Below are 105,938 nucleotides of genomic sequence, written 5' to 3'. Positions count from 1 at the left end.
TTTTATTAATATTTTAATCCGTTTACATTTTTTTCCTTTAGAATTATTCATGTGTACAGTTAAACTGTAAAACAGTTCTAACTTGGTATTATTTCAATAACGTAAATAACTAAATAAAACATTAACTATGATATTTTGACAGAAACTATATTTACCGTAGTAAGTTCTTTTCACTTTAGCTCACACAAGCATTTAATAGATGAGATTGAGCAACACCAATTACTGCCTCTCATTCCAGTCATTTATTACGTATTATCTTGACATCAATTTATTGAACCGAACAGCATACTTATCATATATTACAATCTGTTCTGTGATCCACCTTTCAGGTTCTTCTAGTTCCATTTTAGCCTAATGTTCATTATAAATTCACAACATTGAGCAATTACTAGAGGTCACTAATGAAAATGTGAAATAGTACAGAGAAATGGGTTAAAATCTGCTTATGTTTTATTATGACTTACAAATATTGCATTCCCTATGAAAGCATAAAAGTAAATGTGTGTAATGAAGTTTGCTCTCTTTGAACTCTCTCATTAATAATGGAGACAAAAGTCACTGATCACTGTTTCTAGAGCAACTCAGTACAGCATGACAGCAGCTGAGCTGACCTGCCCTGACCTCTTTGCTTAATTGTAGTTATCAAAGAGCAAGAGCCCTTAAAGTATAAAAAAACAAACAAAACAAAACAAAACAAAACAAAAAAAAGACAGTCAGTGTGACAGTGTGATGCAATTATTGTTATCCAGTAGCTATGAGATCAATCTTAAATATGCTGTCTCAACTTTCTGTTCCCCTAGAGCCGCACAGTATTCATCCAAACACACCAGACCTGCCAGTCAGCTGTCAGCATTAAAACAGTGGCAAAGGCAAATTATAAACCTCCCTGCCATTTCTTTACACCATCGGGGTATTGTTCCTGCAGTGTTGTTCCAACAGTTCTCGGAGGACCACAGAGTGGGACCAGAGGACAAGTACTGTAAAAGAGACTCTTTCATCCAGCATTACATACGCCTATTACACCCAGTGACCCTGTACAACATGCCTTTGTTTTCTGCTTGCATTACAAGAACTGCCCTTTTATCAATACTCGTTTTGTGTAAACTGTATCTTTTTTAACATAGTCCTACAAAAGTATGTGAGACCTGGAAGCAAATGTAAAACATCATAGTTGTTCTGTTTTATGACTCTTTATTATTCTAAGCTTTACCCTCTTAATGATAACCATAATCTATTCGTGTTGCATTCAAGTTGTGCTTGCCTAATTCTACCATTAGATGGCACTAGTGGTTAAATGAACAGACAAGGCGACTCGCTCTCCCTCCATGTTCTAAACTGCAGCCTGGTCAAGATTACAAAAAATATAATTGTTCTATGCACACCAACATCTCTCAAAAAATCTGCACTAATGTGTACTCTGATACTGAAATAACAAAAGTAACTAATTATTATTGTAACTTGTTTATATGTAACACATAAAATGTTGATTTACAAAGTTCCATCATCTCAGTTTCAGTTTCACACCTCCTGTATGATCAACACATCAATTATCATACAAATTCAAAAGTTACAGGGACCTAAAATATTATTGGTGACCTTTTTCTTGTTATAATCATAACAAACTGGGTGACAGGTGTAATGTATGTGAACAATTCTCTGGATTCACCCCTCAATTACCAAGTGTTCAATATATAAATAAAAAATAAAATAATAATAATAATAATAATAATAATAATAAAAAAGAACGCATATAGATGATGTTTTTTTATTTGACTCGGTTTAATAAATAGTCCGTTATTATAAGCATTCAAAACATTATAGTACTGAATGCTTGTTATTAAAATGTAAGTTAAAAGGTATTCCATATCCCTACATAAATCTGATATATGACCATAAACATTTAAACTATAATTCATATGTTTGGTCATACATATTCAAATTCAACTTTAATTTGGGAAAATATATGTAACATGAAAACATTTTGAAATAAATGTTGTTGCATACATGCACAAGTATGTGACATTTTATATCAGTGAAACCCATACATGAACATATATAAGTGTTTAACATACAATATGTTGTGATATACTGTATCAGAGTTCTGTATGGGTTTTGCCTGAAAATTATGTAAACATCAAATGGAACTAAAATATGTAAAATATGTATTTACACTGGACCAAAAAACAACAACAACAACAACAACAAAAAAAAAAACAACAACCCTGAGATGGTACTTTGCCTCCTCATTTCAAAAGTCCAATAGATAGCCAATAAAAAATTGAACTGTCCATATGCTTATGGAATCATTTAGTTATTTTTGTTGTTCTTAAATTGTTCATTTATAAAAAATGTGCATATAAATAAATGTACAATGTTGTTTTTTAATGAAGACTTACAGTACTTTGAACGTCATCTGAAAAAGTCCTATAAATCAGAATATCTAGCAGATGTACAAGATGTCTTTCTCATCAAGACAAGCCCAACAAATAAATAACCAACTGTGAGGGCATCACACATTATGAGGGAAGGAGGTCACTGAGACAGGAAGGTTCAGGTCTCAGGTGAGCTTTTAATCACAAACTTAGGAGTAACACAGTCACAACTGGCACAGTAACATCTTCAGCTTCACAAACTCTTTAGCGTCACAGGCTCCTAGTCACAGCCTCTTAATCATCACAAAGTCTTTATCACAACTCTTTAGCATCACGAACTCAGTAGCTTCACCGTGAGACTCTCCTGCCAGACTCTCTCTCCCTTCTGGCAGTGGCGTGGCTGTTTATATGCCGCTCTCCCCAAGCTAACTGGAATTAGAGACAGGTGTTAGATATAATTTAGCTCAGATGTAAGCGCCCTTACTGCTTTCTCTCTCTCCGGATGGGCGCTCAACCACGCCCCTGCTGCCACACCAACTTTCGTCATTGTTACCACTACAACCATCACACTGGAGACCAGAGACAGGTCCCAGTACTCACACACTGTCCCCCCAAGGAGACAGAGCAAGAACAGTGGAGTATCCTACTGTTAGTATCATTATCACAGTTATTTAGGCCAAGTAATTAGGACAAGGGACCAGCGGCGGTTCTGGCTTACTTGGTGCCCTAGACGAGATCCGATGTGGCGCCTCCCTTAATATCAACAATAACAACATGAGAAACAGATCAATATTTAAGTCCTTATTATATTCTAAATCTCCACTTTCACATCTGATAGTCATATTTGATGCCTGTTTAGTTTCACTTTCACGTCTGAAAGTGTAAGTGGAGATTTAGAGTAATAAGAGACTTCAATATTGATCTGTTTCTCACCCACATCTATCATGTCGCTTCTGAAGATATAAATTTAACCACTGGAGTCTTATTGATTACTTTTATGCTGCCTTTATGTGAATTTTGGAGCTTCAAATTTCTGGCCACCATTCACTTGCATTGTATGGACAGAGCTGAGATATTCTTCTAAAAATCTTCATCTGTGTTCTGCAGAAGAAAGAAAGTCATACACATCTGGGATAGCATGAGGGTGAGTAAATGATGAGACAATTCTTATTTTGGGTGAACGTTCACTTTAAGATGAAGCGTTCATCTTCATTTACCGTACCTTGGTGGCAGTATTGCCCTGCGCTCGGTCCCTTTCAGTGAGCCATTCGTCACGGTCAGAGCCGCTATCTGGGCGGGGAGAAAGAATCCCAGCCAACACTCGCCAGAGAACACACAGAGAGAAGCTGCAATTCAAAGCTGAGGACGCATACGGGGGAATATTTAGAAAGAACAGAAGACATAAGCAACGTAATTAAGGCAACCCTAGTTTTTTCCTCCGGGATTCAACCAACTCATACGGTTTATTGTAGGTTCAAGCTCCGGTGTGACGATTTTACCAGTTTAACTTCTGTGTTTTGGAGAGAGGAGACACATTTCTGCTTCATTCGTGGCTTGTAAACGGAATGAATGACCAAGACAAAGGTTGACACCGGTTCCCCGACGCATTTTGTCTCGAGGCAAAAGCAGAAAATGGAGAGCTGCACCGGCGCACTAGCGCAGCCCGAGCAGCAGCCGCCCGAACAACCGTTACATGTCAACGACAAAAAGAAAACACACAGGGCACCGTCTCCTGCCAGACCAAAAGATGTGCCCGGATGGTCCCTCACTAAAATCCGCGGAGGTATCGGCACGCCGACGCTGAGCGTTAAACCGGGAGCCATACATTTAGGCGGCGGCCGCGTGTCCAGACGCAGTCCGGTTGCCGTGAAAGAAGCGAAAGCAGAGAAGAGTAGTAAACCAACCGGCAAATCGGCGGCGGGTGCGCAGAAGACCGGCGCAAAGTCTAATAACAGCAGTCGGAGAAAAGTTTCGGACGCCAGCATCGGATCGGATGATTTGAGCAAAGACTCCGGCTGCGCTCCGGGGAAACTCTCACCCACGGACAGCAGCTCGGAGCTCTCGGATTGCGCCTCGGAGGAAAACAAAGTCTCCACAGACGCACTGAGCAGTGACACTGAGACCAGCAGCCGTGGCGGGATTGAGGGGGACAAAGCGGGAGCAGAACATGGACTATCCAACAAGCGCGCTCGAGCCAAGACCAGCGTGGAGAAGGACCGGCTCTCGCTGGGAATGGAGACCGGAGAGGGCAGCATCTCTCCCGGCGACGAGCGCTCGCTCACCTCGTTCGATAGCAGGATGCCTGCCAGCACTTCCTTGGCGTTTTCAGACCTGACTGAGGAGTTAATGGACGGGATGCATGAGGAATTAGTCAGGGAAATTGAAGAACTAAGATCGGAGAATGATTATTTAAAGGTAGCCTATTCATATAGCATTGCCAATGTATTGTTTTGCTTTGTTTCCTATGTGTCTCATACAATAGTAGGTTAATGGGTTCATTCATGTTGCAAGGCTTGGGCTTGTCGTTTCTCCAGCATTATTGTGAAATTATGCGTTAGAGATAAGCACTAATTCTTTTGTAATCTTGGTTTTTTATTTTATAAATTATCATATGGCCATGACTCAACCAAATCGATCTGCTTTTGCCTCCCCCAGTAAAAACAGGCCAGTGGTTTGACTGGCTGCGTGAACTCATCACTTGATCTTCTCTGTTGTACTCGTATTTCTGTGATTCCCGAGTGCTTGAATAATGCAGCTGTTTGTACAGATGCTGCAGCAGTGCGCGCGCGTCCTCTTCTCACTCCATTGTTTATGCAGTAGCCTAGTTGACCTATATTCATTCACCAATCACCAGAAATGGTTGGCAGCACGCGGTGGCACACAGCATCCTTCGGAAACTCTCGTCGGTATAAATAGTTTATTTGAAGTGCAATGTGGCTGCGGTGGGATTTGGAGATTTAGAGTAACATAATTGCTTTCTAAACATTGTTTTATTATGCAAACTCTGAGGCAAAGCAAAGTCCCGCGCAAAATCCTAATGCCGCTGCTGAGGAAATTAAATGGATGTAGATACAGTATATAGCCTAAAGGTCCCATCCTAAATATTCCACACACACTTCATGTCCCCGCGATCTTGTGGACCATTAAAGGGGTCTTTTACACTACGTTTAACCCTGGGTTAATGTCTTTTTTAAAACCCTGGGTGAAGGTTGCTTATTCATGGGTTATTAAGCCCTGCGGTGCTAACCCTGAATTGGAGTGCCAAAGATATAGCCTGCGAACAAAAGGTAAAATATGAATATTATGTGGCCTATCATTTAGCAACAAAACCCAGAATTGCGTTATCCCAGGGTTTAAATGAGCCTGGGTTAACAAAGTAAATGTAATGGGCTTTCTACAAAGTGGCTTAACCCTGGGTTAAAAGACATTAAACCAGGGTTAAAGGAATAGTTTACGCAAAATTGTTTATTTCTCATCATTTACTCACCCGTATGCCACAGATTTATTGTGAAAAAGGAGTTACATTTTGGTCTGTTCTCAACCAAAACCGATCATTTCGCTTCAGAACATGACATGGATTAAACCACTAGAGTTTCCTTTATGATGCATTTATGTCTTTTTTGGAGCTTGAAAAAGTTGTAAAGTTTTAAGTGCCTCGTTCTACGTATAGCAGCAGTTTTCTGGTGAAACAAACACTATAGACCCTACAACAGTAATGCGTTTTATTCACATAAATCACGAATAACATGTCAGATTAACAGTTTAGAAACAATGTTCCCCACACAATACTATCTTATTACACCGAAACACTTTTACTATAATGCATGATTTGAAAGACGATACATTTTAACACTTTAATTACATAATGCAAGCATGGTTGACTTGCATGGTAGCGTAATAGATAGACCGTTGGACTTAAAACCAGGAAGACTATAGTTCAAAACCAGCAAAGCACGCGAGTTAACACGTGAACACAAAGTGTCAAGAAACTGTGTTTTTTACCTCAAATTTGCTTAAATGACACTATCGATTAGGTTTACACGATGTGTTGGGTTAGGTTAGGGATGTCTGTTTTGTTTACCTCACTTTTGTCTTTAATGACACTTTTGGTTAGGTTTAGATGTAGCACGTAGGGTAGGGATGTCAGTTTTGTTCATTTCAAAATGAAAAAAAGGTCATCTTACATTTGCTTTTTAGGACACTGTAGGTTTCGGTTAAAGGTCTAGGTTAGGGAGGTAGGTTTTCTTAATTTAAAACTCCATAGTGCATTAACCTTAAAAAACTTGATCTTTTTGGAAGAACATTAAACTTGCTTTTAGCACCCCTCAGTGGACATTTCATCTCAGAACTGCAGCCAAATGTGTAATAAACCACGTAATTTCATTTTGCAAAAATGTTGCCACAGTCATGTAATTTTCATGAGATCAAGCTGCGTTTTTGGATGAACTATAGGGTATACCGTGGCTAAAGGCGCACATTAAGGAAAAACAATTTTTCTGGTCGCAAAGTGTATAAAGATTTAATTTGTATTTTTATGAAATATTGATGGAGCAAAATAATTTTTGTGAAAATAAATAATAACAGGAAATTGTTTTGATTAAAATTGATTTAAAAAAACTACCTGGGGTAAGAGGCCCCCAGGGGGGTTATAGAGATGTCATGTAAATATAGGAACAATATCTATAGGGCAAAAATTGTTAACTTAGGCAAATACTTTTTAGACAGCAAGATTAAAGCTTTTTGGAATATAATACTCAGAAAAGGGTGCACCATTTCTGTTAATTTCAATCACATTTGGCATTTCATAACATCTCAAGTATTCTATAAACAAATTATTCTTCATTGTGATTGGATCAGTCAATGTGAGCCCACTTTGAACATTTTTCAAAACAAATCTATTCCCCCAACTAAAGAAAAACAGTATGTTTTAAGGAGGCCTTTAGTCCCTGCATCAGGGGGGCTTTTTTACCCCAAATACTATCCTTTCACTTATTGGACAGTTATTAAAAAAACTTTAGATTTAATCACCTTGAACAAAACTGAAAATGACAAATAAGTATTTTGTCTCAAAATAAATGTGATAATTCCAAGGATTCTCATTATCTATATACAACGTATTAAATATTAGATCAAATGACCTCAAAATCAAACTTTAGACATTGCACGCAATTATCTCATGAATCAGGAATATTTTGCAGTGTATAGTGATAAACCGGTGTAATGGAAAGTACTGTGGTAGTTTTTGTTGCTATTTCGTTTTTTGGGAGAAAATAAAATCAAAAGTGCCTTTAGCCCCATTGTATCCTACCTTTAAAGCACAGTGTGAAAAGGTATGTTTATGTGTGACAAGCCTAAAAATGTCCTCTAACTGAAAATTTGTGTTAATGCTTGCATTTCTAGCTTTATATATTGCTTGTGCATGTATGTGTATCAGGACGAAATGGAGGAGCTCCGGTCTGAGATGCTGGAGATGAGAGACATGTATATGGAGGAGGATGTTTATCAGCTTCAGGAGCTCAGACAGCAGCTGGATCAGGCAAACAAGAACTGCCGCATCCTGCAGTACCGCCTTAAGAAGGCAGAGAGACGCAGCATCCGTGTGGCTCAGACCGGACAGGTGGACGGAGAGCTTATTCGCACACTGGAGCAAGACGTCAAGGTAAGAGAGAGAGAGAGAGAATGTGTTACAGATGTTTCGAAAATTCCTGCTTGTGTTCCCTATAAAATATAATTACAGGCAAACCGCACTGAACAATTTTGTCTTCTGACTGTTGAACCAAGTAGTTCTATATCTAATTGTCATAGATTGTTATGGAAGTTGAGTTTTGGTTCAAAGGCGATCTGTGTAATGTTTGGGAAAGTTCTTTCTCTTACCCCGGTTTAATGTGCAGAGACGTATACAGAGACAACTGTATTAAGTATACAACAAGTAAGCCATTTATAGGTTGAGTCTCCTGAAAAATTGTAAACACTAGCTCAACCATTAGCACAACTGTGGGGCGACACTATCTGTTTGTCTGACCATTTACAGGCGAAGTCGTGTTTGGGAAACCTGTTTGAAAACAATCATTAAGTTTGCAAATCTAGTGATGCTAATGGCAGAGAAATTACACACTTCATCTTCAAGACAGACTACTCTCTGAACCTCATAATGAATCTTATAAAAATAAGCAGTGGTGGAATGTTTGCGGTAGTCTGTAAGATCATGATTTGGGCTTCTTGTCATGCACTTAGAGTGGTGACACGCAGGCAACTGTCTCGTGTGGCTGAGGACACAATACTTCTTTTCTCTGGTCTGTCACTGAGAAAAGAAATAACCATGATGTCATTCCCTTCAGCAAGGGCCTGCTGTCTGCGTTCCTCTTTTTTTATGATGGCTGATACAGTAACAGAGAGATGTGAAAGAGGCAGAGGTATTTCCACTGCCAAGTAAATGTTGTGGCTCTTCATGCCACTGCGAAAAATGACAATTCTTTCATCACCTTCATGTTGTGCTAAACCTGTATTACTTTCTGTCTTTTGTGGAACACAAAAGGAGATGTAAGTTAGAATGTAAGTGAATGATGACTGAGGCTAACATTCTGCCTAACATCTCATTTTGTGCTCCACAAACGAAAAAGAAGGTGAGTGAATAATTGCAGAATTTTCATTTATGTGTGAACTGCACCTTTAATATACGGTGGTCTTTAACAAGTAATGTTGTCACATACTTAATTTTTGTCAGAACACAGCTGACAATCGACAACGTGAAAAACCCAGAAGGGGGATTTTATCTGCAGGAAAACATCTCAGTCTCTGCTGAATCCTTTAACTGCTAACAGGAGTCTCCTAACACTGGGTCAATTGTCTCCCCAGCCAGGTCAAATTACACTGCACTCCTCAGCACTTGTGCATTCAGCTGGTTTAAATGCTCCATTGCGGCCGCTGTGACAGGCATTCTACAGCTTAAGGAAGAAGGACATTGTTTCTTTACATTCAGCTTAACATAGCAACAATGCGTCACACAGAGCTAAGTGCTAACTCAGGCATATTTGCTTGTAGCCATACAGGGTTATGAAGGTACCTAATATGATGACCATTCAATGTACAAGAATTTATACTTTGAATGTTTGCATTACACATGCTAAAATGCATAGTTAGGATTAATAGTCAACCAGTATGGTGTTGTGGGTTTTTTCAGTACCAGTATCAAGAGAGCTTGGTCACCACCAATGAATAAGTAAGTAAGTAAGTAATAAGTATGGGCAAATATGGAATTCCAAACTCAGCAATAGTTAAAGGTACACTACAGAATTTTGGGCTCTCTATCGACATACTGTAGTTTAAACATAAAATTTCCAACAAGTTTACTGCGGAAGAACATAGTTTTGTTTTTACTGTCAGTTGCAAAGATGAAACTGTTGGTCTGAGGTATACACGTGGTTGCCTGTGATGACCATATCAGAGCAGATGTGGCTAAACCAAGAGGTATAGACTTGTAGTTAAGAAGAAAATATGAAATATTAAAAAATATGTCATTGAGTAAGTAGCATATCTGCCGCTGAATCTTCTTTTCTTTATTTATGGACATGACATAAATGTGCAAGGATGATTAACTGAAAGCCTGGTATTTCCTGTCAAATTGAACCTGAATGCTCTGAATTTAAAATCATTATTGTAGGTTTACTTTAACTCAAGGTAACGTAACTCAAGGTAATGCAAGAACATGGCTTTGAACACAGATTTTGTATGTACTGGCTCAAAAATGGTATTGTGATCATTTCTAACAATTGTTTTTATTTAATTTGAATTTTAAAGGGGTCATGACATGCCTTTTTAAAAATTATTTTAATATTTTCCTTGAGCTTCAATAATATTAGAATCCATTACATTTGTTTAACTAATTAATCGCTAGGGGTGTTTTATCACGATACGATCTTATATCGATCCGATATTTGCCGATACTTCAAGGTCTGCCACGATACGATTTTGATTTGATTCGATTCAGGACCCTGCGATCGATATTTCGATATTATGTGCCTATTTTACACAATCAATTACATTTTTTTTTGCCCTCAAATGCAACCAAAATATAATTTGAATATTTTATTGAGCTCTCTGAAAAGTGCAAATTTAATAACCACATTGGGACATCCACAACAAAATAAGGTACTTCAGATGTTGAAAAAAATTATACAGATAATAATATAAAAAAATAACGTCACACACAAGTGATCATCAATCGTTTGTTAACAGCTTATTTTTCAGTTTAATCCAATTCAAAAGTACTTACATACCCATAACTTGTTTCCAACTATCTGTGCTATCCGTGGTTTTCTTGGCTGCAACTTCCACAGTTGTAAAGAAAAATTCTGTTACAGTTAACTGGGGTAAATGTTAGTAAGGGTGTTGATGTGTAGATGTATAAAGTCTTATAACTGATGCTGGGCAGCAGGTGTTTCTCTTTCCCTTGTTAGTGCTGTTCAGAATGTCGCCGTTGTCAAGACGTTTCACATGATGTTTTAACTGCTCCATGGTACTTTAAAATAGCAAATTCTCATGTAAAATTCAAATGGGTCGCATGCGCAACGATATCGATGGAAGCCTGAATTAATCGCGCATGTGAGCCGTTCTGCGTTTGTCACGAGAGCTCGCATTTTAAGGAGTGCCCGGTTGACGTGCTTAAACTGATCCCGTTACTGGAGCTTGCATTTTGCGAGAAGCCTGATTGACGCATACGCACGCCGCACGAATAGCAGAGTACAATTTGGCTTCAAAGACCCCGTGCACATCCTTGTCCCACATGAAAAGCATATTTAGTGCTCATAAAGTGAAATTAATATAATAAGGTGCTTCATCGCTTGACGGAAATGCATGCAGATGTGGCTGACATGAGAGTATTAAAATAAAGGTACATCTTAAAAAAATTTCTATATCGATATTTACACATTGTATCGATAACATTGGATCGTTGATTATTGGATCAATGCATCGATTTAGATAGATGAATCGTTACACCCCTATTAATCGCACAGTTTTTTGTGATTAATCGGGATTTATCATGCTACATGATACATTACAACAAACATTAAAAGACAATTGTCATAAATATATTTACTTTATACTTTGTCTTAAAGAACTTGCAATAAATTGTTAAGTCATTCATTTTAATTATTTAAATATGTACTTGTTAAAATGTTCAGTCTTTTTTTTTTGTTTTTTTTTTTGGGATAGTAAATTAGACAAATTTTTACTGGTATAAATCTTTGACACAAGTATATACACTGCCTGGCCAAAAAAATAAATAAAAAATCATGTATTGATGACAGGAGAGTTGAACCACTCCTCCAGCACATCCCAAAGACTTTCAATGGGGTTAAGATCAGGACTCTGTGGTGGCAAATTCATGTGTGAAAATGATTCCTCATGCTCCCTGAACCACTCTTTCACAATTTGAGCCCGATGAATATTGGCATTGTTGTCCTGGAATATGCCTGTGCTGTCAGGAAGAAACATTTTTCATTTGAAATTCAGTACATTCAGGTCGTCAGCTGACTTTATTTTATTGCCGTGTAACATTGCTGAGCCAAGCCCTGACCAACTGAAGCAACCCCAGATCATAACACTGCCTCCAGAGGCTTGTACAGTGGGCATTATGCATGATGGGTGCATCGCTTCATGTGCTTCCCTTCTTACCCAAACGCGCCCATCGCTTTGGAATAGGGTAAATCTGGACTCATCAGACCACATGACCTTTTTCCATTGCTCCACAGTCCAATCTTTATGCTCCCTAGCAAATTGAAGTCGTTATTTCCGATTAGACTCACTAACAAGTGGCTTTCTTGTGGCCACACATCTGTTTAGTCCCTATCCTGTAAGTTCTCGTTGCATTGTGCATGTGGAAATGCTCTTACTTTCACTATTAAACATAGCCGTGAGTTTTACTGTCTATTTTTTACGATGTGACTTCACCAAGCGTTTTAGTGATCTCCGATCACGATCATTCAAGATTTTTTTCTGACCAAATTTATTCAGCAAAGCTGATGGTTCACCACTATCCTTCCAGGTTTTAATAATGTGTTGGACAGTTCTTAACCCAATTCCAGTGATTTCAGCAATCTCCTTATTTGTTTTCTTTGCTTGATGCAGGGCAATAATTTGCCTCTTCTGAAACACAGTAACATCTTTTCCACGACCACGGGATATGTCTTCCGACATAGATGTTTAAGAAATGAGAAGCAACACACTGCATCAGTTAGCAGTAGTTGCCAGCTGAAACATATTAATTACTGCAATAATGATCCAATCATAGGCGATTTTTGGCCAGGCAGTGCACATGCCATAAACTCAGTGGACAGGCTGTAATGAAAAATTTTGCAAATTCTTCTGCCATTTTCCAATGGACTTTTTTAATAATAGGGTCAAATGGGCAGAATCAATTCATATCAAATTTTAGTGGCAAGAGAAACTTAAGTGTACGTTGCCAGTGCATTATTAGACACTATATATACAGATGTAAAACTAATTGAGTGCTGAAGTTTATAATCTCCTTCTCAATCTCAGGCTGTCATTCAGCCTCTACAAGTATAAATGTCACTTATATGTAAATGATCAAGGAAAATTTAATTTCTCATGTTATGACCTCTTTAATCTTAAAATGGTAAAGGATCAACTGATTAATTGGCCTGGCCCATATATCTGTCTATCGATAGTTAGGATGCAGGTAGAATTTGCTCCATAATGTTTTATTAATCCCTTTATTTTTGAGGTACTTAAACTCTTTAAGGCCAGATTTAGATGCAAATGACCGACTTATTGGTTGTTGTTTGGTACTTTCCTAATGAATGAACACCATTCAGTGGTCAATATTCTGACTAAGAGGCAGTGCAAGACAAAAATTGTTTTATCAAGCCCCACTTCTCTCATAAAGGAGTTTCCCATGTCCAACTTCCTCCCATCTTGCTCCGATCTCTCGGGACAAGGGGGAGGGGATGATGTCATGGTCAGGAGGGGATGGGGGTTAAAGGGTTGATGGAAGATCTGAATGTTTGTGAGATCTCTGCACCATTTCCTGCTCTCTAAAGCACTGGCCTCATTTCTCAACCAATGGGAGCAACATTTCCCAGATCTGTAAAGGGAAGATTGAGAGCTACACACCTCTCTTCAGCTGCTGTGGCTGATTCAGTCGGGCTGGAGAGACACCGTAAGATCCTCTCTCCTTCTGTTACCCATCTGACATTTGCATCCATGTGCAACAGCTTAGGAACAGAGTACAGCTGGAGGAAAGAAAAAACACAAATGCGATCTCTTTAATATCTCAAAAAGGTAGTGAAATTAATGTTTTTGCCCAACAGCCACAGTTGCTAGTAAAAGCTCAATTTTACCAGCCACTTTATTTTTTATTTTTTTACCAGCCATTTTTATTTATCAATTTCAAATATATAGCCAGTTCTCATTGCATTAGCACTGCCCCTGTATTTGAAAGTGGACTTTGACCTCTTTTTGGTTCACTTTTAGTTATTGTCTTAATTAACTTTTCATTCACATTGTTAATCACAAGTATTACTTTAAGGGCATATTGTCTAAGCAACTCCATTTGAAATGTCAATTGAATACGTCTTACAGTTTGCCTGTAATGATGTCAAAACTACCCGCCACTGAGTAAAAAGTACCTGCATTTGGCTGTTGTGTGGTGTTAATTTCACACCCTGATCTCAGTTTTTTCTTCTAGACAGCAATTAGATTAAAAGGAGAGCAAATGCAGCCTTTTGCTGAAGTCCTCTGTTCTCTGATTTTTCTGCTGAAACCCCAGTAATCTCACATGTTTCTCTTCTAGAGTTTCAGAAGAGATCTCAACAATGTCATGAACATTGCTCTGTTTGCCAATATACAATTCAATACAAACTTGAAATTCAAATTCTTCAAAGTCCAATCTATTTTACCTATGCTCTCTACATTAATTTTATAGCTCTATACACTTACTGTATATCAGCAATTTTCCTCATTATCTGTTTCTATTTTTATTTCTCATAAGTAATTTTAAGAGAAACATCTGAGATAAAGCTGATACTTAAAATTCTCTCCTGGGCAGAATGAGATTAAAAAAAGAGGAAGGGAGGATGACAGATGTTGATAAGGGAGGAAAATACTGTTTGGTCAGTTTATCCTTTGCTTGTTCAGATATCAGCCTAGCAGCAGCATTCTGGAGATAAGAAGAGAGAATGAGAGGCAAAGTAATGAACTCTTCCTTCTTGTGTAGCTGGCTCCGTTCCCTCTTCCTCTAACTGCTCTGGGGATTCCAGGAAATTTGACTCCTAAGCCTCACTCCATTCCCTCTCCCTTCATAATTGTCCATGCGAGGAGTGCACATGCATAATCACCTATGTGGTACATTCACATGTCAATGTCAACTCAAACAGCCAGCAGTGAAGCAAGACGAAGCCCATATCTGTGAAGCGCTGAGATAAAAGGCAACACATGACCCCTCAAAAAAATGCAGAACAGATCTACTTAGTGCCAATTCTTAAAGGAATAGTTCACCCAAAATTGAAAATTCTACCATTAACTCCTCATGTCATTCCAAATCTGTAATAAGAGGAGTTGATAGTGCCCCAAAGTATAATAAAAGTCCATGCAATTCATGTGTCATATTCCAAGTCTTCTGAAGACATACAATAGATTTTGGTGGAAAACAGCCTGCAATGAAATAAAATGATTTTGTTGTGAAGTAAATAAAGCAGAAAAGATCGAGTACTTTATACAGTGAATAAGTTAGTTTAAGTGTGAACTTGAAAATATTATGTAAATTCTACATTTGTACTCAGTTCAAGCATGTAAAAATGAATGCTCTTAGAATGATCTTATAAGTAAATATTATTTATGATGGTTATCTGTACAAAGTGTAATGCTATACCAACCCTAAATTAGCAAACCTTGTAGTATTACAGTATTTGCTGATTTTAGTAAATTTCACAGGTAAATGAAATTAGTACATTTTACTTAACTTTGCTAATTAAACTTGCCGCAAATTCGCCATTAACTTGCCGCAAATTTGCGACTGATATTTTCACACGCAAATGAGCTTTGTGGCAAATTTGCGGCAAATTGTCCATTGTTGCCAAAGGTTTGCTGGAGGTTCACCACTACTGGCGAAGAGCTACAAACTTCTACCAAACATTTGCGGCGAATCAAAAGCTCATTTGCATGTGAAAATAACAAGCGTCAAATTCATCATCATTATTAAAGCAAGGTGATGTTGTATAATAGTCTGCATGGCATGCATTAAGTTTCAACGTGTAAGATTTCCATGTGTCATATGATTAAGTATGTTAACAAAGCATTGAAATGTTAGTACACTTTTAAAAGCATGGCTTAGTTCAGTGCAACATTAAGTAAAATGTACAAACAAAAAGTGAGTGAAATGTACTTGAAACAGAGTATTACAAAGTAAACTTTACTTGAGAATTTCTGATTAAAGCCACCAAGAATTGTGTGTAGCCTTTACTTGAAAAGCTCATTCGCAGTGGCATGCGTGTTCATACGAGAACTTGCTTTGTTTTTAATGCAAAAAAAAAAAACAGAGACATTGTAAACAACGCAAGTGCTTGTGTGAACAACACAATACAATAACAACTTTCATTTTTTTACTGTTGCGTCACCTAGCCTGGAATTAATGGAAGTTAAAAAGCAAAGTTTTTTATGCATTGTTTTAGTAAACTCTTATTCAGGTTTGGCTTTATTCTGATATGGATCAGACACTTTCGACGATCCAATCAATTCTCCAAGTCTGGCCATAAATTGTTTTCTTGTTGAGTATTCTGTTTCAATCTGAAATACATCACATTACAGAAGTAAAATGGGTTGCAAATGCTGTTTTAATGTTGACTTTAATATTCTCACTTGTGAGTCACAAAGACAGGACTTGGAAAATTAACATGAGAGTGACATATGGGCGGAAGCAGAGATGGACTGACAGATGCAAAAAAAAATGTAATGGGTTTCTTTCAACACAAATGTCTTCATGTGGCTGATCTGAGTTGCATGTGTGTAGTAGAGGTTAACTGAAGGGCAGCTTGTTTTTTTCCAGTCAGGGTAAAGTTGAGTTTACAGCGTTATTATGTCTGGGCGCCCGTCCTGCTGATGCAACCAGATACAATCTGTGGGGAAGTCACTTAAAACGGCCGTTTGCCCAGGGGTGTGGGGAGCAATCATGAAAAGCAGATTGTTCAGAAACACACACATACACACACACACACTGCACTCCTTTGATTTAAGTGTTTGGTTAAAATGGTGCCGATATGGCAGCTTGTTTCACATCAGACTGTGGGGAGTGGGTAGACAACAAGGCACCTAAAAAAAGTAACGCCTCTAAACATACAAATAGTTTCGCCAACAAACAATGCCACAGGTGCCCATCATCTATTGCTTGTAAAAGCGACAACAGGCTGTGACATTGTCAGGCAAAAGCAGGTGGATGGTGTCCAGACAGAATGGGGGGAGGAGTGGATGCAAATGATCTTGCAGTGACAGACACTTTTGGAGCTCTAATAAAGCTTTTGTATGACAATACAGATGCCCAATTACCATAAAACACTCATGGATTAGACATTTTCTCTATCATGAATGATGCCATTGATTTATACTGGCATTGGACTCTGTCTATTGATAGATTAATTCATAGATGGATTAAAAGGTTCATTTATAATTTAATTAATCACACATTTTGCACATATACAGTGAAATTTTTTTTTTTTTTTTTGCCCCCACATATCCCAGCTAAGCTAGGGTCAGAGTGCAGGGTCAGCCATGATATGGTGTGCCTGGAGCAGATAGGGTCAAGGGCCCAACAGTGGCATCTTAGCAGTACTGGGGCTTGGACCCCCAACCTTCTGATCAGTAACCCAGAGCCTTAACTGCTGAGCCACCATTGCGTAGGACTGTAGGAACCATTCATCCAGATGAGATCTTTCCAGCTTGAATGGAGGGGACATCTGTAAGCAGAGTTCCTAGACTGTCCGTGAGAGGACGCAAAGCAGCTCAGTATCAGTGGCATGTGTACACTCTCCAGCCTCACTGGAGGGAGGAGCGGCAACATCCTCCGTCAGGCCTGACCACTCGCCCCCTAGATACTTTGGACATGGCATCGTCCACTTCATCAGATTCGCCAAATGTAATGAGACCATGTGCTCTGACAGAGGGCCGGAGATCCTCATGTGCATACTGCAGGGGCAAGGATGCTGCGTCGGGAGACCGAGGGGTTTGCGTTTGGCACGAGATCCTCTCTGAAGTCATCCAGCCTCGCCATGCCTCCTCGCTCGTGTGGTTCCTTGGGAGTCACAGAGGAGGCAGGTGGGGGGGCACAGGAGGTGGAATTCTCCCTCAGAACAAGGGTGATTCTAGAGCGGAGCATCCTGAGACTCATGCCCTCACTGTGAGGGCAATCTGTCTCCATGAGAGCCGCTTCAGCGTGGGTGCAGCCCAGGCAGTGGATGCATATCTCATGCCCGTCTGATGAATCTTGGTGGATGGTGGATCTTTACAAAGACGCGCTAGACACAAGTGACTCTTTTAGATATACAAATGTATATATACTGTACACAATATATCATAGCAATAATAAAGGATACAGATGTCTCTGCCAGAACACTGCAGCGGAGCAGGTCAGTCGTCTCACTGCAGGCGCTGTGCTGTCAAGGCGACGAGACGTCTTGCTTGCGTCTGAAGGCGAAGAACCCATCCGCTGGTGGAGTGTTTCTTGACGGCAAAGCAGAGATGAAAGGGCTTGTCGAGATGAGAGATGAACTTCCTGTCTTGAAGGAGAAGAATTCTGAGGAAATGGTGGTTTCGCACCCGCTTGTATAGGCCAACTGCATGCCTAAATTTTAGAATTGGTGTTATTGTACAAAGGGCTTCAACTAGGTCGTTGAGAAAGGAATTTCCCATAACGTCAGTGACGCAATATTGAGAGACCATAATCGAAAGGGAACAATTGATACTCATGTGAATGAGACCGTTTTAAACTTAAGGAAACTTGTTTTCTTTGGGTTTTCAATGAATAACAACCTAATTTTTTTTAGTTCCTCACGCAAATGCAAATACTGTATGTATTATATGGCTTTATTGACTTGGAATTTATTGAACAAATTATAAGGACAACTGAGTATTACTGTTTTGCTTCCTGTTTGGAGCATGACATCCACCAGCATCTGCTTTCATTGTATGGAAAACATCTGCTTGTATATTCAGCTAAATAACTTACATGTAAGTAACTTTTGTGTAACATGGAACAAAAAAATAAGGGTTTCACATGAGTATACTATTCTGTTAATGACAGAAGTTTTAGTTGTGGGTAAACTGTCCTTTGAGTTAGTAATCCAGATGTTATATAAGATTTCCAGGTCATTTGGAGTAAGTTGTGTAGCTCAATGGATAGAACAGGATCTTGACATTCCGAACAGGCATCATCTGAACTACAAGTTATGGTCACTTGTTAAAATTGTTGGTTGCTGCATATTAAATAGCAGCAAAGCAGGCCAAGATGTGGACTAGTAGGTAGTGCAAGTGTTTTGCCATGTTTCATTAAGGTAGGTGTGCTGTTAACATAAGTTCAAGTCTGGCCTGTGTCAAAGAAGTTTTATTGTTTTTTTTTTAATATTTCAGAAACTAAATTAATTAAAAAACAAAAATACACATTTTAATCCAAAATCCAAGTTGTGTAAGATGTGTTATAAGTGTTTGTGAGTAGTGTTTGTGAATATACAGTTGAAGTCAGAAGTTTACATACACTTTAACCAAATACATATCAGTACTCAGTTTTTCCACAATTCCTGACATTTAACCATAAAAAAACATTCCCTGTCTTTGGTCAGTTAGGATCAATACTTTAGTTTAAGAATGTGACATGTCAGAATAATAGTAGAGAGAATGATTAATTTCAGCTTTTATTTCTTTCATCACATTCCCAGTGGGTCAGAAGTTTACATACATTTTGTTAGTATTTTGTAGCATTGCCTTTAAATTGTTTAACTTGGGTCAAACGTTTTGGGTAGCCTTCCACAAGCTTCTCACAATAAGTTGCTGGAATTTTTGCCCATTCCTCCAGACAAAACTGGTGTAACTGAGTCAGGTTTGTAGGCCTCCTTGCTCGCACACACTTTTTCAGTTCTGCCAACAAATGTTCTATCTGATTAAGGTCAGGGCTTTGTGATGGCCACTCCAATACCTTGACATTGATGTCCTTAAACCATTTTGCCACAACTTTGGAGGTATGCTTGGGGTCATTTTCCATTTGGAAGACCAATTTGCGACTGAGCTTTTACTTCCTGGCTGATGTCTTGAGATGTTGCTTCAATATATCCACATAGTTTTTCTTCCTCATGATGCCATCTATTTTGTGAAGTACACCGGTCCCTCCTGCAGCAAAGCACCCCCACAACCTGATGCTGCCACCCCCCATGCTTCATGGTTGGGATGGTGTTTTTCGCCTTTTTTCTCCAAACATAACGATGGTCATTATGGCCAAACAGTTAAATTTTTGTTTCATTATAAAAGTAAGATCTTTGTACCCATGTGCACTTACAAACTGTTGTCTGGGCTTTTTATAGTGGTTTTGGAGCTGTGGCTTCTTCCTTGCTGAGCAGCCTTTCAGGTTATGTCGATATATGACTCGTTTTACTGTGGATATAGATACTTGTCTACCTGTTTCCTCCAGCATCTTCACAAGGTCCTTTGCTGTTGTTCTGGGATAGATTTGCACTTTTCGCATCAAACTACGTTCATCTCTAGGAGACAGAATACGTCTCCTTCCTGGATGGCTGTGTGGACCGATGGTGTTTATACTTGCGTACTATTGTTTGTACAGATGAACGTGGTATCTTCAGGCATTTGGAAATTGCTCCCAAGAATGAACCAGACTTGTGGAGGTCCACAATTTTTTTCTGAGGTCCTGGCTGATTTGTTTTGATTTTCCCATGATGTCAAGCAAAGAGGTGCTGAGTTTGAAAGTAGGCCTTAAAATACATCCACAGTACACCTCCAATTCAGTACACCTCCTATCAGAAGCTAATTGTCTAATTGTCTAAAGGCCTGACATCATTTTCTGGAATTTTCCAAGCTGCTTAAAGGCACAGTTAACTTTGTGTATGTAAACTTCCGACCCACTGGATTTGTGATATAGTCAATTAAAAGTGAAACAATCTGTCTGTAAACAATTGTTGGAAAAGTAGATGTCTTAAACGACTTGCCAAAAGTATAGTTTGCTAATATTAAATCTGTGGAGTGGTTAAAAAATGAGATTTGTAAAGTTAAAAAATACACAAAATGATATTTCTAAAATCCTAGTCATGTAAGTTGCGTGTCAGATGTGTGTGAATGCATTACAGGTGGTCTGACATCGCTAGGTCACATGACCAGGAAGTTATATAGATTTGAAAATTGTTGAAATGTATAAAAACATCACTAGGTCACATAACCAGGAAGTTATATGGATTTGAAAATGTAAAAAAATTCATAACCCCCCCCCCAAAAAAAATATTTCCAAAATAAAAGTCATGTACGATGTGTTATAGGTGTTTGTAAATATATAACAGGTGGTGTGACATCATCAGGTCACATGACCAGGAAGTTGTATGGATTCGAAAATTTCAAAAAATTCATACAAAATACACAATTATATTTCCAAAGTCCAAGTCATGTAAGGTGTGTTATAGGTGTTTTTGAATATATAACAGGTGGCGTGACATCATCAGGTCACATGACCATGAAGTTATATGGGTTTTAAAATTTCAGAAATTCATAACAAATACACAAAATCATAAGAACAAGAAGATAAATGGATTTGAGTATTTAAAAAATTCCAGAAAATTACACAAAAAACATTTCCACAAACAAAGCTGTGTAAGATATGTAGCAGGTGTGTATAAATACATTGCAGGTAATGTGAGATCGTTTTGTAAAAAAAAGCCAGAAAGTTAAATAGATTTATTTAATTAAAGCATTCCGTTTACATTAAATAGTTAGAACAGGGATATAACATTTAACTTAATTTGTTTACCAACATAAACATTACAAATGTAAAAATAACCACTTTTTAATGTAGTCATGGAATAATGTATCTCATAACTGATATTTGTGTGTTTTGCACTTTGAGACACTCCCTAATTGCCCTTGTTGGGATTGCTGTTTTTCAGTTTTGATGCTTAAAACGATTACTTTTATCGAATAACATTATAATTACTTTTGCTATTATGATTTTACAGTGTTATCTGAATGAGACACAGCATGAATTGCTACTATTTTGTGATTGCATACCAACTGATGTTAAAGGAAACGAATGTCTAACGAATATCCAATATAAAAACAACTTTATTGCAGTATTCTGGGTGGGGGTACGTTTCTCGTGCAGTTGAGCTCATTTGGAGAGCAGCTGTTACGAAGTTCAGTGTTTGAAGTCGCCTCAAGCCCGGCAAGCCTCGAAAACTAGCCTAGATTGAGCACTGGTAGGCATAGCGGAGCTGTACAAGTCAACAGAAATTCCGATGAGTACTCACTACTTTGTTTTGTTTATTGCTGCGGAGAGAGCATTGTTTTCCGTGCATGCTTGATTGTGTGTGCGTTGTGTTGCGCCAGGTTAAAAGGGGGAAAATAGCATAAATATTGTGTAACTGGGTTAAACTTAAACATTATATATATTTACATAAATGCCTGTTTTATGGGGATAATAGGAAGTAACGTGTGGCTTTGTGAATAACCTTGGTAATCGCTATATTGTATACATTGGTTTGTTACAAACGATTGTTTGTTTTACTGTTTTAAACAAACAGGCTTTTAGAGCCTTTTTGATCAATTTGAGTATTAAAAACAGTATTAAAAAGCCCATTGTGGTAATTTAGCACATTTGTTAAGTGGGGCTTCATTATGATCAGTTAGATCTAAAGTGATAGGGGTAGCTAGACTATCAGTATCTGATTTAAAATGATCTGCTAATTCAACATGACTTCCGTTGAAGAATTTAATGCTGAACCCTCGGAGGAGTTGTTAGAAAGGTGCACCAAAGAACAACAGAGTTATGCTGTTGTTTTGACTAGCAGTGATAAGAAGCGCAAGGAGACCATTTTAAATGCTGATAAATGTCAGCTTATTGGAAATGGAATCCTTGTTGCAAAAGATGAGGCAAGTTTTGCCAAGGTAGTACCCCCATGTCAGGAAAGAGAATGAATGGCAAAAGAAAAACAAACTCAATTAGAAACTGAAATATAAACGTTTGAACATGCTCAGGCGCTTAAAGAGAGAGAGTGGGAAAAAAAGAGTTCCAGTTGAAAAAGTTAGTATTTGAATGTGAGCGCGAATGTGCATAGTTTGAGTTAAAAAAATTGGAGCATGCACGTGAGTGTAAATGTGAACAGCGTGAGTATGAAATGAGGGAGCTAGCGCTTGAATTGGAGGCTAGGAAAGTTGAAGCTTCAAGGCTTGTTCCAGTTTTGCAGTCACCTTTTGATGTTGGTCAGCATATCAAAATGGTTCCTTCATTTTCCGAACGTGATGTAGATAAGTATTTTGCTAATTTTGAAAGAGTCGTTACCTCTCTGAAATGGCCGGAAGGGGTCTGGACTAGGGTTGCTCCAATACAAAAATATTGGCTTTGGTACGATGGTGTTTAATCAAATTGACACATACAGCTTTAATCAAATAAAAATATAATACTTTTTTTTTTTTTTTACCAAAAATTGCAATTGTATTTTTGGCAAAATAAAATTCTGCACAACAGAGCTTCACAGTATTAATGAAAACATTAATGAAAAAAATAAATCTGATTACCTGTGGCACAAGTTGCTGCTATGGCTGAATAACAACATGCTGAAAATACACTTATGTTTGTGATGTTGTTTATAGATATTAATAATAATAACAATAATAATAATTATTATTATTATACAACCATTTAATATTATATAATTGTTATGAGTATTATTGCTACTTTTTGAATATTACATTTTTATACAGTAGATATATTTTTCAGTCTTCTATTTTGCGCATCCAGTTGAATAGAGTTTTTATTTTAGCGGGACTTTATTTTGACATACCTTTTGAGTTTTTCCTGTTTTTGAGGGGTTAGTTATATCAAGTTTACTATTAATGCTGGGATACTCCCGTCGCGACTCTCGAGCTGAAATCTCAGAGTACACACTGGAGGAGTTCATTTAAGTGTTAACAGCCGTTTATACTATAAACACACTGCACCAGTAGTGTGTGTTGCGTCTGTGTGAGTGTGTGCTTGTGTGTGTGAAGCAGATGACAGAGCGGCACCTCTTGTTTATTCTGTTGCATGCAGCGCATGTGGCTGTATATTATTTAATTAAATTACATCCTTCTGCTGTTTAATGATCACGCTTGGCCATATCCAGAGGTTTTTTTTTAATTTTATTTTCAAATTGTCATTGATTTCATCTCAAAACGGTCACATCTCATATCATTGTGCTTATGACAGCATACTGTAATTTGGTACCGAAATTAACAACAACGTGATATCGTACCATTTCAATTTTTTGGGTATTTTATTTTGGTACTTAGGCTGCCTTCATGTGCTATCAAAATTATCCTACTTCCCACTTCTGAAGTGGTAATTATGAGTATGTCGTGTTGTTGTCGGAAAGAACAGGAAACATGGACGACGGCAGGTTCATACATATTTCTTGAGAAAATTTTATTTTGACACCATAATACATATCACTCAGTTAGCTTGCTGACGATAATGGAATTTTGGTCAAATGCAAACTATTTTCACTGTGTAAAAATGTACAAAATGCATCAAATGGTTACTGATATGAATATGACCGAAACTGCAAGCGTTAACAATTAGCTGTATTTAGAAAAACGAATAAAACCTGTCATTCACTATAGAAACCGTATTCTCCTCTGCCATGTGGAAAGTTTACAACTCCTCCCATCTTGGAAACTCGGGTATCAAAATTATGACTTGAGGGGTCGTTCATGTGCAACCTCCGAGTGGGAAACTCGTATTTACAATAATTCCGATAGCACGTGAAGGCAGCATTACTTCATTAGAACTGGTAAACCGCGCAACCCTAGTCTGGACCCTGCCTTTGCGGTGTGTTTTGTCTGGGAAAGCACAAGAAGTGTTTTCAGCGCTTTCTGAATAAGAGAATATATACTTTAAAAAGGTCAAAACAGCTATTCTGTGAGCTTATGAAGGACAACAAGAAACAAACTTATGTTGAGTTTGCTAGGGAAAAGGAGACCATGTTTACTCTGTGGTGTCAGTCTCAAAAGGTGGAAATTCTAGAACATTTGAAAGAATTTATTCTTGTTGAGGAATTCAAGAACTGTGTACCAGAGTCTGTGAACACTTACTGTATCTGAATGAGAAAAAGGCCATTACATTAGCTAATGCAGCTGTGTTGGCCGATGAGTTTGTCCTAACTCACAAAGGTTCTTTTGGGGCTAGACTGTATAATATTCAAGAGTAAAAAGTCACCTCAAAACTGGTGGAGGCCTCTGTGGCAGGGAAAGGTACTGTGCCAGGCATGCCTCCTTGGAACCAAAGTTCCCCACCAGATAAGAAAGCTGAGGTAGTCTGTTTTTATTTTTCCAAGTCAGGACATAACATTTCAGAATGCACGGTTTTGAAAAAGAAAACTTTAAAGCCAGTGGGATTGGTTGGGTTTGGACAGCTTGCAAATGAACCATAGCATTTTCTTGTTCCCAGACTTTGCGAATTCGACAAGAGAAAAATGTGATCGATTCAAGAAATGCAAGAAACTGTTACATCAATGGAAGGTAGCTTTTGCACTGATGTTCCCGGCCAAATTGAGAATAGATACTAAGGATGGCCGCAAAATATTTACATACCCACTGCAAGCAATGTGCTTCATAAAGTCAATGACTGAGTAAGTTATTTGTGGTTCTCATGTTGCAGCCGAGCGGGCCTGACTCACTGAGCATTCACTTGATGGTCCGAGGAAGCGGAGCGCCGTTTTTGTTTCTTTTTGTGCTGGTTCCGCCTAGCAGCTCGAGTTTGTATTGTGGAATAACACTCCTTCGGGACAGTTTGTGGATGAATCTCCACTTTCTTTGTGCTTATGCCTCCTATTGGCTGGAGTTTGTTTTGTGGAATATTTTTTGCAGGACACTGGAGTGATTAGGTCAGTTGCTGCACTCATGTAACAGCCGAGTGGGCCTGACTCACTGAACATTCACTTGAATGTCCGAGGAAGCTGAGCGCCTTTTTTGCTTCTTTTTGTGCTGGTTCCGCTAGCGGCTGAAGCTTGTTTTGTGGAGGAACACACCTTCGGGACAGTTATCTAGATTAATCTGCACGCTCTTTGTGCTTATGCCTCATATTGGCTGGAGTTTGTTTTATAAATTATTTTCTGTTCTGTAATTCTGTCTCACAAAATTTGTATAGAAACACCGGACTTGAGCAATCCGATGACAAAGTTGTTGCGGGGGCTCTCGTAGGCGTACATGGACTGTTTGGGTTTAGAAGGATGGACGACATTTGGCACTGTCGTGCACAGGGTTAATGCGCATGTTTTTCTTTTTTCTGTTTATTTATTTATTTATTTATTTATTTTTTTGGGGTGGGGGGGGTTCGGGGTTTGATTGTTGCACTAATGTTGGAATGTGGTTGTTATAATTTTATTTTTGACACACAATCATTTTTTTCTAATATGTCAAAAGTTAATATGAGCGGATCATCTCTCTTCACGTGGAATGTGAATGGGTTGGGGCAGCCCATAAAGATAAAGTATGGGGTGGACATGTTTTCATTAGTGCTGGCTCAAGTAAGAGCAGGGTAATCTTTACATTGATAAGTAAGCATCTACAATTTAAATGTCTCAAACAGATTAAAGATAAATTAGGAAGAGTCATTTTTGTTTTAGCAGAAATTCAGGGGCAAAGGTTGAATTTGGCTAATATTTACGCACCTAACGCTGATGATCAGGGCTTTTTTACAGATCCTGAAGGGATGTTGCAAGCCACTGGCAGCCCTCATGATATAATATTGGGAGGAGACTTTAATTTATTTATGAACTCAGTCCTTGATCACAGTGAAGCAAAAGTGTGTAAGCCCCCTAGAGCAACAGTGATGCTTCACAGGATGTGTAAAAATCTTGGTCTTACAGATATTTTGGGACTTTTGAACCCATCTGGTAGGGACTATAAATGTTTTCATCAGTCCTAAAGATTTATTCTAGAATAGATTTTTTTTTTTTTTATATCTAAGTCCCTCATTTCATCTGTTGTTAATTGTTCAATTGGAAACATTTTAGACTCAGATCACGCCCTGGTGAGTTTAGAGGTGTTGCCACATACGGAGAAAAAGAAATCATATAGTTGGTGCTTTAATGTATCCCTTTTGCAAAATCCTGAATTCCAACAAATGCTAAAGACTGAAATCAGTGTCTATATGGAGACCAACTGGTCCTCAGTATCCTCTGTGGGCGTGGCTTGGGAGGCACTTAAGGTGGTTCTTAGGGGTTGGATCATACAGTATCCCTCATTCATCAAAAAATCCAAAGCACGAGAACTTGTGGAGTTGGAAGGGAATATTAAAAGGGCAGAGGCAGAGCTGAAGTGCCGAATGTCATCTGATGGCCTCAGGGAACTGACCCGATTGAAATACAGATATAATACTATTTTGTCATGGAAGCTGGAGTGTTGGCTATTCAGGGCAAGACTGTAATATTTTGAGTTGGGGGACAAAGCTTTTGGCTATATATATAAAGCAGAAAGTGTCTTTTTCTACCATTCCCTCAGTGAAATCTGCTGGTGGTGAAATATTTACAGTACCTCAGCCATTGATATTAATAATGCTTTTAAAGAATTATATCTTGATCTCTACAGTTCCACATCTTCGTCTACTGATGAATACATTAGAAACTTTGTGGAACCGTTAGAACTTCCTAAATTGACGAATGAGCAAAAAAAGTATCTTGATTCTGAGATAACCTTGGAGGAACTTGGTGAGGTAATTAAGGCCTTGCCTACAGGCAAGGCTCCGGGGCCAGATGGCTTTGCTTCTGAATTTTTTAGATCTGGCTCCACTTTTGTTAGAAGTTTATATGGAATAATTAAAGAATGGAAAGCTTCTGCCAACCATGACACAAGCCTGGATCAGTCTGATTCTTAAAAAGGACAAAGATCCAAGCGAGTGTAAGAGTTACCATCCAATTTCCCTGATCCAGCTAGACATAAAATTATTGTCAAAAATTTTCATGAAGAGTTATGACGTCTCTTATACATACAGATCAGGTGGGGTTTATTCGGGGCCACAGCTCTTCTGATAACATTAGGCGTTTCATCAATATTATGGGGTCAGTGGTGAATGATCAGACTCCGGTTGCGGCCATCTCACTTGACGCCAAAAATGCGCTTGATATGGTAGAAAGGGATTATCTTTAATATTTTGGAAATATACGGGTTCGGGAATACATTTATTGGATGGATTAAGTTACTTTATAGACACCCGGTAGCGGCAGTACAAACAAATGGATTAATTTCAGATTATTTTACTCTGGATAGGGGCACCCGGCAGGGTTGCCCTTTTTCCCCATTATTGGTCAGTCTTGCCCTGGAACTATTAGCTGCCGTGTGTGAGGGAGTCGACATGGAGGTCGAAGGTAGAATCCATACGCAGCAAGTTTGTTAAGAAAGAGCAAACAAATCCAAGACACAAGGAAGAGACATAATCGTTGATGCAGGCAAAGTAGTCGTTAACAGGTAATCAATCCAACCAGGCAAACAGAGCAAAACAGTATTCCAAGAATCAGTAATCAATGAAGCAGGCACAGTGGTCATAACAAGAAGGCAATAAACAGGCAGTGGAAATAACACTTGGTAAGGCAGTGAAACTGGCAATACTTCGGAAAGTACCAATGGAAAAGCATGGCTATTTATATGATGCAAACAGGAAGTCACCATAGAAGAAATGGTATAGTGTCAGTATTCGGGAGAGGGCTCCCTCTGGTGGTCGGCTGAAGGGATACCAGCTTCATTCATTACACCGTGATAAGAAGGGAAGATAATTTTCCAGGGGTGGTGGCGGGAGGTGTGGCGCATAAACTTTTGCTTTACGCAGATGATATTTTATTATTCGTCTCCGACCCCATTAGATCTATGCCTTGCCTCCACAGAATTATTAATTCCTTTTCCAAGTTCTCAGGATACAGAGTCAATTGGTCTAAATCTTGTAGCTCTGACTCTGACAGCGTACTGCCCAGTAATGGCTTTCCAGCTGGCTGCCTTCCAGTGGTCCAAACAGGGCATTAAGTATTTGGGCATTTTATTCCCAGCAAATTTGTCTGATTTAGTCAGAGTTAATTTTGACCCCTTAATAAAAAGTTTTTCGAGCGATGTGTGCAGGTGGGCTTCATTACATTTATATATGATTGGGAAGGTTAATGTTATTAAAATGAATTGTGTTCCAAAATTTACCCACCTGTTACAATCACTCCCTGTAGATGTCCCCCTCTCTTATTTCAAGCAATTTGATAGCATAGTGAAGTCCTTCATTTGGAATGGTAAGCGACCTATATTCCATTTTAATAAGTTACATAGGCCGATTGACAAAGGTGGGCTAGGCCTACCCAAGATTTAGTTTTATTATTATGCATTCTGCGTTTGAGGGTGAGTCTCTTTCTTGCTTTGAACGAGAAGCACAGGCAGATAGAATCTGCCCGTTTCTCCTGAAAACGGAGTGGGAGAGGTTACTGCTGTTGCTCAGTTGGACCAGGTTGATCGTGGTCAAAATAGTTGTCGAAGCTGACCCAGTTGTTTCAGCCTCTGAGAAAAATAATGCTACATCTGTCTCATTTGATGTCTTCTCTGAAGACATAGTCCTTCAAGAGATAGAGTTGACAGATGAGTTCTTATTCTCCATTTTTAATGTCTTCCGAGAGAATCTGATTGGAGAACAAATGGCTGACTTGACTTTGAAAACGTTGTTTTCAGAGGGAGAATCTGGAACAGAGTCAACATCATATTACTTCTTAACAGAAGGGTTACTGCTAAGGAAGTGGGTCCGTGACCAGGATCCCCTTACTAAAACATGTGTTCACATTGTAGTCCCTCTTAAGTTTAGAGAGTATGTAATTCAGTTGGCTCATGATGGTGTAGCTGGGAACGCTGGCGTGAGGAAAACTTATGATCAGTTGTAGCACAAATTCCTTTGGCCTGGTTTAAAAAAAAAAATTGGCGAACCTCATCAAATCATGCCATGTATGCCACCTTACTGGTAAGCCAAACCAGAAGGTACCAGTGGCCCCTCTGCAGCCTATACCAGCTATATCCAACCCATTTGAGCATCTGTGAGTAGACTGTGTAGGTCCCCTGCCACGATCAAAAGCTGGTCATTTGTATTCACTTGCAGTCATGTGTTTATCTACTCGTTATCCAGAAGCATATCCTTTGAGATCTAACGCTACTAAATCCATCCTGAAAGCTTTACCCAGTTTTATGTCTACTTTTGGTATACCAAGAGTTATTCAGACTGATCAGGGCTCAAATTTTATGAGCCAACAGTTTGCAAAGACTCTTCGACAACTGAAAGTTAGGCATAATATTTCTATTGCATACCACCCTCAAAGTCAAGGTGCCCTCAAGAGATTTCATCAGACCCTGAAGTCACTTCTACGGTCCTTTTTGTGGAGCTTGGGTCTGATCCTGAACCTAGTCCTTTCGGTGCTCAGGTGTGTTTTTAAGGTAATTATGACCGGGAAGGCATTTGGCAACCCTGTATGGACCTGCAAATCGAGCCTGAAAAGGACTGTTAATCAGGGGCAACAGAGCCAACACCTGGTCCCCGAAAGGGAGTACAGGTTTGCTATATAAATATTTTGAAGCCTTATTTTCCTCCTATGTCTTCTGTTGGACTGGTAACCTCTGTTTTACCAGCACAACCTGTTGACTCTTTACATCCAACTGAGGAGGAGATCTCCCTGTAGAAGAGCCTACAGGGGTCTGATATATTTGCTAATGATATGAGTTATTGAATGGCGGATGAGAAATTCAGAGATGCGTAGTCAATTGGTTCTCTGTTTACCACATTTAGCTGAGATCGAGAAAGGGGACATTCTTCAGTTGGTAGAGTCTTTTCCCACCTTGTTCTCAGATGTGCCTAGTTACACATCCGTAATTGAACACGACATTGATGTGGGGACCGCTCAAACATTTAAACAACATGCATACAGAATGAATCCCACAAAACGTGAATTGTTGCAAAAAGAGGTTACCTACCATCTGGATAACAGTCTAGCTGAACCTAGCTTTAGTCCTTGAAGTTCACCCTGTCTCCTTGTAACCAAGCCGGATGGATCCTATAGGTTTTGCACGGACTAACATAAGCTTAACTCTGTCACTGAGCCAGACTGCTACCCTTTACCCCGCATAGATGACTTTGTGGATAGGGTGGGGTCTGCGAGTTTGTAAGCAAATTTGACCTTTTAAAAGGGTATTGGCAGGTGCCATTGACTGCCAGAGTGAGGGAGTTGTCTGCATTTGTGATGCAGGTTGACTTCCTGCAATATAAGGTTATGCCTTTTGGAGTTCAAAATGCTTCAGCCACATTCCAGCGCCTAATAAATAAGGTACTGTCTGGATTATCTGGATGCGAGGCTTACCTGGATGATGTGGTCCAGTATAGCTCATCCTGGTGAGACCATCTGGACCAGATGAGGGAGTTGTTTGTTCATTTAGCCAATGCATCCTTAAAAAGAGCACCTATTATGGTTTTTCAAATATTACCTTTCATGTAGTGTGTTATATAGCTGTTTGTGAATGTAAAAAAGTCTGCAAAGTTTCAAAAATCAAAGTGTTACGAAATAATACAAGTTATTGACAACCAAAAGAAAAAACCTATTCAGAACACCTGAAACGAGTCGTTAATAATTCCAAACTTACTTCCTGTACTGACCTACATAATTTGGTAACAAAAAACCTGCCTCTGGTCTGTTTACATGTACAGCCAGTGCACGCTGTTAGCCTGTTAGCTGTTAGCCTCTGCTAACCGGGTAACTAACGTTATTGTCAAACTACATATAAACTTACCACTGAGAAACGTCCAGTTCTCGTCGTGCTTGCGATGGTGGTTCGGGTTGATCTTCCAATGTATCACTATCGGACTTGGGCTCAAATTGGTAAGGTAAAACAGACATTTTTTCAGACAGAGCTGAAACTCGGATATGGTAGTGGGCGTTTCCTTTCTGACATGTGCTGTAAGCGGTAGACCAATCACAACAGACTGGGACATCTGACCAATCAGAGCAGAGTAGGCTCTCTGAAAGGAGGAGTTTAGAATGAATCCTTTAGAATGGATCATTGAAGGAGTCGTTTTTGACACTGGGAAAAAAAGGTAATGCTGCAATTTAAATTATGAGCAAATTAAAGTGTTTTTTTTTTACCTTGGATGCATGTAAATCTATTGTATGAGACCTTTAAAACAAAATTAGGCACGTTTAAAAATCATAATAGGTGCACTTTAACTATAAATCTGGCCAAATGTGCATTTGGTAAAGTTATGGTCATGTACCTGGGCAAGGTAGTGGGAAGTGGACAGGTCTGTCCAGTTGAAGCCAAAGTTGAGTCTATTTGTGCTTTTCCAATACCTTCAAATCGCAGGGAGCTGCACAGGTTTTTTAGGAATGGCAGGGTATTACCGTGGGTTTTGCCCAAACATTGCCACAATTGTGCCTTTGACAGACCATATAAGTCCCAAAGTACAATTTGACTGGTCTGAGGCTTGCCAACAGGCATTTGATGCTGCTAAGGCCTTGCTGACTCATGCACCTGTACTTGCCACACCAAATTTTCATCAGCCCTTTTGTTTAGCTGTTGATGCCAGTAACAGCGGAGCATGTGCCGTTCTTTTACAGAGAGGCCAGGATGGGTTTGAATATCCCATATTATATTTCTCTAAAAAGTTCAATGTCCATCAGAGAGCTTATTCCACCATAGAGAAGGAAGCACTATCCCTTGTCCTGGCCATACAGCATTTTGAAGTCTATTAGGGGTCATCTGCCAATCTGATCATTGTCTATACTGATCATAATCCCTTGGTGTTTTTAGACAGAATGAAAAATCATAACCAGAGGAGTCTAATTTTTAAACCATTCCACCTTGATATTAGACATGTTTCAGGTAGTGATAACATAATAGCAGATGCTCTATCTAGAGCATAATATTTTGTGGCCTATGGTGTGTCTCCCTCTTTTCTCTTCTCCTCTCTATCCTGTTTACCTAGGGCCCAGGATGCAGGAGACCAGGCGGAGTGGGGATCAGATGGGTGAGGCCACAGGAGGTCGTTTTTTTTTTTTTTGTGTGCTCCATTGAAGAGCACTTTTGAGGAAGGAGGCGTTATGACCCCCTGAACACCTACCGGTCCTGCTGTGTAGTGCAGTGGCTGGTTTGTTGACGGGTGGATTATATTATTAATTAACCCTCCTATAGTTGGCAAGGTATAAAGAGTCACCTGCCTCCTTTGCTCTGTCTCTCTTTCAATTCATTCCTTTTTTTCCCCTCTTTTTTTATTTTTATTTGTGCCAGACCAGCACACACACAGACACATGCATTTCTACATTTTTCAGTTCTATTTTTCATTATTTATTTTTTTCCCCCCTAGACATGTCCAAAGTTGCTGTATTTAACTTTTTCCAATTCATTTGAATAAACTTGTTTTTTTTTGGAATTAAAGTAATTGTTTGCCTTTTTATGTTGTGGTTTACGAGCCAGCCGTAACAGTATGGGACCATGTTTATGGGTATTTCATTTGAAAAAAATGAAATGTATAATTAAAAACTACACTTACAGCAGTACAATACAACCTACTGTACATTTTATATATAATATATATACTATTTTTTTTTATTATTGTATAATGTGTATTCTATATTGTGTGTATTGTATAATGTACATTGTATGTAATTATTTGTATATTAGATTTTAAATTGTGTTTAAATTTGATGTTTAGTGTAGATTGGCACGTCTCATCACTGTCATGACTACTATGTTGCTCGGAACTGCACCCAAGAATTTCACACACTATTGCACTTGTGTATATGGTTGTGTGACAATAAAAGTGATTTGATTTGATTTGAAGTGAAACCCATTCCTTTTTAATTGTACTTGAATTGGAATTACAATTCTGCATCATGTTTTCTACCTCATTTAAATTTCAGAAATTTGATTGGAATGTACAATTAATTCTCAATTCAATTCTGAATGGTCCAGATGAATGGATGGATTGATGGATCTGAGTAGTCGGAGCACACAGAGTTATTTACAGAGAGAGGAGTACTTGGAAAATGTGATGGAATAAGACAGAGAGGCTGCCTGAGGGAGAGAAAGGGAAAAAAAATTAGAGCAGGAGGGTTCTGATATGAATTAGAGCGTGGTGCTTGTACAGAGAGGCATTGTGGATACCCAGCTGCACCCTGGCTGTGGTTCAGACACAGAGAAAGAGAGGAGAATCCACTCTCACGTAGTACTCGCAAACAGGGCCTGTGTTCCTTGTTCCCCCTCACAGTCCCCATTTACCCCTTTCAACCTAAAACAACACTACATCCTTCCTTTATACGTCCCCTAAATGTTGTCAGCAATGAATGACCAAACGTGGAACCATCGATAGTACTGTAGAATAGTTTTTGTAAGCAGGACTTTTAGGTGTAATTCTACATACAATTAGGCTATTGGGTCCGTGTACTTTTGCATCCATTCTTTTTTACTTTTTAAACCCAAAAATGAAAAACAAAAAATGCGGTTTCTTCTTTATTTGTTTTAACACTAATGAATAGAATAAGCAGATACAAACTAATTTTCTGTTCACTATTTCAATTTCTATTTAAAAATTAATAAAGAGAAAAGGGAAAATGGAAAATGGCTTCATTTTCGTTTTCTTTCATTATTTAAAAATGTATTTACGGCTTGAAAATTTGATATGCACATGTGAGCGGCATTGAAACACCCCTTTTATCTGATTGGTCAACCTGCCCTGTCTTCTGTACTGCCTTACTCCTATCAGCCAGAATTAGAGTTGGGACTGCTGTAACCGTAACCTATGCATGCCATTTGTATTAGAATCTTGCTGCTTACATACATATGGCATGCATAGTTTACAGTTGGTGGTGGTTCGGGACAATATTTAAAGAAAACTGAGACAAATTTTCAGAGCGATCCCAACTCCTATTCTAGCTGAAGGCAGTAGGATACAGAAGACGGGCAAGTTGACCAATCAGATGAAAGGGGCGTTTCAGTGCCGCTCACATGTGCGTATCAAATATTCAAGGCGTAAATTAATTTTTTAAACACTGAAGGAAAACAAACACTGAGCCTTTCCCCCCAATCTTGTTTATTCCTTTTTAAATAGAAAATGAAATGGTCAACAGTAAATGAGTTTGTATCTGCTTATTTTATTTATCAGTGTTAAAACCAATAAAGAAAAAAAACACATTTTTAGTTTTTCATTTTTGGGTTAAAAAGAGAAAAAGGAATGGATGCAAAAGTACACGGACCCTATTGGTTGTTTTGTTTTTTGTGTTTCGTTTCATGGTTTTGTTAAGGGTGTGTCTTCATTTTGACTTGCCAGACATAGGTATAGCTACATTACTGCAAGTAGGCCTACAGAGTTGCTGAAATGGTTTTGTCTGTGATCACCATTACATGCCATTGTGTGTTTAAGACAGATTTGTGCATCTGTGTATCTTTGTTTGCTCAACACTGATAATTGGCTCTTTAAAAGTTACTGCGGTTTTATGATCAAAAGCTTTTAATTAACTCTCCACCACCTTCAGGGACCCATGAATCATTAATGTATGAGCCAGATAACTTTGATAATTCTTCCTCAGTTATAAACTGAAAAGCACCATTAAAAACACTATTACCACGGGTCACACAACTTGTGTTACCTCTGCGCCACTAGCAGCAACTAAAAGAACTGTAATAATAGATGAAAAATAATGATTGTCATACAGATTTCCCAAACACTCCCTTTCTTTCATTGTTTGGACAAACATATAGTCCCGTCCCATTTGCTTTCCATTGGCGGAGTCAATTTTACTATGTTGGGCCACTTGACCAAACATATTGCAGTTCCATTTGATGACACTGCACCTTAAAAACACCTTGCTGATCTCCCTCCCTGGGCATTGTGGTTTTTAGGTGGCTAAGGACGTGTCCATCCGTGTCCACAATGAGCTTGATGCTGTGGAGAAGAAGAGATCTCGTCTGGAGCAGGAGAATGAGGAGTTGAGGGTGAGGCTACAGGATCTGGAGGTGGCCAAACAGGTCCTGCAGGTAGAGATGGAGAAGACCAGAGAGGTGAGAGAAAATGCAGATCATTGTCGAAACTTTCACAGTTCTTCTGCAGGTATGATATATGATCACAGTGAGATCTTGAGTAAAAGCCATGGCACACTGTGCAACTTTCTGTCAGACTGTATGATACACATCGTGTATTTTACAAGTACTGTTTTGCCATTTTAGCTTAAGTGAAATGAATGCGAGTTCTCCAGGCTTTTCAGGTAGTCGCCTGTAATTTTGGGAAAATTAGACTATTAATTAGTTTCATATGCTCTGAAATTCTGCATGGCTTCATTAGGAGCTCCTGGGAATATTTCTAAAAGGAAATGTGTTTATATTTGACTTGATTTGGCTTGGGGCAGAACTCTTAATGTTGACACTGTTGTTTAACTTAAGGCACAGAGCACCACTATAGTCAAAGCGGCAGGAGCCGAAAGCCCAGGGCTGGTACTGATTTGTTGACTTTCTCTGTTTAAATGTCAGCTTGGCTGGGTGGTGGAAGGGGAGCACATGAATTAAGTGTTAGATTTTTCTTTAGTGACAGTTTAACAAGCAGGAACATAAAGCATGCTCCTTGTGTTCAGTTAATTCTGTTTTTTTGGCCTGCATTCTTTCCTTTTCTCTTACTGATAAATGTTTCTTTGTCTTATGAGTCATAGATCGTTGGCTGGATTGTTTGCATTGATTCAATGGTTCTTCTGTGCTCTATTAACCATGTCTGTTGCATGATAGAAAGTGATGATGAATGCACTATTGTATAAATCAACGTTCACGATTGGTTGGTTTACAAATTTCCTTGAAAATCGTTATATGGGGTGTTTTTATACTGCTGGTATGGTCAATGCCAGCGCTCTGATTTGCTTGGTTGTGCTGCTATGGGTGGGCTCAAGTCTGTTCTGCGTTCTCATTGGCTTGGAGTAGGATGTGTGCCACTCTTGTGTTGTTGAGGACTGAATTCTTGGCATAACGGGCACTTATGTTATACAGCAAGAGAGTGAGAGGGTTCATACTTAACTGAAAATACAGAAAAGAGCCAGTAAAGCATTTTAGAAAACAGATCACTGAAAGGATGAAAGGATCATTGCAGGCATGTAAAAGAAGATGAGAAAGAGAGGATTGGGTCTGAGTTACTGATTTTGAAGGACAAAACATTTGTTGCAGATCAGCGAGTTGCCTAAGATGGTGGTTAGATGATCTGACTAATCATGATCTCTTTCACTGACATACTCAGGATAGGACAAAAATAGATATATTAAGATGATTTGTTGTTAGGGATGGTAATTGTACAGAATTTAACCTCCTGAGACCAGAGCATGACCGATGTGTGCATTTTCCATTTCCCTTTTTGATTTATAACTAGTAGCACCTAATGAACATGCAAAATAATAATAATAATAATAATTCTAGAGCAAATAATTTTCTTAAAATTGATGTCCACATACTGTATGTGGACAGCAGGACTAAGTTGTGAAATTTTAAATAATACCAAGCTATAGAAAGTCAGATTTTTTTAATCAAATTGTTTATGTTTCGAGGAAGGTTGGTTGTTCATGTTGAGACATTACAGACATTACATCAGAAATTAGCATAATTAATTCTGATTCAAAGTATTGGCCAGCATCATCCAATCACTGCCAACTATGTTAAAATAAAATTACACATTATAAATTCTAAATCTATGTACTGATTACTGTTGTCCCATGTATACCAACCATGTTGAGTGGTCCAAACATCATCTGTAGCCTAAAACTGAACTTTTGGTCTGATTTTTGGAGTAAATGTACTTAGCTGCATAAAGAGCTATAGGATGCACCCTTGCTCCTTATTTAGTGAGTGACTTAACTCCTGTCTGTCTGCACTGGTCTCAGAACAGTTCAAAATGCACCTTATTTTCATCTTAACTCCATATAAAACCTCTGAAAGCAAATTTTTTCAGCTTTTGGATGTACCTATTGATTCTCAATGTGACAATGCACAGTAAATATAGAATTTCTAAGGAAAAAATGCGCTAAAGTACACATTAGTGTACACTGTTTTTAGCAGCGTGGTGTTTTGCGATAAATCACTCATATAAAAAAAATGCCATATCAGATGAAACTTGAGACTGTATTCCTTTGATTCAAACAGGTTTCAGTGTAAAAACTTAATTGGGTTTCTTGCCAGATGTAGTTTTGTTGGCGTTTCTCCCAATGACTCCGCTATGATTGGCGCCATGTTGTTTTGTCACATGACTCTGTACATCGAAGGTTTAAACCTTTTCTGAAATGCCAAAGTCTTCTGAACTGAGTAAATGAATTTAAATTAGGCTTTGCATACAGCGAAGCCAAAATACAGCATCCACGCATGTGTACGCGGGGTTGCACAAGGTTAGAGATTCTGATTCCAATTTGGATTTATTAGCGGTTTGTCTATTCTTTTTACCTAAAAAAAAAACAGTGTTGGAAAAACAATTCCTAATGCATCCAGTACTCAGAGAAGCCTGTTGTCCAGTGATGAGATCATTTTGAAGATATTTTGACAGATTTTGACAGAACAGATTCCATCTGCAATGGAGGAATTCAGACATTACAAAACCGTTAATGGAACTAAATGCCATGAAAAGCATTCAGATCTAGAATTTAAAATAAATAAATAAATAAAAATCAGTTAAATAAGAACAAGTTGGTCCCCAAGCCTATCTGTCGTAATAAGTGTCTGATTTCAGATTTTTCAGCCATAATCAGTAGGCCTAATTGTTTAATTATTGAAAAGGATTGCCTTTTCATAACTTTTGTAGGTCACTGTGAAAAGGCCCTTTGCAAGCTGACCACGCTGATCTCATCAAATCGCCATCAAAATCCTCCCTTCCTGACACAAATAAACAGTCAAAATAAAAGCTTGCTGATGAAGGGCTTTTTTATAGCCTAGATAAAGCCACATCCAAAAAGAAAATTCCCTACAAGCACTCGATTCTCTGTCCTTTTTCATTCTCTGTCTCCATTCTTCATTTAAAACACAATCAGTATCGATGCAGCTGTCGCAGAGTCGCACGGGTGATTAGATGCACATGTCTGCTGGTGTGGGGTTATGAGAGGGTGTGTTTCTGTGTGTTTATGGGGTTCTGATGGTCGCTTTGTGGAGGGGCTGTTTTATAGCCATCAGGTGAGAAACAGCATCTTTAATAGAAGACTTCAGTATAGTAAGTGTGCAGTTAAGACAAGAGTACAAATCAGTAACTCTATATCTCTCTCTTTCCTTCTTTAAATAATTCCCTTTTATGTTCAAACATACACACTTTGATGTATATTATTTATAATACAAGAACAGTGATAGGTCACTAAAATGGCCCTGCCTGCTTTTATTAGTGTTTATATTCCACTTACAAAAAAGTACTGTGGCAGTACCATGGTACAGTGATGTTGTAACACTCTACCCTTATTAGGGAGAATACACAGAAAATAAATACAGTTCAGAAGCTCTTTATACCCCAGTTTACTTGTATGAACGTGTGAATCAAATGAAATCTACGCACCATGTAATCTTGAAACAAACAGTCAAATGTATTATACAAATATATATACACAAGCATCCACCCACCAATACAACAACATTTAATCCCTTCCCCTCCCAATAATATATACATGAATACTGGTGGAGCAGTATACTAAATAAAGTCTCTGTCTTTCTGTGTAACTGATAGTCTCTCCAGTAATGGTAGAAATGGATTGCTCTTACCACGGTAACAAACGTCCCGGTAGCGTCGATCCTTAAAATGCTCTGCGTTGTATAACATTCCGGTAAAGTAATCCAATGTCAAAGATGATGTGTCCAAGCACGAATCCAAACAAAAAATCAGATCAACTTAGAAAACACAGGTAAATCCAGCCAGCGGGGCAAACAGCATGCATGGAAGCGCAATCCAACGTTGTGAATCGTTTGAGAGAACTAATCACCTTGGAGAACAAAACACTCCCCAAATCATAATTGCCATGGTACCTGTCCAAAACCATGGTAGTACCATAGTATTTTTGGTATTTTTCTATTAGTGTTGTTATATAGGGATGTATTTTAGACTGTCCTCTCTCCATTACAGTAAAATTGATTGAATTCGATTAAGGAACACACAAAAATGATGTATTACATGTTATTGTATTAAATATTAAAATTTCTCTAATGACCCAAAGGAGAACTAGAGGGATGTGGAAACATTACTTGTTTGTATCTTACAATCAGAGCATGTATGATTGACTGGGATCATGTGTATACAGCTTGTTTGTTTACACAAAGTTCTTTACCCTTTGAGGCTTTACATTCTAGACTGTGCTAGAGGAAGCAGTCCTATGAGACTGACTGGATCTGTATTTATATTTTTCAGGATGTTGGTATCTTTGTTTTGCTCTAAGGGGGGAAACCCTGAGAAAGGAAGGAAGTGCGAGGTCACTGAGTCTGTGTTTGCTCTTATCGTCAGCCACTCTGGTCATGGCAAACACGCCAGCTTAGAGATGGCACAGCCAGCAAAGTCATGCATCAGGGCTATTTAAACTTTAAACACCCGCTTATTCTATAAGGACAAGGAACAGAGCATTTGAGGAATTCTGAGTATTCAGAATTCCTGAATATTCAGAGCATTTCAAGAACTCCCTGTAAGTTTGAGGAATGATATAGGATTCATATCGTGGTCACGTACTGTAGGTCTATATTTTAAGAACTAGTGCAATAAAATGCTGATACGTAGTAATGGCTGACTCACGGGGTATTTGACGATTATGAGAACAGTTATATGTCAGTAAAAACAGTCCTGTGAGGTTTTATAAGAAACTGTTTCCAGGTAGATGAACCATGTCATTATATGACAAAAGAGTTTATATTCCTCTTATATGCTCCTTAATGTGGTGGTACCATGGTATAGTAATGAAATCAGATGGTAATACCATGGTACTGAATGATTACTATATTCATGTATGATTACTATGGTATTCAGTATTGGGTAAGTTACTCAAAAATAGTAATACCTTAAAAAAAATAGAGGCTACTAATTACCTCTCTAAAATTGTAATCAGATTACTGTGCTGATTACATCACGGGGAAAGTAATCAAATTAAAAATGACTTTACTTTCAGTTACTTTCCAAAACAATTTTCACAGAAAATTTATTTTTTTCCACTCTGAAGACTGAGAAAATATAGATGTTATTTTGAATTTGTATTGTTTTTGTCTCTTCAGCTGCCTCAGAAACACAAACAGACGTACATATGAACATCATTTGTTTTAAATGTATTTTAATATAGTAAATAATAGTACATTAATGTTTAACCCATATAATGTACTTAATGTACTAATGTACTTAAATGTAATTTACCAACTTTAAAGTTGGTAACTGTAATCTGATTACAATAATTTAAATTGTAATGCATTACACTACTATTTTTATTAAAGAGTAATTAGATTACAGTAACTAATTACTTTGTAATCAGATTATACCCAACACTGATGGTACTCACACATGTACTTCACAGAAAACCATAGTATAGGGCTGTGCAATATGGACATTTTACATTCAAAAATACATTTCAGTGTTTAAAATTACATTAAACGAGGAAAAAAATTGTCTTCGCATAAATTCTAGATGATAGTGTTGTTTATTTCTTTCACCTTCCCAATTTCTATACTTTTCTTGCACTTGTATCTTTATTGTGCACTATATTCTGATTGGTGAGATCTTGTCAGTGTGCAAAAGATGTTTACCAATCAGAATGGCAAAATATAACATCACAGAATTCTGAAAAAAAACAAAACAATTGCAGCTGGCTTCAATTTAGAAATTGAACATGCTCATGTTGCGATTAGTTGCATAGCCCTAACATGGTACTACCATAGTAAATGTCCAAAAAACAAACAAACATGTATTTAGCATGGTAGTACTATAATACTTCTCAGTACTCTTTTGTTTTTTTCATGAACTAGATTAAGGAACACACAAACACAAATACACATAATATAGAAAGCATTCTATAACTGTGGGAAATATATAATTATACAAGAGTAAAAAGACTTCCCTTTATAAAAACATGTACAATAGCCACATTATATTGTATCAAATATTTACATTGCTGTTAGTAACACAAAGGAGAACTATATTGAGGCAGAATAGTTACTTGATTGTGAGGTCTTGAGTCTATGAAGGTTTGTCAGCTGTGTTTGCTGTGTATTGTGTGGCTTGTGTATTGTACAGCATCAAAGCACAGGGTGATTTTTTTTGTTTTTGTTTTTTTTTTTTGTTCTGATTGGAACACAAGAAAAACAGAGACTATGAGGTCAAATACACAGTCACATGGCCAGGGACAGAAACACACACACACACAAACACACAAATGCATGTGTAACCTTGATTTTGTTTTAATTTTTATGGCTTAATATGAGGAAAAACTTTGTCATCCTAGATAATTCCGCCCTATTCCGCCAATATTGTCGCCCATGCCTAAATCCACCACTGGCCATCATCGAGTGAAAAATGAATTCCCAAGTTTATCAAGATATCCTACAGGATAATGTCAGGGTGGCTGTGTGCCAGCTCAAGCTCAGTAGAAGTTGGGTGATGCAGCAGGACAATGACCCTAAACATCGAAGTACATCCACTACAGAATGGCTTCAAAAAAAGCAAATCCACCTTTTGGAGTGGCCCAGACAGAGCCCAGACCTTAACCCAATAGAGATGCTGTGGAATGACCTCAAGAGAGCCGTTCACACCAGACATCATAAGAACACTGAAGCAGTTCTGTAAGGATGAATGGTCCAAAATTCCTTCTGAACGTTGTGCAGGTCTAATCCGCAGCTATCAGAAATGCATGGTTGAGGTTATTGCTACAGGAGGATCTGCATTTGGCAAATGTAATTATATGACATAGGCTACTTGGCAAAATCATGGTCACTTCAGTGGGATAGTTAGATGTGCACCTTTTAATCAAAGGCCATTATATGTCTGAAACCAAGGCTCTGATTTCTTAACCAGAACTTCTCTATGTGGTCCACCTAATAGCTCTGTGTGTTTGTGTCTGTTTGTACACATTACACAGAGTGTTTGTAATTTCCAAAAGCTTCCACTTGACAGTTACAAGACTGAACAAATGGCACAGGCAAAACAAAAAAATAAGAGGATGTTTGGGAGGGAGCGAATATGCTGCTATACATCTCATGTATAGCAACTGCCTGTTCTATTTCTGTTTTTAATGGTGATATAATTGTGTTGTCTCCTGGATACGTTTCCACACCAACTCCATTAGGCGAACAGCACGTCACGTATTTAGATTGTGACTGCAAACCAACCAAGCTCAGCTGTTTGAAAAAGTTTTAAGACATGTCTGACAAAATTATACCTGTCAGATTTATGGACAGTTTTTTTTTTTTTTTTTTTTTGACAACATTTCTGCTGTAAATTGTTTGTCATATACATGATATGTATAGTTAGTTTGAAGTCAACATTAAATTGTTTGGGTATGGAACACCCACATTTTACAATCAATTTCTGGTGAATAGAATGAAGTCCCACTTATTTTTTTCTAGTTGAATATGCTGTTTCATCCAAAAATCACATTAAAAGGGATTGTGAAAGCTGTTTCATGTTGACTTTAAACTAAATTTGTGATACAGATATTCCTAACACTTTTGAATTTATTTTCTCACGCAGAGCTTGTATTGATCCACAATGCTGTATAATTTGAGACGTGTAGAGTATAGCTCCTGTGCACTGTTTTTTTTCCCAGGACTGAGGTTAAACAAATTTCATTTTCAGTGCCTTTGAGTATTAAAAAATAAAAATAAATCAATAGTACTGAATCGCAGCTTTCAGTACAAGCAAACAATGCAGCAGTGTATAATTTCTGTGCCATTTGTGGCACTTGTGACTATTTTTAAACAGGTTTTCACTGTCTTAAATTGTTGAGCCAAACATGTAGTCCTGTCCCAAACTTGCATTATTGCTTGAGCCAAAAGTAAACATATTCGGGTGCTCAAAAAAACAGAGCAATGTTTTGAAAGCACCACAGTGTTAACACTATACTACAACCTACGAATGACTTACTTATACACTCACGTAGCACTTTATTAGGTACACCTGTACATCTACATATTCATGTGATTATCTAATCAGCCAATCGGATGGCAGCAGTCCAGTGCATAAAATCATGCAGATATGAGTCAGGAGCTTTAGTTAATGTTCACATCAACCATCAGAATGGGGAAAAAATGTGATCTCAGTGATTTCGGCCATGGCATGATTGTTGGTGCCAGATGTATTTGCATAAGTGCAACAATCAATATTAATTTTCCGCTGTACACCTCAATGATTTGTTAAAGGCTAATTAATTATGGGTTGTTGGAATCTGTAGCAGGGAAAAAATAGAGAATCTCTAAATTGAAAGAGAGATTATAAGTTATCTTAAAAATTTTAAGAGCTCATTACAGACCGAGCTCCTAAATTGCTTATGGGGAAGTGCCCTGTGTATGAACTGTATTTACAGTTAAGATCTGCTGTTTTAAAGATAACTGGGGTGAGAACTGAGTTGAAAGATTGATTACTTAATCACAGGACAATCACATCTTCAGTGACTCTCTTCTGCAAAAGGATTTGATTACTGCAGCCCAGTGACCTGCCCACCTGCGAGAGTATAAGAGATCAATGCAATCTGTCTAGAGCTCATATGGCCAGCAGAGTATATACTGTATACTGGCTACTAATTTCATATATACCCAAAAATTTTGTCTAAAACAGTATGCGGGATGCAATAATATTCTTGTATACTGCACATTTTGAAAAAAATGTAATAGGTTGTGCATACAGAAAACATACTAGTCACGGTATGCATACAGCATATGTCAGAAATAGTGCTTTATTTACATCTGGATCTGTTAACCATAGCAGTTTAGTGGTATGTGGGACCACATCCAGTTAATATTGGGTTGAAATTGTGTATGTGTGTTTTCTTTAAATTAATGTGTTCATTAATAGAGAAAGGATATTGAATAACAAGTCTTTAAACCCCTCACAATCTAATTACACTTCTCTCTGCCAAATAATCTGGTTTATACTTCTTTCTGATATTGAAACGGATGCACTGTAGATTGGTGACAGTTGTTACGTAATGATCCTCTAAATGTTTGTCCCTTACAGTAATCTAATAATGATTTTTAGTGGCTTGCTGGGACATTATCTAAAGCATTTATTTCAGAACATTAGGTAATTAATGAGTAATCATAAATGATTGATCAATTAAATGTTGTTGGGCCTCATGTATTCAGATAGAAGACAAAGGCAGGCCTAACACATTCGTAAAAACCTAACTCAAGCCCCCACATACCAAGTCGTAAATCTTACTGATAAAAATCGCGCCAAAATCAAACAAAGGGAGTCCAAAACAGACTACAAATCCCATGAAGCCTTGCTCACTAAAGGATCGATCTCTCAACTCCTATTGGATGAGGCACCCAACAGAACGTCCCTGAAACATGACATCATCAGGAGTTGAAATACCTCTGAAATGCTTCCGGGATTTGCTTCCAGCAACTTTGTTCGCAGTGTATAGATGCAGCTCATCGCTGCTCTCAGGTGCAACCTCGTAGCACAACGAAGTAACGTCCGACTTGAAACTGTGGCCATACAATCTCCATCTCGCTGGACGAGTCGAGATTACTCTGTGTTCAACCGAACACTCTAACGGATCTGAAGGAGACCGCTGAGCAATTCGCATCTTCATCCGTTTGCCTACAGAAGTGAAGAGATTAAAGATTTCTCTTCCATCTTCAATCAAGTCGACATTTCTGAGTTCTCCGCCAGCCCGCCGAGAATCAGCAGCCATACGCCAGCAGACAGAGCGAGGAAACGGCCTCCCATCATCACCTGAGCCTCAAGGAACCGGGTCGGAGTTAAAGGATGGATGAACACACATTCTGCATCCTCGTGCGATTCAAGTAAGAGGTTTACGTCTGGGCAGAGATAGAATATTATAGTGTGTTATTCTTGTGTTTCAAGGTTTTTGCTTGTACAGTTTACAGACCGCCATGTCCGCTCATTATTAATACTCAGGGTATTAATTATCACAAATGAGATTTGTTGTATTGTGGTCCAACCACAGTTTATCCATTAAAGAGTCAAAGAACGCGGGACTGTTTACGAGCCATCCACCGCGTCTCTTGAGCGATAAACTAACAGCTGCTTTCTCTCCCACGATCGCGAAATCGGCTTTAGGGCTGTCACTTTATTCTCTCTCTCTCTCGTACTAACCACACACACGTGCGACCCCTCACAAACACACACACCCTCATGTGTTATAGGATTATTTTGATTTCCATATCTAATCATATCACTGTTTAGTTTGTAGTTGTAAGTCGGAAGTTTATTGACTGCATTGTATTAATTATTAATTGATATTACTGCATAAATAATCTTTGTTTATATTACAAAGAGAAGAGTTTTGGTATGTTTTGCATATGCCTGTGTCATGCTGATGGGATGTCAGTGCTCGGATTCAAGACTTCATTCATTGTTTTTTTCCCGAAAATCGATATTCTTCGGATGTCGATTTTCCTAAGGAAACAATCTAATATTGAGACTGTTATACTATCTGGTTATTAGTCCCTGATTTCAGGGTGGTGCCCCACCAATGTTAATCCTTATTAATATTCTGTTGATTTTTGATAATTGATAATTATCTTTGATGATTGTTGAATTTGAATGATCAATAAGCTAGTGTTAATTTTAATTAATGTTTCATCAATGTTAACAATTAACGATTATCTTTGATAATTGTTGATTTAAAGGATTAGAAGAGCTAACATTGATTCTCATCAATGTTCTATTGATTTTAATAATTAATAATTGTCTTTGATAATTATTAATTATTGCTAATAACCAAACTTGCTCCTAAACGTAGCGCACTACATTTACTGGAGCCCCATATGAGGTTTTAATGAGTTAGATTCAATTGATTAATCTAAATATTAATTAATAACTAAAGAAATAATTACCAATTATTTCTGATAGTAACACTGATCTAAACAACCAGTAAAGCCCTACAATGTGCTAATGTGAATTGTCACCTTGAATGTGAATAACTATGTGGACTACAAATGAGTTTTACTAATTATTGTGGCCTAATGTTCACATTTTGTGCTACCATTGATAACTTAACTAGATGTTCTTTTAAGTATGACCCCATTTTTTCCCACTTTTCCTGTCTGTCTTCACTCATCACCAACTCTGTAGTCATCCCAATGTGTGTCTAACGGTCAATGACTTCTTTGCATCAGTAATCCAATTTGAGGGCTTCAGACAGTGAACCACAGAAAAAAATTAAATATATACATACTACCATCTCCTGCCATTTGTATTACTTGTCCATCAAATTACTCTTTGGTTTTCTTTTTCACTCGATCACTCTCTTTCTCACTATCTTGTTCACTTGCTCAGATTTGTTATGTAGCCTCCTGGGGATTGAGAGTCTCTCCTGATGTATTTTGTGGCAAAATGAAAAGAAAATTGAATTGAGTATGTGCTGTATGTACTAGTTCAGGAGTAATATAAAAGGAAACATATGGAAATATTGTAATAGTAATAATAATAATTCCTTACATATTTGTAATGACAAATGTCTTTTAAAAAAAAGCATGCTGAATGGCATTGAAAAATAAATGCAGTGCATTAAAAATGCTTGCATTTTTGGGGATGCAATTTCATATGGTTGTAATTTATGCTGTGAATATTTCAACTGAAAACATTTCACACAAATTTCATCATGTAAAATTTTAATAAGGAGATTTGTCTGATACGATTATATTGTGATTCTTTATGTTTAGTGTATTGAGATTCAAAACTTGTTTCTCATTTATTGGACATTGGTGCTTTGAAAAAAAAAAAAAGTAAACAAAAACCTACATCTTCATCCTTTGTTAGGCATGTAAGATCTCGCTCACCATTTCAATCTTTTTCACAGATTCCAAAAACCTCCTCCAAATTCGGCCCCCATTCTGCTCTGAATGCCAAAAGGTCGTCCTTAGTACGAATGAGAGAACTAAGTGAGCAATGAGTGGAATGTTTGGAGTATTTTTCAGCTGCCAGGGTACATGCAGCTCGCAACCCAACATGCTAATGAGCGTCAAGTGCTTGCTATTCTCTTTAACGAGCGCATGGGCTCCCTGATTGAATTCCACTGAAAGGGAATGGCACACGATACAAAGACAAAGATCAGTTTATGTGGCTGTGGGGAGTTGGATTCAGTTAGCTTCTCCTGTAGACATTTTGTTCCTGTCATGACGTTCAGGCAGTAAATGAGGACAGATACTCGATTCAAAACCTTGATTACATTTTTAGGACAGATCAGAGATGAAGAAATGTTTCCTTTAGGCAGATTCTAAACATAATTATAGTTATCATTTATGAAAATGGTGGAAATTGATGTATGTAGCAATAAATATTTTTGTAAAAGTTTGAAAAGTTATAAATAATTTTAATGTGGTATTTGTTGTTTTGTTGTCTGATTTTCTGCCTTTTTTTTTTTTCCCATGATTGTGCACAAGCTGTGCAATATGTCCAAGTACAATAAACCGTGACTGCATTTGATTGCTATGTCAGTGGTGTTAATGAGGGACAAGCTGCTATAGTTAGATTTGATTGGACTACACCTGGGAGCAATTACCTCATGCTCAGTACAGGTGTGATTCACCTCACTTTCCTCTGTTTCTTAGTCATTAATCTTTTGAACTTCATTAAATGGCACACCGTAGGCACTGTTTCAAGTGACTGCAGGTTATCAACATTACTTAGTCTTAGATCCTGTTATAATCATGTTTTATTAATGTAAACAGGTCAGCAGTGTTTGGTGAGGTTAAATTACAAGATACAAAGAGATTCAAGCCCTGCATCCGATATTGCGTACTGTCAGAGTATGTATTGTATTTGATGAAGGACGCACTTCTCGGCCGGTATAACAGTACATTCTTTATGTAAGCATGCCAGTAGTATGAATATTCTGTATATACTTCATCAGGATATGTTGGCATTGTCCCATGTCCTGAATATATGAAGTAATGACAACAACCACAAAAATACTCTACTCTGGTTTTGTTAAACAAGCACCATTTCAGTTATAACATCTCACCTCTGGTTCTGTATCCCACACACACTCATATCTGCAGTTCCCTCATGGGCCTCAAGACTTTACATGTAATTATAAAAGTGTTTCCCAGCTCTAATTAATACTTGAGCCTGATAAGCACGAAAAAGCACCATCCCGATATGGGTGGACAGAAGCATATGTCATTCTTGAGTGCGAGAAAGCTTGAGGCAGACGCTGCCAAAACATTTACCCCGAATTCCTATTGACAGAAAAACTGCCCAATAAGGCTTTTGGATGGAAAGGAGAATGAAAATGTATGTTTACTTAGATTGGTGAAGGGTTTTGTGGGGAAGAAGCAGCAGTCATTTCAGCTCTTTGTGTAAGGCGTATTGTTTATCACTGCTATTCTGTTGCTGTAAACTAATTAACATACTGTTGTCATGGATCAAAGAGCTAGAATATCTCATTTCCAAATCTTGTGCAGAGTGGATGTTGTGCAGAGGTGTAAAACATGTGCGGGATCTTTGCTGCTCTAAATGTGTTGCACCTGCAGGCACTCTAGTTGCTATTCAAATCCTTCATGAAAAATGTTATGCAAATGATCTGGCTTTTAGCTTCCTAATGTTTCAGTGCAATTGATAGGAGAGAAAGAGAGGGGAATGTGGTCATCTTCTGCAGTTGTTTTGCCTGTCTGTGTAATAGGAGAGAGGCCTGCTCATGTCAGAAGCTTTTGAAATGTTGAAATTTCCTGTTTTTCTCCCCTCACTTCCTTCTCCCTTTTATCCATCAATTTGTTCCATTGAACTCAACAGGGGAACTGCTCACAAAAGTCGTTGTCATGGGAACACATTATAGTCTGGAGTGGTTGGGCACTCACGTCTCTGCAGTCTGGTAAATTGAGAAAAAAAACATACAATGCGAAAATGAATTTACCACAGCCTCGCTGTCTATGCTTGTAATGGAAAATTTGCAGACTGCTTACTGAATACTGTGCTGTATACACTTTGTACTGCCTACCATTTAAAAAAATAAATAAAAATAGTATGTGAAACAGAATGCATCATGCAATGATAAACATTTAAAAACAGTAGTAAGCTATGCATTCTTGTCATACTACCGCAATTTATTGGTTTTTAGCAAATGGAATTCAAAATGGCAATTTTGTATTTTTAATCCAAAAAAGTACAAATCAAATAATGAGTCAAGAAAAAAACTTTTACAATTATAGATGAAATTGTGTCTGGTTCATCCAATACACTAAATAATATTCTCTGCAGTGTTCTTTATTGTATATTGCACATTGAGGCAAATGTAGTATGTCATCTGACCATTTCATGTGTATAGAAATTTCACATACTGTGTACAGTATACATACTATATGCTCCAGAAATAGTAAGAGTAGTATTACTCTTTTGTTTGTTTTTTTACATTCTACATTTATAATATAATATTATATAATATATTATCCATCTCTTTCTCACTGTATGTGCCTCTTTTCTCCCAGTTTTCTCTCTTTGTCACCTTTTATTTCTGTATGAAAAGAAATAATGTGTGATTTTCTCGCTGGAGTCATTTGGGATGTAAAGGATTACACAAAGCACTAAGGACAGCAGAAATATTAGAGTTTAGGCTTCCATACACACTCTCACACTTTCTCACAATGCGAGGTAATTGACCATCAAGATTTTCATTAAGTGCAGATCAATGCAGATTTTAGGCAGTCATATTTGTAGCATTACGTTTACACTAGGCATGTAACGATACACAAATTGCATGATACGATACGATGCATAGCCTCACGATATGATACGATACAAGCACCCACAAATGTTTTGCTCAAACTTATTCAAGGATTCAACATAAATGTCTTTTAAATCATAAATGCCACAAAAGTGTCTGACATTGGCAACAGAGCAGAGCTCTTAGTAACTTAAACAACAGCACTGCATTTGATTGTTGAGAAAAACTAATATGAACTCACAATTTTCATGTTTTTCTTGAGAAAATAACTTTGTCTACACTCTAGTGATTTATATTTGTATAGCACTTTTCACAATACACATAGTTTCAAAGCAGTTTTATAGAAAATCATGCCTTGTTGTTTGAAAGCCCCCTGTGAACAAGTTGAAGTGACTGTAGCAAGGGGAAAACTCAATGTTACTTAGTGGTGAAAACAACTCAAGAGGAACCTGACCTCTGGTTCTACGATATATGTACATAATCCAATATTATTTAGTGGCTTAAAGCAAAAACTGATCAGCACACATAATTTTTTTGCCCTCTTCCTCCTGTTTCACTTTGCATGTAAACTTTACTTCTGTTATTACCGATTTATGACATGTGCACAAGTGTTGTTCTCAAAGCTGTTTACATTTGGAAGTCAAAAGCATATAATTATAAATCTCATGTAATTGTGGGTTTCTTACGCTGTAGTCTTTGAGATAATCCAAACTTTACGTAGGCTTCTTGATCATATTCACATTTACACCTGCTATAGGAGAGTAAAGAGCCTGTTGTATTAGAGGAGTTAGCTGTAGTCGAGATAATCCAAACACGAGGCCTTGACTATCCTCTGTATAAATAGAGAAAAAGAAAACTCTCTCTCTCTCTCTCTCTCTCTCTCTCTCTCTCTCCAGTCTCACTGAATGTCCAGTCCAGTATTAGGCTAAGTGTCTCTTATGCAACAGGCCCTGCTCATCAGTGTCATTTTTTTCGGAGAGACAATGTGTGCGAAGTGGAGCGTGATTTGGAGACTCTCTCAATTTCACACAGTCCATTAACTCGTGTTTTCAGAATTCAGTCAAATGAGCAGGTGAAATGAGTGAAGAGAGAGAGAGAGAAATAAAGAGGAGTTCTCTATTGTTCCTTGGGATATACTTTATTGATACAGTGAACTGGTTCCTCATCCCTGACTGTAACATAACATCATCAGGTTCCTTATATCCTGTGTTTGAGGAGAAGTTGTGCAAGTCCAGCAGGCACAAGATCAGGCCACGGCTAGACCAGATAGACCAGTGTGTCTTTCTCTTGTCCTTATGTGTGCGTGTGTGCGTGTGTGCGTGTGTGTGTGTGTGTGGGCGGGTTTGGGTGGTTTACGAGGACATTTTCTTAGGTTACAAACTGGTAATTACAAATGTATTATGCTATAAATGTGGTTTATGAGGACATTTCTAGTGTTCCCATAATTCAAATCGCTTAAAAAAACATACTAAATGATGTTTTTTTGAAAATGTAAAAATGCAGAAAGTTTTTTTTTGTGAGGGTTAGGTTTAGGGGTTGGGTTGGGGTTAGGGGATAGAATCTATAGTTCGTACAGTATAAAAATCATTATGTCTATGGAGAGTCCTCATAATGATAGCTGCACCAACATGTGTGTGTGTGTGTGTGTGTGTGTGTGTGTGTGTGTGTGTGTGTGTGTGTGGGTGGGCAGGTTTAAGTGGCTTACAAGGACTTTTTTTTAGGTAACAAACTGGTAATTACAAGGGTATTATGCTATAAATGTGGTTTATGAGGACATTTATGGGGACACTAGAATTCAAATCACTTAAAAAACATACTAAATGATGTTTTATTGAAAATATCGTTTTTGTGAGGGTTAGGTTTAGGGGTTGGGTTAGGGTTAGGGGACAGAATCTATAGTTCATACAGTATAAAAATCATTATGTCTATGGAGAGTCCTCATAATGATAGCTGCACCAACGTGTGTGTGCGTGTGAGTGTGTATGTTCTCAGATTTCTGTACCATTGTTAGGTTTCTTAGTGTTGAAATTCAGGTAGCTGATAAGAAATACAGGAATCAAATTTCAGTAAACTACTTGGATAAGAGTTACATGTTAGCTTCTGAGAATTATGCAACAATGGATATACTTAATTTTTTCTGCAATAGTGTATTGTTCTGACTAAAAGTACTGTATTTTTTAATCAGATTTTTTAGAAAAACATCCACAGTCAGTCCACAAATTTAGTGTTTAGTTAGTACATTTGAAAATGCAGATTCAACAATCAACTTGTAGATGAAAATAAAAACATTTATGAAAAGACTTGTTTATATCAATCATGTTATGCGTTTGTGAATTGCATTTTATGAATATATTAATTTTATTTTATTGTGTGAATGTGAATTAGGTTACACATTTGTAGATCGTATTTTGTAAATACAGGTATATACATTTTGAGACTATTCTGAGTCATAATACTGCAGCATTTGAACCACAAATACAGTGATCATTTTAAATCAGGTTATTAGTTATTGTTGTGCCTTTATTTCTGTCACATGCAAAAACCTGTTAGCAACTTGTGTGGTTGTCCATAACTTGTGGGCCTCTTTTCACATCTACACATGTGAAAAAGAGTTTGTTAGTAAAAGAGAGGGAGAAACTCTGTGTAGGAGACATGTATCAGTTGCATTAGAAAGTCTAGATGATTGCGTCAGACTTGGAGAGTGGAAGGAATTTTAGCACAACTGTGTGACAGCCAGAGAAAGAATCACTCAAAAAAAGAGTAAATATGTTTGAGTGTTTTCACTGGATGAATAGAAAGAAAGAACAGAAGAAGAGGCAGAGGCTGTGTACTGTATATACCTGAGCCTGTTCAGCTGGTGAGAGTTAGCCATGGAATAAATGACGTCTCTATAATCTCATTATGATCAAACATGTTTTTGATATTCTCAGCAAACCACAGTAAATTAAAAAACAGTGGCGCAAAGTTGGTCGATGCACTGCTAACTCAATATTTCCATTTTCTTTTTAGGACAAATCTACTGATTTTAATGAAGTTTAGTGCAATTAATAGCTGCTCTTCTATTAAACTTTTCCATTCTGTCTGCCAACATATGGCAGGATTTATCACAACAGTTTATCATTATTCACCGTTTCTGTTGGATTTTTTTTTACAAGAAGATAAACATGGATGCAATTACATGGATTTTAAATAAGTTATACTATCAGTGATATAATTCTGTTTGATTTGTGTATTATTTAAGCAATAATTAAGCAAGGACGAGAGGCCATTCTGTATTGTGAAAAGGTAAATATTATTGCGAGGCACAACACACAGTGGAAAGTATGGTCTTAAAAGCATGGCCTCAAGTGCCTTATTGCTTAAATAAAATAGTTACAGCATAATAACAATATGAAGGACCCATGATCCATTTTCATGAAGACATTAAGTTAATAAATATGCAAATAATAGCAGAAATTAGGTGTTCATCGCTGTTAATATTGTTTATTTTTAGCACAGCTGGAATGCTTTATGAACCAATCAGCATCCAGGAATGAAACTATCAATTTTATAATTTATGTTAGTCTAATGACCTAGATACAGTAGGTGCATTCCCTTGTTGTCTCTCATTCTCTCTCTATTTCTTGCAGTAGAGCAGGTTTCATGGAAACGATGAGATAGCTCATGCTGCGATGTGTATCACTTTATTTCCCCCAATTTTCTGCCAAATTATGATTTATGAGTTTTTAGTATCACAGACAGCGAGAGAGATAGGGGGGCTGGTGTCGTATCAGAGTGGATGTGCATTGGCTTTGGATGGGGGTTAACAAGAGTTACTAATTTGTGTCTTCATTATTTCCCCCTAGAACGCTTTGAAGAAGAGGGCTGCAAGGCCAAACAATAAACCTGATAAAAAAGCATCACCTCAGGTAATACACAGTAATTCTAGAATACACTTGATTGATAACTTTATTTTTCTTTCTTCTACTCTTAATAATATTACAGCCTGAAGCAGATTAATGATGTTTAGCATTGGTAGAGATCATTATATATTTATGTCTCTGGATATATTATGCCTTCAGAGTTCAAAGTCTTTTAGTTGAGTTGATTCACTTTTCACTCCTCCATCACCTATTAAAGTAGTCCTAAGTTCTATCCACCATTAGTGTACACTGCCTCTTGTCAGTCAAGCTAGGGAGAACAGAGGGGAGAATAGAAATTTTTAAAACCAGGCTCTGTTAATTTAAAGTTTTCATTTTGATGATTCTCCTATATTGTTAACGATTTGCTAGGCCTTGGTCTACATCCTTGTTCAGCTACTACAAAGGGTAACATCAAACATCTCTGCGGTCTTTTAGACAAAGTGTATGTGTAACTACAAAGATCTTCTAATGCTTTACCTGTAACAACTTTGTTGATTATAATGGAAGCTATTTAGTTATGTCATGTCAGTTTAGCCAGGTTGTTGTTGTTTTGGAAACATAGTGAGGACATTATCCTGCCTGCCAGACGCTTTAGTCATTTCTGCCCAAAAAACATTTAGAACAGGACTAGATTGGGCACCGGTACCATGTTGGAAGAAAAGGGGTATAAGAGCACATTGTTAAGGAAAAAATACAATGTTATGTGGATAACAGTTGTCTGGTGTCTGGAATTGTTTCCCTTCAGCCTCCAGAGGACAGTTCCGACCTAAAATGCCAGCTCCATTTCGCCAAGGAGGAGTCAGCCCTCATGTGCAAGAAGCTCACCAAAATGGTGAAAGACAATGAGGCCATGAGGGAGGAACTGGTGAAGTATCGCTCTGTCTATGGTGATGTTGATGCCTCTTTGACTGTCGAAGATGTTGCTGACTCTCCTCACACTCGTGAGGCAGAAGTCAAAGTTCACCTAAAACTAGTGGAAGAAGAGGCAAACCTTCTGAGCCGACGAATTGTGGAGCTAGAGGTGGAGAACCGTGGACTTCGTGCCGAAATGGATGATATGAAGATCCAGGAATCCCCAGGTGGGGTTGGCATCCCAGGAGGAGTTGGAGGTCATCTTCTGCTTTCCTCATCAAATGAGAATGTGATGGAGCTACAGCGCCATCTACAGTTTGTGGAAGAAGAGGCAGAGCTGTTGCGGCGATCGCTGATTGAAATGGAAGAGCAGAACAAGCTCTTGATGAACGAGCTCAATCACTACAAATCCGAGCTTCCCGCTGTCACTGAGATTGAGCCAACCGCAACCATTACGCCACCCACAATCATTTATGGAGCTTCTGAAGATGGAGGATCTGGTCCAAATGAAGCTGCCTATAAAGAATTGCTGGCTGCCAGGCTGCAGATTGCAGAGCTGAATGGAAAGGTAAAGAAGCTCCAGTATGAGAATCGAGTGCTTCTCTCCAACCTCCAACGGTGTGACTTGGCCTCCAACCAGGGCTCTGAACGTCCAGCACTTGAGACTGATGCTGAAGCAGGGGACTCAGCTGAGTGCGTCCCCAGCCAAACGCATCGCGAGGGGCCGGTTGGGGATGAGCGAATCAATATTTTTGGGGAGAAGAATCAGAAAGTTTCAGGAACAAGACATATTCATAATTCTCAGTGCCTCAGCATTAAGGATCTTCTCGCAATCCGCGACCAGGCTCAACTCGTTTCCTCAGCCATTCAGCTTCTTACGTCACCCGACTCCACCTGCCTCTCAGCAGATGTCATCTATCACAAAATCACAGCCAATGAGTCTGCAGAACCAGTTCTTTTGGAGAAGATCCAGACACAGGGCTCCACGCTACCTTTGGTGGAGGCCCTTCATGGGAGACTGCAGTCCCTTCAGGCTCAGCTGCAGGCCCTCAGTGAGAGGGTGGATGCTCTGGGGCAGTCTCCCGAGAGGGAGCATGTGGAAGGGTTGTCCCAGTTGCTCCTGCTTTCCGAGTGTGGGGACCCTGCAGTAAATTGTTCATGCCCTGCAGATGCTCAGGTTGACCAGATCACAGTCCATCAAAAGGTATAAATGGCCTCTTTCAGTCAAATTTTCTGTTGCATATTTTGCTCTTTCCTTTTCGTTTTAAAGTTTTGTCTTTATTTTTTACCAGCAAATTTTAATTTTTTGTTGCTGTGCTTGGTAGATCATTGATTAGTTGTATTAACACTGCCCTTTCCCTTAGAAAGATTTGCCAAACACTATAACAATGCATGCTTGTAGTTCAATATAAGGCCTCATAGTGGATAACAATAAGGCCTCTAATGGAGTTTAATTATTATAATTATGGTAAAAGGTTTGGGTCCAATACCTGTTGTCAGTTGCCAAGTTAATTTTAAGGGATAGTTTACCCAAAAATGAAATTTGTGTCAACATATACTCCTCCTTATGGCACTCCAACACATATGTTGTTTTCTGTGGAACACAAAAGGAGATGGTGGAATGTCCAAGATAGTTCTATTCCAACAAAAGTTATCCGAAATTGAGTCTGTCAAGCTCCAAAAAAGGATAAAAAGGCAGGAATTTCAGTGAAAAGTGACCTACATTTTGGCTATTGTATGGCTTTTGTATGACATTAGAAGACTTAGGTGCACATGCATTGAGTAGACTGCTTTAAAGGTCCTTTTGAAGCTTGTTGTGAGGGTGAGTAGATGGTGACACAAGTTTCATTTTTGTATAAATTATCCTTTTAAATGACTACAATCTTTGGTATTAGCTAGGCATGTTATGTCTAGATTCAAATGAGACCAAACAAGCCACAGTAAAAGTTTATGAGTAGTTGTATTGGTATAATATTATACATTTTAGACCTGGATACTTCAAATAGTTGGCGTTTCAAGGAAATCGTAAAAAGCTGATGGCTGATCCTACATAGATATTTTCAAAGCAAGGTAACATTGCTTAGCCTCTTAATTCAAAAAGCTAATATCTTAACATTTCAAGGTCTTGGTCTTGCCAGGCTATATTTGATTTAAAAGATTGATTGTATACATTGAATACTCAAATATTATGATACAATTAAGGTGTAGTCAAGAAATAATTTATCTAGGCTCCATCAGAGGCCCAACTCTTGAGATCCAATCCAGACTCTCCCTTCCTCCTTCTCTCCTTTTTTCCTCGCTGCATGGGCACCATGACCTCTGGTCACTGCTACATTTCTTTCTTTTTCTTCCACTTTTTATGATTATTTTTTCTCCCCATTTCTTGTTTTCTCCTCAAACCAAAGATGTTGCTTTCACTCCTCATTGTTTTGTTTCTATTTGCCATTTTGTCCTATACCACAATGACCAAACTGTTTTTCCTGTACATACTTTTCATTGTCTTATGAGATTTTATTTGATTGCTACTTTTTATGGGTATCATTTAGCCATTTTCTTTTTTTTTTTTTTTTTTTTTGATGGTCTGATTGTTCACATCTCATTCACTCCAAATGTCTTATGTACCCACACTACATAACCTATCCTGTTTTATTCATTCATCATATTACTCTTGATCTTTTCTGTCCTCTGTCATGCTCTTCTTTATTGTTGTCTTTTGTTTTTCTGCATTAACTTGCCCATGCATGCATGCAACAGCCTGACTCTAGAGACCAGCCAGACTGTGAGATCAAAGTTCACCCATGCAAGGCAGAGAAGGAGAGCAGCAGCCACAAAGACAGCAACAAAGATGAAGAGCCTGACTTGAAGGAAACAAACGCTGATCTGGTAAGGTGCTATGTGCACAAATACACTTCAGTTCTGTTATTATCTTATTGTAGTCACATTCATTGAGTGCGTACTAACAAAGTTGCTGTCTATGTAGAGTATTTAAAATCAGTCACTTATGAGACTATATGATAGTTAAGATGCTGCCTTAGAAGGTAGCTGCCTATGTAGACAGTACGCAGCAAGGCAGCTCGCTTAGCTTTGGGAGAGAACTGGTATATAAGAAAAATACTGAAAAATGTTATTATTGAAAAATAATCATATAATACCGTGTTAACGCTTAACAAATGATCCCACAAAGATGTTATTGCTGTTAATGTTTTTGTCTGTAGATGTTACTGACATTTAAGAAGTTTTGAATATTTTTATTAGTGTTTTACTTTAGAACAGCACTGGGAGGTTGTTATGTTTATCAGTTTACAGTATTGCTCTATTACAGTTTCGTCCTCTCTCAACGCTGGCCATTAGAGTCAAAGTCAGACTGTGAATTAGTGGTGCTCTCTCTTACTCTTTGGATGAGCTTGAATCAGCTAATGGTTTAGCATTTTAACATTTCAAAAGCTCAGAAGCTAAAGTGAAGGCTTATGCTACATTCACTCAAATCTGAGGTTCATAGGTAATTTGGAAATTAGGGTTCATGCAACGATAGCAAAACGATTTAATGGGACATTCATAGACCATGGAGAGTTTTTATGTATTTATAAAAAGACCCATGTACCCATAAAATATAACACGACCTGTCCACACATGAGCAAATATAGTTCTCACTTCCAATGTTGTTCAGTTTTTGCCTTATTAGTTCTCATGCTCTTCAATTACACAATTTACCCCAGCACTAAGAGAAAGAGATTGCTGATCCTTGAACTGAACATATATTGTTATACATAATGTAACTATTATTGGCATGCTGCCTTATGATGCTGAAGACTGCTTATTTAATTTTTTCTCAGTTTAACTTGGTGCAGACAATAAAAGTTCACAACTATCGAATAAACTTGCACAAAGCATTATAATACTCCTGAGAAATACACAATCTTTTACATTAAAGCAGTAAATATTGTCATTATGATTAAAAACACTCCATTATGGAGGACTTTAAATCATGAGAGAATGCATTTTGATTTGGCATCCTTTACATTGTGCCAAATGCCCTTGCGGCATTCCAGAAAATTAATGAAACATCCAGCCATGTTTACTTAAAACTATTTAATGGTCAACATTTAACTAGCTGGCAAATGTGTGTTTTTGTTTTTTTTTTCTTAGAAAGAGAAAGGGATAACTGAGATCATGTGATCATCAACTCTGGTCCCATGCTTTAAATTATAGGAAGGGCATGCTGGACTGTTTGTTTTTGGTTAGAAATCTATTAGTGTTGGGTTCAATGTCTCTAACTTGTAAAAATGGACAAATATAGACTCTATTCTCTGCATTGATGATTGATTCTAAGCTAATTGAAAGTTGTTGACTGTGATATTAGCCTCCGTTATTATTTAGCATTGTAGCGCTGAAACATTTGGACATTTACAAGACTGTTTTGACAGCAAGTCTTGCCAGGGGGACATTTTATTGTCCCTGTTATTTATCTGTCATCAGTGACTGCTAATCTCTCTCTCTCCTCTCTTCTCTCTTGTCATTGTCTTCTGCAGCTGTCAGAGCAGGTTGGTGAGCTGCACGCTCTGTTGTCAGAAGCGAGAGAGAAAGCTCAGGGAGCACAGGAAGCACTGTCACAGGAGAGACATGCACGCCACACTGACACGCATAAACTCTCTCAGGTGCCAGACACATGCTTACACAAGTTGTGGGAATATAGATCTTCCAGATCACATATGATACTACAGTGGTTCTCAACTGACTTTACTTAAGCACCCACGTTTTGGACATTAAGTGGTGAGGCATCACTGTACCAAAATGTAATGTATTTTTATCTGGCATGGTTTTGTTCATGGCTTTCAAGGTTAAGGACTGTCATGCAACCTGCCCAAGTTGACAAAACTGGCTACCTTCTACTAAAAGACAGATGACATTTCAGCAGAATACCTTAGAGTTTGATTGGATCCATAGCAAAAGATATGGGAAGCGTTTTCTTCTCACTTTAAAAAGTCGATAAGCCTGTTTATTTTGCTGTCCTTATTTTACACGATGATATGGTTAGTTCTGTTTGATTATTTTTATTTAAAAAAAAATTCCCTGCTCTCTGCGATCAGAACAGACTTGCAACCCATTTTATTGTTGCAACTCCCAACCCACACATTGAGAATCACTGGTCAACTAATTCAGACACTAAATACACTAATATATAGATAGGCGGTAAGTAGGGTGTGTTCTGGGATCAGCATACTTTGTTGGTCCTATCCCAAATCTCAAACCTGACCATGAGCTACCTTTATAATCAGAGGGAAATAAAAAGTTGATAATTATGTTGTTTAGGCCCTAATAGCCCTAAGATAAAACATAACCCTAACCCTAAAATCTGATTGCTTAGGAATTTAGTTCCAGGACCAACAAGGATGTTGATCCAGGAACATGTATACTTGGCAAAAATTACAGTAAAGCATAGTTATAGTATACTAACCAGATAAACTGTAGTACTATAATCACAAAAAATGTAAACATGACTAACTGCACAGATGCTTCGCAAATCTCCACAAAAAATCTTAGTATCATCTTTCACACGTTTTCCCTGTAACAAATACAATAATACAGTGCTTGCTAATAAAACAACAGAAATACAATAGGTATTGACTCTTCCTGCTTACAGGCATCTCTCTTGTTAAATACCATGTAATAACCTCTCTCTCTTTCTCTTTCTTTCTCTGTAGCTTCATGAAGAGCATCAGAAGGCCCTCCTCCGTCGAGACTTCCAGCTGCAAAGTCTGAGTCTACAGACGCGTCTACAACAGAAGCTGTGGAGTCAGGAGAGGAACCTGCTGGTGCAGGAGTCACAGCAGCTCAAAGAGAGTCTGCTGCTCATCAGCCTCAAACTGCGCTGGCTCCTGAAACAGTGGAGAATCGGCAAGAAACTAGACATAGAGGGCAAAGATATACTGGAGGTATGGAGCCATTTTTAACAAACAACTGGGGATTCATCGCTTTGAGGTAGAATGATCCATTAGCCCAGTGGTTATCATAAAGTGTGGGGAGACCCAGAATAGGTCACAGTTCTGTTCTGATATGGTCAAGAACAGCAGGGAGGGGGAAAAAAATCAATGCTAAATGCAAATAATGTAATATAACTAACAATACAATTGTGCACAGATCAGATAGCAAATTAAATAGCTTATCAATGTTTAAAATATAGGAAAATGCTACCTGTATTTTTTGATGTTGACGTCAAAGTCTGTCACATTATTTTGCTGCGAATTCATCTGTAACTTTGTAGAGGTAAGCCAAAAAGGCAGATGCCAAAATGAACAGATTATGTGACGAGCCACCATGTTGTATTGATCATTTTATATATTGCTGGGCCTATGCAGCTCATAGTAATTTTAATAAATAGGAATAAATTAATAAATGTTTTATTTTACAGATATTTGTGTTTACAATTGATTTCCAATGTAAATCTGGGTCCTGAAATAAAATTAGTTTAGAACCACAGTTTTAGCCTATTATGAAAGTATAGGCATTAAAGGCACTATTATGAAAATATAGGCATTTCCAATATGTTCCTCTAGGTAAACAGTGTCAAGGATCTCCGTATTTTGCTTGAGGAAGATGGACTTTCTTCTCAATATGGAGACAACAAGATGTCGGCTGCTGAGGAGCAACCACCCAAAGAGTACACCATCACAGAGAAAAGCTGCACACAGGTTTGTTAAACCATATTCCTTCAGTAGGAAAGTAATTTGAGTTAGATTTGTATTGTCCTGTATTCAAGCCTTCACAGCTACATGTCCTGTTGCCCCCTCAGCAGCCTAGCGGTTTTGGCAGTACTCTGTCGGACCTGAAGGTGGCGTTACAGGATCTTAGCGCCGAGCTGCGTGAGGAGCAACAAAGTTCACAGGAGCTAACGCAGCAGTTTGCCCGTGCTAAAGCATCATGGGAAGTTGAGCGGATGGAACTCAAGAGCATCATCATTCAGGTAAAATGCTGTGTCCTATCAGGAAGGTCTATATAGATTAGTGGCCACATAAGATTGACATCTTAAACAGTTAAGGCAAATGTTGGCTTCTTTTGCTGAATTAGTATTTGTACAGTATATAAAGACTTTAACGTCCTCATTTGACTCATGCAGGCATGAGTAGGTAATGCCTGCATATACGTTGTTCCCTACCTTGCAGTTTAAAACGTGAAGATCAATTTATAATAAAAGCTTATAGTGACTTTTTAATCAATATGTTCCTCTAGTCAACAGTTACTGGCATGTTTAAATCAATTCTACAGTATGTCAACAGGAACATACCCTGGTCTTACAGTGTCAATAAAAGTATTCACCCCATGGACAGTTGTTCAAAACTGATCTCAGCTGGAGTTTCCCATAGTGATTTGAAATACAAATCAATTTGGAGGGAGATTTTATGGTATAATGAGACCAAAACTGAACTTTTGGGCATCAAAGAGAAGAGCTGAATGTTTAGCGCAGGGGTTCTCAATGGGGGTGATACCGCCCCCCCAGGGGGCGTTCAAAGGATGCCAGGGGGCGCTGAGAACAAATTAGTAGAGAGGGTGGCGTTAGGTTACAAATGGGGGCGTTTATCAGTCATAATAATCAAATCTATCGTCAAGTTCCTCTTTGCATTAAAATGTTGATCTAGGCTTTGAGTATATCAGTTGGTTCTCAATTATACAGGTTGGTATGCATTTGTACCACTGTTCATCTGATTTTGAAATGTAGTGACGCATCTGCGCAGTCTAGTCTAGCGACGCAGGCGGCTGGGGTAAGGGAATGAAGTACGGGGACATTCATCAAAAAAAGGTTGAGAACCACTGGTTTAGCGCATACATAGGACAAAACAACACTCTGAGAACACCATTCCTAAAGTGGAGCTCAATGATGGCAGCATTGTGTTTTAGAGATTGTTAGCAGCAGTGACTGGAAAGGTAGGGAAGTACAGAAGAAAAATCATGGATTGGGGCATGGGGCTAAATACTGTAAAAAACCATCATGGATTGGGGCATGGGGCTAAATACTGTAAAAAACCTGTGGGAAAGTATGTTGCAATCTGATGATCAAATCACTGGGATTTGGAGAACAAGTAAGGAAAGACCAGAAAAATAACAACAGTGGTGTGGCTTAACATACCCAAAGGTGCATGTCCTGAAATGAGCCAATCAAAGATTTCAGACCTCAATCTAATTTTAAATCTATGAAATGGTTTAAAAATAGCTAATAAATAATAATATTTTAGCTAATAAGCATTTTTTAAAGAAGAAATCTTTTAATGTCAAAATGTTTAATACTGATTTATACTGTACATACTACATACCCAAAAAGTAACAGTATTTGCTGCCAAATATAGTCTTATCAAATATTAGGGGAAGAATTACGCATGTAATCCTTTGCTGTTTTAATGTTTGTATTTTTTATTTTGTTTAGCCTTTAAAATTAAAGTCAATGAGTATGAAAAATTGCTGTTAAATGCATTGGGGCCTGAAACACAATAAAATCTGAAAGTGTCCACAGAGGTGAAAAATGTTATAAGTCTTTACGCTGTAGGTGTAAAGTAATTAATTTAGCATTGATCTCAGAGCACACTGAGCAATTTTACTTTAACTCCTACACTTCATGACTGAAGTCATTGATTTAACATACACAGATTATGGTAATTCCTCTTGCGTACTTAATTCTAAAAACCTGAAGCCAGTTAAATTTCCCTAGTTATTGTTAGATAAGCTTGCAATCAGTTATCTGTGAGATGGCAGCTGTAATTTAATTTTTGTTAACATTTGGTCTCCTGTTAGTGAGACTTGCACAAGTAGTCTGAAAAGAGAGCTGTGTGTGCCATCTGCAGTGTCAGCAGCAATGTGGTGGTATCAAGGGGGGTGAGAGGGAGTTTGTATGTGTGCTTACAGCCTTGTTGCTGGGCATGATGGTGAAAGATGAGTTTAATATCTCTGCCCTGAGACACATTCCTGCAGTCTTCTAAATAACTTAATTAATGAACTAGGGGAGGAATAGGACATATTGAATAAATATATTGAAAATAGAAAATGTTTGTCTTTTCACAAGGCTGTCAGTATATTTGGGCCTGGCATAACTACCAAAATCTTAACTGTCCATGCGAACTGCGTTATCCGATGCTGATGACCTCAAAATACAGATCATTTCACACTGTACCTTTAAATCAGATATGTTTACACTGTAGATGTCTTAAACAGTGCATAGAGAGCCAGGGCATGCATACTTATTTAGATTAGTTGAAATACTCTCACTCTCCTCCCTTCCTTGTTATAGAAGTAACAGCAGTAAAAACAGTCTACCTTCCAAAAAAGTTCACATGCATGCAGATAGATTGCACCTAATGGCACTAGACTGCCGCTTTCATCATTACTGGTCTGAATGCTCAATATAACTGAGCTCCCTTCCTCTCTGCCACTCCTCTTATCTGCACTTTCTTTGTTTTCTGTGGTGACTGTGGTGCAGAGAAGAAGCCAAGTGATAAAGAGAGGAATGGGAGAGATGGGACCTAACGCCTAAGTTTGAGCTGTGACCTCTGTGGCACTAATAAAACCTGTCACAGAAAACTGATTCATCACTGTATTAATAAGACAGCTTACTGACACCAGAAGGGGAACTTAATGCTGTTACTATATTACTATTTCGTCTTTTCTTGATGCTGTTCTTTATCACCTTTTATTCATTGATGATGTGAGTCTAATGAAAAAAAAAATCACAATTTACAAACCACATCAACATTCTGAAAGGAATAAAAGTGTTTGTGGAGCATTTTTGTGCCAGTCTGCTTGGCACAGCTGGTAACATCGCCCTCCCTAGTATGAAGGTGCCTGTTTGGCAGATTGGCAAAGTGTTACAAGCCACTTTCCCATAATCATTAGGGTTTATGAGGAGGTTTTTGGAATAAATAACCACATCAACCCATTAAACTCGTCATGCCATCCAAATCAAAACACATTAGGCATTATCACCATGAGAAGCTGGTCACATTATTGTCTGATGAGTTCCCAGCAGGCTGTGTGTTTTAATAACCTGATTCACGTAAGCTCATGAAATTGAGGATTTCTGAAGATTTGCAGCTCCAATTGACAGAGCAGAAGAAAGTCAAATGAGGATGGGGGATGAGAGTAGACTATTTTAATACTTACTGGACTGGAAACATAATCCAAAGTATAAAGTTAAAATGACAATTTCCATGCCCTTTCCCAACTTATTAAATTATGAGTTATAAAACTCTAAATTTTGACACTAGATGTTACTCAGAATTTTGACTGGATGAGCAATTTTCGAAACCATTGTAAAGAAAAGCCAATATGAGCACATTCATATATACCACATATCAGTTTAATTCTATATTAATGTGCCAAGTTGCATATTGCTTGGCAAGCAGGGTACAGTTAGGCTAATAAACTATATTACTTGTCTGTAAAATTGTTTATTCAGATTTTTCTTAATAACAAATGTTACTATTTTTTTTATGTTGTTGTCTTAAGCATATTGTCTTAAGCAATGGGCCACTCTAAGTGGCATGTTATGATGACTTTACCACAGACAAGTGGCTTTTTAGACAGTCTGCTTTACAACGTGCTTAAGAACAATTTTTTTCTGTGGTGAAATCACTGTAACTCATGACCTTGAGTGTGTGTGTGTGTGTGTGGTTTTTTATTCTATTAAGTATGTTTCCTAATTGCACTTAGAGGCTCATTAAATGGTGAAATTCTCTTATCAGCTGGAGGGGAAAGTGGGGAAAGCTTCTGTGACTGGGGGTGAAAAGGATTCTCCAGATCTCAAGGGGGCGCTGAAAAAGGAGCGAGAGGAGCATCAACACCTGCTGGCAGACTCTTACGCTGCCGTGATGGACCTCACCAAACAGCTGCAGATTAGTGAGAGGAACCGGAGTCGAGAGAGACTAGAGCTTCTGGAGCACTTCAACCAGGAAAGAAGCCAATGGGAACAGCATTTAAGAGATGCCCAGAGCAAAAGCACACAGGTGAGAAGTTTAGCAGGATGTTCACGTTGCTCTTTTCTATGCAACGAACCCATACAGTAACCAGGAGCTTTCAAAGCTCCTTAAAAGTACCATAAAATTAGTCCATGCGACTTGTGCACTATATTCCAAGTCTTGTGAAGCCCTGTGATAGCTTTGTGTGAGGAACAGATGACATTTAAGTCATTATTCACTGATATTCTACCCCTCCCCATGTTGTTCTCAAATATAATTTGCACATCCACATTTTTTAAATATGGCTTGTCACAATTAGTCATGAGATACGCAAGAACCAATTACGTTTTGGTGTCAATGATATCAAAACTGACAATGCACTATGTTTGGATATGTTCAAAGTCAATTGTCAAGTGCTTTAAAAGGCTTAGGAAGCCATATTTACTGCCATATATACCTTTTTATCTGGGCCCTTTTAATCTGTTGTTTTATTTGGGTTGGTGAGGATGTGTAAACATGACAGATTATTGTGTCTTCTACACATATTTTACCCCCACACTTCCTCAACTGGCTCAGTGCTCCCTCCACATAATGGCCGGATATGACATCTTTAAACACTTCCATAGCACAGAGAGCCTGCAGACATTCTCATTATGTTGTATGTTGCATCATTTATCTAGAAATACTTGGTTTGAAAATCCATTTGGCTGCTCACAATGTTTGTGTTCAAACTGGAACGCACCCTGAGACAGTGTGGTCAGTGTGTCTGCACTAACCACACTTTAAGTATTGAGACTGGAAAAGAAATGAGACTAAAGTTGTAGTCTCTCCTTTCTTCTTTGTGACAATAAAGCTTCATGCTCTAATTTCTTTGTTTCATATAATGTCCTAAATGAAAAAGTCTGATACCATGCCTCATTGAGAGGAACTGGGTCATTTAAGTATCTGTGATGAGCCATACCAGTATCATTACCCCCTCAGAGGAAACTAGCTAATTTGAATGACCTCATTTCCTAAATAGAAAATAAGCTGACTCAGTAATACCACATCAATGAATGGGAGTACTGTGGAGGGGGGATGACCAAAGCATACCATTCTGTAAAACTTCACTAAAATAGCTCATTTCCTTTTCAGGCTCTTTATGATAAAACCTCAGAGAAGGAAACATCAGCGGATACAGCCACCAACAGCTTTGCCTTACAAAGGTAAAATGACTTACATGAGGTGTAAATTGCATCCCCTTGTCGTCAGATTTTTTATTCTTTTATGATAATCTCCATTCTTTCCTTACAGGACCAAGTCAGTTTCCGCCCTCTCTGAATTTAAGAGTCTACTGGACACCAGTCTCTTCCTTCCTGAACACAATGTAAACGGTGTACAAGATGGAAATGTTGGGCAGCACCAATCCACTGCCCATTTGTCCCTGCTGGCTCACACTGATCTGAGTGACCTTAACGAGAAGAATTGGAAGTACCTTACCAGCGATTATGCCATATTTGAGAAGGGCGACCAATTTAAGACATGGGACTGCCCGAGAACCAACTCCAACAGCAGCTTCCCAGGACTGGAGCTGAGCAAGGAGTACATCCAAAGAAGCTACACCGCTCCAGATAAGACAGGCATTCGCATCTATTATAGTCCTCCAACAGTGAGGAGAATGGAGAGGAGGCCAGTCAAGGAAAAGGCTCAGCAGGAGCCCCAGCATGGATTTGCGTCAAGGGATATAGACATGATGGATGCATCAGGTCAAACCTCTGAATCTGCACCCTTATCAACCACTTCCTCATTGTCTTATGAGCAATGGTTGAGTTCACTTTCACAGCAGCATAGAGACCTACTTGAGGGACAAACGGGAGGTTCCGCTCCATTCCATGGACTGGAGATTTCAGGCAACCTTAGTGATGACATGAAGGAGATGACCAACTGCGTGCGACAGGCCATTCGCTCCAGTTCCCAGGAGAGGAAGTGCAGCAAAGATACTGGGAGTCAAACTGTGGGTGTTTCTAGCACAGGAACGCAAACAGCACAGTTTGTCAGCATTGGCCTACAAACGGATGGCCCCATTCCAACAACTAGAGGCATTCAAGGGAAAGTGTGGTCTCCTCGTCCATCCACCTCACTTGCATCATCACGGTCCCGACAAATCTCATCATCGCTGGAGAAAGTCCACAGTCGCATAGATAGACCCTGTTGCTCACCCAAATATGGCTCACCCAAGCTTACCCGTAGGATCTCCACCTCCTCCTCTAAACTTGAGACCTCCTCCACATCCTCAAGGGAACGCAGTGTCTGGAATCTCCAAAACCGCAGTGGATCACAGAATGGTTCTGCATGGGCACGTTCCACCACCACACGTGACAGTCCAGTGCTTAGCGGCCTCAACGATGGCTTGTCCAGTCTTTTCAGCGTGGTGGAACACTCCGGAAGTGTTGAATCCTTATGGAAAGCAGATCCGTGTCCAGGAAGACAAGCCGCTGGGAAACCCTCCTGTCCTAGCATAGGAATTGGTCTGGGAGAAACTGCAGCTCAGAAGCATGGAATGGTCCAGGAGTTTTTCCGCAACGTTTGTGGCAGGACAGCACCAATGGGCACCATGGACGAACCAAAACTTGAAAGCCTCCCTGGATCCTTGATTGGAACAGACAACATTACGAAGATCGTCAATAAGAGGTTTATGAAAACACAAAGAGATGAGATGGTAGCCACTGGAAAGGACGCAATGAGCATAAGTTCTAGTACCCTGGAGGTGAGTCATTGGTTGATTGTGTTTAATCAAAAACAACTGATTGAGTAATTAGGTGTGTTCGACTTCATGCAATGCTGCTCAGACCGATCAGTGTCTTAAAGCAGTGCATGTCAGTTAGAAATGATGTCTGACTTTAGTCTGTGCCACCACAGCATTACCGTGACATATGCCATCAAAGTACTGTGAGAGCGATTCAAGACCAGCCGGCTGGCTCAGCCAGCGCAGTTGCTCCAGAACGGCTGCACAAGCTCTGATGACGACACAGCTTATATGCGATTGGCCAGACTCACCGATAACAGCGGTGACGTGTGTTTCATGGGCTGAGTTTGCAATGGCATGGTACACATTATACTCTTACAACTTCTGCTATGTCTATTGCAGAAATAGGAGTAGTATAGTAGTATGCCATTACCAAGGTGTTTATTCTTACACCTTCTGTTCTGCTAAACTCTCACAAATCCGTGTTCTTATAACAGTACATCATGTTTATATCATGTTATATTGTTTATTCATAAAAAATTATTAAAAATACTGACTCTTTTAAAAATACTGAGGCTTTTCCTGTACACACAGCAAGCACTGTATTAAGCAGCATATAACACAGGGGTACTCAATAGGCGGACTCTGGTCCGGATTCGGACCGAAGGACAACTCAATCCGGACAAGATCTAAATCTTTGTGCTAGTCATCTGACACCTGGCTAAGTGATTGTGTGAGCATATGTGTAGAAATGCTTGGTGTGAATAGCCCTTTAAACTAGTGTGTTAAATGTATGCAACAAAATCATATGAAGAAGCAAAAAGATACAGTATTTATACCCTTTCCCGCTCCGCATGCGTTGCCACACTTCCCCGCATTAATGTGAGTAGACATGAAGCGCCGCATAGTAGAGCTGCAGATGCGGGTATTTTAATGACAGTAGACCGTAGCGGAGACATATAGAAAGCAGGAATATTGATGGATACCGGCATCTTTCACTAAAATACACAGCAGTAAATGAGAATTCATCTTCATGTGTCTGATATGACTCCGACAGTTCAGTATGTGACAGGACAATATAATGTGGTTCCAGAACGCCTTTAGACTATAGTTTTTCCCTTCTAAAATTAGCTTGAATAATCAACATGTTACGAGCCTTTCGTGATAAAACAAAAACAAAGATTTTTGTTTTAATTTTGTGAAACTGAATAAGAGATTTCATCATCTCTGGCATGGATGGCAAGGAAAGACAACCAAAACTTTGAAATTACGAGTTCTCTGCTTATGATGAGAACGTTTTCATTATTTGATAGTCAGCCCATACTTACAGCAGCTAGTATTTTTAAGCTGCACTGTTGTGATTTACATTGTTTGTTTGTTGTTGGTTCTCACTTTGAGGAAAATTGTATATATATTTGTATATATATATATATATATATATATATATATATATATATATATATATATATATATTCTGAATGTAAAAATATTCAAACACAAATACTGGACTTCTATCGCGCAGCTTCAAAACGAACAGTCCATCTTATCTCCTTATAATTCTATCAAAGGGCACTCTATTGATGAAATCTGAACTATTGTATTTTTTTTGTAGAAGATGCCCCATACTCCACCACTTTGGCAGTTACAAAATACTATTGCTGCCAACTTGGAAATGTATTATAACTATAAAAAAATAAAAATAAATTGCATTTCTTGTATTATAGTTGTACTGACTACTGACACCATGTAAGTTATTATTGTCTGGACCTTTGCTGGAAAGGAAATGTCGAGACTGGACCTCTTGGAACTTAAATTGAATACCCCTGATATAACCTTTTCAAATTAATGTTTCTGGTTATTATATGTAAAATTCAAATCTGAATTCCACTTCGTCAGCAATAAAGAAAGCAAACATCACGCAATCTTCCATGACTGATGTACGTTCAGCACACAGGACATGCAAAGTGTCTGGCTTGACAGCTCTCTTTTTAATTTCTCCCCCGACAGCAACCGGCAAATCTCGCTGTTTGGTAAATCAACCACAGTTCAAGTCGAACACACCTACTTACTTGCTCCAAAAAGGGTGGTAGAAGTGGTTGTGAAAGCAATCATAATTAATACTTTTACCTGTTGGATGATAAAATGGAAGAAAAATCCCATTGTCTTACTTTGAAGGAGGGGCTAATCCATATCAAGGGAGCAGAATATTAGAGAATACATAACATAATTTGAAGGTGTTATGAAGTGTGGCTGCTCACTTTCTCTATGTTTTTAGATATTAATGTTAATAATTATTTTCCTTTTCAGGATTCCTTTTGTGACTGTACCTCACAAACCCTCACTACCTGTTTTGCCCGTCACTCCCGCTCTACCACGCGACACACCAATGGTCAGTGTAGGCACCGTCTGCAAGAGTCATCAATCACGACTGAAGAACGATTTGATACCAGTAACGAGTGATGGGGATGGGGATGGCTTCTGTTGACGCTTCCCAACAAGTATACAGAATACAAAAAAACTATTAACACTCCCAAAACACTCAGCCTTGCACATTGCCACACAAACAAACTGCCACATACGCCAATACACACAGACACACCTCAAACCAAACACATACATATTACTTCACACCTTTCAAAATCCACAAAACTTTTTTCAGAACAAGACCTCAGTCTAACCAGCACACTTTAATGCCAAGGAAGGTGAGGGAGCATTGACCTCCCCTTTAGGTCCACCATTCCACTCTCAACCAGCCCGATTCTCTTTGTTATTCCATCATTCCAGAGTAAGCCAGCCAGTCCTGCCTTTGAAGTCCACTATCCCATTCCACAGTCAACCAGCCAGACCTCTCCTTAAACTCTGCCATTCCACTGTTCTTCATCCAGCCAACAGAACAGCTTACCTTACCTTACCATTTCAGTCAACTTGAGACAACTTGACAAATCCAAGATGTTACCAGGGATAAAGTTTCAGTAGATATAAAGGGAAATGCAGCTGAAAGAACCTCAACATGGCTTTCAGTAAGAGGAAAGGTTACATCACAACTGCCCAACGACCCATATTCCTGCCCTCTGATAGCTGTAAAATTGTCCTGTCACCAGCCCTTGAGGGGTTCAACAAGTTCACTATAAAACTCAGCATTTCAAACATCTAAAATGGACTGCCTTTGCTTTAGATAGTCTAGAAAAAAGTTTATTCTTTGGAAGTGTTATCGTCTAAACACAACGTGGTCTGAATTTTTTCTTTTCCCAACTGTCCATTTTCATTCCACTGACAATCATCAATCATTGAAGCCTCTTTCAACCACTGTACAAATTACCTGGGACAACTGTCATTATCAAACCAGCCAAATATGAAACTTTGAATCCACTCCTGGACCAGATCATATGATTGATTATACTGAATTGGGAATCTGTCCTTTTTAAAGACTTAGTATGCTGTCTGAAAATGTCTACGGAGAGCACGTTGGTAGTAGGGATTTGCACGGATAGTCGTTATTCGGTTAACTGTTTGACGCACCTGTATTCGAATACCAAAATTACTATTTGGTTATTCCAAGTGCACTAGAGGTATCCGAGCTCGACGGTACCCAACAAACCTTCGGGTTCTGGGCCAGGTTCGGGTTAGTTTTTCAAGTATAGGGTGAGTTAGGGGCTGTTCACACGTGTATTTGCATGCGTTTGCGCTGTTTTTCCATAGTTTTTCTAAACACGCTTGACGGACATCTTGCACTGTTGCGGCAAATCTCTTTGACCGCTGTGCCCGTTGTTTTTTTGGCAAAGTTTTAGTGCTTGATAAATCAATGTTTTTTCCTTTTTGCTGTGGTGTGCAGACAATAATTCCACAAGTTAAATGTTAAACCATTTAAAAATCAAAGCATCCTGAAGTGGCTAATAAACCATAGCATTGTAACTTCATGCACATGACAATACTAGCGTTTGCCCGGGCAGAGCACATATCAGGTTTGGCCTTACACATATTTACATATTTTCCATTGTTTAAGAAAAGTATGCTGCAGGTAGTGACAGTTTGATTATTTTTGTTTTACTTTATTTTGAGGGATTTTTATCATTTGAAGATCTATGTATTGTGCTGTTTAAGCTCATAGCTTATTGTGGACTTTATTCCCTACTATTTTGAGTAGTGTTTGATGCATATCCATTCCCGACTCCCAACAAATAGCTGAATAACCATTTGTGAATCTTCATGATAAACTGAATTTTACAAACGGTTACCGTGCAAATCCTTAGTTGGTAGCTGTAGAGTAGGAAGATCAGTTGTTTTGTTTGCTTTGGTACTTTGTACCATAAGTGTGTGAACATTAGAGCATTAACACTGAAATCTCCATTCCCTGACTAGGATATCCACATGAATTTTAAAGTTTAAAGTAAATTTCTATGCTTGTCCCCCTCTTCTATAGAAGACATTTTGCTGGGTCTGTCTTTCATAAACTTCTTCTTTATGTTCAGTGTGTCTACCTCTCCATTCTCTGCCATCGTGCTGAAATAATCCTAACAGACCTTAGTCAGGGTAGATGCCTTATTTGACGTGAATGAATAAGAGGCTGTAAGTGAAATGTTTAAAATGATGTACACTCTCTGGACAGGCTTAGAGAAAAAGCTGCTTTTTTCTACATATGGTGCTGGGCACACATTCATGAGTGCCTCCATGTTGAGATCATTATGCTGTCTAACTTGACTAAGGTCCATAATCCTATTTTGACTTATTTCTAGACCCCATTTGAAAGCCTCATACTTAGTGACAAAATACGAATTACACAGATATCAGATACATAAACAGAGATATGTTTAAGACTGAAACGTTGAATGGAAATTGGCCATAGTTATATTTTGAGATTAGTGAGATTTAATCAGATAATCCAAAAATATAATCCATAATCTGACCGTTTGTTCATGTAGCTATGCAGTTATTGTAATACGAGTGTGTGCCTCCCTATAGCTGCCCCTACATCAGAGTCGATTCTCGGCGAGTATATTTGGTAAAGTGTTTTCTCCAATCTCCAGTCGGAGTGGTGCTGCAAAAACTAAAGTTTAGTACGTTTTAAGTGCATTTTTGGGCTTTGATGACAGCACATTAGAGGAAACATATTTGCATGCATCTCTCAAGCAATAAGGACATGATGGCTCAGCTCTTTTATAAATAGGGCATTAGTGGATATTCAGAATATTATCACTTTTTCCAATTGTTCAACGTTTGGCCTTGTCAAAAAAAAAAAAAAAAAAAAAAAGGTCAGCCTGTAATATCCCAGTGTCTCCTCTTTATCCGTCAAAGCCTCGCCATACATCCCTCAGCTACCTCTTAACTTAAAACTGTATCTTATACTAAGCCCATTTATGTTTTATTTTGAAGGTCACTAGAGTGCCTTTTGTTATTAAAACAACAGGATATCTGTTAGGAGTAAGTCTCTGAGGAACTGCCTATTGACTGCAATGAAATAACAGATACTGTTAGCTACTGAATCCGTCCATTTCTTTAGTAATACAAAATATAAGGCAAAGTCTGTTTTTACAAAATTAATTGAAGTGGAAATCCAGTCTTTGTATATTTTTTGATTATGGATGCCAAAATTCATTTTAGGGCACACACTTTTAACATTGATCACACTTGAATTGCGAGTAAGATCTGACATTAATGTGATCAGCCCTACCTTTCTTTATAAGACATTTTTATCCTGTTTCAATGTTCCATGAATTAAGTCTGATATTGTAGTTTTGCTCACAGTACAAATCAGACAAAAGATGTACCTTTCCTTAAAGTGTCCCTTAACCGGCCAGACATCATGTTCATGTGTCTGAGCTTGGTCAGATGATCTCTAAGTTACTCAGACAGGGGGAATGACCATAGCTCAGGAGCCAAACTCTGAGTGCTCCCAACCACAGTCTATTTCAAACCCCACTGATGGGTTGAGAAAGGAAAATAGTAATGTACCCCAAATTTACGAGAAGAATGTACAGAATATAGTGACAATTGGACACACTTCTAGAGCAATTATTAAACCATTAACAGCTGTTTTACTACTCCTATTGTCTTAAGAAACTGCACTGCTCTTTTGTCCTTCGGGTCATTTTTGACCTGTAATGCTAATTATTGATTAGTGTTAAATACCCCCCTTAATGAAAATCTGTTTTGTGTTTAGTGTATAATGATCGGGAAAAAATTTTATATATTGAATATTTGTGGAGTAAAAATCACTTTTAGCATTTTATAATATATTAACTATATTACAAAAATTTCTTATTTATTTTGCTTGTAGAAATCAACAGTGTACATTTTAAAGTTACAATTTTAGTGCATGTCTATTTCACAAATTAATCTCTAATGCCTTTTCCAGCAGTCAAAATGGGCCCACTTTGAATGTCCATTGCAACAAATCCATTCCTTTCCACTAATGTTAAACATGTTGTTTCAGCGTTACATGGTTTTAATGGTTCTTTCTGCCATATAATGTTTAAGGAGAAAATAACATCCAACAGGTCTTTTACCATAGAGGGGCCTTTAGCCCCATTGTACTGTATCATATAAAATCATGTTAGTTAACTTTTTTCTTATTCCTAACATATAACCTGTTCAAAACTGTAACAAATTTGAGAAATGTTTAATATTTTGGGGTCAAATTTTATTTATAGATATACAAAAAATTATTTAAATCTGTATAACATTCAGAAAGTCTGAAGGTGAAAGGTGAACTGGTTCTTCCCATTCTGGTCAGAATTGACAATGGAAGACAATGGAAGGAACATTTAGGTTGAAATGTTCTTTTTCGAAAACAATTATATAATTGTTATTTTTTTAATGGTCTTGACAAAGTTACAACATTTGGTGCAGTTTTTATAAGATACTGTATTCTTTACCTGTCCTGGGACAAAAATGACCCTAAGACAATAGGAGGGTTAAAGGTCATGTTGTTGGTGGTTTTAAAAGTAATGAGATGTTTTCATGGGAGCAGCTCTCTGATTGGCCTTCCCATTCACCATACTGATCTTCATTACCCTCATGTCATCATATCACCCTGTTCTAATGCCTAGCAATATATAAAACACCTTGTCGCTTATTGTTGTTAATACTGTTTGCTAAGTTATTATAAAGAGAATGAGTGTACTGTATATTTCTTTTTTCTTTTTTTTTTTTTTTTTGTCTCCATTTAGAATCTTGAATTTTATGAAATGATAATGTCGACAGATATAAAACAAGAAACAAAAACCTTCCTATATGTTTTAACTTGAAATTAAATATACTGTACATAAACATTTTTTACTCTTTCTATCCTCGAATAAGAAACGTTGAATGTCTCTGCCAACTTTAAGCTTGAATAATGTACCTTTCCTCCCCTGAGTAAAAACTTGGGAAGATTTTGTGTAAATAGAAACATTTTGAAGATAAAATAAAAGTGCTGAAAATTTCTTTGTAGACTGTTTTGTCTTTATTTTGCATCTGGGAGGGAACAAGGTTGTTCACTCGAACAGAGTTCTATTGTCACAACTTAATTTAACATTTGCTGATAATTAAAGTGCTCAACTACTTGCACATTATCTGAAAAATTAACTTGCAAGTTAGCAAGGAAGTAATCACCTATTTGTTTCCTAAAACAGATTACGAACACTAGCCCTCAGTAAAACTAATATATTGACATGTACAGTACCTTATACACAATAACAAAGATAGACTAAAGAACCAATTTTTAAATGCAGCCTATAGCAAATTCTTTAAATGTGTGCATAAATTTGCCAAGGAAATGTATCCACTAACAGTATATGGAGTAAATTACTCTCTCTCTCTCTCTCTCTCTCTCTCTCTCTCTCTCTCTCTGTTTAGAATAAAGAGTGAGGTAAAAAGTGTGAAGGAAGAAAATAAAATGCAGTAAAAATGAAGAGGGGGTAGAGAGACTGACAGAGTCGTGGTGTTTTCTGTCCTTTCTAGAGCTTGACAGATCCTTATCGCTTATCACTGCCATTGTATGGCAAGATTCTTCACAAAAATATCTCCCTTTGTTTTCCACAGAAAAAATAACAGCATACAGATTTGGAACAAAATGAGGGTAAGTAGATAATGACAGAATTTACATTTTTGGGTGAACTATCCCTTTAAATATAGCTCTTGGTTGTAATTTGTGCATGTTTAGCTGTGGTCTGTAAATCTCAGTACAGCTGGATTCCTTCTTTCCACATCACACACAGACAAGACCAACTGACTAAGAAACCATGCAAGTAAAATTCATAATAATTGGTGTGTCTTTGTGTGTGTGTATGTGTGGTGTCGGGTTCTCTAGGGAACATATTTTTTTTTTTTTTTTTTTTTAAACCAACTAGTTTACATTCTAATCTGAGTGCAGAGAGAGAGAGAGAGATGCAGCATATGACCAAACACTTGCAACATTCAAAAAAAGAGACACTTCCAGTCGCACTGGGATGGCACTGACATTAACATTCATGGTGTGATTCAGAGTGGAAGAAAGAGAGAGAGAGAGAGGGGGAATAACAAAAGAGAGGCAAAGAGGAAATGTAAGGGAAAAGATGTGGCTCTGAATGTCATCTGAGGGTTTTGCTTTTCAAGCTGTGCTGCACAGCAATAACACATTCCATTTCATTCTCTGCTGAACATAAACACACACACTTCTGTGCTAGTGTACTTGGCAACCACTGTTGTCATTCTCATATAAATAGCCAAGACACACTACAAAGTACAACTTCTTAAACTAGTGAGTAGAGTTTGGAGTCTTGATCTCATGGTCTTGGTCTTGAGACATAAATATGGCCTTGGTCTTGGTCCGGATATGGGCCTCAGCTTAAGGCCCAGGTGTACTTCATTTTTGCATGTTCCGTTTCGCCTGTCGACCGCGTTGCCTTTGAGTATACTTTTCTGACCGCGAACAAATAGGAACTCATTCGACGCAGACGCACTACAACTGCTTTGTGACACTATTTTAGGACAGTCAATGGCCAGCACATGCTCAGACGACAACAATATCTAGGCAACATGCAGTCAAGTCGCGCGGCTGTGCTAATGACGCAATTTGCGTCACACATACTGTGCGCGGAGGGATCCGCAACGTGCACACCCAAAGTATAATTTGGCCTTTATAATCTTGTACAAGGCCACAATTTATTTCCAGTGGACTAAAAGGTAAATATTACCTCAAGATTTCCATACAATCCACAAGGTTTTTATTACTCTGAATAGCTACTTAGACATTGCACATTATGACTTGTGTCTGAAATGAATGCTGCAATAAATTCAGCATTTTCTCTTTGCTGGTTCTCAGACAGATAGGTCTTGGTCTAGGTTTTGATCTGGATCTGGGCCTCAAAGGATCTAGCTTTGGTTTGTGTTTTCTGTCTTGGGGGACTGGTATTAGTCTGGTTCTGTGTTTTGGAGTGTCTGGTATTGGTCTGGGTCTTCTTAAGCATTCTGGCATTGGTCTGGGTCTTAGAAGGTGCATGCTAGGGCATCAGGTATTGGTCTGGGTCAGGGATGTTTAAACATTTTCAATTGGGGGCCAAATGCAGAAAAATAAGGTGTTTCGGACCACATTGCTGTATGTGGCGAGGAGGAAAGCGTGGCCAGGCCGTGAGGGTGCACGGCTGGCGCTGAGTCAACTGATCAGCAGGAGAGCAAGATAAATGGGAGCCGGAGACGCCAGTTCGAGAGAGAGACGTACGCGGCCGCTGTGTGTGTGTGTGTGTGTCTTATGTTTTATGTTGGTTTAAGTTGACTGTTCGTCATTAAAGTTCTGTTGACTGTCCTGCCAGTTCCTGCCTACCCCTTAACTTATACGTTACACTGTAATTATTAAAAAAGGACTAGATGCTACTCGATTGCCACTATGCATCCTCTATATATTGTATGCTTAAAAGGTTCTGTAAGCGATTTTAGCCATTCTAGAACTTCCATGAGACTGAGCCGTTGAATTAGACATGGCCCCTCTTTCCAAAACACAGCCTTCCAAAGATAGCGTTGAGACCGTCACTGAACAGCAGAGCAGTGTGTCATCTCACAGTTGTCAAACACAACAGTAGCAAAATAGTGGCCTCAGCTGACAAATGTTATGAATCTGAATATGACATTAAACCTGAATGTTCCGCTGCAACTACTACACTATGAGAACATGCAAAATGATTGACAGGCAGAAAGCACATTAAAGTCTTTTGATTGGCTGATCAAATAATGTGTGGCCTACTTTCACATTTTTGTTTGCTGTTTACACAGTCTAGTGCTGTCACAGTTGCTGGTGAGATATTTCAGTACAGTTATTTCACTGATATCTTTCAGGGAAAAGGAACATTTTCTACATACCATTCCATCCTTTTCTTTTCTTTTTTTTTTTTTTTTTTTTTGACCAGCCAGTACAGGTGTATTGGTCTGGTTCTTGATCTCAACTCTGATTGTGAGTGTCAGTAAATATGTGTTAATGTGCACATTTCTGCATTTCAGAAGGCCCTGATCGATGCTGACTGTCACATACAGCATCAATACAGCGTTTCCACTATCGGGCCAAATTTCGGCATGCTAGTGTGTGCCATGGCCAGTTGCGTTCCCACTAACGTTATAACAAACAATGGACAAAGTGGTGCCCAAAGAAATTACTTTCCATGGTTTGGTGAACTTTCAAAGACGGTGTTCTGGGGCATCATCCCACTGTTAGTGGAGAGACCACTCGGGACACCATGGCAGTTTCAGTCGGTGAGTTGTCAATGCTAACTTATCTTACTAGCTAGCTAATGTTTACATTAGATAGGGTTATAATGCTATAGGGCAATGCTAACCCAATTCAATATTCTAGATAACTTGATAACATGATACCTCAGCTTGAGCTTCCCTCTTACTTGTGAAATGGGTGGGGCGTGTGACATTGGCACCGGAGTGGCTTATTGGCCCAATGGTGGGAACGCAGATCGATTTTAGTCTTGCGGCTCAAGGTCCGATGCTACTGGCCCCAGCTGGCAGTTGATAGCCCTGGCTCGCTCTGGCCCGATAGTGGAAAAGCAGCTAATGTGTGCACTTTGACCTTTTCTCCGCCCCAAAACTCTTCACTGTCATTATACAAGCTTGCAGACCCAATACGTCTTTTTACATACATTGAGAATTTCTTCAAGATTTCAATTCCCAGACATAACACAAAACTTCAATAGCACAGTCCGGCTCCATGCTACATAACCCCACACCAGATCACTAGCTGATGGTCCTCGGTGCCACTGATGCTGAGTCAGCCGTTCTCTAAGCTGATCCTGTAAATCAGCAGCTAAGGTGATGCTCTGTGCTCTGTCCAACTATTGCAGATTACAGTATATAATACTGTAGGTAAGTGAGAAAGAGACTGATACTATCTTTTATCTTGTTTACGCTTCTCAAATTTGAAACCTCGTCTTTTCAGATACAACACATCGCCTGACTTTATGTGGGAGAATATGCATGTGCTTTTTTCTGAGATGGTTAACATTTTATAAAGTGGTTGTGTGAACTGGGGCAGTTAGTTGCATTTGTTTTAGTTCCAAAAGAGTCAATGGGTCTTTTCAAACTTGAAATTGTTAACCCAGGGTCATCCTTAACCCAAGGTAAATGAAATCCTCGGTTATCTTGTTTCATGTTTCACACTGATTATACTTTACCCTGGGTTAATAATTAATCCTGGGTATTCATGTTTCGAGGTTTCACACTGTACAATTTTAAACCCTGGGCTAACGTTCTTATTTGCACATTTGTGGTGCCAATAACAATGATTGATCAAAAACAGCTCGCAACAGACATCAATGAAGCTGCTCTTCTGTGGAAATGTCGCCAAGCAAACCAGCTCTGTTTGTCTTTTCTCTTCTAAAACATACCACTAAAACACACGGCAAAAGAATACTGTCTCTTCATCATGCCAGTTACCACGTTTTCCATCACTGTTTGCCATTACTGACTTCTTACCGGTTTCCCTTTATAAGGAGAACCTCAACAATGTGTAAAAAAAAATTTGCGACTGCACAAAGCAAATTAATAATAAATGAGGTAAACACTGAGGCATTATATGATTGGTTGTGTTGCTAAACAACTTTGTGTTACATTGTAACACTGCACCATTTCACACTGTATAGCTTTGGCACCGCAGTGCAGGGTTAACCCTGCAAATGCAGTGCTAACCCTTCTCCGGAGCAGGGATAAAAGCGGTGATTATCTCCTCTCAAAATTTAGTGTGAAATGTTGCTTTACCCGGGGTTAAAAGTGGGGTTTAAAAAGACAATAAGTGCATTGTGAAAAGCTCTAATGAATAAGAATTGTGGCCTTTAGTCCATGTCTATTAGTTGTCATGCTATTTATATGCTGTGGTACAATATACTATAATTAGATAAAGGCATTTAAAATACCTTTTAAAACCTTTCTCTTTTGAGAAAATAAACCAAAATATTGATGACATCTTCGCCTCTGCTGGGCTTATATGAACTTTTGTCCAATAAAATATTTTCTGGAATGAGAAAGTCCCTCTCCCTTGTTTATACTGTAAACACCACCTGACTCCAACTAGCAATAGCAAGTAGCACTTCCTGCTTTGTTCTTCAGTTTCACTAACACTAGTTTTTTTTTACCTTTCCAAACAAACTACTTGTAAAAAAAAAAAAAAAAAAATGTATTAAGGAATAAAGGAATTTATTCATTTTGAAAGTGTCTTCATTGCTTTCATCCTTATTATAAGCGGTCAAATGTGGTTTTGCCAGACTGTAACATAAAATAGAGCATGAGGTCACTGCTAATGTATGTGTGCATTTCTGTGTCCTTGAACATGCAAGGACTAGAAATATGAAGAGAGAAACAGAAACAGTTGGGGGTGGGGCAAAAGAGGTCGCTCAAATGAACTCTTATAGAGAAATAAAAAATTAGCAAAATGTTTGTCATTGCTGTTTAATGATCATTGATTTCAGGCTGCAGTACTTTAAATCCCATTGTGCTGAGCCAATAAAGCCCCCTATAAGAGTAAACCCAATTCTGAGGCTTATAGCTTCTACTGCGCTTTCAGTGCTTTGGCCTGATAGGTAGAAATCTCTGGAGACTAAAGCCCCCAGTCCAAATCAATCATACTCTGGGCTAATGTAGAGGTCATTTCAGAGGACGAGAACTGGGTATGGGGAGTCTCCCTGTTGACTGCAGTAAACTAAACGGGAAAGTGCCAATGGAAGCACGCACAGGTCTGACATCTGTTTTGCATTTGAGGCTTACGTATGTTTGCAAGCAAACCAATAAAAAAAACAGGTGAACAAATTAACAAATACATAATGCCAGCCCTCAGATGAGAGCATGTGTGTATTAAGCAGTTCCAGCCCACTATAATTACTCTGCCAGATCATATCAGTCAGACATTAGAGCGAAGGCAAGCGGATAAAATACAAACACAGGATGCAGGCGAGAAGTCTCCACATTTTTAGAGTGAACCTGCATTCTTTGTTCTCCATCGCTCTGAGGAGAGAGGAAGGTTCTCTAAGAATGTTTTGAGGTGTTGTTTGGCCGTGGTGCTCTATGTGAAGGAAGGGTGTGCGTTTCCTATGGGTAAAAGTGGGAAAACACAAATATTATGAGTAGGCATAGTGCACTAAGAGAAGGATTTAGTATGAGAGCTAAATCAATCCCGCTCGGAGTAAACACAAGCTCGATACAAGACTGCGTGGCTAAAAACACTTGTCAGGTAAAAGTGTAACAGACAATGCCCAGAGGAAAAGTTTGCCCTTCATTTAAGTATCAACTTTGTATCAGATATGTTTTCTAAAATTCGTAAGGACTTCATTTGTAACACAGGGTGGTAAAACAGAAATTTAAAATCAGGTCAGATCAGTTAAGGGATAAGACAAGCACGTATAAAACAGACAAGGAGAAACCCATAGAATCCCAGACAGGAAAAAGCAATCATTCCACACCACAAGACAAAATAGAATGATTGTAATTAAAGTCAACCCATAATTAGAGCGCATTTTGTGTGAATACAGTGTAGCAGCTACACAACCAGTCCTTTCTCAGGGTACACTCAACTAATCCCAAGTATAGAGATAAACCATATATTAACCAGAATCCTTCTGGGATTAAACTAGCCTGAACTCCAGTCAACCTCTACCAAGAGGCAAGCCTCCCTCTCCCTCTCCTTTCTTGCCAAAACGCCATTGCGTTGCGCCAAGAAATCTGGGTCAATGGCAGAAGTGGATGAAGGAAAAAAACGAGCTAGTGATAAACAGATTCTCCTCTCTCCATGGGTTTTTAAGAGTCTCTTAGGAGAGTAGTGGAAATCTAGATTTTTCATAGATTTGTCACAAGGAGCAACAAACTTTACTGCTATGGTGTATTCTTTTAACAAAGTTAATGACTTCATAAAAAAAAACATATGACTCTGAATTGAAAACACTGATCTAATATACAGTATTTAAATAAGTATTTTTAAAGGTAAATTAATTGAATGCAATAATTAAAAAAGAAATTGTTTAAAATACAGAATTAATTTAAACAAGAATGTCTATTAATATTGGTATTAATATTTCCAGTATTAAAATTAAATTATGAAGATAAACAGGCATATAATAATTATTAATATTAAAATATTAAATTTGGCATTTACTTATCCTTAACTCAAAATGAAAAAGGATAGGAATTCATCCACACCCACACTCACATACACATACACATACACATACACATACACACTAAATGTGAAGGTCTTATTCTGGAACTCAGTATTAAGCATGAAGAGCTAATGATGTGGACATTAGGCCTTCATAAATAATGTATTTAGCAAATCTGTGCTGTCACTTAAATTACATTATATAATGTACAGACAGAACCGTACTAAACATTTGATGAGTTCTGTCAGGTGAGAGAAGGTGAAAATTATCTCCCACTTTCCTACAATGTCTCAGGAACTACATTTCTCTTTCTCTCTCTCTCTCTCTCTCTCTCTCTCTCTCATCTCTCTCTATCATACATACACTGAGAGTGCGGTACTTTCAGAGAAATCCTGCTGGATCTTTCTCATTGATCAATAAGGCGATATTGATTCAGTTTCCTTTAAATATATAGTTGACAGTCCTTAGAAGGTTATTTGAGATTCTCAAAGAGAATCATTGTCAATACAATAATTTTTTTCAGTATAAATTACAACATATAGTACCATTTGGTATAAATACTGTGCACTTTACATAATATATAATTGTTTTTTCACAATACAGTAATGAGATTAAAATGTAACTTTAATTACGGTACTTTTCATATTACAGTAATGAAAATGGGGTGCTAAAAGGCGCCAATATACTTCAAGTGAAATCAAAAAAAGAACCGGTGTGATATCACTTCGAACTAAATCTGGCCAAAACTAAAGTGTTTTTGAGTTTATTGCGGTGGTTTGAAACAGCGTGCTCCACCTACTTTTTGTAGGTTTTTCACTCGGTTGAGATTCGTAAACATGAACACACTGAGGTGCAGAGTAATCTACAACTGTAAGGCCATGTCATGTGATTTTTTATTTTTTTAAATGTTTTTTTAGATTAGTCTACAAAAGTAACAAATGTGCCCATTTTGTCTGTCATTTAAAATGCTGCTTCATTCATGCCTTTGTCTGCATCCTGTAGACTAGCCATTTACAATTCTGCCCAATTTCCCCCACCTGTTTGACACTTTTATATACTCATCTTTGCAATAGTTTAAATAAGAAATATATAAAGCGTTTTCATAATTGACAATGGTTTATTTTCACAAATTCATCAAAAAATACAACAAGATATAGTTACCGGTCCGGTGCATATGGCCACATATAGCATCCCTTACAAAAAAACTTCAACTAGCTGCAAACTTGCCACAAATTTACAGCAAATTTGCCGCTCGTTATTTTCACATACAAATGAGCTTTTGATTCGCCGCAAATGTTTGCCAGAAGTTTGCTGCTCTTCGCCGGTAGTGGTGAACCTCCGGCAAACCTTTGGCAACAATGGACAATTTGCCGCAAGTTTGCCAGAAAGCTCATTTGCATGTGAAAATTATCAGTGGCAGATTTGCGGCAAGTTTTCAGCAAATTTGCCATGAACTCTTGATTTTCGGAAGGGGTGTTAGCATTGGTATTTAGCGGCATGAATGGAGAATGTAAACATAACCTATTACACATTATATACTGCATTTAAATTACTATAAATCATAATCGAGTGGTTAAAACAGCTTTTTTTTTTATTGCTTTCATGTAGATTCCATGAATAAAATGAGGCATGTAGTAATTTATAACACATTTTAATGTCTCATTGGTTAATGCTTAACATGTAGTGTGTTGACTGTACAGCGTGTGTCTCATTTAAATGCTTCTCTAAACGCATCCCCCAGCAGCGTGGCCAGAGTTCAAATGTTCGAAGACAGTATACCGTTGCTCAGCTGTTTCAACCTTTTTAGCTCTGCACGAAGAAGAGCTTCGCCATGAGTGAATCTGAACATTAACTGTCACGACAGGTGTAGCATGTTCTTGACAGGATTCAAGCTATACCAACACAAATACAATACCTAAACTAGCAAGTAAGTCTGGCCAAAACAGTACAGTAAACAATACATATCCTTTAAAAACATAGAGCCAACCACACCAAAAAAGCACATACCAGTTCAACATTATTTAAAATCAGTTTGAACTACAAGATTACTGCTTTGTGTAATATGCTTTTCTCCGACTTTTTCTAAGCTTTGATACTTTTCTCTATTTTCAAACTTGACTCTGCAATAATTTGAATCATTCTACAGTACATGTTCTGTATGCCATTTTAATTAAGAGGGGGGGAATTATTCCTGTCTCTGGGTGGGTTTGACTTAGAGACTACAGTATGCTTTGAGGACTGCAGGTGTTCTTAATTTAATTAATCACTGGTGCTCTGGACACGTTTACACACAAACTCAGTAGAGAAAAACACTGAAAAGGAGATGTTCATTATGATAATTATGACATAGACTTTATTACTTTTGGTGTTTTCAAATGTTTTTCAGTGGACAAGAGTCAGTTGGGAGGATGGAACTCTTCTCTCTTTTTAATTTGTGTGTATATGTGAAATAATGCATTTTTGTTGTTTTAGATAAGAATGTAAATAGAGTAGATTTCAGAGCAGACACAGGTATTTAATGAGAGGGGTGACTGATTAAGCCCAGATACTATTTAAATGAATTAAAATTAAATTGAATGGGAGAAATTGGAATGGTCAACAGATGTAGAAAGGAAATCCTGCCTGACAGGTAAAAGAGCCAGCCACCTTGATACAGACGGTCGCCTGTCAATCAACTCGAGAACACGCATGTGTATTAGCTATACAAGCCTGGAAAAAAAAAAAAAAAGAGCTTTTTAGCGTAATCTGAGGTAAAGAAGCTAAATTTATGATTCCACTGTTGTCAGATTTTACTGCTGATTTGAAACATGTTCTTTGATCGTAATCTTGTTTAGGAGATTTCGGTCTTTCCACATTCAAGTACTGTAGATAGAAACTGCACTGTCATGACTGGAAATAGTTTCCTGGGGGTGTTCCAAAGATGGCTGCCAGTGGACTGACTTGCTAGAAACAATTTGTTAAGCCTCTATTATGCACCAGCATCTGTTAGAGTAAACATACACTTCCTATTTAAGCATTCATTGTCCCCACAGTCATACACAAACACACAGTTGTGGTATGCAAATAATTAGATATGAGCCATTTACCATTTGAGCATACAATTAAAACTATTACTAAGACTAGGGAGGATCTGCTGTATTTTAATGAGCAAATAAGTAGGTTTGGCTTTAACATTTGTAGGGACACGTTTAAATCAATAAAACTACAGATACACCATGTTTTCACATACACAGTGATCTTTCTTGTTAGAGCTCATCAGTGGCTCTTGATTAGAAACAGTATGTGGTTATTTGTATTTGTCCACCACCTTTTGTCCACTACCATACCTTTTTACACCAAAACATTTTTTCAAAAACAATACATTGGAGTTTGATTGGTGATTTTGATAACACTTTACAATAAGGTTAATAAACTAACAATAAACAATGCTTTTACAGCATGCATTAATCTTGATTAATGTTCATTTCAACATACTAATACATTTTAAAATGAAAAGTTAGCATTATGAACTAACATGAACTAACAATGAACAATTGTATTTTCAAAAATCAACATAAATCATCTCCTTAGAAAAACATTTTCAGTAGTATGTGTTGTACCTTTTCTGTTCCAGCATGACAGTGCCTCTGTGCATAAAGCGAGATCCATAAAGAAATGGTTTACTGAGTCTGGTGTGGATGAACTTGAATGATCTGCGCAAAGCCAAGACTTGAACCCTGATGAACACCTTTGGGATGAATTGAAATGCTGACTGGGAGCCAGACCCCATCCCCCAACACCAGTGCCTGACCTCAGTGATGCCGTTGAAGCAGCTCCTCACAACCATGTACCAACACCTAGTGGAAAGTCTTCCCAGAAGTGTGAAAGCTATTGTAGAAGCAAAGGGAGGACAATTGCATTGAAGTGCTCAACAGAAACACACACATACCCTGTCTTACACATAGCCTACTGTATACAGCTGTTATTATCCCCTATCCAAACGGTCCTTTCATTCAGGTAAGGGTCACTGACTGTGTTACAGCTCCACTCAGTCATTAATGAGAGAGAGGGAAGAAAAGAAGGAGGAAGAAGAAGAGAGAGAGAAGGCATTTTAAAAGAGCTGATTGTCTGGCTAAAGTGTCTTTTCTGTGGATCATATGTCTCAGTAGTGAAAAGTGGTGTCTCACTATACATGCAATGGTATAGCAGAGTGCTCTTCCTCTGTGCTAGATGAGAAAAAGAAACACACATTGTTAAGAAAGGTGAAGAGAGAGCAGTGAAGAGCTTCATCAATGCATAGATAGTATCAAACCAGACAGGCATGACGGGCAGCCAGAGTGTCAGGACAGAGATGTGCTAAATCTGTCATATTTAGAACTGACATTATAACATGTGCTACTCCCTAACATATAACACACAATTTCCTCCACATACAGATTACATACTGTGGCAGGACAGAGGGCGGGGCCGGGTCGTGATTCCGCACACCCGGCCCCTAATTAGGCTGATTAAGCCTGAGAGGGATAAGGCTGACCGGAGACGGCAGTGCGAGAGAGAGAGAATTACAGGCAGCTGACCTGTATGTGTTTGGTTGTGTCTTTTTCAGGTTCAAGGTCAATTCCTTTTAATAAATAAATAGTCCACAGTTGACGGTTACCGTCAAAACAGAAACAATAACAAAAACTCTTTCTCTCTGCACTGCCGTCTCCAGTCGGCCTTATCCATGTCGGGCTTAATCAGCCTAATTAGGGGCCGGGTGTGCGGAATCATGACCCGGCCCCGCCCTCCGCCCTGCCACACATACAGATACTACATAAAATAACACAAAAGATTTTTGATGCTTAGCTTTTGAATTAATTAAACCAAATTCAGGACATACTGCAAAAATACTAATCTTGTAGGCCATTTTCACATTGATTTACACTGGTATTAACATCGATTTAGGGTAATCAGTTCTGTTTTGTGATCTGATCACTCAAACCACATTTAGAGGTGGTCAGATGAAACGCATGTGACCACATCGCATTTGTAGTATGCATGCAGTATAAAAATCAGATATGTACTGTATGTAGTATATGTAGTATAAAAATCAAAGGCCCATCATGCAATATCTGATCACAAGTGTTCACAGGAATTGCATTTGGGAATAATGTTACAACAAGGTGTAAACAGCTCTCTGTGCTGACCACATTTGATCAAATCACCCCAAATGGATGTTAATACCAGGTGTAAACAGGGCCAGTGTGTAAGAGTGTAGCAGCCTCTGGCACTGAGCCACCGAGATGCCAGTGGATTCAATGATGAATATCCCTGTTTTAACAAGGTAAGATAAGGAGAGGGGGAGAGAAGGACTGAGAAAGGACGGAGGGTTTTTCCTGCTGAAAAGATGAAGAAATTGTTTAATACCCCCTCCCCTGACCCCACAGTCTCTCCATTCACCCTTGACCCCAATGTCATACATCTCTCTTTCAGACTACTCAGAATGCAGTCACACAAAATTACCTGCTATGAAACTGCGCAGCGTGACCCATCCATCTCTCTTTTCACTCCAGGCTGTGGCCTGTTGAAAGACAACAGTTTGACCAGTTATTCATCACCATGCAGTTTAAAACTACACACAGACTTTTTATAAGGGCTTTTCAAGGACACGTCTATGTACAAATGCTTGCAGGGTATCTCACTTTGGTTGCATCACATCATATAAACACAGCGTTTTCAGGACGCTGTGTCAAGTTAAACATAGTTTGAAACTTACAAAAATAGATCTCGAGGCCCTTGCATCCCGAGTTACTCCTGCAATCCATCCAGCAAAAACGCATCCAAATCTTGTGCTTTCTGCTTTAGTTCTTGTGGTTGTTGCCTGTACAGCTGCGTGTTGCCTGTAGAGATGGAGTTGCACTTACTGGCCCCTGCTGACTAGGACTCATAAAAACATGAAGGTGGTACTATAAAATTTGTAGTCCAAAAACCGAGAGGGGTCTGTCTGCGTCCTGCAAGGCATGCCCACTACACGTTACGCCCCCTCCAAATAACCAGCGAAATCCTGAAGAAGCAGTTGGATGCCACATTCATATACTGTTATACACTGTTTGTTTTGTTTATTTAGAGTCCCGCAGCAATCATACACCTACACCTATCCATAACTCTAAACCTAACCATAACCATAAATATTTAAAAAAAATTAAAAGTTTGGAAAATAATTAAATATACAGCAAATTAAATGTTCTTTTGTATTCAGTCATACCACCGTATCACTAGGTGGTGACAGTGAGGAGACATTTAATGAAAGTGGAGAGGATAAGCATAGATATACATATGTACAGTAGATGCCTAATTCGGCTGGTTCGGATATGTCAACCGCGGCGCCATCTTGGAAGGGTCAACAAGGAGAGCTGTTTAAATGTAAGTGAATGGAGAATAAGCCTCAGACCGCTGCATAAACTGCTTTTGTGTGGAAACAGTTCATCATGTAATTAATTGACTGACTGGGTGCTAATTTTCAGTATGTTTGCCATGATATATTCATTTGTAGAGGACTTTATTTGCAGTTTGCTACGAAAAACCCCCAAAATGTTTTAGAAGTGAAGCCAGGATTTTTTATATCATCTAAAATATTGTCCAAATGTTTATGGAAAATCAGATAATCTGAAAGTTGGCTGGAAAAGAAAATAGACTTTTGCAGACTATATCTGTTAATTTACATTCATGTGTCGATAGATGGCTCTTGACCTATCCAGACATGCCGACGTATCACGTTCCACAGAAACAGCTGCTAATGAGGTATCTACGTATAGATATCTATAAGAAGAAGAAGCTAGTGATATGCTAAGCTAATAGGCTAATGATTAGCTTGTAAGCTAACTGGAGATAACATAACAGATAAATGTTTATCTTACAATTTATATCTTTTTTTTTTATTATTGAACAAGCAGAAATTGTACAAACACCTTCAGGAATAGAGTAAAGAGCACTTCCACAAAATTTCACATTAAACAAGTAAGTTCAGTTCCCTTATGATTCAGTTCACTTGACATTGCATTATGCTGATGCATATGGGGAAAATCCTTTTCTGACGACCCAGTTGAAACCCTTCTACAATAATGCCAATTCTAAGATTGGCTATGGTGTTTATGCCCCGCACTTTAAAGAGCACCTATTATGGTTTTTAAATGTGCCTAATTTTGTTTTAAAGGTCTCATACAATAGATTTACATGCATCCAAGGTCAAAAAACACTTTAATTTGCTCATAATTTAAATTGCAGCATTACCATTTTTTCCCAGTGTCAAAAATGACTCGTTCAATGATCCGTTCTAAAGGATTCATTCTAAACTCCTCCTTTCAGAGAGCCTACTCTGCTCTGAATGGTCAGATGTCCCAGTCTGTTGTGATTGGTCTACCGCTTAGTGTAGTGTTTGAGGGCGGGTCAAAGCTGTTCGCGAGCAGCCAATGAAGACCAGAGGTGGGTTTTTTGTTACCAAATTACGTAGATTAGTACAGGAAGTAAGTCTGGAATTACTAACGACTCATTTCAGGTGTTCAGAATCAGTTTCATTTGAGAGTCTATAACTCCATTTGTCGTGCACTTTGATTTTTGAAACTTTGCAGACTTTTTTACATTCACAAACAGCTATATAACACACTACATGAAAGGTAATATTTGAAAAACCATAATAGGTGCTCTTTAAGGCACGAAGCTGTCCGGTATATAAGCAGGCGTGCAAACACCATTCCTCAGAATTTTCTTCCTTCAAGATTGCGAGCATCTCTCTCGTCTAGAAGCCCTCTACAACTTCACCATTGACATACACGAGTCAGCGGGCGGGATCTTCTGGCAACAAGAAGACTCTCCGCTCCCCTGCAGTGTTCCGGCGAACATTTACTCCACCTCGCCACTTGATGCTTCACTGGTGAACGGGCCGCTTCAGCATCCTGATTCCCCGCAGTGCTTCGGCAGGAGTTTTGTGTCCTTATAAGCTTATTGTTGATATTGTGTGTATATATCACAAAAGGGCTGCTTGCGTGTATGCGTATTTTTAAAGACGTCCTTCCGCAAGTGTTCCAAGCGGCACATCCAGTCGTCAGACAGTCATGAGAGCTGTGTTGGTTGCTTGGGCCACGGCCACTCTGAAGCAGCTCTTATGGAGACAGATTGGCCTCACTGTGAGATCATTTACCTCCTAAAATGATGAGTACTGTGTTCAATCATTTCCCGGTGGCGAGCGGCGCTCAGTCTCATCTAGTGAGTGAGCTGACGTGCCCGTTGTCCCATTCCACGGATGCATGGCAGGTCCACACGGCTACACATTTCAGTTCGTATGCCGGCCACCTCGCTCCCAGTTTGAAATTAATCTTCCCTCCCAAATTCACTAGGTGGGGAAATTAATTATTATTATTAATCACATTTGAGGTATGTATTAATGAATATTGTGCAGAACCACTTCCTGGTGGCGAGCGGCACTCAGTCTCATCTAACAAGCGAGCCAACGGGCCCTTTATCCAACTCTGTGGATGCGTGGCTGTTCCACACGGTTACATGATTCGGTTCGTATGCCGGTCACCTCGCTCCCAGTTTGAAATGAATCTTCCCTCCCGAATTCACTAGGTGGGGAAAATTAATCATTATTATTAGTCACACTTGAGGGATGTATTAATGAATATTGTGCACAACCGCTTCCCGATGGTGAGGTATGTATATTGAATGCTGTCACCATCCTGTGTGGTCTGTGACATCCTAATTATTTTCATCCCTCCCAAATTCACTAGGTGGGGAAATTAATCATTACAAATCACACTTGAGGTGTGTATTGGATGCTATCACTGCCCTGTGTGGTCTGTGACATTCTAATTATTTCCTTCCTCCGGGACCGGGATGTTACTCAAATTGTTGTTTCTGTGTATTGCGTTCAATAAGAATGAAACAACAAGAACAAAAGAACAAAGCACTCATTGCATGAGATGCACACACATTCTGCTACACACTCCAATATGGAACACCACTTGGGTCAAATTTCACCAATGGTGTCCTGTTATCCACAGTCCCATTATAAATGGGGTGTGATGGTACGGTGTGCAGAAAATTCACAATCTCCTCACAGGAAATGCGATTGTTTAGAACTGTAATACCCTATGGTCTGTCCCTAGCTCCTCGCACGTTCACGAAGTGCATCAGTTCGGCACTCGCCCCGTTGAAACTGAATGCTGTGTGCATTCTGAATTACCTCGACGATTAGCTATTGCTAGCCTAATCAGAGGATCTATTCTGTGAGCACAGAGATCTAGTACTTCAGCAATTGAACAGTCTGGGTCTCAATGTCAACTGGGCAAAGACAAACTCGTAACATTAGGTCTCTTAAACATGAGACCTCTCCAGAGCTGGCTTAGGCATTGTATGCTGCGGCACGCATGGTGCCGGGGGTGCATTCACATTGCCGTAACTTGCCGCTGTCTGGCAGCTCTAGCACCATGGACAGCTCCAGCATTTTACCATCAGGGTGTTATGTTGGGTCAGGTTTTCAAGCGGAAAGTAGTGACCACAGACATGTCCAATGCAGGCTGGGGTGCATTGTGTGACAGGCGTCTAGCCTTCGGCACCTGGACAGGTGCGAAAAAGGTGTGGCACATCAACCTCCTGGAACTGTTAGCCGTCTTTCTGGCCCTGAAGGCTTTTAACTCTGAGATACAGAATCACCATGTACTGATTCAGTCGGACATGATGGTGGTGGCATACGTAAATCGCCAGGGTAGAAATAATTTACTGTCAATGATGAGCCTGGCACGGCGACCCCTCCTGTGGATCAAGCACCATCTCCTTTCCCTGCGGGCAACATATGTCCCAGGCTGTCTGAATTATGGTGCGGACCTGTTGTCACGCCAAGGAGCGATGCCGGGCAAATGGAGACTTCATCCTCAGACTGTCCTTTGGGATTTGGGAAATATTTGTCAAAACAGAGATTGATCTATTTGCCTCTGCGGAGAACACCACGGTCCCCTCTGGTACTCCAAGTTCCAAGCTCCACAAGGAGTGGACGCAATGGCCCATATTTCCAGAAATGATAGAATTCTGGACAGCCCTCTATGGGAAATACCACTGAGGAGAGATCTCCTCTCTCAAGTGCAGGGCACAATCTGGCATCCTCAGCCCAAGCTCTGGAACCTGCAGGTGTGGCCCCTGAACAGAGAGCGGTAAACATGCCAGAATTGACTCAGTTGGTTATGAACACCATTTTACAGGCTAGAGCACCATCTATGAGACTGAAATGGAATGTGTTCACTAATTGGTGCTTTGCACGTGTCATAGACGCAGTGAACTGCACCATACCTGAAATTCTTACATTTCTTCATGAGTGATTGGAGGCAGGGCTGTAACGTCTGTGTAAGATCAGTGATGGCTAATTACACTTTGTTTGAAAAAAACTTTGTTTGAAAAAAAACCTTTTAGCCTTTTGACATTTGCATATAAATTACTGACCTGGTCTCTACGTTTACATTTATATGGGTGCTAAATTGCAGATGGTCTTTATCACTATCAAAAGGATGCTAAAACAGGTCTCCTCTGAAGTGTCTCCATCAAGCTTCAAACACATTCCACAGAAAGGGAGGTGACTCCCCCCCGTGCCGGGCACCAGAGCAGTTGTCTGTCTCCAGTAATTCCAATACACGTCACACACACACCTAAAGACATTTTCTCTATTTAGGCCATAGTAAGCAGTTATAAATGTATCTGCTATATGCATGTGTTGTATGTATATTCCCCTATTATATTAACTTGGTTAAAACCCTTTACTTGTATTAGTTAGACGTTAAATGCCTATATTCAAGTGTATGAGTGTATCTCTGCTTTAATATCGTCTGGAGGTTACCTTCTTGGTATCAAAATGATCTTCCCTTTATTTCTCACACAATAATGTACACCATGTGATCGCGAAATGCATCGAACAATTCTTACTATGTTTTGAATTAAAAGCTGCACTAGCGGTCCAGATCAGCAATAAAATGCGAATGGGCCATAAACGGAGACAAAGGATGTTTCTCCCGCTCAAAATGCATGCCTCTGATTGGCCACTCCACCCACAAAATGGGTGCGGCAATGAACTATCAAAACTCCAGAGCGCAAAGAAATCATCGCTCAAAACTCTTCTTCTTGAGACCAACCCACTCCAAAACTCTCTCTTGAGTTTAACCTTCTGGCAGTGTTTACCTTCAAGTAACTTTGTGGATTTCCTGTGGACTTCTTCAACTCACTCCTAAAGAAATCGTCGAGAACCTCGTCTACCGCATCAAGACTCTTATTCAGCAACAAACCAATGCAAGTAACCATTTACAACTGATTAGATGCGCGTTTAAGTTTGAACCCCTTTTAAGGTGAATTGTGCCTCTGATGATTCTCATTTAGGTTGTGGTTAACTGACGTGAAATATTGCCATTCTGTGCTCTTTCTCTCTCTCTCTTTTCCTTACATTCCTTCATTCTATATATGTATGTTTTGCTTAGTTTGTTTGTATGTTAGTTATAGTTTCATTTATTAAATCCCTTATATTCACGATTGATTGTCTCTGTGTTCCGCTCACAATTCAAAGTCACTGAATGTTGCTCCTTGCTACATGCTAAACTACTGCTAGCACTGTATAAGTAGGAAGGCTATTGTTCCTTGGCCAGGAAAGTAATCTTCCTAGAATTGATAAATAATTATATTGTCTGCTCGCTGGACGGACAGATCAAGTAATTGTAATATCGATTCTGCTACAGTTAATTCTAAGATCTAATCTAAATATTTATTATTAATTATAACCAGTTATAATTAATTATAAATAATTCCCTTTTAAGCTAATTTGCTACAGGGCTCACTCCATCAATGCTCAAAGTTTATGTAGCAACTATCTCTGTGTATCATGCACCTGAAGCCGGCACCTGCATAGGCAAACACGATTTGATCATAAAGTTCCTTAGGGGAGCAAGGTGGCTAAATCCCATTTGCCCGGCTACAGTCCCAACTTGGGACCTAACTTTGGTCCTAAAAGCACTTGCGGGGCCCCCCTTTGAGCCTTTGGACTCTGTTGAATTGTGTGTACTTTCTCTTAAGACTGCATTACTGCTAGATCCGGCCTCAGTAAAACGAGTCGGTGATTTGCAAGTGCTATCAGTCGGCAATTCATGTCTGGAGTTTGGTCCTGGTCTTTAAAACCACTGTCAATCCCAGAAAAGGCTATGTGCCTAAGGTTTTATCCACGCCTTTCAGAGCTCAGGTGGTTCACCTTCAAGCCTTTCCCCTCCTCCATTTAATTTGGATGAGGAACAGTCCTTGCATTTGTTATGCCCTGTGTGAGCGCTACACACATACTGTACAGTGAGTGCACCCGCCAGTTCAGACTGTCTGACCAGCTCTTTGTGTGCTATGGAGGACACACCAAAGGAATGTCCATCTCCAAGCAAAGACTTTATCACTCAATCGTTGATGCGATCACCCTGGCTTACGAGTCACAGGGTGCGAATTGCCTAAGTAGTGTTAAAGCACACTCAACTAGAGGCATGGCCTCTTCATGGGCATGGACGAACAGTGTGTCCTTACAAGACACATGTTTTGCAGCAGGTTGGTCTTCTCAAAACACATTCGCAAGGTTTTACAACCTAGACATAACGTCTCTCTCTTCGCAAGTCCTCTCTGTCTAGAGCGCTTACTATTTCGTTGGCCAAACATAAACTTGTGCTCCTTTTTAAGTTCAGGGTCCCCAGTCATTTTACACAGCCACTTGCATTCAGACCATTATATTTCCCCATAAAGTCAAAAGCACTTTCATTGTAAATAAAACTCCCTTCCTGACTGGGTTCGTGAAGGGGTTAATTCATACAATATGACTATAGTTCATATATCCATTCTAAGTGCTCCCCTCCTGGCTCACCATGAGGGTTATTCACTTGTGGCATACTCTTGTCGGTCGCCGTCCCGCAGGACAGCGGTGTCATGTTCTTTCAATTATTATGCTTCGGTATTCCTCTCTGGGAGGGTTATGTCATGTTGTGCAGCGTGATGGGACTCTGTTTAATTTAAAAGTTATTCTTTGTCATTTTTAAATAGTTAAGAGAAAATGAATCGTAAGGAGAATTCAGAGGATTTTAAAATTCCTTGTAGCCAATAGAATCACTTAATGATCTAAGGGGGGCATTATGTGTAGTGGGCATTTTGTGAAGAGGATTTTCCTTGTAGTCTTGTAGGACGCTGACAGATACACTTGCAAAAACCCGGAAGAGAATTTGCCATGGGTTCACTTTGGATTTTCTTATGGGTTTTTATAATGGGATTTTTCAGCTTATGAGCAAAATAATGTCTGTGGTGAACATTACCTTGACGATACGTGGACGTTTTGTTCTACAACATAAATTACACACAGTCATACCTCAAACGTGAATTTTGAAGCTGTAGTAAATTGCATAATTCAAAAAAAACAAAAAAAAAACACAACAGCTTCAAAATTCACATTTGATGACTGTGTAATTTATGTAATTTAAGTTGAAAAACCCCATTATAAAAACTGATAAGAAAATCCAGAGGGAACACTTGGCCAATTAGTTTTCTGGGTTCGCCTACAAATTGATGTCATGGGCTTTTCAACTATTGTTCCGATGGTAGGTATATTCCTTATTATTGTATGGGGCATGATTAATTGTGTTAATTTCTTAATGCATTATTCTTTATATATTTAATCGCATTGAATTAATGTGTTAAATCGACAGCCTTAATTTACAGTTTTGTTTTGTCACTCAGTAGCCAGTCAGTATCAGTACTTATTACTTTTGGAAGGCCAGAAATTTTGACCTCAAAGTCCAAACACATTTTCAGCAATTTTTTGGAAGCTTTCTGTACAATCAATAACAGGGCCTACCATTTTATTTTTAAATATTTTTTTTTTCAAGCCAGTCTATTAATGTTGTGTAATCGATATTGGATAAACCCGCACCTAAACGGCACGTAAAAATGAAACACAAAGTGGTTGGTCATGGAGGCTCGTCCGGTCTAAAGCCCAAAGTATACTTTGGTTTTGATGTGAACGTTTAGCGTCTGCATACAGTCGAATGCTAGCCTTTCAAGTATACTTAATTTGACTGTGCGCGTACGACTGCTATAAGAGAATGGATTATTTCTCTTCAGGAGTCTGGAACCATAAAGAATTTCTTTATATTTCTTCAGATTCGAGTTATACAAATGCAGATGTCTCCTGATCCCCTCACAGTTGTGCGCTTGACGTGCACATCCACTGTTGTTTTTCCACATTCATCTCCTGATGTTTAGTGGCAATTACATCTTCTTTTAGCACTTCGTAACAGCAACGGCTCAACTGTGAGTATTGCCACCTTGTGGACCCACTTATTAGTGTAATAATTTTAGGCGCATACACAAACTGCGCATTCAGAGTACGCGCGGTTAGAAAAATCAGGCCACACACATTCAGTGCTTGAGCACTTTGCTGATGACAAAATTTGCATCACGCATCCTGTATACAGATGCCTAGCATTCACGTCTGACCGAAGGATACTTTGGGCTAAAGAGTGTAAGCCATTCTTGGCCATACTTAGCTCAAATATGGACCAGACTTTATGCAGTTTAGTTATAGGTCTGGCTGTGCAAACTCCCTCAGCACTAAATGTATTGAGAAAAGAGAAGGGTGGAATCAGAAGATTACATTTCCATAGTCTCAATCTGTGAAAACACACTAAAAACCTGATATCAACATTTACCAGACCTGCAATGGTCTAAAATGATTAATAACTCTTCTTCATTAAACAAATCTAATTTATCAGTGTCACATCAATATAGTATTTGTCTCTGTCCAGGACACAATGCAACAATCTCTTCTGACCCCGAGCAATGCAAGAGCCTGCTGCAGATAACATAGAGAGAGAGGGAGACAAAGAAAGATGCAGACAGGGATAGCTACTGATAAAGTAGGACAATCTCAACTTCTGCATTGGAGACAGCAGACTCTCTTCCATCACACACACACACACACACACACACACACACACACACACACACACACACACACACACACACACACACACACACACACACACATGTTGGTGCAGCTATCATTATGAGGACTCTCCATAGAAATAATAACCCTACCCCTAAACCTAACCCTCACAAAAAACTTTCTGCATTATTACATTTTCAATAAAACATTGTTTAGTATGTTTTTTAAGTGATTTAAATGATTGGGATACTAGAAATGTCCTCATAAACCACATTTATAGCATAATACCCTTGTAATTACCAGTTTGTAACCTAAAAAAAGTCCTCGTAAACCATTTAAACCTGCACACACACACACACACACACACACACACATGTTGGTGCTGGTGGGGACAACAGCATACAGTACCAGAATGATCCCATACTGGAAACCATCATTAAAAACACAATATATGGTCTTTTTTTTATTTATTTTTTTAAAGTGGAAACTGATTTCTGAAACAGAACAAATCCACATTAAATGTTTGGCTTTGCTAGTAATCAAATTCCACAACAGGAATGAATCACTGAAGGAGCCTCTAAAATACTGTACTCTCTCTCTCATACACCCACATATACACACAAGTCTCTCTGTTTCACACTCTAGACATTCCACTTTTCTCACATAATAGCAAACTTTTACATTTTCTCTCTCAGTCACACTTTCCTCCCTTCCTCATCATCTTGCACTCTGTCACCCCTTCAGCCACACGCACAGGTAGCAAAATGCCACAGTGAGCACATTCAGCAAGAAGCTTAATCATCTCCTGTGCAGAGTGGCTTTTGACAACACTCAGATTTCTCTTCACTATCTCAGTCCTGACACACACATGCATTCACATTTTATGTGGTTGCTAAGGTGTTCTTCACTCATTAAGTTGTTCCTAAAGATGCCAATTTACAGTACTTCTGGTGAAATCGAAGAAATTTGGACAAAAAGGTGTTTTTGAGCTTGTTGCGTTGATTTGAAAGAGCTTGTCAGTGTGAACTTTCAGGAAAACACTGTACCGGCTGTTAATTACCTTCTTACTGCCATTGGCCAGCAAAGCCTTCTCTGTTGGCGTAACACGCCTAATAAATAAATATTTTTTCATCCTTTCATTCTCAATGACCTTTTTTGCCTATGTATTTTCAATCGCTTTCCACTCCTAATTAATCTACAAAGTAATAGCAAAAAACAAAAACAAAAAATTATCCAATCAGAATTTATTTCTTGATGCTTACAAGCAAAATGTGACAACTGTCATGCTCCTTAGCTGAAGCAGTGTGTGTGTCTGAGCTCCACCCCGTCAGGCCTTCAGAATTTCCACAGAATCCCCCAACAGTGTAAGTGAATAGGTATCTAAAGTCAGATTGTCAGATTCATCAGCCAATCAGATTGATTTATTTGTTCTTGTGGGTGTGGTCTTTAGGATATGTCCCAGTCCAGGCCTTCTAGCTGGCCTTGAGTGACGCAATCACACTTTAAGTGATGTAAATAATTTGAAAGCGAAGAGCGCGAGATCTTGCTGACGAGTCGGCTGTCATCAATGCTGTTATTGCCACTGAGAAAGAGATCCTTATGGATTTAAAAACCTGAGATGTTCTGCATGATCGTGCGATTAATTAATTAAACAGGAAAGGAGGACTGATTTTCACTTCAAGCAAATTGGTAAGTGCTTTTTGCATTGTTATAGCAACATCAGGAGTTTTCTAAGTGTAAATTAGTCTGCTTGAGCATTCAGTGTCACATCAAGTTTTGAAAAGTAACCGTGTACCCTGACAAAACAAAATTAATTGCAAGCAAAATTTAAATCTCAAATATTATTAGAGAGCTTTTTCTTGGTATTAGACCTCCTTGGTTCTGGCCTTCATGCGTGGACATGTTTTTAAAATGTCAGTTGGTATTATTAGTTGACTGTCACGTAATGTATGATAGGCATACGGTGTCTTATTCATTGTGAAACTGTGTTTTCATAATGGCATGAATCGCACTGAAGGCCTTGAATTAAAATGCACGGGCTGTGGCTCCCATTGGTCAGTGTTATCTGTGGGTGTGATCCTGTTCTCCACCTTCCTTGGCTCCAACATTTTTTCTGTTTTATTTCTTTACTCAGTCAAGATCAGAAAATTAAACATGAACAAACTTAGTGCAGAGTTGCTGAGCTGGTGCAAACTCACCAGTTATCAATATCTTTCTTTAAAAAACAAGTATAATTTGTTTGCATTATCTTCATTATTTTCATTATCTGAAAAGAAATGTTTCTTTTCACAAAGTTCATCATAAAATACAAAGCCTGTGCCCACTGCAGCCTCAGCTTTCTGTTCTTGGCTGACAGAAGTCCACTGTTGTAGCCCATTCGCCTCAAGGTTTGACGTGTTGTGCATTCTGAGATGCTATTCTGCTCACTACATTGTACAGAGTGTTTATCTGAGTTACCGTAGCCTTTCTGTCAGCTAAAAACAATCTGGCCATTCTCCGTTGACCTCTCTCATCAACAAGGCATTTCTGTCTGCGGAACTGCCGCTCACTGGATGTTGTTTTGTTTTTGGCACCATTCTGAGTAAACTCTGGAAAGTGTTGTGCATGAAAATCCCAGGAGATCAGCAGTTACAGAAATACTCAAACCAGCCCATCTGGCACCAACAATCATGCCACGGTCGAAATCACTGAGATCATATTTTTTCCCAATACTGATGGTTGATGTGAACATTAACTAAAGCTCTTGGCACGTATCTGCATGATTTTATGCATTTTACTGCTGCCACATGATTGGCTGATTAGATAATCGCATGAATAAGTAGGTGTACAGGTACCTAATAAAGTGCTCAGTGAGTGTATTTTACTGTAAACCATCAAGTGTTTAAAACAGCTTCTTTTACTGATCTCATGTGGATTCCATTCATAGAATGAGGCATGTAGTCATTGTTACCACATTTTCATGTCACTTTGGTTAATGTTTTACATGTAGTCAGCTTGCGTCTTATATATAAATGCTCCAATAAACAACCAGTGGCATGGTCGGTGTCAGAATGTTCGCATACTGTTTCAACCTTGCGAAGAAGAACTTCGCTGTGAGTGTATCAGAACCTTTAGGCATTGCTAGGTGTTTACTGTGACTTGCTGTTGTTCTGGTTTGTTGGTAGGTGGTTGATTACTGGCCCAAGTCAAAAGAGCCCATCAAGTCTCTAATATGCTGGTAGATATGGCTCAGGTCCATCCTTAGAAAGTTGTCTGTATGCACAAATGGTGTGGGACAAGCTACTTGGTTAAAGTTTAATGCTTAGGGTTAGGGGTTTGTTTAAATCCCTTAACATATGAGCAATAGTAATATTGATGCTTCTCATTGAAAGTACCACTAATTAACCTCTTTGAATTTAGGGAATGTAAATGAAAGGATGATGCACCAATAAAGTGATAATAATTTCCTTCATAGTGCTGACTCTGACTTCTAAAGCAATCATTTAATTATTTGTTTACACATAAAAAAGGTTAAGGTGTGGAAGGTAGCAGATGTTTCAGCTGTCTGTGGCGAGGCAGAAATTACAGTGTCGACACTTTTGGATCACAAGCTTCGCACCTACGGCAAGACATCCTTTCAGTATGTGTGCATATGTGTGTGTGCGCGTGTGTGTATTGTAAATGCATGGAAACAGAGCAAGAGGCCGTTTCACTGGTTTTGTTTGCAATGGTTTCATTCACTCAGTGTTAATTAGTATGTTAAAAAATCCAAGTGGAAATTTGCATTTAAGACTCTAATTTTAGAGCAAAGAGAACATGTCCTGGATGACTTTAACACCTTCTCTCTCTCTCACACGTATACATACAAAACAAGAAGGCATAAAATAAAGCATTTTCTTACAATTTTTGTAATCTGTAAAAAAATTGGGACCATAATTGCTAAAAAAAATTTAATTCACTACAAATTACTAATTAATTATCTAAAATTGTAATAACTGTAATAAAATTACTGATTTTACTCATTATTCATTGAAAAACTTATTCATATTACTAATTACTTTTAAGTTATTTTCTAAAACACTTTTCATAGAAAATGTTCCGCTCAACAACAACAACAAAAAAATCACTCTTAAAATGACTTGTCACAGATATGTAAACAGACATACATATTAACATAATTCATGCTTATAAAAGTATTTTACATAAATATTATTTTAGAAATATGTGTAACCCAAGTACTTAAAAGTAATGAATTTTTTACCAAAAAGTAATTGGATTACAGTAACTAATGACTGTGTAATCAGATTACACACAACACTGGATTTAAGAATCAGTAGGCACCTTTACTCTCTAATGCCCTTCAGCTGAAAATAAATACATTTCAACAAACATGATTAACTACTACAAGATGAATAAGTCTATTGATTAATGTTGAGCTCTACCAATTGAATTTGACATACAAAGACACTATTCTTAATAATTCTCAATTCTATTGTTCGGGAAAAACCAACAGTGGCCACTTCACAGTTCAACACTGCCGCCCATGGATTGCTTTCTCCATTACCTGAATGTGAACGTAAGCCCTACTCTCTCTCCCTTTGTGCACCCATATCTGTTTCCCCCTTGCGCTATGTTCTTGTTTCCATGGAAACAGCTGTCAACGTGGAGGGAGCAACGTGGCAGGATACTGCAGCGGATATTTCCCAGCATGCATTCGTGCTAATGGAGGGAAATCCTGTGAGAGGATTTATATGTATAAGATCGTTGATTGGTTGCTGATATCATATGATAAATAGCTGCATCGCTTTAACATTTGCCATAAGTGAGTCAGGTGACCTTCCTCTGTCAGCTACTGTGTGGTCCTGATGCCCCAAAATCGCCTACACATCAAATCTGCTACACCTACATTGAAAAAATGTTAACCTACAAAAGTAAAATCTAAATTAACTGGTTTATTCAATTTAAAAATATTATTTAACATCACTGAACTGAATACATAAGGATACACCAAGGGTTTTTAAGGGATAGGTCAGGTAGAAATGCTCCCACTTTAATATATATATATATATATATATATATATATATATATATATATATATATATATATATATATATATATATATATATATATATATATATATATATATATATATGTTTGGATATTTCCAAATGCACTCTTGAAATGTATAATAAATTCACATGGCTCCATCCATAAAATTGAATGATATGAAATTGAATTGTGCAACAGAGTTAGTTGATATTACAAATTAGCATGAAATCCAACTTCATTTATTCCTTTTGTTCTTTTTTATTTATTCTTGTTGTTAAGCATTCAGTGATTTTATTATGAATATATTTAACTTTTTCTGTGACAGTCTAGCATAACCAAATAATCCATTGCAGAAATGAGAAGCATATTTTCTCTCCAGCCACATAGATTTATCAACGTGTTTTACCTCCTTGCTTTTTGTCATTGTCTGCACTGTCTGCTAACACTGCACAGAGGACAAAGTGATAATCAGTAAAGATGCTATTAAAATTTAAAAGCTTGCCTTTACACTAGAGCCTTGGCATCTAACGATGTATGTCTACTGATTTAAAGTGGTTATAAAGGCACTTGCCATAAAAAATACTTTTGTTTTCTCTTTGCTCTGCTTTTCTTACTTCTGTCGATTTTATACTATTCTAGCTCACTCTTGAAACTTGACATTGTGATAGTGACCTCACTTGTAAGTTGTTTTGGATAAAGGTGTCTTCTAAATGACTAAATGTTAATTATTTTATTGCAAGCATCACTGTTACTATAGCTAATAATTAGGATTAGAGAGGGAACTTGCCCCACTCCATTTGTGCTACAGACATGAATTGTAGTTCAGATTATGCAGTTTGTTTGAGGATAGGTGTGCTGGTACAATATTACTGTCTCTTTTGACTTGGCCAGTAAGTAACCACCTAGCAACCATCCAGAAGACCATAGCAACCACATTACAATGGCCTGGCAACCACCCACAACACCCTATCATCATATTTTCTGTCTAATTTTACCAGATTTATTTATTAAGTATTTATCCAGTAGGAAAATTTTTATTATTATATTTACCTATTATCTTTAATCAACAACTAGATAACTAAAGTTTGCCAAGACAAACTTTGATGTTGGCTTGACAAAGCCTTGTCTGAAAGTTTAAACTTTAAAAGCTTGAAGTTTACAGATTTCACAGACCCTAAATTCAGACAGATAAACTGATGAATGGATGGATGGACGGACGGATGGATGGGTGGGTGGATGGATGGATAGATAGATGGAAGGGTGGATGCATAGATTTAAGAATGATAGATGGAAGGATGGATGGATGAGTGGATGGATAGATTGATGGATGGATGGAATGATGGATGGATGGATGGATGGATGGATGATGTACAGATGGATGGATAGATGATGGATTAATGGATGGGTGGATGGATGGATGGATGGATAGATGGACAGACAGATGGATGAATGGGTGCATGGATGAATGGATGGATGGGTGCATGGATGGATGGAAGGATGGGTGGATGGATGGACAGATGGGTGGATGGATGGGTGGATGGATGGATGGATGGATGGATGGATGGATGGATAGATGGACAGACAAATGGATGAATGGGTGCATGGATGGATGGGTGCATGGATGGATGGAAGGATGGGTGGATGGGTGGATGGATGGATGGATGGATGGATAGATGGACAGACAGATGGATGAATGGGTGCATGGATGGATGGATGGATGGGTGCATGGATGGATGGAAGGATGGGTGGATGATGGACGATGGGTGGATGGATGGATGGATGGATGGATGGATGGATGGATGGATGAATGAATGGATGGGTGGATGGATGGATGGATGGATGGGTGGATGGATAGATGGACGGATGGATGGATGGGTACATGGATGGATGGATGGGTGGATGGATGGATGGATGGGTGGATGGATGGATGCATGGATGGATGGGTGGATGGATGGATGGATGGATTGATAGATTCATGGATGGACGGACGGACAGATGGATGGATAGGTGGATGAACAGATGGATGGATTTTAGAAAAACCCTAAACCAAGTCTGTAGCATAACAGTGTGTAGGCTTTAAGCCAACATAATATGCAAAGTGAAATGAGAGACAATGAGAGCAAAGTTAAAATACATTAAATTAAAAGTATGATATTGTTATAGTTTTTAACTCATATCATGATACAAAACAGTCATAGGCAGCCCTCACACATTCCTATTCAGACAGTCTAAGAAAAATAGATTGCAGGGCCATCAAATCCACCTACATGTTAAAAGAGTAAGAAATCAATAATTATTCTTAATCTCATGACTGTATCATGACTGATTAAACATTTATGAATGATTGTTTTAGATCTGATGACTTCATTCTGGGACTTTCAAAGATAGTTCCGAAAGAAGAAGATAATACCTGGTGGTCATTAGTTATACCACAATGACAATGATTATGTAGTTTTGTGATGTCTCT

General features: G+C 38.5%; 1 protein-coding gene across 1 annotated transcript; it reads left to right on the top strand.

Annotated features, from left to right (window-relative positions):
* Positions 1-3,600: 3,600 nt before the first annotated feature.
* Positions 3,601-76,322, top strand: soga1 (suppressor of glucose, autophagy associated 1). Its single transcript, XM_051662583.1, has 14 exons — positions 3,601-4,787; positions 7,807-8,031; positions 35,520-35,678; positions 54,331-54,393; positions 55,133-56,443; positions 57,994-58,122; positions 59,769-59,894; positions 60,942-61,172; positions 61,794-61,928; positions 62,030-62,200; positions 65,964-66,224; positions 67,311-67,381; positions 67,470-68,922; positions 71,209-76,322. Exons 1-14 carry the CDS (start codon positions 3,942-3,944, stop codon positions 71,359-71,361), a joined length of 5,334 nt encoding a protein of 1,777 aa, XP_051518543.1. The 5' UTR covers positions 3,601-3,941; the 3' UTR covers positions 71,362-76,322.
* Positions 76,323-105,938: the final 29,616 nt, after the last annotated feature.

The sequence above is a fragment of the Myxocyprinus asiaticus genome, chromosome 29 (genome assembly GCF_019703515.2).
Source record: "Myxocyprinus asiaticus isolate MX2 ecotype Aquarium Trade chromosome 29, UBuf_Myxa_2, whole genome shotgun sequence".
Taxonomy (NCBI): Eukaryota; Metazoa; Chordata; class Actinopteri; order Cypriniformes; family Catostomidae; genus Myxocyprinus; species Myxocyprinus asiaticus.
The sequence above is the reverse complement of the archived record's forward strand: the minus strand, read 5'-3'. Positions and strand labels throughout refer to the sequence as shown.

Bases quoted from the DNA above. Each gene is read 5' to 3' on its own strand.
- soga1 (XM_051662583.1), top strand. From the start codon at position 3,942: ATGACCAAGACAAAGGTTGACACCGGTTCCCCGACGCATTTTGTCTCG. The intron at 66,225-67,310 runs GTGAGAAGTTTA...TTTCCTTTTCAG, and splicing joins CCCAGAGCAAAAGCACACAG to GCTCTTTATGATAAAACCTC. The intron at 68,923-71,208 runs GTGAGTCATTGG...TTTCCTTTTCAG, and splicing joins TAAGTTCTAGTACCCTGGAG to GATTCCTTTTGTGACTGTAC.